Source organism: Mugil cephalus, chromosome 7 (assembly GCF_022458985.1).
Source record: "Mugil cephalus isolate CIBA_MC_2020 chromosome 7, CIBA_Mcephalus_1.1, whole genome shotgun sequence".
NCBI classification, from domain to species: Eukaryota; Metazoa; Chordata; class Actinopteri; order Mugiliformes; family Mugilidae; genus Mugil; species Mugil cephalus.
The window spans coordinates 6,977,513-7,121,691 of NC_061776.1; the positions used below are offsets into that span (position 1 = coordinate 6,977,513).

General features: G+C 40.6%; 1 protein-coding gene and 1 non-coding gene across 3 annotated transcripts; one reads left to right on the plus strand and one right to left on the minus strand.

The window, feature by feature from the left end:
• Positions 1-4,388: 4,388 nt before the first annotated feature.
• On the plus strand, positions 4,389-119,340 carry LOC125011377 (contactin-associated protein-like 4). Of its 2 annotated transcripts, none has more exons than XM_047590569.1 (24): positions 4,389-4,611; positions 36,112-36,222; positions 48,459-48,652; positions 52,741-52,888; positions 56,303-56,512; positions 65,182-65,357; positions 65,485-65,631; positions 68,124-68,394; positions 70,919-71,068; positions 71,283-71,454; positions 80,438-80,544; positions 83,288-83,407; positions 84,411-84,611; positions 87,668-87,830; positions 90,398-90,525; positions 91,313-91,483; positions 97,896-98,114; positions 102,933-103,172; positions 105,173-105,397; positions 107,232-107,365; positions 110,306-110,393; positions 115,299-115,517; positions 116,380-116,451; positions 118,418-119,340. In XM_047590569.1, the coding sequence occupies exons 1-24, from the start codon at positions 4,527-4,529 to the stop codon at positions 118,612-118,614; spliced, it is 3,948 nt and encodes a 1,315-aa protein (XP_047446525.1). In that variant the 5' UTR covers positions 4,389-4,526; the 3' UTR covers positions 118,615-119,340. The 2 variants fall into 2 exon arrangements, with proteins under 2 accessions (XP_047446525.1, XP_047446526.1); XM_047590570.1 differs by having other exon boundaries at positions 36,115-36,222.
• On the minus strand, positions 57,367-57,438 carry trnap-ugg. Its single transcript has one exon. It is a non-coding gene; the product is annotated as a tRNA-Pro (tRNA).
• Positions 119,341-144,179: the final 24,839 nt, after the last annotated feature.

A 144,179-nucleotide genomic window follows, 5' to 3' on the forward strand; every position in this document is an offset into this window, starting at 1 on the left:
CTAGGGATAGGGCGTCATTGGACCAGCGCTCTACCTCCTGAGCTGCTGCCGCCCATTAGACTCCCCTGCTGTCTGTGCCCTCCGTAGATTTTCATTATCAGGTTCTCCAGCTGACTCTCTCTGCACGCCTTCCCCTCTCCTCTCTGTTTTCAGGTCTTTTTCCCTTAAACGTACAAACCATACTCAATGCCACTAAGAGCCGCTCTCCCCTGGGGGATCACAGTCAACCCTCTTGTCCGCTGAATGGGGTCAACACAGAGCAGTTTTATTTTGTGTTTTAATGGCCAAAGGCATGAGCTGCATGTGAAATCTCACAGCTCCACTACTTTTACGCTGAAGCCCAACTCCAGTTGCATTTTTGCAAATAATGGTAAGCACTGATCTCATTTACTTTTAAATAAATGTACAGCTTTGTTAGATGCTGGTTCAACTATGAGTTGTTGTTTTTTTTAGTGTGAATGTGAGAACTCCAATCTGCCACAACATTAAAACCACTGACAGCTGAAGTTTAGAGTCAGTGCGTTTAAATGCATGTGAAAAAGATGAATTATTGCCTCAATCTGACTTTAACTGGAGAACGTAAGTGCATGTAAACACATTTCCCCTCATCCGACTAAGATACGCAGATAATGTGATTGGAAATCGTTTTTCTCCTGCATGTATACGCCTTAATTGCAGGGGAGACTTTAACTAGACAACTCTGTGTGTGCATGCTCCACAAACGCTGCACTGGCGTATGGCCCCGGAACAAAAAAATAAACAAGAAAGCCAGGCGCAGAAGAAGAAGGTAAACAGAGCTAGTAGAAGAATCATCTGAAGGATGGCGCCATCTTATCTGCACCATAAGTAGCGCCTAGATTACGATATTAAAAAGCTGAACTATTATCCATCTGGTTGTTGTTTGAAATGCTGGTCTGCCTCATGAATGACTCCTGTTGTTTATTATATGACGTAATAGGTCAACTGGAAAGGGGGCTGTATTAACCTGCTGAAAAGACACATCACCACCTAGTGTGGAGGATGAGGAGGACATGTTCCCGAGTACACGTCAGATTTTCTCCACATTAAGAAAGTCGAATTTTGAGCATTGCTAGATTAATCTGTGCATCTAAACGCACTGACTGACCATCTCATGACAATTCAGTGACTGGGGATCTTAGGTTCCTATGGGTTGAGGAGCCTCTATAGATCATCCCTAAGATACTTGGTCATTGAATTGTCATGAGATGGTCAGTCAGTGCGTTTAGATGCAAGTTGTATAAGCTGCAGTTTGCCTTCTCATTCTTATGCCATGCAGACTCACTCAAGAAAAGAAAGTTTGTTTGCAGCTATACTGTATTTTCCTGCAACACAAAGTGAAAAAATGATCCAAAATCAATGTTCTGAGTATCCAACACTTGGCTCGTGCCAGCTGGTAAAGGCTGAGGTCACCAACTAGCCAGTGACTACAGACTTTGATTTACTCTTTTTTTGCTGTTGCCCTTTTGAAAGCTCTCAAACTCTATATTCAGCAATAATTTTGCCAAACTGTGAAGGTCTGGAGTCCACTAGTGTAGGAAGTTTCTTTGGGTCCTTTGATATTTTTTCTTTCCAAGGTAATTATCAAATTTGGAATCCACTGGAACCAAATGAACCGCACTGACCCCGATCCAGATGACTCTTTCACTTTTACAGGCCAGTCAGTCTAATAATTGTGCAGACACGAATAATGATGCCATCTTAAATTTATATTGCTATTAGCCAACCAGATTTGCGATGTCTAATTTTATCTCATTTCCTGCTCTGATTCATGTTTTTAATCAGCAAAGGAAAGTCAGAAGTTACTAAACCTAAACAAAAGGTCAAAAGTTAATGAATCAGAAACTGAAAAGCAGAGTTATGTTGCTTGAATTTGCTAGTGTTTCCACCTCTCTATGGAAACACAGTGGACATCCATATGAATGATGTGTTATTGCAAAGCTTTTTTTTTTTTTTTTACCCATCTGCTCTGGTTTATTCAGATTCTCCTGTCATACACAATAACACAACCTAATTCTCTCCTGACCTGGATATGAAAATTCAAGGCTTCTCACGTCTATTCTGGGTTTGCTATTTAGCCGTAAAGGCTGTATGATCCGCCTCCCCCTCGCTGCTATTCCTGTTGTCTTTCATTGTGCCGTACGTGTCACACTCATTTGTGTTCACAGCTAACAATCTGCACTGTACATGATTTCTGAAACGCCTGGGGCAATTGCATTCATGCACTAATGCTTCTGTCTGTTCTGAAACACTATTTTCAGTTATGCTGTATCCATCACTAGTGCCACGCGACTCTCTGCACATGCTTTATTTATACTTACAGCTATATGCAGCTTATATACAGCTTTACCAGTCTTGATCTTGAGTTACAGAGATCCTAGCGTAACATTTTGTATAGAGCTACATCCTTTTTAATGTGAAAACGTTATATAGAATTTGACTGTGTGCAAGTCTTGTTGTCCCTGTGCTTTGGGTATTAAAACACTTAAAAGATCTGATTTTGTCGTTATAAAGGCCGATGGATAAGCTACAGAACAGTATTAGGGCCACAAAACATGAGAGGACGTAGAGTTTTTTTTCTTAATGCAGAAAAATTTGAAATTTCGATAAAGAAAAGTTGAAATTCCAAGAAAAAAGTTGAAATTCCAAGAAAAAAGTTGAAATTTTGAAAAAAAAAGTCGAAATTTCAACAAAAGAAGTCTAAAGTAGAAAGTTTACCTTTAAACCGGCGGTACCGTATGCGTGTGGTACCGCCGATACTCTGCGGAAGATATTGGGATTTAGTTAATAATTAATATTAAGAATTTAAAATTGTATTGTGATTATTTTTTGACTTGTATTGCTGATATATTATATTGGACTGTTACATGTCAACGGTGGCTTGGATATTGTCTCACACTGTTCCCTTGTCCACTGAGAGAGGGACGTAAACTCCAAGGCTCAGGAGCGCGTCTCTATCCGCCCATGGAGTCCTGAAGCCAGGCACAGCTGGGAAGTCGCAACAAGCACACACAGTTTATACAAACTGGTTGTACCATCTGTACTCATGGTGAACGTGAGATTTTTGGCAGGATGGAAAAACTGACTGCATGCAAGTTCCCGTGTCGGCGGTGCCATGTGCGTGCAAGTGCTGCCAGTTTCAAGGTCTACTTTCTACTTTAGACTTTTTAAATCAATATAATAGTTAAACTTTAATCTCGACATTTAAACTTTTTTTCCTCAAAGTGCATGATGAAATAAATTCTACCTCTTCTACTTTTTTTTCCCTCATGGGGGACCGTAATCTTAATAATAAGCATCACTATCGTGCACCTAGTTAATTGCAAGCTACACATATGCTGCCTTTTAATTTTGTCGTGTTTATAATGTTCAAAAGTAACCTCCAACAGTTGCCTTGCAGCCTTGTTTTTGCGGCTTAAGGCAGACATCAGCACTTGAACACCAATCGTTTTGAGTACACGACTTCCAATTTTATAATCCACTTTTAGCGTAGCAACTGTCTTGAACATGTTAGCAAACAGGGACATGTTTAGACCTAAATAGCAGTTTATGAAGTTACCGTTCACTTCCATCATTTCTGAAAACGTCAGCAAACATGCTGCAACTGTTGACCTCCGACCTTACTGAAAATGTCAACTTACAAAGTAATAATTACGTGAAGGGGAGAGAGAGTGAGAGGGTAAAAAAGAATAAACAAAAACCATCAAAAGAAAACAAAAAACACATGATCACGTAAGCATACCCAAAAGCAACACTGTGCCTAAATTCACTCTAATATGTTAATATTTCTATGTTTTCAGTGTAAAATCAATCATGCAGTCCCTTATTCATTACCACTGGTGTTGTTAGACCTATATTCTTTTTTTTTTTTTTTTTTTTTTTGCAAAAAAGTGCTGACAAATTCAATATAAAATGACCAGAATATGAGAATACATAATTATATATGATCCCTTAGATATGATCATAAATCTGTCCATTTCTTTTTCACTTCATAGGGTCAGGTAAAGCTTCAGTGCATCCTCATCTAATCCATTCCACTCATTAATATGAATTTAATTCAAGTTCACCTTCAGAATATATGAGAGTGAAAGTCATGCATCTATTGGTTATTAATAGTTTCTGTTGGAACTTGTGTTTGTTGTTGCAATATATTTAAAACCCGACTGAAATAAAAACAATTAATAAATTCTCAGTCTTTATTAGCAGTTTGGGAAATTTTGTGCTCACATCCTGTGCATCTCTTGGGGGGCTAAGCCTCCCCTGTCCTTACAACTAGTGACGCCCCTGTTCATTACTTTCCATAGCTAAGTTGTGCATGTATGCATATAGAGCACTTCATTTTAACTCTAGCACAGAGAGACCGAATGAAACCAGGCTGCACGGCTCTCTCTCCCCCTCTCTCTCTGTCCCTCCTTCTTCCTCCCGTTCGTGTTTGAGGAGATCTCTCTCGGAGCTGGAGAGGAGAGGTCGTCCGTCTCTCTCCTCTGCAGCCTCCCTCCGCTTCCACCATGGATCTGGGGAATAAAAGAGTCGTCGGGATTATCGCTCAGGTCGCCCTGCTCCTCTGCTGCTCGTACGGGACAACCGGAGAAGGTGAGCCGGCTGCGCGCTTCTTCTTTTTTTGTACTTTTCCCCGGAGGAGACACGTAAAGGGGGGTTGTCTGGGCAGCGCAGATCCGGAGAGAGGAGAGGCTCTATAAACCTTTCTGTCATGACATCCCCTCCGGAAAACTCAAAGCCGTTTCTTTGCTGAGTGCATTTACGTGTAACTGTTTAAACTTGTGGTAAAAATGCTGGGCTGCATTTTCCATGAAGAGGTTTGTTTGGTGCGCGTCTGTTACGCATCAGCGCGGAAGAGGGTTGTTACTCCTTTATTCACCTTTATTCACCACAGCGTATCAGCATTAATAGTGGACTAATTAATGTAAACCGATCTAAAACATTCTCTCTTTCTCTTTTAATAATATTAGCTTAGAAATGTAATCGAACCTGAATGTGGTAGATTCCAGTTCAGCTGCTTTGTGCGTAAAACATTTTTTTTTCTGATTGATTTGGTGCCCATGCAGCTCTGAGACTGAGTCAGGTGTGATGGAGGTTGGAAAGGTAGTTTTATTCTATTAACTCGATCCAGTTATTTCCCGCTCAGCTGTGAATGTGAAGGCACGTGAGCCCCTGCGTTAAAGGGAAATGGAGATGAGGCACTGAAGCAGATAAAAAAAAAGTTCTGCTCTCTCCGGGGTTTTATTCACCTCTTCCACAGCCCGCTGTTCCTTATTTTCTGACACCTCTCCCAGGTTTTATTTTATCATCCCCCGCCTCTTCTTCTTGACTAGAGGTCTCCTATCCATCATCACCGCCGCTAACCCGCTTCACCCTGCCTGCCAGCGTCCCGCTCTCACATTATCATAGAAATGTCATTTGCGGCGGCGTGCGCGGTGATCGCTGATGGTTTTGCTGCACTTTGATGGAAACCCTGTGAGACAGTAAGAGAGTGGACAGAGGAAGGGGGGTGAGAGAGATGGTGATGTTATTTCCTCCTCAAAGAAATAGTTTTCATCTCCTTTCTGCTTTCTAGTTGCCTCCTGCTTCTTCTCGCCTCTCTCCGTCTGCCCCGTTGTTTCCCGTCAGTCTCCTTCTTGTTTCAACAGATTTTCTTTCTCCATCTATCCAAACTCGCCCTCTACCTGGCTCTCTGCCCTCCCTCTGCATCCGAGTCGGAGAGCTGCCGCTGTTTTCGCTTCTTTCTTCCACCCCCTAAATGCTTTCGTAATGTTTCGTGACCACATCATCTCATATTCTCCTGAAGCTCATTTTCTCCTGTCACCTCATATGCTATCTCCTCAACTCTGCTCAAATTATCAGGTGATTCTGAACACTCAAACCTGTCCCATACATCTCACTTCGCTTCTGACAAGTTGTAAAACAGCACATGAGTCATTTGCGTGGACCAGTGTATCAGTTCTCTGTTGGTTAAGCCTGTCCCATCTGCACACCCATCATGCACGCACCGTAAACCTCGGCAGCATAATAAGTTCAGACTGCAGCAGTGGAGGGATTCCAGCAGCAGGTTCACATCTCCATCCCCAGCGGAGACAGTTCGCTGTTCCTATTGGCAGCGCTGCTAAATGAAAACAAAGTAGGGATGTATATTTTAACAGGCGCAGATGGTGCTCGGGTGACTCTGTTAGCCGGAGGAGTGAAGTGCTGCAGCTTATGTGATGAGATCCAGGAAAGTCAGGGTGTGTGGAGCAGCCACCGGCAGGGCCTTAAAATCAAAAAGGTGATTATACGCACAGTGACTTCAACAGTCTCTGTGTGTTTCTTTCATAAAAGTAGTGGAATTACGGCAGGCTGGTGCTGTGAGTGAAAGGTTTAACCCTCGTCCCAACGAGCAGCCTTGTCTTCACTCGTTGTTAAAATGCATCAGATTTAAATTCCCTCAAATAAAATTTCTGAATCTGATTTTATTTAGGGATTTGTAGAGTACTCAGACCCAGAAACATAAGCTGCAAACAAATGAATGAATCATGAATGAATACCAGGTCCAAGAGTTTCCCAGCAGACCAGGGAATTATCACACTATGTCATTCTTCTCCTGGTCATAATGTTGTGGCTGACTGATATGTTATTTGCAGCACCCATTCGATCCTATGAACCGTTGCTATTTTAGTCCAAAGAAGCTAATGTTATTAGCGGGTTATTGTCATAGACTTGCCTTTGTACTATGCGTTTGCAAGGTAAGTAAAGCTTAGTGCAACTATTGTATGAAGACACTCCTTTGTGTGCTACACTGATGAAGGCACTTCTCGTGTTCTTCAGAGACTGTCGGTTGGAGCCGAGTGACTCGTCGGCAGTGGATGGTGTGTAGGAGGTAGACGGAGGGAGGATTCTCTGTGCAGCGCCACGGAGAGACCTGAACAAAGAAATGAGCAATCACAGCTGCTGTGGTCTGAGTTGCTCACATGATACTTAGACTGTAGAATAAGTGGACACCATGACAGCTCCTCAAAAGTCAAGCCCTCTGTGTTCCTGGGATAAAAGCATTAATTGGACTAATGGGAGGAAATACATCTGGCTTCAGACTGTATGAAAATGTAGTATTTAGTGGATTAAGCAGACAGATAATTGACAAAATTAGACTTTGAGAAAAAATGAGAAAAAATTCAGTTTTTCTTACGTTTTCCACAATGTGTGGAGATAAGATCTGTTACAGAATTGGTCCACAACGTGTTAATAAAATTATGGTGCATGTAAAATGACTGTAGGAAGCAAACATGTGCACTTCAATATGGATTAAAAGCAAACATATCTTTGACTTCAGACTGCTCAGAAAGCTTCAGTGACCCCACATGTTGTTATCATTGTTTTACTGTTAGCTCCAGTACAGTACCTGCAGTGCTCTTTAGAAATACATATTCAATGATGTTCAGATCATTTTGCCGCTGTGTTTCAGTGTTTCTGGCCACCTGGCTATTACACGTATAATTTATTCTACACTTAGCTGTGGTTTGGGCAGATAATTGCTTGCTCTGCAGTGTTTCCCCTAGTCACTAACAGTAATTGGAACTGGGAAGGTAATGCTGGTAACTGGCCAGTGTGTCTCTGTGTGTGTGTCTGTGTGTGTGTGTTACTGTGTTGGCTGAAATGGGCCATTTCACACATCCATCAGACATTAGCATTTGTGTTCGTGTTCTGACCGGTCTAGTTTTCATTCCAGCTGTTTCCTGTGGGAAATGTTGGTTTCCTTATCTGCTAAAAGCTTGAGACTTACAATCTGACGAAATCACGTTGAAGACATTAACTGTATTTTTTTCCCAGCGAAAGTAATTGTTAATTCTAGTAAAGGTGCTTTTAGGGTTCAGTCTGTTTAAGTAACAAACACTAGTCAGTGCTTTGTCTTTGTTGCTAGTTGTGTTAATTTTTGTTTCTAGTACTTAAAATAAACTACTTGCCACTTAGGCACCAAAAATGTTGAATACTTTAGTACTTCTACTTAAGTGTGGTGCATAAAGAGCACTTCAGCTTCTACTCGAGTCACTTTTTTGATTGAGAACTTTTACTCAAGTCTTTGTCTCTAGTACTTTAACCTCCTGAGATCTGAAGTTTTGTTTGCTATGCATTTTTAATTTCTCTGTTTCTCTTTATTCTATTTATTTGGGATTAGTAGGACCTAAGAACTATAACAACTAAGTGTTGTCTTTGACCAGGAAGTAGTTTTTGGAAAAAAGTATGTCCTCATGTGTGGACACTGGGATTATTACACTCAATATTATTATGAAGTCCCCAATATGTAACAAAACATAGACTTGTTCATTTTCATGTCTGAACATTGCTGTACAAAGACGTCCCAGCGTCCTCAATCGAGTACTTGCTAATTAGCAAAGTTATAGCTTCAATTGTAAAATTTGATGAGGTTTTGTTACGTGATCGTTTGTAGAATGAATCCGCTGAAATGAACGGCATCATGTTTTTACACCAACTAGTGTCTAGTTAGAGGATAAAAGTTTAAATGACGCAGAATGAGCTGCCACAAACCTGAAACTTAATGTCCCCATATGAGGACGCAGGATCCTCACATATCCTCATATGCCATGTCTGGCAAGAAGTAGTTGCAGTTGACAGTGACGGGCTACTGGTGGACAGATGGATCATGGTGACAGGATGGAGAATGTGCACATAACACTGTAGTAGTTTAAGTTTATAGATCATTTTTAAGAGATTGTCAGAATGCGTTGATAAAACCACGTGTGTGTGTGTGTGTGTCCACCTTTAAGCATAAAAATGCAACGGCTTACGTCAAAAGTAAAAAATTATGTGCTTAAGAAATCTTACATCGAGAAATCCATCGTAAAGAGCAACGGAGCAATTTCTCTCTTTAAAATTGCAACAAACCAAAATCCAGTGCTGCCCGAAGGCGTGCTGCGCTCTGAATACAGAAAGCCACACCACACCTGAAAGCAGCAAATTATCACGGAACGGCTAAATCTAGTAGAGGTAAAATAAAATGAAAATGAAAAGTTTTTTGAACATGACTTAGAGATATATCAGCTTTTCTCCTCGTGGATGTGGTTGATGAGTGTGAATCCAGTGCTTCTGGATTTCACCTGGGGACTGAATAGACTTTCGGCCAATTGCGGGGAATTGGCTTTGTGGTTGGCTCAGCAGCGATAGGGGCGGGGCTTAGACTGACTGGTTCTGTGTTGAGACAGCTCCTGTATCGCTGGATGAGTTAAACGCTGACTACCTCTGTATGTCTCTTTACTAAAATATATTGCTGTAATGTTAATGTAGAAATTTAAATTTGTGGAGAAAATTTTAAAAAATCTTTTTTTTCGTGCCCCTGCAGTACCCCCACGGACACCTTAGGGGTCGTGAACTGCCTGTTGAAGACCCATCCTCTAAAAGCTTCCCAGTGAAGAAGCAGAACATTGAAGTATATGCAGCTAGCCTCTAATTTTGCCCTCAGAGTTTTCTTCTTTGTCTGTTTTGTTCAGTTTCTCATCTTGTTTCTTTAATTATTATTGTAGTATGTCTCAATTTTCTCCATTAATTAGGCAGCGTTTCGTTTTATTGTAGCAGTACAACATAAAAGTATTTTCTGGCTTAAATCTACTAATCAATTCTTTGCAAAGTGTCAAGCCTGATTTTATTAACACGCTCGTTGTTATTGTGAACCATGCGACTGAAAATGTTCAATATCAGCTTAGACGTAAAAATGGAGTGAGAAACATATACAGCTGAGGCAAGCTCTGTTATCGATCAGCCGAGGTTCCCCTTCCCCAGTGGTTGCTGTGTGTTACCAGCAAAACACTTGTACATCTTTATTATTTAGAGCTGGCTTTGGTTTAATGGTGAGTTCAAGGCAACTCCAATTAAAGGAAATAAATTCATCAGTCCACCAGTTCCAGTGCTTATTATATGAATCTGTTTCATATTTTTCTTTCACTTCTGAGCACATCTACTTTGGTTTTGTATGTTTACCTGGAGGTGGTATATTGTGCTGTGTGTCTGTGAGGTGGAAGAGTTCCAGTCTTGGTCTATTTCCCATGTTGGGAGGTAAAGCCAAATAACTATACCAGTCTTTTTTATGGTTCTTACTTTAGTTCAGGTTGGTACACCTGATAACGTTACCCTCACCTCCAAAGCCACTGAAAAACTGATACCACAAGCTCCCCAAGCTCCCACCTCTGGTCCCTTTTAAGCCCAGGTCATACCGTTCATGAGCGCTCTTCGGCGGGTCCATTCACGGCATAAACGCTTTTCTCACCACCGTGGGTTTAAACTAATTAGACTGTCCCCGGGAGTTTTTAAGCAAACACAAGGTTAAAGTTTATGTAAGCACATTAACATGAAGGTCTGTAGCTGCCTGAAGCGAACGAGACACATGTGACCTGCCTCTGCCTCAGCCCCCCCCCCCCCCCCCCCCGACCGACGCTGGAAATTACAAAGCATCGCCGGTGTAAAGGCTCGCTTAAGTGCAGCAGCGGTCAGGAAGCGGAGGATTTAATGTGTGTTAAAGCTCCTCAGTGTGTGTTTATACAACCAGATGAGAGGAAGATTAAAACAGAGCATGGCTGGTTGGAAAGGGAATTAAAAGAAGTTGGCTGAGACGGATCTTTGACGATGAGAAACTTAGAATTCATAAATGAAATGTAGCACTCACAAGGAGATGGGTATATGGGGAAGATAAGCTCGATTTAAAATGCACATGCAAAGTTTTATATCAGTATATTTCAAGATGTATGTGCACATTTCTTGAATACATTTTTTTAATTTGTAGGTTAAACAAACAGGGAATTCAAATATTGAACTAATAGTAGGGCTGCTACAAACAATTAAGGTTATTAGTCAGTTAATCAATTGGTTATTTTTTATTTTATCAGCATTAATTAACCTCCTGAGACCGTGTGTCCTCATATGGGGACGTTAAATTTTAGGTTTTATTGCAGCTTCTTTTGCTTCATTTAAACCCGTTGTCCTCATTAGTAGACGCTTTAATCTGACATTGAGAGGTAGCAAAGGTTAAAACTTACTTATTTATGCTTATTAGCGTTTCTAATTTAATATGAAGTGCAAATTTAACACATTTGCTAATTAGCAAGTGCTTGTTTGAGGATGTTGGGACTTAATTGTTTGTAACTCTGTCTCTGCTCAGCCATGTTCAGGCATAAACACTTTTATATTTTGTCACACATTGGTGACTACTTTATAATATAAATAATGAAATAATCCCTGTGTCCACATATGAGGACTTTTTTTTTTCCCAAAAAAATACTACTGCCTGTTTAATGATGATGATTAGTTTTTATACATCTTAGGTCCTACTAAATCCAAATAGTTTGGAGGAATTAAAAATGTGTAGCAAATAAAAGCTCAGGTCTCAGGAGGTTAATAAACGTAATGACATGTTTGAATATGAAATCTATGAATGAATGAAGGCCTCATTTCTAACTAACTACTCATACTATTCAGCACTTTAGAACCTAATTAATAATCATGTTTTTTTCTCTGTCATTAATTAGCTTAAGTGGTTGGTGCGTTTTGTAATTGGAAATGCATGTTTTAGTGCCGCATTATTTACCTGCTAAAGTTTCCTTGCGCCCACTTAGAGCGCAAGTGGGTGGAAATCAGTGGGGTTTAGTTTTCTAGGCGTATACGCGCACAAAGAAACTACTACAAAAGCCCTGGAAAGCAGCGCTGCCACGCTACACTTCTGCTCCAGAGAGTCTTTGATGAGTTCTTGTCTGAAACACAACGTGAGGAAACGACTCACACACCAGCAACAGCTTCAACAATCACATAAAACTGACTGTGATGGTTGAAAGCTGCTGTCTCTGTGTTAAAAAGTAAAAAAAGGAAATGGATCACTGCATTAGAAGAAACAACTGGAATCCAGACACAGAAACCTGGTGTGGTTCACATTTAGTGTCAGGTAATATTAATTAATGCTGTATTTTTTGATGGAGTCAGACCTTAAGTTACTTCTTAAATCACATTCTGGAGGGCTGTCAGATAAGTTTGTGGATGTTGTTGTTTTATCGTAGTTATGGCCAACAGTAACTATTTCAGTTCCAACAATAAATAACAATAAAACAATAAACAGAATATTTGTGATCACTCCTCGTCATCCTTTTAACATCCGATCAGACTCTACAGTATTGTATGGCTAACATTACTTCTCAGTAAAGCTCTTAGAATTAGCATCTTTTATTTAGCTACATTTATCATAACTGAAATTAACTAAAACTAACTTAAACTAACTGAAACTGAGGCTAACTTCATGCTAAAGTTAGCTTGGTTGCGCTAAATGCGCTCAAATCGGTCTCGTCTGGCGGACATGGTCAAGTTGTGTGCTCCTCATCCGTTGCTCATATTTTGGGCATTCTCATATTTTCATCCAAAAGACTAAAGCTAAAATAGCTGCCAAAAACAACACTGGGTGAAGCGTTGCAGCCTAAAGCAGTAGGAACAAACTGCTGAATGAAAATGTTGATCTTTCAACCTGCCTGGTTAAATAAAAGTTAAATACTGGCAAAATCATGTTCCTTCAGGACCGTGGAGCCACATGAGCTACAGGAGCTACAGGACATAGGAATGAGTACTGTGCAGGATGTGTGTGCAGACTTATGCAGAGAAAAGAATGCAACCAGTACGAAAAGTGCCAACGCTGCAGACAACAGTGCCAACAATGCGAGAGCGAGAGCATCAACACCACACAGAACTGGGAGACAATGCGCCTATAAAAAGACGTTCCACAAAAACACAGAGCAGCTCCAGTACGAGTTAGACTGACTGTAAACATTTGACTGATGCGCAGCATAACTTGTGCAAAAGACTCAAAGATGTGTGTTATGAGCAAAGGTCATGATGTTATTGTGCGCGAGTGTGTCTGTTTGTGTGTGTGTGTTCAGTCAGACATTCATGGCAGATCGATACCTGTGTAAGTATGGATGACAAATACACACGACGCGCCATGAATTCACAAAGCAAGTGGCTACTGATGGATCAGACAGAAAGAGGAGCAAATGAAGGCGAAGAGTAATGGACTGCACACATGATATGCTCCACAGTCTCACCAGGGTAGTGACCGACAACTGCTAAAGATAGAAGTGATGGTTTTACAGGAAAAATCAGAAATCGAAGGACTGAAGACTGAAGGGTTGGCTGCTTTAGATGAAGGATCATCTTGGACAGAGATTTTAAAAAGCCACAATGAAAAAAGGACAAAGAGCTCCTAACTCGTCGTCCTTCAGGCTGGAGAGAGCTCACCTATTGTTCATCGTTCTCTTAATAATCGTCCGCGGATTGCCTCCGCTCTTCATTTGTTTCAGCGCCCGGGGCAAGGTCTGAATGGAGCTGTTTATCAGAGGGAACTGAAGGAGCTAAAAGACCTCTCATCACTAATGTGACGTCTTAAATTTCCGAGCAGCAACGGAAACATTTGTTCCAATGACTAATGAGCAGAACGACAAGCTGGAGGTTTTACTGAGTTATTAGTGATTGAAGCACCTCTAAAGTTTCAGTTCATACTGGATACGTAATAATAATAAGAAGAAAGCATTAGTTTTATATAGTGCTTTTCCACTTTTCGATGCTCACAGCGCTTACAACTGGATGCATTATTCATTGACTCACACAGTCACACCCCGGTGGTGGTAAACTACCTCAGTAGTCACAGCTGCCCTGGGGCAGGCTGACAGAAACGTGGCTGCCAGTACAGTGTCGGTGCTACAGTTCAAGGGCGCTGCTCCCTCTAGCAGTCACTGATGCTCCCCCCACCACAGGTCATGGTGTGGCCAAAAAATATCTCTTTAATTATTATTCAAATACTAAATGTGAAAACAGGCGTCAACCTCCAGGTCTAAGTGATGAAGCCCATGCAGAAGTGCAAAAAAACTGCAGTTCATCGAGTGGCCACTTGAGGCTCCAGAACGGAGCAAATTCCCATAGACCCCCATGTTAAAAAGCCCAACTTTACAGCATTATTAAACATGTTTACAGCCTGGTAGAAAAATGGTTTTGGTGTCAATAGTTTATTTCACTATTCATGACAACAATACTGGCATGGAAAAAAAATATCAGCATGATTCTGCATAATTAAGGGCGTTCCCGCTTTAAGTGACAGGCAGTAGCCTGAGCTAACAGGTAGCAGAGAGTTGGGTGTCCATATTTGGAGTATCCATGTGTAGGCGGAGTAAAACGCATCCAACATGGCGACTGCAGACTCCGCCCACTTCAGGCTTCATTTTCGAGGTTCAGAATCCAATGAGTGACGTCATGATGGGTCTGTCCATATTATAAACATGTGCACAAACTGTAACTAAAACAAATAATATAACTTAAATTGAATGAGGAAAACACATCATTATGGTTGCTCATGCATAGCATGTTAGGCTACTTGGCTTGGTCAATGCACATAGGCTGTTGAGAAAACCAGTTCCATTTGACTTTGCTTTCTAAACGTAACGTTGAGCTGCAGCGCGAAGAATCAATTCAAGTGGTTGGAATCGAAAGAATATGGCAGATTATCTGCAAAAAATGGATTTAAGAATGGCTTACACGTCCTGGCTGCTCCTCAGCCCCTTCCAGCAGCAGACTCTGACCTTTACTTAACGGTGTTTTTGTGCATGTGTGGCCAACTGTGCCATGCAAGGGAAGCATAGCGTACTAAGGCACGGTGCAGCTGCACACTCACACTAGGTATAGAATCCAGACTGTGACTGGATATTCGCTCTAAAGATGTACACTCTTACATCAACCTGAGTCCGTGGTGTTTCTACAAAACAAAATAAAACAAAGGCACACACAGGCATTCGTTTTTGGAAAATATTGTTGTTTAAAAATAATTCTATGTATTCATGTTGAAAAATTCTGAATAACATTTGCAAAACTTTGATAAACAAGCATTAAATGTCTGTATCCTGGGGGATACATTGTAGATAGGGTATAAAGAGAGGTATAGTCACTCTCAGATATACTTATATTTCAAAGCCTTTACTCTGCAGTTAATCACTTATATAAAAGGTGATAAATATTGATTATACTTCATTTAACTCTTAAATGTGTATTATTGGTTAGTTCACCAGTGTGATTTTCCGTATTCCCAAGGATACAGAAACCATTTAAGGGTTCGACTTCAACGCCAAACTTACATTATAAATGAAAAACACGATGCAGTAACTTGAAGTCACAGCAGGGAGCTGTAAACAGAGCCACTCTGCTCTTTCTTCTTACTGACTGCAGGCAAAGTTGAGAGGAAAATGGGGTCAGGTTACGATCAATAGACGGCCCAGCTGTGATAACGCCCGGCCCATCATTTATTCTCTTAATGCTGTCTCCTCCGGCGGGTCCTGCTTTGGCGGGAATGGAATAGTTTTCGTCCAGTAAGCCATTAATCGCTCATCGGACCCCCGCGTGAAGGATTGATGGTCGAGGGCGTCATCTTCAGGAATGCTCTCAGACTCACGCTTTCCTTCAGTTTTTTTACGGATTCATCTGTCTCCCTTAAGGATTTTTATCTCTCCTCTGAGATGATTTAGATCCACTGGAGTGTGTGCTATAATCATAGCCTAATGACAGATAAGCTCCAGCACGCTAACTGACTTTAATCCTAGCTTAATGACAGATAATACCATGACACTGCTGCTGTGTGTGTGGGCCAATTTGCATTTTCGTAGCCTGTTTAAACGATGGTGAGTCAGGTTCCTCTGAGTCAGATGATTGTGGCCTTGAGAAAAAGTTTTAAACCTGAAGCTGTTATTACTCGTCCGTTCACTCTTCTTGCTGCAGAGAGGAGGAATGTGGTCCTGTGTGAAGTTGTAAATGCCACTTAGGAGTCACGCGTTTTGTCGGCTTAAACAAACTGGCAGGAGAATGGAGGTGAAACTCATTCCTGGTTTCTGTTGCCACCTGCTCCTGAGTCAACCACCAGAAACGACGAGCAGCTCATCGTGACCTCTTTATCTCCATCTCGGCTCTGGTGTTCCTGCTAATTACATCGAATTAAAGACTTGCTTATTCTCACAGAGAATTATTCAGAAGCTGGAGGCTGGATGGCAAAATCGGGGAAGTTATTACAAACTCAATTAAGGCTGCTCAAAAAGAGCGCGTTATTTAGGCCACGGGGGCTTCGGGGAGATATTACGGGTTCTTGATTAAATCTCAAAGCTCGGAAATGTATCCTGCATCTCTTACAGGATTAATCTGGAGATGGTGTGAATTCAGAAGCGTGTCCCAGGTGTAGCTCGCTCCTGTCTCGGGGGAATTTACTGCTTTGCAATGAGCCTAGTTGTTTGCACAGATTCTAGAGGTGAATATACAGTATGTGGTGAAATCCTCCCATTCATTTGTGATTCATGAGAAGGCAGCTTCGTAGAGGGGAAATGAGGGGAGAAGCGGGTGAGGGTGCGCTCCCGTCATATTTCTTTTTTAGTGTCATTTATGGAAATGCGCGCAGGCAAAGGGGAGGCATGAATGAGGTCTGATGAAGTCAAGGTTACAAAGCAAATGGGAAACCAGCAGTCATGAATCTGGATTTAATAACTCAGGAACAAGTAAGCGAGGCGCTGACACGGTCCATTCGTTTGATATTTGGACCTGCTGTTTGTTCACGGCCACCCACAGAAGACGACTTCCTGGCTCCCGAAACAATAGAACCATTCATCATGACAGGTTGTCTTCATCTGAGACATAAGTGGAAGTGGCTTCAAATACTGGATCTACTTTAGTTTATGGTTCATGAGGCTCTGTCACTCTGATGCTGAGGAACAGCTGGAGTAAGCAGCGGTTGATACACACACGTCTTTGAAACACCGTTGTGTAGTTCCTAGTGATGCTCAAAGATCCATTCGTTGAATATTGAAGCTCCAAATACATCAGATTTATCTGTTTTCCTATTCATGAACCAATGGAGCATTCATGCTAAAAAAAACTAGGAGAACTGAAATGTAATTCTAACTGGATCAGTCTCCAGTTTCTTCAGCTGCACCATTGGCAAAAAGAGCTAATTGGAGGTGCACTCCTGACACTGGTCTTTAGCTAATAATCACAATAATAGTGTAAAAACAAAAAAAAAGCCAAATGCAATCATAAGGAATATTCAGTCAGGTTCAGATATCAGTCAGAATAGGATGCCTTTTGACCTCCTGTCAATCTGTCCTACGTTCGTCACACGGGTAAGCGTACTGCATCACTTCCTGTTTCTTCAGCGCTGCTGTGTTTGATTGCAGACTGTTTTAGCTTCTTTAAAATCACAAAAACCTTGTCTGTATCAGTGGTGAACTCAGTTTACTCAACCGCTTGTTTTCCATAGCTCCTTGTGAATCTTACATCTCCAACATCAACTTTAGCTTTAGCGGTTAGCTCTAGCTACTCGCTCTTCCTCTCCTTCCTGCTCGTCTTGTCACATGTTTAGTTACTCCTTGGCCTCTTCTAGTGGCAGTGGTACTTGTAATAAGTGTGGTTTATTTGTAGCTTTGGATGTGAGGCTGAGTTGGTTACAAGTCTTGAGGATCATCAAGATTGTTTCTGGCCAATCTGAGACGAGCCTTTATGTTATAATGTATAATTAAAGAATACTTACAGCGGGTAAATAAGTATTGAACACATCACAATTTTTCATAGTAAGTATATTTCTGAATGTGCTATTGATGTGAAATTTTCACCAGGTGTTGGTAACAACCTAAGTAATCCATATATAGAAAGAAACCAACACAAATAAGGTCAGAAATTAAGTTATGTCTAATAACAGAGAGGAAAAAGTATTGAACACACACAGAAAGGGAGGTGGAAGAAGGCATGGAAAGCCAAGGCACCAGCTGAAATCTGAGTGACCAGAAAGCCATCCTCCCCCTGGTTCAATCCAAACTGACGGCCTACAAAAAGGTGTGTCATTATCAAGGTGTCACACAACTCTCTCAAGACCTTCACAACCTTATTGTTGCAAGACATTGTGATGACAGTGGTTGTAGAAGGATTTCTAAACTTGTGAATGTTCCAGTGAGCACTGTTGGGGCCATAAATCCAGAAGTGGAAAGAACATCATTCGACCATAAACCGTCCACGACCAGGTTCTCCTCACAAGATTTCTGACAGAGGAGTGAAAAGAAGCCAAGGACCACTAATGGAGAGCAAAATTGAACTCTTTGGATGCCACAACACACACCATGTTCGGAAGACAAAATGCACTGCACATCATCTTAGAAACACCGACAGTGAAGTCTGGAGGTGGGAACATCATGGTGTGGAGGTGTTTTTCTGCATATGGTGCTGACAAATGGAAAAGTGTACTGAGACATTTTTCTTGAGAAAAATCTGGTGCCATCTACCAAAAAGATGAAACTGTCACGACCAGACAAGGGCAAAGGACGCAGATGCAGGAAATGGTTTCTACAAAACAGTCTTTAATGAGAAGGTTCAGGAACAAAAACTCAAGGCAAAAAAAATAAACCCGGCTCTGAGAAACAGCCTCAGAAAAACCTCTTCCAGGGAAACCAAAACTAAAAATTGCTCCGCAAAGGGAAGAAAAAACTGAAAGAGCCGAAGTTTATAACGAGGAAAAAAATAAATGAAACAAAACTTACAAAAGGAATAACTCTCTTTAGGATTTAACAGGGCACAATCCAAATAGAGATCTTGAACAAGGCTGTGGTGAGGCTAGGGCGAACACACAAAGACAGAGACAAACACTAGCACAAGACAAGGAAGACGCAGACTATTTGAACACATGGAAGTAATGGGGGACAGGTGGAAGTAATCAGGAATCAGGGAAGACACATGAGGAAGGGCAAGTGACCTGAAACGAGAGGAGAGTTACTCTTCAAAATAAAACAGGAAGTGACGAGACAAAACACAGAGACAGGACAAAAACCCAACATGACCTCACGGCGGTGTGACAGAAACGAGGGTGGACATTTCAGTAAGACGATGAAAATCAAGCTGCTAGAACTTGAATCCAACTGGAAATCTATGGAAAGAACTAAAAATCAGAGTTCATAGAAGAGACTGTTTGTGTGGAAGAATGGGTCAAAATCACACCTGAGCAACGCATGAGACTAGTTTCTCCAAACAGGAGGCGTCTTGAAGCTTCATTACCAACAAAGGCAGAGGTATAACATAAATATCAGTAAGCGTGTTCAATACCTTTTCCCTGTGTCATTTCACATTAGTACACATAACTTAATTTCTGAACGTATTTGTTTTGGTTTCGTTTATGTGTGGATTAATCGGGTTGTTACCAACACCTGGTGAAAATTACATGTCAATAGCACCTTTAGAAATAAGTTTACTATGAAAAATTGTGACGTGTTCAATACCTATTTTACCCTCTGTATTTTTACACTTACACATATATATATAAACTAGCATGTCATAGGTTTCTTCGTCAAATATTAACAGATAAATGACACTTATCTTTATAACACATTGCTCCTCTTCACCCAAAACAAAACATGTGGTCCCACAGACTATACTCTGTGCCATTATTATCACTTAGTTATGTCATGTTAGTTGCCTCTGCAACTAGAACAGCAGAATATGGAAATCATCCTCGGTGACAGCTGTGCCGTTGCCTTTACCCTCACTTGAGCCCTCTGAAAATGATGAAACACTGCCTCTACATCAAGCCACAGATCGAGACAGCTGGTGTCAGCGCACTCTGGAGACACACACACACTCTTGCTGTGGGAATTTTAATGTCACATTTTCATATGTCTTCCGCACATTAGAATAATAACTTTAACCTTGAAAACGTGAAGTGTGGCCCCTTAATATGCTCCACGTGACCCGTGCATTGTCCTCAGTTTTTCTCAAGGCTAATAATTAGCCGATATGCGCCTGTTGGCACCGGTGCATCTGCTTCATCCCACGCTGTCCGGGCTCTAATGTGCCCTCGTTTCAAAAAATAGCCGCCGATCGCAGCTTAATGCTGTCACCGCTGTGTATTTTTCACGAAGTCGGTGTCGGGTGTCCGCACCCCGCTGCTCTTGACATTCTGCAGCGAGGGCCGGTCAGTTTATATTAGAGAGGAAGACGGAGTCAGCGGCCATTACACACAACAGGACAGCAGCGTAAATGAGAGAAAGGCATTCTGGGGTGAAACAGAGGAGGAGGAGGACGAGGAGGATGGATGGACGGACAGAGCAGGAGAGGAGGAATGTAAAGTGAGAAGCGATAGAGTTCAGTGGTCAGAGTCTGCAGGCTGTCTGATAGCAGCATTCCCTCTGTTTCTCACAACAGCAGCGACATTTTCCACAGACTTTCCCATTTTATCCCTCACTGACTTTGTTTTGTGTGTGTGTGTGTGAGCCACCATCTGCTTTCTGGATGCAGAGATGAGCTGACTTCACGAGACACGGGAGGACGGGGGCGACGGGGACGACTGCAGGTGTAAAAGGAAAGAGAATGAGGACGGAAATGTTAGACGGAGGGGGGGAGGCGAGGAGGGGTGAAGGGAGAAGCGAGGCGGTGAAGAGGAAGAAGAAGATATCTGTGCGGCGAATTTAGCCGTTTCCTCTTGTCTTTCCACCAGCATTGACATTCTCAGCTGCTTCAATAATTTCACCCCCCGCTGGCTTTCGAGTGTGCGTCTGTTTTCATGTTCCGCTCTCAGGTTTGCAAAGCCCTGCAAGTTGTGGGATTTTTTATTTTTTTTTTAATCTTTTTGCAAGACAGCAGCACCGGTGTAAATATTAAAGGCTGGCACAAGTCGCCACATTTGAAATCTGGAGAGGCAGCCCTTTTTCAAAGTTGCAAAGGAGGAATTTTAAAGTGAGTTTCAGTAAACTCCGTTAACTGCGGAGCACGAGTTACAGAGGACAGTTCCCACTTTGTTTCCAGTCAGCGTGTCTGTAGACGGAAGTTCAAGGTTTTTCTCGTTTCGTCTGTTCTTCAGTCGGCGGTCGGCTTCACAATCCGTGCTCGTCTGCCTTCAAGATTGCATTAAGTCAAGGTTAAAGTAGGTTTCTTCATTCGAGCTGCCTAATGTGCTCATCGCAATCTACTTCCCAGCTGTCAAGTGGTACTTTTTGAAGCTGCCACCTTCAAGTCCCTTAAGGCTGACATCTTACCTCACCTGACCTAAAGCCTCGACAGAAATCACTTTCCATCAAAATAACTCAAATCAAAAGAGTCTCTGCAGAATGATGTCGGTGATGTGAATCCAAATTGAGGATTTAGTTTTCCTATAATTAGCCGTTATTTGTCCCAGAAGGGAGATTTGTTTCCACTTGAATGTACACGTGTTCATCACAACAGAAGATGGACAAGACAAAGAAGTTCTCAAGTCAGCGACAACTTATGACAATGGACATTAAATGTGGTGGATGTAGAGAAGAAGAAATCATGGTCTTGTTCAGGGTGGCTACAGCTGAGCTCGTTGGAAGTTAAAAGTCTGGTATCTACAACCTGATGGTTCTGGGAGGAGGTTGGTTGAGTAAAGTCATGGGTCTGTTGTGGGAAGGCCAACGATTTTGGAGGCAAGGTGTGTAATAGGTGTTAATTATGTCCAGGTAAACTAGGTCGACTAATTCGTGAAGAAAGTCAATTTTGGCGATGATGACATCCGTATTTCCTCTAATAGTGGCCGGTATTCAATTAATAGGTCTCTTACAATGGCAGGTGTCAGTACCAGATGTGCTAGCACTGAATATCCGGTGCTTCCAGATGACGTCACTTCTGGTCAACGTTCGTGAAATTTCGACCATGTTGGTTTTTACTCGGCTTCTTCAGAAAAAGTTTCATTCCGATAATAACAGAACAGAACAAATCAGTAAAGAGGCTGTGATTTGTTAGTTAGACGTGTGTGGTGGTTGTTGCCCTGGTGTTATGGGAGGGTACATGGCAAATATTAAATGTGTTTGTTTTTCAGAGTGTTGTGCTGTATTTCCGTGAAGTCGGTACATGTGCGTCCTATAGACTTTTCTTAAATAATATCAAAAATCCCATTCTTCTTCTTCTGTCTGTTGGTGGAATAATAATAATAATAATCCAGACAAATGCAACAAGTGATGGACAAATAGTATAACATCACCCACACTTTAAAACAGCTCATTCGACACCCTGACTTACGGGCCGCCTCACTGTCAGATGTTTTAAGTTAAACCATATAATTCAGTAACATCTACTAATGTTTCGACCATTATGTCATATTCCAGGAAATCACATAATGGGGCAGCATTATAGTGATCAGAGTCCTTAAAAGCATTCGGCTGTAATGCCAGTAAATCCCCAGTAACTACATTCGGTTTTCAACACGACGAAGAGGAAGAACGGGTTCCTGCAGGGATTCGTTTATATCAGTTATCATCATAAACTCACACTGTCCTGAAAACAGTTCCCACTTTCATATGAGCACATGTTCGGACTTACAGAACTGTCCGTTACAGTTAAGTCGTGCTTAGGGCTGAACAAAATTTAATTCCTGCAAAGTGCATTTTCAGCACAAACATAAAACAGTTCAGAACAGCCTCTGCTCTCTGCCACCATCAACACCAGCTGCAGTGGTTCATGTGTCTTTTTGTATTCAAGGGATCCTTTATGGAGTTTTTCAGCTTGCTATACATGCAAAAGGCAGCTATGATCTTTTTTTTTAAGATCAGTCACATAATCTTTGACAGGAGATGTTCCCCACTGCATCCAACGTGTCTGGCCAGTGGGATAATTGGGAGTCTGTCAGCATTTTCATCCCCAGCTACCCTCAATTACGCTGCCCTGTGAAGACTCCGGCTAAAAGTTCTGCATTAACAAAAGGACAGAAAGTCTACCCAGCGCAAGTCAAGGAAATCAAAGTATCCATTGTATTTTAGGATTTAGGGAACTGTTTGAGAAGCCGGGGTAGAATGAGAACATTTCGACTAACGTCTCCTGAGGGAGGGCGGCTGTAAAATAAAAGTGACTGCAACACTAGTTAAGGTTTAAAGAAGCTGTAAAGAATGGTGTCATTATCAGACGCCACTCATACAAGTTTCAGTTTTGCCTCAGTCATAAAGAATTCTAGAAGTGTATTTGTGTAGTTTAATATCAGACATTGTGTTTTAACTGGATTTCATGCAGGCGGCCGTCAACCGGACCGTGGTGCCTATTTACTTTGTACAATGACAGTCGGCTTTTTGAAGTGAACGTCCGGAGCCGGTTCATGTCGTTGGGAATGTGAACGTGATTGGTCATGATGTGTGGTGGCGTCTGTGTGTCCACACCATTGACTGTTGACTATACTATGGACAAACCCATTGTGATGTCACCCATTGGATTCTGAACCCTCAAAATGAAGCCTGAAGTGGGCGGAGCCTGCAATCGCCATGTTGGATGAGCTTTACTCCGCCCACACTTGGATACTGTCGGATGTTGAGACCCGCCCACTCAACTCTCTGCTACCTGTTAGCTCAGGCTATCAACTGTTACTCTAAGTGGGAACGCCCTTAATTATGCAGAAATTAAAACCTTAATAAAAAAAATAAACAAATGAGTTAGGGAAAAAAAATCACTCTCTGTTCATTTGTCATGATAAGTGAATGTTGTGTGTTTATACTCACACAACACACAGGGATTAGTTGCAGAGACTGAAACTACATGCACTAGAAAGGTGTAAAGTCTGGACACGTGTTAATGTTCGTGATAGTACAAAGTTAGAGCGAAGTTGATGACTGGTTGATGCTCCTAAACCTGACATTGCGTTGTTAGCTTCACTGGCTAATGTACGCCAGTGATGTTGGATACCACCGATATCCTTTCTGGTCCGATATTGAGTAAAATTCAGGCTGGTATCGATGATACCGATTCGGTACACCATAACGTGTCTGGTAAACCTACTTTACTTTCCACCGTGTTCCTGCATTCCTTTGAATGACTGAAGTATCGAAAGTATCGATATTTTGATTTCAGAATCAATTTTAGAGCATCCTGGAATCGGAAGTATCGATATTTCAGTATCGATCTGCACAGATTCTTGAAAAACAAGAACAGACTTCACGATGAAAACTGTTATGTAAATGGGAGGAGGTTGATGTGTAGGGGTGGGGGTATTTTGTCCAACATTTGCTGCACCTGATGCACCTCACTCGTTGCACTTAACGTCATTATTGTCCGTTTCATAACACTCTCTATTACTGGACTATGCTCAAAAACACACAGCACTCAGATTTGCTTTCCCAGCACCATCAACCCACTCAACTGAAGCTGTATTGTTTTTTTTTTTTTATTCCATGAGTCCCACGGGGCCCAATGTATTTAATACACTCCTATTAAAATAAATTAATTGTACCAAGATGTCTGAATGATGTGGATTTTTACCTTTTTTTTTTTCTATGGGGACGCGTGAATGTTTTCAATTAACAGACAAATATATTCAAATCATTTACTCACTGCAGCTGGCGGATTAGTAGATATTTTACACACATCTCCCACTGGAGTCATTAATACGAATGATGTTGCCTGCAGCGCACAGTCTGAATCTGCATAATTCTGCCATTATGATTCTCAGTGAAGGTTTCGGGGGGTTTCAGCTGTGGTTCTGATCTGAACCCCAGTAAAAAGTCATGCTCCTGTGTAACTCGTGAAGACACTTTAAACGTTGCCTTGTCGGCGTTTTGTTTGCTTCCTTCGACTTCGTCTCTTTGGCTCGGTGTGATGAGCTTCAGAAAGGAGGATGATTGTTCTTTTCTTTCAAAGCCAGCGGCAGATTGGCGTAACGCAGAGCACTGTAAACATCAGGATGCGCTTTGTGTGGGCTGCTCTCCCCCTCTCTCTGCATATTTAAGTGCATTTGGGAACTCTCTGGCACTGACACCATCTTTTGACACTCAAAGAGAAGAGCTGTTATTAAACATAGTCTCTACAGATTACTCTGCATTATTCTAAATGAATATTGAGTGATTTTTTCTTTTTTTCGGCGCATAATTAGATGTGCATTGTTGGGTTGATTGTAGATGTGATTAAAGCAGATCGCGGCCAGTTTGTATGCAGAGCTTAAAGAGCAGCTTAACAAATTGAACAGATAAATACATTCAAACAAAGATAAACAACAGGGTACGTGTTTCATTTCAAGTTTGGTTTTAGATTCTAAAATATAAGAATAATAAAAAAATACAGTTCATTGGGCTGTTATTTTGAAAAGGCAAACAATGCTTGTCCTGTACTAAATGAAAAAAGGAAAACAGAAAAAGCACTAAAAGGAGAAAACAGTCTCTACTTCATTCATATAAAACCAGAATTTGCAGGTGAAGAAGAAGAAGATGGCAACAGTTAAGAAAAGAAGTTGTTGTCAGCAGTCAGTCAGTACGTTTACATGCACGTGAAAAAAAACGATTTATTGCTTTAATCCGACTTTAACTGGACAACTTTAGTGCATGTAAACACGTTACTCCGAGTAAAATCTGATTAAAACACCTAGATAATGTAACTTGAAATCACTTGTATATGCCAGCATGTATACGCCTTAATCTGACTCTAACTGGACAACGTATAGGCGCATGCTCCACAACCACTTCGCTGGCACATGACCCTGGAACAAAAACATCCAAGAAAGCCGGTCACAGAAGAGGAAGGTAAAAAGAGTTGGTAGAAGAACCACCTGATGGATGGCGCCATTTTATCTGCACCATAAGTAGCGCGCACATTACGTACGAGATTACTCTTGTTATTCAACTCTTGTTTATTATATGATGTAATGGGCCAAGCAGAAAGGGGGCCGTATTAACCGGCTGACAAGATACATATCGCCATCTAGTGTGGAGGACGAGGACATGTTCCCATCAGATGTTCGATTTTCCCAGTTGCATGAACTGGAGACCCATCAAACTCAAATTTGGCATGCTGCATAGGAATGATTGTACTCTCTAGAAAACCCATTCTGTTTATTCTATTTAGACAGTCCAACATTTTCTTTACTCTTGATTGAGCTTGCATTGTAGTGGACATTTCCCCGGACGGAGTACGAAGTAATAGATTTGCTATGAGTTGCTTTTAACTTGGCCTCTGTTTTTTTTTCCCCTGAACTCCTCTGCTCCACTTCTTTTTGCTAAGCTAATTCTTGACGCTACTGCAATTGAGCTAGTGGGAAATATTCCCCCGCGGACTGGAGTACGAAGTAATAGATTTGCTATGATTGCTTTCAACTTGGCCTCTGTTTTTTTTTCCCCCCCTGCAAACTCCCTCTGCTTCCAGTCTTTTTGCTAAGCTAAACCCCCTTGGCTAGGTGCACCTTCACATACAGTACAGACATGAAGGTGGTATTGATCCGCTCATCTGACTCCGAAAAACATGCATGTTTACCAGAGCTCTCTGCAGAGAAACAAAACGCTCCATCGAGTTTCTTGAGAATTCTCTTGGAATTGCAAAAAAAAAAAAAAAAAAAAAATAGCAAAGCTTCGTGTTGTGAAAGAGATTCTTTAGTATTTCTGTTAATTTGATTTCAGTCGTCTTGAACTCCCTCTGCAGGGTCCTTGTTTCTCTGATTTGCATCAGCATCTCATCCATATTTTGTGCCCTTTCTTTGCGTTTCCTGCTCCAGTTGCTTCATAAATAACACCCTAAAATATGTAAAGAGCATTAAATGAGTGAGGTGTGCAGCTGCAGCGTGGCTGTACTGTAGGTGGTAAGGTGGGTGCCATATGCTGGTCTGAAGCCTGATCAGATTCTCTCATCTTGTGCTATTAATTATGTGTCAAAGTAATGCTAATTAAACCAGGAGAGGAGCGCTCCTGCCAAATTTTGAGCATAGCTGCATTAGTGAATGATTTTGTAACTCTCTAGGAAAACCCCATTCTGTTTCTATTCTATTCTAGATCCTCAGTCCCAACATTTTCTTCTTCTACTGCTTTGATTGGACGCTCTGCAATTGAGCTAGTGGGAACATTTCCCCCGCGGACTGGAGTACGAAGTAATAGATTTGCTATGAGTTGCTTTCAACTTGGCCTCTGTTTTTTTTTCCCCCCCTGCAAACTCCCTCTGCTTCCAGTCTTTTTGCTAAGCTAAACCCCCTTGGCTAGGTGCACCTTCACATACAGTACAGACATGAAGGTGGTATTGATCCGCTCATCTGACTCCGAAAAACATGCATGTTTACCAGAGCTCTCTGCAGAGAAAAAAACGCTCCATCGAGTTTCTTGAGATTCTCTTGGAATTGCAAAAAAAAAAAAAAAAAAAATAGCAAAGCTTCGTGTTGTGAAAGAGATTCTTTAGTATTCTGTTAATTTGATTTCAGTCGTCTTGAACTCCCTCTGCATGTGGTCCTTGTTTCTCTGATTTGCATCAGCATCTCATCCTATTTTGTGCCCTTTCTTTGCGTTCCTGTCAGTTGCTTCATAAATAACCCTAAAATATGTAAAGAGCATTAATGAGTGAGGTGTGCAGCTGCCGTGGGTACTAGAATTCCTGCTGCTACTTAGTGCATTAATATTAGTAATGCAATTAAACAGGAGAGACGCTCCGCAGCCTACCTTCAGGATAGTAGCCATCACCGCTCTGCATTTCAATTAATCAATTAACAAGTCGGGCCACAGGCAGCTTCAGAACAGATACTGGCTTCTGTTGAATAATTCAGCAGCTTTAATCAGCTTGTTCTATCAAGGCCAGAATATAAATCCAACAAAGCAGCCGAAAAAAAAAACTACAACAGATATTTCATTTTCTGCTGTTTCGTCTTTAAGGCTTCATACCCAACAAAAAAAAAAAAAAAAAAAAAAAACTTTCCAGATTCTGTTAATTTAAGTGAAATCCCCACAAATCAGACACTAGTCATGTGAGTGTCAGGTTTGGCTCAATCATAAATAATGGTAGAAGTGTATTTCTGTAGTTTAGGATCAGACTTCATGTTTTAACTGGACATCATGTATGCTGTCAACTGGACCAACAAACTTTGCCAAATTCAACTAGCACAAGTAGCAAGTAGCACATTTGACAGTATTGACTTTTGAGTATAAATGGATAGAATGTGTTGCACCTCTTATATTTATAGACCAGCTTTGTTTTAATATAATATGCTCCAAACGATCAAAACAGTGTCTTGCAGACTGAAGTCAATAAAGCTAATTCCTGCACTGCGTAGCTTCTTAGCAGTTTGCTCTCAAATAACAATCATTCAGAAATGAAACGCCACCAGCCTTTGCACGCTGTGCAGAAATAAAGTTTTTTGTATTTGATTAAATTTTAGGGCTGAAATAACTGCTTAATAATAATTATTACACTTGATGAACCGCAGAAGGGATTTTTCAGTCAGTAAAGACCATGAAATACTCAAGCTGCTTTGTTTGTTTGATATCATAGACTGTATAGTAAAGACAGACAACGGGAGGGAACCTTAAAACTAAAGCCAAAACAAGTAGAGCTCCCCCTGGTGTCTGACTGAAGTATAGGTCATAAGCTCCACCTCCTTCATGTTAGTGGGTGGAGCAGACGGTCAGCTATTTAAAGATGAAGACATTTTAAATGTTCTTTTTGATGGCTTCATTTGGTTGCAGGCGGATGATTAGAGAATCAAAGAAATGGAAGTGGAACAAGTCTGAACATTCAAATACACAAATATTTTCAAAATACAATCAAAATTAATAAAATACAGACCCTTTGCACAGCTTGTAAACTATGTGATGTTTTTTTTTTAGGGCCGGGGCTTAGCTGGAGGCAAAACATCTCAAACAGGCTACCTTGTAAACACTGGTTAGCGTATTTCAGCAGACTGTTTTGACAACAATGGACGACAATGGACAATTTGACCAAATGAAGACATAGAGGGGAGTTATCGGTTAATAAGCTAAAATTTCTAAATTGACCGACCTCATCATTGCTTATTGTGATTTCTTTCACTAGAATCTCTGAAGTTAAACAAGTTTATGAAAACATGCCCCTGGATCTAGAACTTGTCCATGTTAGTAAAATGAACATTGCCGTGTTCTTTGTCTGCTTGAGGATGATTGTTGGTACTGTGGAACAAAAACAGACGTCCAGGAGCCTCATTATCCCGCTCACCGCTACGTGCTCTGAACAGATAAACAAGGCGACTTGGCTCTAACTGGGAAGCGCTGAACTCTGGGTTTTGTGGGGCTTATAGAGCTCTGAAGAGCAGGACCTTGTGTTCACTGCTGTTTGCCGAGGTGATGGATGGAGCTCATCGGTATTCAGGGTCTCCAGCTCTGTCCTGGACTCCGTGGGTATTTTGTTATTCAGTAAAACAGTAAAGAAGTGGACAATGCAGGTGAATGAGCCGCGGTCCGTCTCCCCCGTCTCAGCAGTGCCAAGTATTAGTGTGTCCGTCATGTCAGGGGTGATTAATTGTGCCTAACGGTGCCAAGGCCTTGGCACTCTGCATTTTTTTTTTCTTGAAATCTTTAGAGACTTTTTAACTGCTGTCAGAGTCACAGTTTGTTCACTCCGCATGATAAAACTGGCAGCCTGGATGGATGGATGGGCTGTAGCAGAGAGCTTTGACTCTTTTACTCGCTCTAAATCCTCCTCAGGTACCAGAAACGATTAAACTTTCATTCTGTGGATTGTGTTGAGATGAAAAGTATTGTCCCATCGCTCATATGTCAATGTAATGGTTTCCTGCTCTACTCAGCGAGGAGTTCCGCATTACAGAGGGACTTTCCTTCTTTTATTATTGCCACCTCAGGCAGAAAGATCATGCTTTACTGGCTAGTATTAGATCAGTGAATGGTGTTATTTTGCACCGCCATATTTAAAGTTCCGCTCCTTGTGTGGTATCCTCCCGTACTTGCTCTGAAGTGCTCTTATCTCAAAGAAAAACGTATTTCCTGAATTCTCCAAAGCAGTCAATAATAAAAGGGTGTCCCCCCAGCTGCTGTGTCTGTGTCAAAAGAAATACTTCGATTAAAAACTGAGGCTGGAGGAAGGTGCAGTGGTTTAATATTCAGGAAGGTTTTATGTCCAACACATCCAGGGTCGGTGTTGAGGTTCACCGGCTGCAGAGGCCAGCAGATATTCAGCATTTAGCTTCGTTTCCCTCTGCGCTGTCTCAGTGTTTGTGCTCCACTGGTCACGCTGCCGGGGGACGTCGACTCTTAAATGCCAAAGCTCCGCTGAGGAAAACTGGCCCTGTGTGTTTTTTTTTTTCTTTTAAATCTTCCTCTCCAAGTCAAGTGTTACCTCAGTGAGGCTCTGCTCCATCCTCTCATCATCTCCTCTGGGATTACAGCTCTCTCCTCTCATATTCTCCTCTTCTGACGACTGTAATTCTGCTGCTTTTTACACCGAGAGCTTGCTCACCACCCACGGTGACAAGTGTCTGTCCAGGGATTAAGACCACGAGGGGACCAAAGAGACCTGAGACCTTCTTATGATTGTTGAGCAGCTGGATGGCATTTAAGACTGTGGAATTAAATGTGGAAGAAACACTCTTTTACTGTGCAGTTTAACTCCACGGCAGCACGTTTAAACCGCTCTAAAACTTTCTTAAATGTCAGATTCAGTAAATACCAGATTATTTCCCAATAAAAGAGAAACTTACACTGAGGCCAGGAGGCTTCCTGATGTTATCAAGCAGCTGTACTTGTAAATTGCACACTATGAAACATTGAATTGATTGTTAAGCAGAGAATTGAGGTTTTGAGGTTTTGCTTTCCTTGCCCTGACAGCGTCCCCTATTTTACATGCACCTGAGGATCTTTTCCCGATGCAAGCAGATTCCTGTTATCAGCTTTTTAGTGATAACAGCTGATAAAGCGGGATAGATGTTCTTAACTGACTGAAATCTTTTCTCAGTTTGATACCACTGTATCAGAAAAAGTTTTTCACTTTTGCCTCACTGGTGCATTGCAAAAAGACTACAACTTCACCCAGCATTTTAGCTTCTTTCAGCTTCCTTTTTTCCCCCCTCCAGCTTAACCGTTCAGAATTCGCCCTGATCTCAATCAGACAATCACATCATTGCTTTTAAAAATTTTTTTAAAAAAAGAATCTCCTCTGCTGCTGCTGTCAGCTGTAATTTCAGCTTGAAAATGCCACGACCTCCCTCCCTATTCACCTCCGGGTCGAGCCCATCAGATCCTCTCCTCATGTCGTCTGCATCTCCGGCACTCTCTTCTTCTCATCGACATGTTTCCTTCTCAGAATTGTGGCTCTGCATCGGGGAATGAACACATCCGGTTTTAGACTAAACCTTAGACAGTACTAAGTATTAAGTAGTCTAAGGACAGATGGCGAAAAAGCTCCGCAAAAGTGAAGCCAAAGCAAGTAGAGCTCCCCCTGGTGTTTGGAGGCTGCAGTATAGATCATAAGCTCCGCCTCCTCCATGTTAGCAGATGGCACTTGGGCCAAACTAAAACATACAATACAAACTTTTTTTTCCCCATGTGGTTTCTATCAAATTTCAGGTAGTTAATATAATGTTGATGCATGTTCAAGTGTCACTTTCTTTTGATAAGTTTCATTGTAGTTAGTTATTTGATGCTATAGAAACAGAATGTGACACCAATGGCGACCACCAGTTTCAATGTCAACCGCTATTGAAAATAAGTACATTTCTTTGTAACTGGAGGTAGAGCAGAACGCCGAAAATGCAAGTGAGTCTGGAGGAAGTTTGGTTGAGTCATTGATAACGTATTCATAAAGTCTATAGGCTAGACCATTTAGCTAGAACTAGCTTACTGTCCAGACTAGAAGTGGGAGAAACACTAGTGGTGGGTATTGGCAAGGACTTCATGATACGATATGATACGTATCACGATACTTGAGTCACGATACGATACATTATTGCGATATTCTATGTAGTTCTACATAGAATTTTTAAATTCAGCATAAAAAAGAAGTTTTATGTATGTACATCAGGTGACAGTGATAATTCATTGGACAAATTAAGTAAAAAAAAAATATTAATCCAAATTATTTCCAACTTATTGCACCTGTACAAAAAAAGTGGTGGTGGGGGTGCGGAAGTTGTTCACAGTTGGCCCAAAACATGACTTTCACTTTTAAAATCGAATCCGCCCTTTATTTACAGATTGGACATGGGAAAGATTTGTTTGGTAACAACCACCAGTCTCTACATTCAACGGATTCCTGTACTAAACACGACCCTCTCCGCATCAAATACAATCACGTCACAGTTTGGTCCGATCAACAAACACTTCACATTATTAAATAGAAAATAAGAAACCAACGTGTGTCCAGTGTCCAGTAATCGCATTTGTTCTGTTGGAGCAACTCTCAACTTAACCAAGTTGTTGAAACCAAACTCATTTTCCCTCTGTCTCATACTCGTCTGGTAGAACATATACTCGTGTATTTTAATCAGTGCAGCTGTTTTTGGTTTTCGACAGCTTGTGCATTTTTCACACAACCAAAGCTGCGACCTCAAGCATATATGTATATGCTTCACATCTTCCGTTTTACATGTGCAGCTTCAAGAAATGTGAATTGAACTTGGAACACAGAGTTTCTCATCACATTCTTCGTAGAGGTTGCTGACAGAGGACCAAAGCTGCTGCTGCTGCCGTCTGCAAATGTGCTCCTTTCATTGCTCTTTCAGCAAGAGTAACAATGACATCGCACTGACAAATTAAATCACAGCAGAGATACTATTAAAGCGAGGATGAAAATTGAAAAAAATATTAGATTTTGCTTTTAATTTGGAGGACTTGCAGAACTGAATGATTTTAAATGAAAGGCATGTTAAAAAGTAAGTTTGTAAGTGGTGTGCTTTTATTTTATTTATTCATTTTTTTTAGAAATCTTTTTTAAGTATTGTCTTTGTTCCTGCCTCTACAATATGTGGCAATGTATCAGCAGAATGGAATGTGGTCACTTCATTCATTTATTTATTTATTTTCTGCAACAGTTTGTCCTCTGGAGGGTCATGGGGGGCTGGGGTTACGCCCTGGACAGGTCGTCAATCTATCGCAGGGCATGGAACATGTTGAATATGGATATTGTGTATTTTATGCATTTAAATAAGGTTAAACTTCTGGTGTTGAGTGGAAGTGTGCCAATCTTGACAAAGTAATCGAAGCTAACGGCTCGTTGATCAGAGTCGGTGGGCTCTGATTCAGGCTGCAGCTCGACTCATAGTAATTGGTTCTTGTCACAGCATCAGAGAACAACATCCATTAACAGAGAGAGGCTTCGGACGGAGGAAGCGTTAGTTAGTTTGGCTTCAGCTTCCACTTTGCAGCGCGAGAGGAAAACGATGAATATTTATGAGCTGACATTCATGGATGTGTGTATATGTGGGCGGGATACGATTACACTGCAGAGCACAGACAGCCTCATAAAACAAACATTTATTTTTATGGTTTAGGATTTTATGTCTACATACATATGCAGTTGCAGTGTTTTATTAACAACTATTGCTTGGATTTCTTTTAATTCCAAGAAAAGGATTTTGGGAAAGCTCTTTGTTTCACTCTTCACAGACTTCACAGAACATACAATAGAAAAAAGAATAATTACTAAATATGATGTATAGACCCCTTCATCGTTTGTAAACAATGTGATGTTTTGAGGGGCGGGGCTTAGCTGGAGGCAAAATATCTCACTTGTAAATGGCAATTAGCATATTTTGACAAGAATGGACAAGGAAAATGCATGTTTTAGAGAATATATTAATACACTCGCTCCCTGAGATCGTGAGTGTTATTTTAAAAAGTTGACTGACTTGATGGGACTTTATTTGCCTACTCCTACACTCTCGATCACTGGATGGATGATTTGAGAACAAAGAGGGGACGAAGTCTGGTCCATCTTTATCAACTGAAGCCTCTCCAACAAAGATATTACAAGAATTAAGTGGTCCCACTGTGGAGGGTAACATAGTAAATGCAACTTCTGCTTGGACACCCCTGAAACACACAACTAATGTTGAGTTGGCTAGCGGTTAGCATTAGCATTAAGATGTAACAAGAATAATGATTAACGTAATTTCAGTCACAAGTTATTCTAACACATAACGTTATCAAGGATGAAAATTATGATGTATTACATATTAATCTTATCTGATATCAAGTGTGTTGTCTCACTCCAATCCTTTCTTTTAATCGTGTTCAACCAAAGTTGTCTATATGTGGCTGCTATGCGAGAAAACTTCAAGTTTTGCTTTTTATTTGGTTTTGGCAGAAACAATACAGCAAGACGACATTTTTACGATTGAAAGTGCAGTGTTCACCTCAAGCTTCCCTCTGCTTTGCCTCCAGCTAACATCTTCACATCACGTCATGAAGGGGTCTATAATACATGATGTTTTTATTGCGGCCATCATCCATTAAATCTAAATGTGTGAAACATGTAAAGGTTTCCTCTGACCACACCAATTCATCTCCAGCCTGTAATGAGTCATTCACAACGCGACTTCATTACAACGTTCATTTGTCCATCGAGGCAGAATTACACCATTAATTCATCCGACTGGACTCTGTTCATTCATCTAATTTGGTGCCATTACAGCTGAAAGACCTGCCTCCACCTGGGGAACATTAAAGCTGCTTCTCAGCAATTACTCTGATGTTGTAGTATTCAGAAAGATGAGCTGCTATCGTGTGAAACTCTTATTATGACGCTGATGTTAGTGCATACTCTTCAAGGGCTGCTTGCTTCTCTGCGTGTTATCGCCTCCTCGACGCCTTTTTGGATGAACTCTGAAATCCTAAAAGCTAAAGCGACACAGTGTTTCCTCGATCCTGAGAAGTTGGTAATTTGGAGAAACAGTGCCACTCCTCTCCTGCTGCTCTCAATGATCCGACTGTTTTTCTCCACTCTGGCTTATAGACGGAGAGTAAGCCGCGTCCCGCTGCGGCTGATACTCTGAGATACTCGGCGTGGTTTCCGTTGTCGATCTAAGAACCGCGCAGCTGTGTTTGTGCAGAAGATAGCGGACGCTATAATTCAACCTCTTTTTAAAAGGTGTTTATTTCATCACTGAGAGACAGGAGCATAACATTAAAGGCTACCTAACATACCTAACATTAATCTCTCTTCTTAACATGAATCGACTTCACTGGGTTTCATTCATCCTATCATATACACAGCCATAACATTATGACCACCTTCTTAGTGTTTGTGCCTCCAAAACAGACTCGTCAGAGAATGGACATGGACCTTCTGGGGTGGTGTCTGGAAACTTAATGTTGTTAACCCTTTGGGTGCTATGGGTTGAGGAGAGGGGCCTCCCTCTGTGGATCATCCCACAGATACTTGATCAGTTTGGGATCTGGTGAATTTGGAGGCCAGGTCAACACCTTGTGCTGTTCTTCATGATTTTTTGAGTTGTTCCTAAACCATTTTTGTGGGGGTGCCTGGTCTGGTCTAGGTGGGTGCTTCATGTCTAAGTTACACCCATACGAATGAATGCCAGGTCCAAACGTTTCACAGCAGAACACTGAATTCTCCTGTCAGTGGTCATAATGTTGTGGCTACACAGCAAGAATAATGCAAAGATTATGAAGAGTAACCCTGAAACAATTTTTTCCATTAGCTACCCTGTTGAAAACACATCCATTCTAATATAAGAGTCCTGTAGTAAATCTTAACTTCATGAAGGTTATGGTATTCAGCATTAGTTTAACTGTTGATTTGGCTGTGTTTTCATTGTGGAGGCTATGGTTTGTAGAACTACTGAATCGTACGGTACCGACATATTTTTCTGTTATTCTCACATTCCCGTGAGTCAGCAGGCAAGGTTAAATAATAAAAGATAATTTAGTGTTTTTTTCAAGTCCAGTTTAACAGCACACCACAAATTCCTCCAGTTGAATTACCACTTTTCTCCTGCTGTTTCCACATAAACTGAACATTAGAAAAGTCATGGAGCTGAGATTTAGTGCAGGGCTCTTACATTGATTTCCCCTGGTGCACCCATTAAAGTGGTAAACAAGTGTATTGTCAACACTAAGAGCAAATGACAACGAGGTCAAATCTGTGAGCTGCAGTGACCTTAAAGTTCATGTTATCAAATCTATCTGGTCCTACGACAATTATCCATAATAAGACACGTACTGATCAGTGTACAGACGATTAACATTTGATGGACAAATCAGATCATCTGTTAAGTCTTTCTGCCCCGTTTCTGTTTCGAGGAGCAGGATTTCAAAAAAGACCGGAAACAGTTTATGAACCTCTAACCCTTTCTTTTTTTTCTGCTTTGTTGTTGTTTGACAGAAGCATGTGACACTTCGCTGGTGTCCAACCTGCCGCCATCGTCCTTCAGAAGCTCCTCCCAGCTGTCCGGGAGCCACGCCCCGGGATTCGCCAAACTCAACAGGAGAGACGGTAAAGGCTCTTTTAGGGTGACCTAACCCCCCCCTGTCCACGCTGGCCTGCACTCACATTACTCCAGACCGAGCAGGCTGAGGCACGGTTACCTCAGACATAAAGCGACTGTTGTTTATACGTGGTTACAGCAGCGCGATGGACAGCGAACCCAACAACTTTATCAGCTATCTCCAAAATACTCAGCCTTCTTCCTCTGACCAACGTGAACCTTTTGCCGCTGTCATTGTTGTCGTGATGGAGGCATGTTTGCTTGCTTTATACGCCATGTTTACATTTTGCGCATGCGTGGCCTATCGTTCAGCCTCCTCCAACCGTACTGTGCCAGGGAAGTGTGCCGTACCCAGGTACAGGTTGTGTCTCACACTAGCTTGAGTATGGAGCAATATCCTAGTGTGAGTGCACCCTTAAAGTACTACGGGACATAGATACTGTAACCTACGCATGTAGCCTACAGCGGTGAGAAGTACTTACACTTGTGTGACCACTAGTCAGTGCTGTTCTTTTTTTGCCAGTTGCTTCCACGTTCAACAACGGCGACTGAAACTTTTGCCATAATTTCGCTGAAGACGACACATAACTAACGCGTATCTCTATACCTCCTCTTCGTGTTCCATTGTTCCATATTTATCAATCAAAACAATCAGTTTGAAAATTGCTAAGATGGAGAAGCAGCTGGAAATACTAAAGCAGAAGCACGGAACAACCAAGAGGACCAATTACGGCTCTTCACTCTGCGTTGCCGCAGCACGTTTTTACATTTCTGTGGAGGTGGAGCTGGAGTTAAGGAGGATTAGATGCTGTCTGAGATTCAATTGAGCTGTGACTGGTAGAAGCGTGCATGGCTAATAATGCCTATTCATTTGGGGATATGTGGTTGAGTAGGGATATATATAGGATGATATATAATATAGCATGAACCGGTTCGGTACCATGTCACCTCATCTTCTAAGGCTCTTTTTTAGTTTGAGCTTAAAATGATCAAACCTGTAGACTGAATCAGCAGCTCGCTGGATTTCGATGTGAAGACGCTGACATACCTCCACACACTTGTTCTGTTGTGTCTTAGTGTTTGTGATCAGGCTGACGGGTCAGGAGGGCCCTCAGAAACCACAGCTGGACATTTATAGACATTTATAGAAATTATTTAATTGGAGCAGGTCATTGCAGTTTGAGTTTTCTTTTTTTTTGTCATATCTTGTCCCAGTTGAAGTGACAGGACTTCCATCTAATTTAATATGACCAACGCTTCATCTGCGCTTATTGCATAAAATGAGAGATAAACCCTTCTGCAGAGTTTGGAAAGATTAAACTTGTCTTTTCATTCTCTCACTGTTTTGGAGACAGACAGGAAATCCTGTGGGATGGAGCGAGAGGAAAGTGAGGGGTGTCGTGTATGCACTTATGAAAGATAAATGATCTTCTCCTTTTTGTGAGTAACCGTCTTTAGCCCGCACTGAAAGGCTGGCAGGGAATACTGAGATGAAGCAACTAACTTGAGTGGGTAATTTAACTCCTTTAAAGCTGAGGAGTTGCTCTGCAGCTCAGCGGAGGAAACACTTTTGTTAAACTCATCACACAAAGCACAGAACAGCACAGATGTATTAGATGCAGACAAATACTCTGACGACTACTTCAGAGGCAGCCAGAGGATTATTTCTGGTTTCAAAATAAAAGCGAGAACAAGCAATAGTTGTTTTATTGAGATGGGAGGATTAGAGCGGACGTGAACGGTGTTTGTTGGTCCAGCGTGAGAACCCAGCAGGGACCCCTGTGCTGGATGCTGATATGAGGCTTTGATAAAACAACCGTTGCAGTTTGTTGTGGGGTTTTCTGCGGGGGAGCGGGATTCGCTGCTTTATCCTGACATCAAAGCTCCGACTCAGCTGGGAAGGGGGTTGAGTCGGGTTTAATCTGGATCTGAATGATTTTCACCACCTGGGAAACTAAAAAGAAGCCGAGCGTGGAGAAATTCAGCAGCAGTCGGGTCTGCTCACAACTTTTTTTTAATATTATAGTTATTTTGGCACAGTATGAAAAGCATGGGTGTAAATGATTGAATGAATGTGTTGGGGTTCTTGCACCGTGCCTTCTGGCTCAGTGTCACAGCATACTTGGTTCGTTATGTGTACTGAAAAGGTTGGAGATGACGTTATTGAGTTATTTGGGAGTCTGCTGGGGGGAGTCTGCAGGGCACAGAGTGCAATCAAGGGCACACTTGTATTTTTTATGGCAGGAGGTGGATGAACGGTCTCAGGAAACAGCGTGAGGTGGATTGAAGAGGATTGTTTTTTTATTCTGTCTCTGGGTTTATTCTGGAATGGAGCCAGTTTATCTCAGTGGTTCCTGCCCTTGTTTAAAGCAGTGTTGCTATTTCTGTTATATTTCAAGAAGCTTTGCTTAAAGCTGCAGCTCATACCTGGCATTTCTGCTACTAATACTACCAGTGAATACAAAAAGCTCTATGGATCCTTTTACTGTCTTTCGTCTTGTAGTTGTATTTTTCTGGATTACTGAGTGAGCTTGGTGAGTACAAATACAAGTGGTGAGAGGTCCGGTGTGTAACAAGGACCAGGTGGAGGAGGACTCAAATGCACAAGTCAGGGCACAGGTGGTGGATTTTAAAAAAGCTGGGAAAGACAAAAGTCCAAGAGCTATCAATAAGGGTCATCAACCACAAGGAGGAAGTGAAGACACCTGAAATGATAGAGAGTTTAGTGACTTTCAAAATAAAACAGGAAATGTCCCAAAATAGAGTTATACAGGTTCTGCAAAGTGTGTCAAGGTGGTGCCTGGGCCAAATAATCTGTATGCAGTTACTGTTAATTAATCTGTTCTTATTATTTATTTATTTATCATTATTTGACCAGGCATTTGCACTTTCAACATTTTTCCCAAATCATTGATATAAATTGTAAACAGCAAGGGACCCAGTATAGAGCCTTGTGGCACCCCCTTGCAGACAGTCAGGATATCAGAGGAGTCAGAAAACCAACCAACAGCAGAATCATAAAGTTAGTCAATGCCAATAAATGGCAATAAGAGAAATTAATATCATAAAAATAGCACCAAGAAACACAAAACTTCAAATAGACACAAAAATGATTATAAAAAATAATATATTTGTGTCCTGCGTTTTCCTGTGTGTGCATAGTCTCCCCGATAGTTGCAGTTCATTCTCACTTGTCTCAACTTAATTTACTTAACTACTTAATATGAACCGATCAGCCATAACATTATCACCACTGTCAGAAGAAGTGAATACCATTGACCATCTTGTGACAACATTGTGTTACCAGACTTACACAGGACACCCTCAAAAGACCCATTTCCCTTCTCTGATGAGTCACAACGGTTTTTGAGACACAAGGGAGACCTACAGAATATTAGGTGGTCATAATGTTATGCATGATGAGGGTTGTGGAGCATTTAGCTTCTAAGGAAACAGATATTTTCTTAGAAGATGGTGGAGACCAAGTTCTCTAGAAGCCAATAATAACTTGTCAGCAAAGAATTAAATAAATTTATAAGCTGCTTTCAGTTCTACATCATGAGCCTCATGTCATATATTACCACTATAAAATGACTTTCCCTCTCGTTTCAACTGTAACTATGAATTACGTGAGTAATAAGTGATCAGTAATGATCCTGTCAAGATGAGATAATGAGGACTAGGAGTGTCACAAATCACAAATTATGTTCATCTGTTATTTCACAAGTAACATTTTTCAAAGCCGAGGTTGTTGGTACATCAAGAGAGATGCTAGCATCAAGTTTCCTTCTCAGCTGTGTAAACGATATAAAGCCCACGCGATCCCAGCTGTTTGCTGAGGAACTCGATGAATAAAGAAACGCCTCCGTCTCATTTATAAGTCCCGCTGCTACTGCTGCTGCTGCTAATACTCAGCCTCCTCTAGCTGTTCTCAGTGGAGTAGCTTCAATATCAGTTCATTTACTCGCTAAATGAGAAGAGATTACCAGATCCCTAGAACAAAATACACACATGTATAATTAAATAAACCCATAAACCCTGATTTATTCATGTTTTTTTTATCCAACAACCAATCAGAGCCATTTAAACAAATTCCACTTCACAGGTGACATGTATGACTACGTCGCATGCATGCAGACCAACTTTTGACCACAAAAAACATTTGCGTGGGCCGTTCGTCCGTCTTCCAGGCTAGAGGTCATCATACTGGAAGTCTGAAACAAAGGGATTTGTCTTTGTTCTTCTTAAACGTGTCTCTCATCACCTTTCTATATGCAGTATGTACACCGATCAGCCACAACATTAAGACCACTGACAGGAGGAGAGAATCACATTGACCTGAGTCACACCATTGTGTGTGGATGTTACTTAGACATGTAGCAGCCACCTAGACCAGACCAGACACGCCCACCACCTCATAGCAATGAAACTCCCAACCCTAACCCATCCCAGGATGTAACCTGACACAGACACACACACAAAAACGGTTTAGGAACAACTCAAAAAAAACATGAAGGTGTTGACCTGGCCTCCAAATTCATTAGAAGTGTCTGTGGGGTGATCCATAGTGGCCCCTCCCGTCAACCCAAAGGACCCCCACTAACAACATCCCGTTACCAGATGCTCAGAAGACCCATGTCTATTCCCAGATGAGTCAAAACTGATAAGATAATTCTCAATCATGCTTATAAATGTTAAGACCCATGATGTACGAGTTGTGGCCTTAGTAGAGAAACATTTAAAGACTTTGTTCATTTTAAAAAAAACGTCCAGTTTGTTAAAGTAAGTCCTCTAACACTGCCAGAGCCTCATTTGTGACCTTGCAGGCAGTTTGTGGGACTTTGTTAGGACCTAAATTCTTCTGGCATGTTGAAACAGATAAAAGCTCCAGTTGAAATAACCGCAAACTTTCTTTGAAGCTCTTCTTCTGGCACATTGTTTTATCACTCAGCGGTCCGCCGCGCTGTGATAAATGTGTTTATGTCTGGTGTAAAGCGCAGCGATATGCACACGCTCCTTTTTATACCTGACAGACTCTTTTGAACGGTGGCACACTCATTATTTCGCACAGTCAGATAATTTTTACATCTGGGCCCAGAAATGTCTGAAAGGCTCTGGAAAGTCCGTTTGGAGATGAATGTCTTTCCTTACAGGAACCTGCATGATGAATCACACACTGTTTTCCCCACCTCTCCGTTTAGATCCATCTTTGCTTTAGTTTCCCGCTCTCACAGTTTATCTCCCATTACTATTTTCTAGTTTCAGATCTGTCTGTCTCTCTTTTTTTTTTTTTTTTTAAAAATGCCTCCTTTTCTTCTGTCGCAATCATCAGCTTCCCTCCATTTTCATCTTAAGAAGCTAATTTAGTCGGCCATGTCTTATGTTAATAGCAGTCTTTGTCTTTAAACGTTTTTCATTGTCAGACGACACTCACAATTATCTGCGATGCCGCTGCAATTACGCTGGAACAGACTTTAGAGGGAGTCACTTTGCCTCTGTAACCGCTTTCCAAATGAATTTGATTTAAAAGTGGAGTTTGACTTTAATTGGAACCTGTTGTGGTCATGCATGTGTGGACTGCCAGCTAATTGTGTATTGACTTGTGTCTGCTTTGTTCTGTGTGTGTCCTTTATTGCTTCCACGAGGTTCCAGTATTGAAGCTAGAGGAGAAATGTGTCGTACCTGCCTGCAGGAGACATTCAGTATTTCCCATGCTGTTGCTGCATTATGCTCTCTGTCTGTCTGACATGTTATCATGCTGCTGAAATTACCATCTAGACCTGCTATTCTCCTGGAAATGATCCGCTGTCACTCCGGGCCTGTCTTACCCATCCAGCTATCCGTCTCTCACTGAAACAACTTCCCTCTTCACAGGCCCACCTGGCCCTTTCCTTTCTGCCTGACTCTTCATTTTACTCATGTCTCTTCATTTCTATGCTCCCGTTAGGTGGAATATCAGTGCATTATTAATGACCCAGCAGCCCTTTCTTTACTTATCCTCCCATCCATCTGCTTCTTATAGCAGCGCTAATGTCCACAATGGTCTCGCGTCAGGCTCCGTCTCCCTTCAGCGGTAAAGCAGACGGAGAGCTGTGCAGCCTGAGCGCTTTTCCTCATCACCTTTAACGTACTTGTACTGCTCCAGTAACAAGCGAGAGACAAATTGAGCGGGGTTCAGGTGTCACAGTCCTTACAGGGAAACGGATCACTCAAGTATCAGGGATGAAGTGAGAGTAAACCAACCTCAGACTGGTTTTTGGTGTGTGGAAGAGAATTATCTTTGGGACTTTCAACGAAAAATGAGGATATTTTAACAAAATTTTCAAAAATCAATCCCTTGATCGCAATGACGAAAAATAGAGACGGTGCTAAATTAGTACAACTCCAGTTAATTGCATTAGCCTTGAAAGTCTTTTATGCAGTACGTGGCAAAATAGTGGGTTTAAATTGAATTGCATTTGATTGAAGGCGTCTTCTTTATAGACCCCTTCATGGCCTACGTCACTGTAACGTCATAGCATCAGCTGGAGGCAAAACAGAGTGAAGCTTGTGGTGAACAGCATCACTATCAACCGGGAAAATGTTGTCTTGCTGTATATTTGGGGGCCAAAACCAAAAAGGCAAAAGTGCTATCTTGAAGTTTTCTCACATACCAGTCACTGCCAGTCGTAAGCACCTTTGGTTGATTAAAAGAAAGGGTTGGATTGTTTGCAGCACACACTTGATATCAGGTCACATTAATATGTAATTCATCATCAGTTTCAGCCTGGATAATGTTATGGGTTACACTAAATTGTGACTGAAATAACGTTAAGTTAAAAATATTTGATGCATTCTTGATGCATGTTAATGCTAATACTAATTGCTAGCAACCACAGTGTTAATTGTGTGTTTCAGGGTTGTCCAAGCAGAAGTTGCAATCATTACGTTACCCTCCACAGTGGTTTCACTTATTTCTTGTAATATCTTTGTTGGAGAGAGTTCACTTGATCAAGACAGACCAAACTTCGTGCCCTCTGTGTCCTTCTTTGGTTAAACCGTCCATCCAGTGAGTGAAAGTGTAGGAGTAGTCAGAGTCAACTTTTTGAAATAACACTCATGGTCTTGGGGAGTGACTGTGTATTAGCATTTTCTCAAAAATATGCATTTTCCTCGTCCATTCTTGCCAAAGCAGTCAGTTGAAATATGCTAACCACCGTTTACAAGGTAGCCTGTTTGAGATGTTTTGCCTCCAGCGAAGCCCCGCCCCTCAAAAAACATCACACTGTTTACAAGCTATGAAGGACTCTACAAGTGCGCGCTGAATGCATGTTAATGGGTGACAGTACATTAAGTGCATCTGCTATTTTCTATACCAGCCTGCACTATACACTGTCAGATTTCTCAGCATCAGAGTTTTCCAGAGAACGTTTAAATCAGCTTGTGCGGCTCTCGAAGTCAGTCTGTAATTCTGTATCATAATTACCTTAGGCTTAACAATTAAAAAAGCACCAGAAAGTTGAAACTAACATCTCCATGAACTTATTAGTTATATGTGTAACGATTGTTTTGACCTGGAGCATGCTTCACTTGGAATAATGCATGACTTTTCACAGTTCATGGTAGGGGCAACAGGGAATCATACCCTGACTGTCAGAGCAGATAAAACTCAGTGTGGTTTTACTTGTTGGCCAATATGAGAGGGCAGTCAGACTGAGGAGAGGTAGGTCTGTAACACTTGTAGAAAACAACAGGAGGAATGACATGGTTTGATGAGATAGCAGCATACACCCGCTGGTCATCTTTCCATAGACACTATTTTACCAATTCTCCCTGCAGTGACGAGCGTGTTGCTTCCTTGACGTACGACCGAGACAGAAACCACGGAGATGTCTTGGATTTAAAGTGACGGCCGTAACAGAAGGTGTCTCGACTGTCAGTTCACTTCTGTTTCAATTAAATCTGACAGGATGGACACAGTAAATCTCTGTAATGCCTCCTAGTCTCTGATCTCTTTTTCTTCCCCTCCACAGTCTAATTGTCATGAGTAAAGGTCCAAGTGTCTGCTCTTTTCTGTTCTGCTGTCACTTGACACGTCTGTTAGTCAAGTGCCTATTAGCTTTGCCCTTTAGCTCTTTAAAGATCAGCCATTCTCAAGCCACCCGTCTCACTCTGATTTATTTTCTCTATGAGCTTTTCTTCTTGGCCTCACACCACTCATTGCTCAGTCCTTTTTGATTGTTAATGGGAAAAAAGGGAAAACTGAAACTGAGCACTTTCCTCTTGCAGTGCCCACTCCACTCCAACTAAATACACAAGAAATATTACACCAATACTCTGACCTAAATAAGGTCATGAATACTTTTTGATTTTCGTGCACACAACCCCAAAATTTAATTTAGTAGTATATAAAAAGACACTGTCTCAGACCTTTTTTTTATTGTGGCGCTTCTAAACACACATAGTGCAACAGCATCGCTGTGAGGCGTGGTGAAGATCGAAAGGTCGGAAAAATGAAGCAGCAGAACGTGAGAGGCCGGTCGTGTCGGTGACCAGACGTCCCTGATTTCTGGGGACAGTTCCCATTTCGGATGACCTTTTCTCCCTGGCTAAAGCTGTCCTTGAAAATGTCCCCAAGTTTAGCTTTTTATGAATGAGAAAAAAAAAAATGGTTCCAGACTATAATTATTACGGTGTCCGGTCGTGATGCCATTGACGTTACAGACATAGCAGTTTAACTATGTTTAAGCATGAATAAATATGTAAAAATAAATAAAACAGTAATTATCCTCGTGTCTTCATTTCATCTTGAAACACGGGGCTATGCTAACTAACCTGTTTCACTGCTAGTGTGAGATTATTCTACAATATTTACTCATCATCACAGTAAAATAGTCCATCCTTAGTCAATCTACTGCATTAATTCCTCTCTCAACCAGTAGATAATATTGTGAACATATGATTATGCATGAAAACAAATACTTTGATGTACATTTTTGGTCATATTGCCCATCCCTAACTCCAGCAAACCTCCAGCAAAGTCTTCTGAGCGCCATAGAGTTGAATTTGCTTCCAACATAATGGCTCTTATTGGTTGGAGGACTATCCAGTTGTGTGCAGAGTTGTTTTTCTTCAGTTTCTTCTGTTAAAACATGCCCCACAGCGAAATCCAAAGGACTTGTCATTAGAAGAATTGAGTGCAGCTGCCTTAACTTGCAGTTAAAGCTGCCTTCAAATGGTGGCTTGTTTACCTCACTCTGCATGAAAGCCGTTCTTTTGGAGTGTTCAACGACCTTGTAACAGGAAATATGGGAAATCTCTAAGAACACGGCTGCTAGGGAACTGTTGGTGTCTTGGAGCCGCAGAGACTGACACTTTAACAAGCTACTGACTGGGTAATATAGCATAGGAAAGGGAATGGCATAGTGAAAGGAAGAGGCCACTGGGAATATCAACATTTCCTCAGACATTGGCTAAAATTACTAAGTAAATTAGTAAATTACTTTCCACCTCTGCAATGGCATGAATGCCACAGAGGGTTCTGTTCATGTAGTCTTTTCTCATAAACAAGGTAAACAGGACACTGCTAGAAGTGTCATTCCACAGTGGTAGGGTAAAATGAACAGGTTTGGTTTGGTTTGGGCTTCAGATGAATTACCTTTGTAACATTGTTTCATATATATGCTATTTGTTCTTTTAATGTTTTAGAAGAGCTTGTTGAGTCCAAAGTCTTGTGTGTACAGTCCCTCCTAATCTCCAACCTGCCTCCATTATGGGAACACAAAAGAAAATCGTCAAAATGTTTTAGGTAGAAATCTGCGTTTACAGTTAGTTTAAAGTCTCCAGCAAGTCTCAGTCAGTGTAGTTTTCCCTGAAAGGCTAAATGTTAAATGTGTGTGTGTGTGTTTGTGTATCTCCTCTGTGGGACTCTAGTCAGCAACCTCCTCCTTCTTGATACTCGTCCATCTGGTGTTTGAGCTCTGAGGGATTATTTTGACCTGACAAAGCACTTTCCCACACACATGTCGTGTTTCTGTCTGTGAAAACACTTTCCACTGACATAATGCCTTCTCTGACCATCTCAATGAGGTTCCTAATCGCAACCCAATTTTAACATTTACACTAAAACTAAGGGTGGGAAAAAATATTGATTTGGAAATACATCGCAATATTTTTTCTTCTGAAACAATATCAATTTTGAATGTCTTAAATTGTTTTTTTTTTTACCAATGTGTATTTTAAGCTGCATTTAAAGTTTCTCATTGTGCTACGTAGAATATTGCAATATATCGCAATATCATAATATCGCAATAATGTATCGTATCGTGACTCAAGTATCATGATACGTATCGTACTGTGAAGTCCTTTCCAATACCCACCCTTAGTCTTAACTGGTTTTACCCTCAAAAGTTTGAGCCCATTAAGGTTACACCAAAATTTGGCCCTCACAGTTTCTTCTTTCTCTTGTAGCTGTTGCCTTTGAATACACAAACTAATTTAATGACAATAAGCTTGGTTAGCACTGATCTTTACTGGTTATATCTAATATAGGAGAAGGGAACCCAACTGTGTACTATAAAACTAATCAATGCATGACACCACAACCTTTTACTGATGATATTTTATACAGCAGTGGGGCCAGACTTACAGGCAAATGCTAAAACTAATCAATAGATCGTGGAACAGCCTCTTAGCAGCTTTGCATCTGGGGAAAAAAAGCAAAGACTCTGACATTATGTCCAACTGATCAATACATGGCATAGTAACCTTTTATTGATGATGTTCATGACAGTGTCTGCATTAGTATTTTGACATTTAAGAGCAAAATCCGTGGCAGTAATTGAAACTATACACATCGAAAACATCACATGCTTTAAGCTTCTGTTGCTTCTCTGCTGCCCAAGGGCATTCGGACAAGTATGTAATTAAAAAGAAATTAAAAAAAGAATGGGAAAGAAGCACCAGTTAAGTTGAAGTTGAAATGTAAATATTTGTTTGAGAGAAAAATATCTTATCAACTAGCTTGTGGGATTGTTTGGTATCAGACTTAGTTCAAACATTTCCTGTAAGATGAGTAACATTTCCATCGGTGCAGCTCTACTTTGTGTGTGCTGATAATACGCTAACGCACTAAGCTAACATGGTCGACTACGTAAACAATGCACTTGTGAAACAAACATTCTGCTAAAGAAAACTACTGCAGATTGAATAATTATTTGAAATGAACATGTACTAGGTGGAAAATTACTACTATGAGATGTATAAAGGAAGAGACTAGTGGCTTTGTAATGAAATTGAGCAAGTAGTGATATTATGTAAATTAACATGTGTTGATGTGAAGTGGTTCCAAGTTAGACTAATTGAGACAACAACCAATTGGAGTGATAGTTGATTAATAGTTGATGATGGTTACACATTGATGTCACCTCCAACCGGGGCCAGGCCCCCTGAGTGGCAAAAACATGGTGTAATGTATCAGTAAATACAGCAACCTGGAAAATGTAGCTAAATAAAAGAGCTTCACTGAGAAGTAATGTAGCTTTAAAAGGATGACGAGGAGTGATATTCAGTTTATTGTTTTATTATTATTTATTGTTGGAACTGCAATAGTTACTGTCGGCCGTAACTACACCAAAACAACAACATCCACAAACTTATCTGACAGCCCTCCAGAACGTAACTTAAGAAGTAACTTAAGGTATGACTGCATACCAAATTAATTTCATAATGTAGACACTATTAAATCCTATGATTCAAACTAATGCTGCTAATCTCCATGTTCAACTGTTACTCTTTGCTGCTCAATTGCCGTAACCATGGATACTTCAGCTAGCTGTGACGTCACAGTCACAGCCTCTATAGACCATTTTCTGACAATTCAGTGTTCTGCTGGGAAAGTTTTGGACCTGTCATTCATTCATGTGGATGTTACTTAGACATGTAACTCCCACCTAGACCAGACCAGACCAGACCAGACACCCCCCACCTCATAGCAATGACACTTATTGATGGCAGGAACACACACAAAAATGCTTTAGGAACAACTAAAACAAACAAACAAACAAAAAAAACATGAAAAACAGTGGCTTCCAAATTCACTAGATCCCAAATTGATCAAGCATCTGAAGCTCAACCCATAGGACCAAGGTCAGTCTGGACCCAACAACACAGCTGATTTGAAAAGCTCAAATGCAATGTATCCTTCAAAGGCTGAAATGTAAAAAACAAAACAAAAAAATCAATCTTCAATTCTCTCTCTCTGCAGGAGCCGGAGGTTGGTCTCCTCTCGTCTCAGACAGGTATCAGTGGTTGGAGGTGGACTTGGGAGAACGGACCAAGATCACAGCGGTCGCTACGCAGGGTCGCTATGGCAGCTCTGATTGGCTGACGTCCTACCTGCTGATGTTCAGCGACACGGGACACAACTGGAAGCAGCTCAGACAGGAGGACAGTATAGGGGTGAGTTCACAGTTACATATCGAGTCCCAACCCTGTTTATTATAATAAACGAGCACAGCAGAATTAATGTAAAAAGATTTAATAATTACACCAAGTAGAAGCAGACCTTGTGTTACAATGCCAGCTTAAAAACTGGTGACAAACTTAGCTATAAGTATCATATCTATATATAAATCAGCTTCATTAGAGCTAATTTCCTTGGTCCGGCGCTGTCATATTTACAGTGGTTATGGTGTTTAGCAGCAGAGGTGGTCTGCAGGGAACAGCCCATCCTGCAGAGATAATCACAGTCATCAGACGCCTTTGACTCTTCATTAATAATGGATGAATCGATGAAAGAGCTCTGCTGACTCTGGCGACCTGTTGCCAAACCACTTAAGCTGCTGTTGATGGACGCAGAGAGGGACAAAGGAGCTGAGACCATGCGGCGCAGTCTGGAGCGCCACCGGCTGCTACACTGAGTCAGGGAAAATAACAGCGAGTCTTTCGGATTAAAGATTCAAGGCTTTTACGCTCAATGCCGTTTAAATTAAAATGTAATTTAAGTGTACAGCATCGACATGAGAGTGGCATTAAACATATAGTTTCACTGAGAAATGAAGATACCTGGAAATAAATCTTACAAAATACATTCTTTTTATTATTTGTATGGTTAAGAGAAGTAATAGGTTAATTAGTTTGTTTAATCTGTGCAGTGATGATTCAGTTTAATGTTTAATGACTCTAGCAGTCACAGCAGGAATGCTCTGGGTTCAAAACAACCTTTGTAAACCTACAATTAGGTCAAATATTTAAAAATGTGGAATTTGACCCTCCTAAATAGCTGTCCTAATTGTACGGTTCATAAAATTATGAAAGGAGAGTCTAGGTTCAAACCCACCATCCACAATCCAAGGACAGACAGAGCTTAGGTTATTCTTAATTGGAGTTAGATAGGTGTGGATGTGAGTGTGAATGTGAATGGTTGTTTGTCTCTTTGTGTTAGCCCCGTGATGGACTGGCAACAGTGTGCTGAATGACAGCTGGGATAGGCACCAACAACCCTCTAGAGGATAAGCCGTAATGAATGGATGGATAATTTATTAAAGAGCTCTGGAGGCATGCTTCCTTCAAACTGAACTAATGAGCTCGTGGTTAGGACACTGGCCCCGTGATGCACAAAATCCTTTGGGTTCAAGTGGTAACATCAGCCGTAAGTCATGAGAACACCGCTCCTAGGTAACTGTTGGTGTCTAATAGCCACAGAGGCTAACTTTTAGCAAGCTAACGACTGGGTAACTTCATGAAGAAAATGCAAAATCTCTTGGGAATACAGTTTAGAATTTATCTCCTGCAAATATCCTGTAATAAGCAACAACAAAAAAAAAAATCACACAACTATTTTGCCGATGTTTTGCTCTTGAAACGTCCGCTGAACTCTGACCTTCTGATTTTCGCCTCTCAATGACCTGCTCTAAATAACGATACGCTGCTTGCCCTTCATCTGTCCTCCTCATCATAATTGCCTCCTATTCTGTGTTGTGGTTTAATCTGAGGTGTTTCACAAGGTTTGTTGTGTTGCCACAACAAGTTTAGTTATTTCCACTGTGTTACTACATTACCTCAAATGACTGAAGTATCAAAATCAAAAGTATTGATATTTTGATTTGAGCATCGATTTTAGAGCATAAAGACCTGGTATCGGAAGTATCGATATATTTTAGTATTGATCCGCACATCACCACTAAATAGTCTGGAGTCTTTCTGTGCAGTGAGGAAACACAGATGCTTCTATTGGACTTTAATACCAAATGTGACAAACATGTAAAACAGGGTATTTAATCCCACTGTGACCGTGAACGTTTAGCCCGGGTGGAAACACGTTTGTTGCCGCACTGCAGAGCTTTTGACTAGAAGTCGATCCGAGGCATTTCCCTCATGTGGAGGGAATCCAGCTAATCTCAGCACCGAGGATCGTCTTTGAGCGAGAGCAGGGAACGCCTCGTCACAGCTTAAAAACACGTTGATCTGACGCTCTACATAAACTCTGCAAAGAATCCCGGCCACATTTCAAAGTGCTTCTGAACTTCTCTGTGAGTGAGTCAGCCGGGCTTAGAGAGTGTGTCGGAGAAAGTTGCCGGCAGAGCTGCTGGATCAACCCCGGCATGTTTTCTACCGGGCTTCTCCTCTCAGCTTAGCAGGTTGTCGACTATCTGCTAGACTTTTCCTCTTTTTCATCCCTTGCCTCTCTCATTTTGAGCTTTTAGACGCGAGTACTGAGGAGAGGATAATAGTACAACATCACTCGTCTTTGCAGTGATTTGCATAATTAAAATTACTTTAAACTTAAGAAAGCTGTCAGGCGTCATGTGCAGGATAAAACTGCTCCTTAGCTGCTTCCTAGCTGCTAACCCATGTCGTTGAATTCATGTAAAGTGCAGGTACAGGAGAGGTGATGCATAATGGTGCATCCGTTTGGCATCCGGTCTGTCCTTCACACGGTTTGGGAGACTTTCTGAAAGTAAATGAGGTGCTGATCTGTCCTCAAAGTCAGTTTCTGAGCTGAAAGCTGGTCGGGTTCAAGTGCTGACAGTAAAAGCTGAGCTCAGCTGCTCGGTCCAAATATAAAGCTCACCTATAATCCCTCATAACTCTTAATAATTCATCACTCCCAGCTGGATAGAATATTCACATACTGTATGTAGGTATAGGTTAAACACATAATGTACAGTAATCACACATACTAAATATTTACTAATAAGAGATAATGTACAAAGGGCATAGTAGAAACAAACACATCATATATTATAAGTCACACAACATCACCTCTCTTCATCATGTGACCAGATCAGACTTAATTCTGTTGTGATTTGGGCATAATTAATAAGTTAATTATGTGCTTTTCTTTTTCTTTTTTTTTTTTTTTTGACTGCCGAGCTTGTTAACCTGCATGTCAGCTTCAAAGGAGGACTGTAATTATGATAGATGGCCAGATAGAAAGAGATAAATGGAGCAATCCATCTGGCACTCAGAGTCAGAAACAGACAAACTGTTTCATGTTCATACTGGAGGTTTAGTAAACAGGCTGCTTATTGGTTTTCGGTCGGACTGGTGCTTTGGTCCTTTCAAGAAAAACATCAACCACTATTAAAATTCCTCTATATCCATCTGCTACATGGATCTGCACTGCACAGGTAGCACCATTTCTGTCTCTGCCTTGCTTTACGGTTTAAATGCAATGTGTGGGTGATGCATCAGATGTCTAATAACAAAATCATAATCTTCATTGCACTCTCAGCTGTATGTGTTTTACTTCCTTCATCCTCACAGAGCTGCTAGTGTGACCACAGACTCTTAGTCTTAAAATAAACGAAAGGCGGTCAGCATATTTCATCATTCCTGCATGCCCGAGTTATATATAGGAGTTATATATATTTTAGTGTCCTTTAATGTTGATGCATCTTCATCTAGTTAGACGTTAGGCCATTGCTTTGCCTCCAAAGGAATATGTAAAAAGACTCCAATCAGCTGTCTTTAATTGTTAGGGGTGGGAAAAATATTGATATGGCAATATATCACGATACTTTTTCTTCCGATACAGTATCGATTTCAAATAAATCGATTTTAAAAGAAAAAGCAAAGTCATGTTTTGGGCCGAGCGTGAACAACTTCCACCACATTTTCTGTACAAGTGCAATAAATTGGAAATTTGTCCAATGAGTTATCACTGTCATCTGATCTACATATATACAATTAAAATTTCTCAGTCAACTATGTAGAATCACATCATAATATTGCAATAATGTATCGTATCGAGACTCAAGTATTGTGATACGTATTATATTGTGAAGTCCTTGCCAATACCCACCCCTACTAATTAAAGAGAAGGAATGACCAGGGTGGTCATAGGTCGTATCAGGCTACAGCTACCATATCCTTGAATAAGTTTTAGGATGGACTGATTAATTTTCCTGATCCTGTTTATTATATTCGGGACGATTAGGGTGTTTGTCACGGGAATCTCGGATCAAAATATCATTCATGTCTCGTAGTAATGTGAAAGGGATGTGTTCTGTTCTCAGATTCTCTTTGTGTTTGTGTGTTTTCAGTCTTTTCCAGGTAACACTAATGCAGACAGCGTGGTTCAGTACAAGCTGCATCAGCCGGCCGTCGCCCGCTTCCTCCGCCTCATTCCCCTCGGCTGGAATCCCAACGGGCGGATCGGTCTGCGGCTGGAGACCTACGGGTGTCCTTACAGTAAGTCCATCCTTCTTCACTCCACTGAACCGACTCCGTGGGGCTTTGGTATGAATGGAGCTCGGCATCACCATGGCAACCCCTCTACTGGAGCATCTTACATCCAGTTGATTGGATCGTTTTTTTTTTTTTTCTGTGTTTTTTTTTTTTTTTTTTTTAAGCAATAATAAAGTAATGAAGCATTCCTGAAGGATCACTCAACGCAAAGCATTAATTTACAAAACTAGGCACGATTCAAAATATTGAACTCGCATGAATTCGATGAGTAATTCAAGTGTACAAGAGAGAAATATTGAATGAGTGTAATTAAAAGGATTAGTTGCCAAGCAGGGCCACTTTTAATTTTAGTTGCCAGATTAGGCTGATTAGATTATTGATATAATAAAGGCCCTACGTTCCTGTCTGTAAAAATCATCTTTAGTCTGTAAAACTCAGCTTTAATGAGGTTGTAAGTAGACTGCCAGTTTATCACAACCACAAAAAATGAAAGAGCAGCCAATAGAAATCAAATGCCAAGCCTGTGTTGTTTTATTGTATAACACTGAAGAAAATTGTATTAATTCAAGTCTTTTATTTGCTGTGGGGTTTCATTTATATTCCAGAAATCTTTTTGCAACAACAGATGCTTGTGTTCACTTTAGTTCAGTGTTTGAACAGACACTTTATTTTAGGTCTTGCACTTTTTTTTCAAAATAACACTGCACTCTGCATATGTCAAGACATTTTATTCAGTTCCCTGCTTCAGTATTTGCCTTCCAGCTTGTAAAAAGTCGCCTTTCTGCTCTTGGCTAATGCACTTGCCAAGTCCATATTTACATTTGAGCTTCCATGTTTAGCATTCTCTGCTAATTCAGTTAAGATACCTGCACGGTCCGCTACTTTTGTTTCTCCAAATATGCCAGTAATGTGTTTAAAAAAAAAAAAAAAAAAGGTACTGTCACACCTTTTGTGCGCTCTGTTGTCCCATTTGGCTCTGCATTTCACATGTTTTCTCACACACCAATGAACACAAAACCTGCCAACTATTGTCGCGCTCTTTATTCTCACCTCGACACTGACCAGCATCACATTCATTTTCATTCATTTTCACACGTCTCCCTGATAAGTCAGTAAACATGTTGTGTTAACAGTTTAATAGGTTCCGTTTTCAATTTCCATTTTTCACAACAGATTCACAGTTCACATTAACACTGGCATCAGCAAAGTGAAAATAACCCCACACCAAACTAACTAAAAAAAACGTGTTTTTACATCAAAACGACTTCCAAATAAGGCATAACATGGTTTCTTAATTGCATTCATCCTCCTTCTGATTTTAAAGTTGCCGTTTTTCTTATGTCACACATCAAATTCAATCGCTGTCAGTTTAATGAGGTGACTGTAAAAGCTTTAGACCTAAAAGCTTTGTATGTAGAAATAGAATAGCATTGAATGCCCTTTATTGTCATTATACAGTGGGCAATGAGATCGAAGAGCTTCTTTTCAGTGCAGAACAAGTATGTACAAAATAGTGAAAAGAAGGTACTATTTACAAGATATACAGCTGAAGTTAAAATACTGATATTAGCAAATATTGAAAATATACAAATTATAAAGTAAAATATGTATTGTTTTATTGCAGCAGTGGTCGGGGTTTCACAAATAAAAGATAAATATAAAAAAATAATTACTTGTGAAATTGCCTGACCAGTGAGGGATAAAAGCCCACATTCACATACTATGTACAGTATCTGTCCATCTGAAAGCTCATTAGTTGGACTGAAAGCTCATTAGTTGGACTGAATTGATTTCTGTTCTTATCAAAACTTGAAATCTTTTAAATATTTAACCTCCTACATTGTTTCTATCCAAATTAATCAACATCCTGTGTTTATTTCCTGCGTTTGGCATAATGTATTGCATCAGTACTCGCATGTCACTGATATACTGTAAACTGCTGTTAAGGCCGGGGGCACTCCTCAGGGATCCGTGTTTGGATCACTTTATTTATTAGTATAGATCAAACCATTTCATAATGAAATAGCCATCTTAATAAAAGCTTTTTGTATTTTTTTGTCAGGGAGGGTAAGAGGTGGTAGAGTTGAGGACCCAGGTGCAGGATACTAAGGATGAGGCAGGGAATCCAGGTTAAAGGATTTTTTAACAATTAAGAAAAGGCGCTGCACAAGGCAGGAAAATACAAAATCCAAAAATCAAAAATAATCATGACATGGCTTGGCAACATGGAACATAGCAACTTGGAACAAGACATGGAAACATGGAGCTTACATTAATGATGTGACAAGGAACAAAGTGAAGGCAGTGCTTTAAATACACAAGAGGGCTCAGGGAAGACAAGGCACAGGTGAGACGCATGAGGGTAATCACAGCAGGAGAAACCAATTAACAATCAAGGGACACACAAGGAAGCACAGGACAGGAAATCAAGAACTTAACAAAATAAAACAGAAAACACAAAACATGACACGGACAGACATGACAAAACCACAAGGAAGCACAACAGACAGGAAACTAGGAAACTTGAAAAAATAAAACAGGAAACTTCAAAACATTACACACAAAATAAAAGACAGATACAGACCATGACATTTTTTCAATCTAGTGGACTTTTCTTTTGAGCATAGATCTAATTCCACATGGAAATATTCTCTATCTTTGGGAAACAGAGTACACGTTCATTGCTATGCCAATGACACTCAACTTTACATTTTTACTGGACTGTAAAGATTTTGAAACTTTTTTTTGCGGCAACTACAAAATTCCCACTTTTTTCCCACAAGTAACATTTGTGTTTGATTTAAATTTTTATCACTAACCTGAACTGAACTTATTCGATTGTGCTTTTTTAATGGACCTATCAAAAGTCACCAGCTCAATCTCATCTACAGTAATCATTTGCTGTATGTGCGCATTATTCAATTTACAGATATGTGAATTTCATGCATTTTTTTTCTATTTTCAACCATGTAACAATATAACAGTAACATAGCTGCCCTTTCTTTACATGCACTTAAGTTTTAGTTGCAAAGTGTATGCGCATTTCACAGTCTGAGACTTTAAGGAGTCTTTACACTTTGATTCTGCACACACAAACATACCTGCACACCTACAGCTCATCTCACCTGTATTCACCTCACCACAGCTCGGTCCAAATCCCCAGCGAATGAAGGTACTAAATTTTTATTAAACGCGCTGTACAGAATACAGATCCAGTCCTGCTAAAAAAAGAAACACTATGACACAGCAAGTGGCAAAAAATTTAGATAAAGACTTTGAGACAGTCGTCGGACAGCACACAAATGTCTGATGTCTCCTCAGGTGAAATGTATTATTGTAGTTGTCTTGCGGTGAGTGGTTCACTGCTCTCCTGCAGCAACATTTATGACAATATGTTTCCTGTTGTGTGATTTCCAGACTCTGATGTGGTGAGTTTCGGTGGCGTCAGCGACAGCGGCCTGGTGTACAGGCCGAGTCCTGGGCAGAGGCGGACATCCAAAGATGTTGTCACTCTGAAGTTTAAAACCCTGAGGAATTCTGGGATGCTGCTGCATGCAGAGGGGCAGGAAGGACACAGCCTCAGCCTGGAGTTAGAGAGAGGAAAGCTACTGCTGCTGCTCAGACAAGGTATGAGGAAATATATCTATGACACTGTAGAAATTCTCCGGTAGCATGAAATTCATTCGAAACACCAAGTTCCAATATCTAAGCTAAGACTTCGCAAGATGGGTGAGTGTGGCCCTGGCCTCCTTGGAAGATGCCCTTAATGCTGGCTAGCAAGGCTGAGGGGCTGGGATGGGCAGGGTCACAGTCATGGGGCTTAAGGTGGAGGAAGTTAAAGGCATAAGAAGCTTAAACTGCTTGATTTATACCTCACATCTAGTAATAACCATGTTTTACTTAATTTTATCCCACACTGGGATCCTTTTACTCTGCATTTGCCCCCTTCCATTTGTTCACATAGTATTGTGGACACTAAAAACAGCACCCATGAAGCAGTGTGGGGGTCAGATGCTTGGTCAAGGCACCTCAGCTATGAATGTGGAGTCATTTGAACCTGTTACAGGTTCGACCCCTAGACTGTGTATAGAAGTGAAGCCAAAGAAAGTAGAGCTCCCCCTGGTGTCTGGCTGCAGTATAGGTCATAAGCTCCACCTCCTCCATGCTAGTAGATGGGACTTTGGTCAATCTAAAACACAAAAATAAACATAAAACAGTTTTTTTTACGTAGTTAATATAATGCTGATGTATGTCCAAGTGTCAGTTTTTGTGAGAAGTTTAGTTTTGGACGCTATGAAGAATGGAGGTGACATCATGATGACTAACAGTTGCCATGACGACCACTTTGTGAAATATTGCTCAGGCACTTGCAGCACGGTGCCTTCTGAATCCCTGGAGTACTTGTGTCACCTCGACTGATTATGACCCCCTTCTGAAAGAGACTGGGATTCAGTCCAACATTATTAAGTTACATAATATCTGGGCTCGTCCGGGATTTGAACCCGGGACCTCTCGCACCCAAAGCGAGAATCATACCCCTAGACCAACGAGCCACATTTGTCACAGCAGCAGGCGAGGAAAAAACACTGAATTTAAGACGACTTTAAGTGTTCATTTCACTGCACTTTGTCTGTTTTGTGCCTCTAAATTACTCCTAAATTTGCTAAAAGTCAGTTTTCTATGCCGGCTCATAGCACTGTGAGCCTCGTCTCTACCCCGGCATACGAGGTACCATTGTGAGAAATCTGTCGGGTTCAAATATGGTCATGTACTTTGCATTGGTAACCAGTCGTGAAAGTTGAAAGGCCGATCTGTAGCTAAACTCTCACTCTCATTGGTTGGTGTTGATTTCTGACAACATGACCGGTTCAAAAGCGTGACGTGACCTTATATTCTGCCGGTCGTTGTTTATTTGAAATGCCGTGAAGTCTACTCTAAGAAGAAAACTACAGCCCAAATTACCTAGAAGAGGCAAAGAAAAGACAGATGAAGAGAGGAGAGGGGAAGTCAGACTCATCTTTGGTAAAAGGAGGCGAAGTGGAGACAATAGGCAATGGATCAACATTCATGTTTCACACTTCAATGAACTTATTGAAAATTGTATCTGATATTTTGATATTTTATATGATTACATGACATGTTGTGAATGATTTGAGTAGATTTGGTTTTGGTACATGGTGGTTTCCAATAAAAATATATATGATTTTACAATGTAAAACTTTTAAGGCCGTCTTCTCAAAATGAGTTTTTCTTCATACTCTGAGCCAGAAATCTCCACTTCAGTGGCACTTACACATACTAAACTTTCCAGATTTATACATAACTACATTTTGCAGATATTTACAGAGCGGATTTTTCATAAATCATTCAGAACCAGATTTATGTAACATTTTACTCTACAAAACATGGCAAAATTATTATTATTATTATTATTATTATTATTATTATTGGACTGTTGACTATTAAGTTGTTGTTGTTATTAAGTAGATAACTCCTCATTTGCATATTTAAATATAAAGTCACAGAAAACTTGTCATACAAATAAAATATTATAATCGTGTAAGTAATTAACCGGAGAGGTTTCGTGGTGATTTCTGTTGGTTAGAACTTTTACCCTCTTCACCTGTAATGTCCTGCCTTAAAGCTCCCACTCTGCTGCAGCTTCTCTGTCTAGTTACAGGCGTGATGGATGGTCCCCGTTCACTGTAGCATGTGTTAGGGCCGGACTCTGCGAGGCTTGATGCATGGCAGGTGTGTGTGTAAATGGGGTTAAACCAGGGGTTGTCGGCCTGCCATGCTGAATCATCACCATATGGCACAACTCTCATCATGAGCCCCATCTGGCTGCTGAAATATTGCATCCATCCATCCTCCCTCTCTTTCTCTATTTCACATCTCTCAGGACTCCAGCACTTCAAACCCCACATCTTTCTTTTCATCTCTCCCTCCACCATTATTCACTCTGCCTTCACTCAGTTTTATGTCTCTGCCAACTTTTGAGGAAATGTCTGTTTAGCTGCTAAATCTTCCGCTGTGTTCATCAGCCAGTCTCTAACTGCATCTGTCAACGGAAGTGTTTCAGTTTTGACATTTTTGATTTAGTCTTCAGACGAGCATCTTCATTGTCATTTTTAACTTTCATACTCGACGAAAACTCATCGCATTTTTGTCAACTTTTATATATGACATTTAGTCAAACTGCAACTAACAACATACATTTTTGCAGCTATATCATGTGTTGACTTTAGGCAAAATATAAATCTGAATTTTTCTCATTTCACAACAATTTAATTAAGCTTATGTAGACCCCTACATCACTGTCGAAATGTTAGCTGGAGGCAATAACTTGAGGGAAACACTGTCACTGTCAACCATGAAAATGTCGCCTTGCTGTATTTTTTGGGGACACTAGTTTAAAGTTTTATCACATACCAGCCACTGCCAGTCGTAGACAACTTTGGTTTGGCTTTGAAGAAAAGATTGGAGTGAGACAATTATCAACAATGCGCACACTTGTTATCAGATAAGAATATATAATGCATCATCAGTTTCAGAATTGGATAAAGTTATGGGTTAGAATCAATTGTGACTGAAATTATGTTAATCATGTTACATGTTAATGCTAATGCTAACCGCTAGGTAACGCAATGTTACATGTTTTAGGGGTGTCCAAGCATTTACTACGTTACTCTCCACAGTGGTTCCACTAACTTCTGGTAATATTTTTGTTGGAGAGGCTTCTTCTGATAAAGACAGACCAGACTTCGTCCCCTCTGTGTCCTCTTTTGGTCAAATCGTCCATTCAGTGAGTGAGAGTGTAGGGATCGGTGAATATAGTCCCATCAGTCAGAGTCAACTTTTTAAAATAACACTCACAGCCTCAGAGAGTGAATGTGTTAGTATATTCTCTAAAATATGCGTTTTCCTCGTCAATTCTCTCCAAAACAGTTCATTGAAATATACTAACTGCTGTTTACAGGCTGTTGTGTTTGAGATGTTTTGCCTCCAGTTAAGCCCCGCCCCTCAAAAAAAATTACATTTACAGTTTATAAACTGTAAAGTGGCCGAAATGTAGCAGAAATTTGAATCCAAGTACCAGGTCTTATCTGCACTTACTCTTAGCACATTTTATAAGTTTCATGCTAAATGCTAATCCAATATACACTCTACTGGACACTGTTTAAATATGTGTCAGAAGTCCATACCTTCATGAAGTGTAAAACAGGAAGAGGACTGGTTTAATTTTATAGTTACGCTGCATAAATAGCAGTGATGTGATGCACATTCCACCTGATTTTAGCCACAGGGCTTGTAGCAGCATGCTAGTTTTGGTAGGCTACTGTTGATGCCCCTTGTCCAATCCAATAACAGGGAGCATATATATTTTGAAAAGACACTCCTGTATGGACAGATTGAGTATTTTAATGCCCAATATTCACATAACATATGATCACATCAAATGAAATTCTAGTCCTGTCTCATGTCATTAACAGAAAAAGGCTGAAATCTAGTCAGAATGTTTACAAAACCATTAAATGTGCAGACAATTAAACAATGAGCTGAAACTCACTGAATAGCATCATTAAGCCAAGAAGAGCTGCACATTCAGCTGATAAGTCTCGCTGAATGACATTGCTTTACCGTTTTTTTTGATGCATTGTTATCATTAAAATGTCTGTTATACCTGATTTATACACTCACTTATCTTTCTTTTTTAAAATACCTTCCCTTAACAAATGATTATTTTTTGATTATTTCCATTTATTTATCTTAAATTACAGAATTACATTGACTCCATTGTGATCTGGTTTATGTGTTTTTCCCACCTTCATTCATGAAACCACATCCACACATTTAAACTAGGTCTAAAACTGGCACATGTGGTACGTTCACTTCAGAAATGTGTCACGTTACTGTGGATAAAAGTGTTTTTTACTATTTTGGCAAACTTGAAGAGAAACCTGAATCATCTTATATCGAGTCGCCTTAAGGAAAGTTAAGAAAAGAGCTCTGAAAGTGCAGGAAACAGCAAAAAGGATTTTTTGTCTAGTTTCTTCTTCCTCTAGTTTATTGTTATTAATTGCTCATATCAGGTTTTCTACCCAGAATTTTTCAACAATACGGACACTGACTTATTTGTCTCCATACCCACCATCCCTTTGTTTCACATTTTCTGTTTTTCTCTTCCAACAATGCTGCGTATTTGGCCCCAAGTATTTTTTCTTGGTTGAATTCCTTTTCTTCTTTGGTCTTTCAGTCTCATCATTTCTCTCTCTGCTCTCTTCCTCTTTCTGTTTTTCCTCCCCATTTCCCCTCGCACCAGCTTTTCAGGCTACAGATTGTGTGATTTAGCTTTTATTTTTTTTTTTTTCTGCTGTGTGCACTGACCCTGGACTCACACATGGTCCGCTCTGCGGCGCTGAACTGCGTTTGCTTTATGAGGCAACCGTGAGTAACAGTCCTGCGCAGGAAACAGGAACAAGGTCCGGGAAGACGGCGGAAACAAAGCCCAGAGTTACTGTTACTGTCATGTGAGTTTAAGCTGAATTTGGTCAGACTGGGTGAAACAGCAGCATCAGTGAGGCAACACACTGTAATCTGTGCAATATGGAGTTTCTATTTCACATAAGGTTCTTACTTTATCAGTCTTATATCTCTAAGGTGCTTTTGTTAATGGTTTGGTTAAATTCCTCAGCTCATATGTCTTCAGCAGGGGGTCCGTGACCCCTATGGGGTACATAGTTAATTAACATTAGCTATGTTTAAAGGTAAAGGTATGTGTGTTTATGGAAGTTGCATGGCCACTCGATTAATGCACATGCTGGAAATTTGAAGCTGTATTATTTTAATAGCTTAACATTGAATACAGAATGATAATAATAATGTATATTTATGAATAGTGCTAGGCCGAGCTTAATATAAAACACATATAATAGGTAGGGGTCCCCTGGTCTAGCTTATAAAAAAATAGTCTCAAGATATTGTACAGAGTCTGAAACCTATTACGATGGTGAGGGGAAACTTTCACCAGAACCCAGAATCCAAAACCTGAGACAATAGTGAAGAGAAACTCCCTTTTAGGTCCTGCTTACTCCCTTACTAGGTCCTAGTACATCTTAGGTTCTAGTAATCCCAAATATCATGGAGGAATTAAAAATGCATGCTAAATAAAAGCTCGGGTCTCAGAAGGTTATATTAAATACTTTAACATTTGATGATATTGTTGTGCTAAGAATCATTCTTATAATGTTCAAGGCACAAAACAATTTAACTTCCCTGCTACATTCAGACGATGTTCTCACCCAGAGGAACCGATATGAACTTATGGAAATACTATGTTTGAAATTATAAAGGTTGGGACTAATTTTCGAAGTAGGTGCATCACAGTTAAAGGAGTTAACTTGTGGAACAGCATCAGTGATGAGTTAAAATCAAGTACTTCTGTCTCTAAGTTCTAAAAGTCATGGTGAAGGGACGGGCTGATTTTACATGATTTTGCAGAAAGGTTTAGTAGGTATACTCGTAAAAAGTCTAATCTAAGGAACCTGTTCTGTGCATTTACGTCACCCAAGTGAGAAGACCAATAACAATCTAGCTCAGACCAGACTTATTTTCTGCTCCTTTAGTTTAGTTGGGATGGTTATTGGGTCACACTCAGTGGCATTGCACTTATTCTAAATCTACGTATGGTTACTGCAGAGTGCATGCAGAAGGATAGATTTAAAGACGTAAAAGCAGGCACTCTCTCAAGGATTTTTATTTATCTCATTATAATGATCTATTAAGCTATCTTACTGTGTCCCAAAGGTATTTACTTTTCTGAAGTTTGTTTCCAGTGTACGGCTGTAATGACAATAATAGCAAAGACAGTGTTGCACAGCAGAAAGTGTTGAACGCGAGCAGCAAGAAAGAGGCAGACACATTTAGTCTGACCCACCTTGACATTAATAAAAGATGCTGTAGTCATTAGCAGAGTTTCATCTCTTATTTATCCGAAGGCTTTGCTGCCCGCAGCTCATTTCGTACAATCTCACACATCCACACTGTGATTTTGTGGGTTTCTGTAGCGCTTCAGTAAAACTTACCGTGCACCCTGATGCTTGAAAGATTAAAAAAAAGTTTGGATTTTTCAGACCCTGTGACCCTTCTTCTGCACCGTCGCAGTAATCACGAATAAATGTTTCACATCCGCTGACTCCTTCCTTGTTAGTATTTGCTGTGCACATTCATGCCCCCATCAGAAAGTGACCTATTGATTGATGTTGACCTCCCCAACCCCCCAACCCCGAGTCGTCCAACTCAAACTCAAATAACAATCTAGCTCAATGACTCTTTGGCCTTTTTTGTATTCTGTATCATGATTTTTCACTCCACATGTCATAAACTGACAATCTAAGAGCGAAACATGAGGGGAGAGACGCAAAGAAAAAGAAAGATGGTGACATGCGGATCAATACTGAAATATCGATACTTCCAATACCAGGTCTTTATGCAATAAAATCAATTCTCAAATCAAAATATCGATACTTGCCATACTTCAGTCGTTGAAGGTCATGCAGGAACACATTGGAAAGTAACTAAACTACTGAGTTGTAGCAACACAACAAACCTTGTGAAACACCTCAGGTTAAACCACAACACAGAATACGGGACATTTATGATGAGGAGGACAGAAGAGGAGACAATTATGAGGCTGATTTTCATTTTATAGTAGTTCTTATAATTTATTTATTATTTAAAGCAGCATTTTTCACATATTGTGTAATATTGTGTCTCTGTTTGTTATTTTCTGTTGTTGTATTAGCTCAGCTATATACTAAATGAGGCCACTACCTCAATATACTTCAAAGTTTAAAATAAATTAATTAATTACTTTTATGTCTTTATGAAGCTATGATCTGAAATACACTACTTTTTTTTAGGTTTACCTAAATTAGGGTGTTTTTACACAAAGTGTCAGTATCGCTGATACCAGCCTGAATTTTCCTGCTTTCTTCTCTATCATCATGAGGTCCTCTTCGCCTCTTTTCCACCACCTGCAACACAATAATTGTTCCATTAATCAGTGCCGATAAGGATTCCTTCCTTTCCTCTCATGCTGATTGAACCATCTCTCCCTATTTATCCAAACTGCAATAAAATAAGTCATCACAACGACGCCTTTGACAGGACAGACCTCGATAAACTTAAATAACTTAAATCCTTCTGAATAAGTTTTCATACTTATTCAGACTTGGCGGGTAGCTGAAAAACTCTGTAATATTTCATTCATTCATTCACCTGTATATAATAATAAGAGGCTACTGACTGGGAGTAGGCCCGTCTCTTTTGATCAGTGGGTAAACAGAGGTGGATGGATTGTGCTCTTTTCACGACATTTAGTCGTGTTGGATGGTGAGCCCTGCCCAACCAACTCTCTGCTACCTGTTAACTCAGGCTACCACCTGTCACTCAAAGTGGGAACACCCTTAATTATGCAGAAACTATTGAGACCAAAGCTGTTTTTTGTACCAGGCTGTAAACATGTTTAATATTGCTGTAAAGTTGGGCTTTTTACCATGGGGGTCTATGGGGATTTGCTCCCTTTTGGAGCCTCAAGTGGCCACTCGATGAACTGCAGTTTTTTACACTTTCACGTGGGCGTTGTTGCGCAGAGCCCGAGGTTCCTGCTTGGGTAGAAGCCATACTTGGCAATTACTTTTTGTGATGTTGTTATTGTATTTTTCTCTGCCAAGAAATTGGAACAATAATAAAGAAAAATTTGGTCACAAAAAAAAAACTTAGATCTTTCTGGCTGAAGTTGTGTTTCCCGTCTAAGCTGTGATGCAAAATATCAAAGACAGGTTCACCCACCGTTTTTCCAACCCCGTCTCTCTCTGAAGTTGGGATTGTCTCTCCCTAAAGAATCCCTAATACATTTTTAATGACTGACTGTATTCAGCTCTTTCTACACTCCTTTCTCTCAGCAGAAACACAAAGTTTCCTCTCCTAGTTGTTTGGGAGATGCAGAAATGGATCCACTAATTTAGACCTGCTGGTGCTCATCTATCATTAATGATGTCTCACTGAGTTTCCTCTTGAGTTTTTTCCCTGATTAGGCGGTATCACATATTCGGGTTCAGTTTTCACAGTTTGCAGATAGTGTCAGTAGTCTCCAGTGAGATTTGCGACGGTGACCTCACTGTGATCCTCTATGTGGGATACTGTGAAAAAACAGCAAGGAGACTTTTATTGGGCACATATTCGCCTGTGTGCCAGGGATGACTGTGTAGCTTTTATTTTATTTTTCTTTCCAGGTGGGACTTCATCCTCTGAACCGCGGCGTCTCGCTTCCCTCGGCAGCCTGTTAGACGATCAGCATTGGCACCACGTAGCGGTGGAGCGTCGCAGATCTCACCTCAACCTCACCGTGGACAAGCACACGGAGAGGATTCAAATCCCTGCAGATTTCAGCCACTGGGACATCGAACAGGTTTGCTGAAACTTTCAAGCAAACGTTGCACAGAGCTGCTCCCAAGTCCCAGGCATCCATGATAAAATCGTACATGTCGTGTCTCTATTTTCCCATGTCCTGTGTGTTGTTTCTCGTCTCCATACAGTTGAGTATGGGGACAGTCCAGGGCCTCGGTTCTCAGAGACCGGTCGTCTCCAAGAGGAATTTCCACGGCTGCATAGAAAACCTGATCTACAACAATCACAAACTGATTGAACTGGCTAAACACAACAACCACCAAGTTACTGTCGTGGTGAGTTAATTTAACTGAGGTCAACTGTTATAGAAACTAAACAGCCACCATGATAATTATGATGGTCAGTTTTCTTCCTAGCAACCACTGAACCAAATAGTTAAATTTGATATTTACAGAATTAACCCTTAGACTGATATTGTAGCCACACGGTTGATCTTTTTTTGTAGTAATAGTAATAAAATGCTTAATTTCTCAGTTTTGGTTTCTCATTTTCCAGCGATTGCTTGTAGATGCACAAATTTGCTCCTGCATGAACACATTATATGTACAAATATCTAAGCTGAGGCTTTAATAGTTTTTGAGCTATAGCGCTTTTGAACAGACGACCATAGCTCAAAAATACATGTCATACAGCTTCAGTATTTATATTGTATCAATCTGTACAATTGTGTGAACATTTTAATAGTGATATGTCAAAATACTCAGTTTGCAGTGCACGCTATTAACATAGATTAGAAACGAATGATATTTAATCGTGATTAATCGTATTTCTTGGAATTCAAAGGGTTAATTTAGGTTCCTGGCTCATACTGGCTGTAAAATTCTGTAAGCAACTGACTTGAAAGATGAAGGGGAAATAAACAAAACACTGATTTAAATCGTTTTGTTCGGTTGATAGATTCGTAGCTTTGGATTACTTTAATGTGTTTTTTGGGAAAAATGGACCCACGGTCGGTCTGTTTCAGTCTGTTGCTGATCAGATTTCAGTTCAGTAGCTGTGCAGTTACCAGACTGTGATGTTCAGTTGCTGGAAATAATAAAAGGGAATTCCATATGTTCTGTACACTTTGAAGGTTGATTACAAATCATGAATGAATGAGCTGAATCTCCACCTGAGAGACACATTAAAGCACTGGATTAGTCTTAACATGCTGCAGTTTTTAAATACTGTATCATTCTTATAATGTTATAACCATGTTTATTGTCTGATACAGTTCAAAAAGTAAATTGACCAAAGAACAAGAACAATCGTGATGATATAAGAGTAGGAACCACTAAAAAAACATAGAAAAATCATGGTATCATGCAAAAATAAACGCAGTCTCGTGCCATATCTGAAACGAAATAAATACAAAATTTCGATAAATACAAAAACAAAAACAAGAGCTAATTGTTGCTGAATTTTGTACAAATTGTATTTTTTTCTAATTGCTACAATGGGACGTACAGTAGGTATATTATCATCTGATATGGACGCATACTGAGCGGTATAGAAGTCTCAGGTGTTGTGGACTCTGCCTGTCTGTGCTTCACATAGATCATAGCAGCTGTGTGTATTTTTAAAGTTAAGCTTCGGGCTCTTAGGTTTTCATCTGAGAGAATCAAGGAACCGAGACCTGAACCAGATTGTGGCCCTCAGTTAAATTCCTCTTGGTCATTCAGACGCCTTTAAAAAATTCGGTTGTGTTTTTCGACTTTTTGTGCCTTTAGTTAAGTAATTCCTAACCAATCATAAACCACAGTTAATATAGCAGCACGTACTGTAAATCTTTTAATGTCTGAGCTTCTGAGGCATCTTTTATATTCTCTTTGTCTCTTCATGGTGAAGTATTGGCTTCAACTCTTTGCCTTGACAGCTGCTGGTTTATGAAGCCCAGACAAAGGAGTGCAGAGTGGTTAGAGTCTCACTAATGCCTCCTCGTCTTGACCATTAGGACCCTCTGAGGTTTCAGTTGCGATGAGGGGTCAGAGAAGCTGTGAAGCGTTGGCTATTCTATTGGAGTAATAAACGCTCTCTCATTACTGTAAAAGTCCGGGCAGCAGAAGAAAACATGAATTCTCTGTTAAGAGGTTCAGAGATTCACATGCATGACTGAATGTCTAATAGAGCAGTTTTAAAATGGAATTAACCTCAAGGCTATGGTCCAGTTTAACACGGGGACTGAACAGCTTTGTAACACTAGGAGCGTGGGTGGAAGAAGATTGCTGTGTCTTGAGGCTTTTGAGAGTTTTTAAAGTAACTTTTCACTTTGTGTTGTGCTGCAGCACAGGCCCGACATGAATTATTGTCCATCACTTTAACTCCACCACAAAGGGCTTTTAGATGTCATCTTTGTTTCCACAGCACTGTAATGATAGCAGGCTGAAAGTCCCAGCAGAGTCTGGACGGTCATATATTACGGCTGCAGCCTTTGCAATAGACACAGTGTCATTACCACAACTCAAAACAATGGGCCGTAACAGAGATGGCAAGATATTGCAGTCTTGGCTATGGTGTATGCTCAGCTCATTTCGTTTTCATTCTTTATCGTTATTTTTTTTACGTCCTAGCAAGAGGACTTTTTGGTATGCTTTTGTAATCTTGTCCTAAGCTCTGGTGTTATCATTATGGTAATACCAATGTCCTCTTTAAGGAGACTCGCTGATGAGATCACAGCGACACGAGGTCACGTCGACACGCCCTCTGCAACTGATTAATATTCATGTTTCATGTTGTGTTATCTCTCTAGTAATCATTCTCTCTCTCTCTCTCTCTCTCTCTCTCTCAGGGCAATGTGACCTTTTCTTGTGCTGAGCCCGTCTCCGTTGCCGTGACGTTCCCCGGGCCTCACAGCTTCCTCCAGTTGCCGGGGACGACGGCGGCGTCCTCTTCAGGGGGCGTGTCTGTGGGGTTCCAGTTCAGGACGTGGAACAAGGCGGGGCTTCTGCTCACCTTTGACCTCCCTCTGCAAGGGGGCGTGGTCTGGGTGTACCTGAGTGACGCCAGACTCCGGCTCCAGATTCATAAAGGTGGACGGACGCTGCTGGAGCTCAGTGCAGGTAAAGCAAAACACTTCAGAGTCACTTGAACACCAAAGGTTGTTTAAAGCTCTTACAGCTAAATGGGCTTTTACTCAATCAGTCTTTATGTGAGTGAGAAATTCCCCTAGTTCTTAAAATCAAATTCTAGTATTTTAGAATTAATTGAACTATTATTTGCAAAAGTATGAAATGGCCTTGAGGTGTTTCCAGGTAGCAAGTGTCTCCTAATGCATCTTATTATCAGTTTCATCTAGGGAACAGAAATGCACCTTAAAGCCAGGTGTAAATATATGCAAGGAAAGAAACAACATCATCATCAGTTCCACAACTTCTTCCTTCAGAATAATTCAGGAAAGCTCTGCAAAAGCTGCAGGAAGCGTCAGTAATCTTAGCTCTGCAATGGAACAGGAAATAGACCCCAAACACCAGCTCTGACTGAACCTTTCGTTCGTCACGACTCACCCCAGATCAGAGTCAGGGAAATCACTACAAGTCATTTTCTGTAGCGCGGTTCCTGCTGGTACGAGAGAAGTCTGGTAAAGGAAGGCGACACAGAACAGCGACTGGACGGGACGATAAGTTAATACTGTAGTGATCAATGGTTTGAATGCAGGAACAAGGAAGTCTGGGCTGATGGATATAGATAAGTCTGGTAACACAGCATTTTGATTTCATTTTGAGGCGTTTCAGTCCCACGGCCAATCACACTCCAATTGTTCAACTCCACGACACTCAGATGACATCTGTGATTGTTGTTGTGACTCTTATGTCCATCACTGCCTAAATATTACTGTGACGTCACGTTAGCTAGAGGCAACACAGAGGGAAGCTTGAGGTGAACACTGTCACTTTCAACCACAAAAATGTCGTGTTGGTGTATTTTTGGAGCCAAAACCAAAAACTTCTTATCGGATAAGATTAATATGTAACGCATCATCAGTTTCAGCCTCGATAACATTAAACTACGTTAAGTTAATCTTTATTTGGGGGATTCTTGTTACATATTAATTCTAATGCTAACCGCTACCTAGTTAGTTAGTTACATGTTTCGGGGGTGTCCAAGCAGAAGTTGCATTTACTACGTTGCATTTACTACGTTACCCTCCACAATGGTTCCACTTACTTCTTGTAATATCTTGAGAGGCTTCACTTGATAAAGACAGACCAGACTTCGTCCCCTCTGTGTCCTCCTTTGGTCAAATCGTCCACTCAGTGAGTGAGAGTATGTAGGTAGGTGTATATAGTCAACTTTTTTTTTCTTCTTAGAAACTGAGTGTATTAGTACATTACCTAAATATGCATTTTCCTTGTCCATTTTTGCCAAAACCGTCCGTCGAAATATGTTAACCAGCTTTTACAGGCTACAGTGTTTGAGATGTTTTGCCTCCAGTTAAGCCCCGCCCCTCAAAAAACATCACACTGTTTACAAACTGCGAAGGGGCCTGTGGAACAGTATCAACTTTCCACCACACAATGTTTGCATGTGGGGAAGTTTTAGCTTCCAGGCTATAGGTGCAAGGTTCTCACAGAGGTTTTACAGCATGTGACAAGATAGAGGAGTTACAAGGAAGAGGAAGAGAATGAATTCAAGTGTTGAAGCTATAGCTAATCAAATAGTCACTGTACACAAACAAAACAAATCATGTGTCTCTTCCTTCAACGAATAGTCAGAGAATTTTGATATCCACGAGCCCAGGTGTATGGTAATACAGATTACATATTAATACCAGGGGAAAGTATGAGTGCAGCTTACATTAACTTTTACTTTTACTTGATTTTGATTTGAAAAAGCAAAGAAAACAGATGCTGAACAGTTCTGTTATGGAAAAAGGAGAATATATTTGGTGAGAGGTTTGGCCGGTTGGAGGTTTGAATCCACAAGGACACACAAGCATTTATATCTCTGGTGAATTGTTTTAAACGTGCAAGTGCACTTGAGCTTCCTGAAAACATTTCATCCAAGTAGCTTCTCCAGCTTTAAAAATATTTTTTTGGATACACGCCAACCTGGATGACTTCACGCAGTACAATATTTATATTAACTGCAGCATTATCATGATTTTATGCTTTGGTAACCTTATTGCCGAGCCTTTTATTGTAGATCCTGTACGACCTCTGAGCAGCTGAATCACTGGACTGAGGCTGGTTCTTAAGCATAGTACCGGCAGTAAGAAAACCAGAGGAGATAATGAGATATTGATCTATTCCCTAACAACATACAGATCCATGAGGCTGGCACAGCAGATACAGGTCAATCACACAGACGGCGTGGGATGCCTGCGTCTGTTGCAATCGGTACAATCGCGGTATTTTTCTAAACCCTCAGTGAAACACGTGATTTATAAGCTGCAAAGAGAAATTTGGTGCATGTGCAGCAGGCTGTTCTGCGACAGGATGTCTAATTTGCTCATTACCGTGTGAGTGCCCGTGCTTGGCATCAGCCGCGTAAAAACATCTGCTGCATGTCTTCACGGCTCGATGTTCAACCGCGATCACGTGACTAATTTCCAGCAGTGTTGGTTAATTGGTTTTCGGTCGCCAGGTGCTGCTCTGAATGACGGCCAGTGGCATTCAGTGGAGCTGAACTCCGGACGGGGTCGCCTGACCATCGCTGTGGATAAAGACGAAGGAGGGAGCGCTCGGGCCACCCTGTCATTTCCCGTCACTATAGAGAGTCACCTCTTCTTTGGCGGTGAGAATAGAACAGATCAACTGCACCCTGACAAGCTATTAAACCCTGTGAACCGTCAAACAGCCACGTGGAAATTGCTGAACATCAGACAACGGCGTATTGAATCTAAAAATAACTGCATGAAATTTTCCAAAATAACTCTCTATCAATCTGTTCTATTTGACATTCACAGCTTATATATTAGTATTTCACTTTAAACTATTCTCTTTTCCAGGATGTCCTGCTGAAGACTACACCCAGGGATGCAGAAATCCCTTTAATGTCTTCCAGGGATGCATGCGTTTAATCACTCTAGACAACCAAAACATGGACCTGATCATGGTGCAGCAGAAGCAGCTGGGGAACTACAGCAGCCTGCAGATTGACATGTGTGGCATCATCGACAGGTCAGTTTCCAAAATATATGATGATTTATTAAGACACACTACTGTTTATCTTCTATTGCCTTAGACCAAGAACCCCCAAACTGATGGAGACATTAAGTAGGGAACATGTGTTCTATATTAAGCTCAGCCTATGCACTTTCCTTTTTTTTGCAGTCTTCTGCCTCCATTTATCCCTTGAGTAACAAGTGTTGGATTCATGTTAATGTGTATTTAAAGAAATTTAAATTTGTGGGAGGAAATTAGAAAAAAAATTAGAAAATTTCTAATCAACCAAAGATTTTGTTCACGTTCAGTGTACTTCTCCCATTTTTCTCGACATTGTTCCTCTTGGGTCCTCATCTTATGAGTCACTTGCTCCATAACATATTTCAGTCACAATTTTCAGCCAGTCGTTTTGCATTGGTGGGTCTTGGCTTCTACCACTTCCTCGAGATTGCTTTCTTACAGACTACTAACAAGCTTTCATAAAGTATCTGTCTTCTTTCAGCACATTTCCTGTCATGCTGCCTAAATAAAGTAGCACACATAATCTAGGTACACCATAACCCAGAATTCTGACAATAATTAGGTGAACATCCTCCCAAAAGTTTAGGATCTTAGGGAAGAGCCAGAAAACATGAGAATGACCTACATTTATATCTCCACATTTTCTCTGATTGTTGTGTTCTCTAACTATGCAGTCAGTCAGCTTCAGAAATGTCCACACCTTGTTATTTTCGCTTTACATCGTTTAATACGCAGCATAACATCTCAATTATTGACCATAAAAGGATTTAGTCAGAAGTCTTATGCTATAATGGATAATCAATCCAATTGAATATCTACAGAAAAAAAAGTTAAATAAACTATTCAAATAAAAACAAACAAACAAAATCATTTACTACAACATCCAAGTTAAGTCATCTTTCCTTATAATCCTCAATTATCTTACATTTCAGGGCTTTTTTGAAAATTAATATAGAACAACCTTATCACATAGTCTGTTCCATAATTTCACACTATGGGGATGTGCATCTTGAGTGCAACTCCTTAACCGCTCAGTCATCTTGGTAGGACGTGTAGAGCCCTTCACCGGGTCAAAAAACAGTATTTTATTAGATTCAAGACTCAGTGACTGCAAACTATAATTCTTTCTTTGTCTATATTGCGCAGACAGACACCATAGTGACAGGTCCACAGGTAAAAGTGATTGTACAAAGATCAAGACTCTAGCAGCACTTGCAGTAAATAAACACTTTTGTTATATTTGAAACTTTGTACTGTTAGAAAATAAGTCCATAGGAGTCATTTAAGCACCGTACCAGGAGTGGGGTTTGAACCCATGTGAGCTTAACCACTCGGTCATCCTGGTGACAAAACACACAAGCATAGGTATGTAGGTAGGTATTTGGGATTGGTAGGACCTAAGACGTAGAAAAAAATTTGCATCATCTTGCAAAATGCATAAATGGAAACAATGAAATCCCAACGTCCTCAAACGAGCACTTATGAATTTGTCCAAATTTCATGTCATATCAAACTAGAAAAGTTAATAGGCATAAATAAACAAGTGTGTTCACCTTTCACTACCAGTACAGGGCAAATAAAAGTGTCTCTTTATGAAGATAAAGGGTCTAAATGAAGCAGAATAAGCTGCAACAAACCTAAAACATAATGTCCCCATATGAGGACGTTGGGTCAACAGGATAAGAGAGTTCTTCTCCATCCATATGGGGATATTTTAATAGATTTCATGAGATCCATAAAAATCAAACTGTGCTGACAGGTTGCTTAGTGACTGAGGTTTAAACTAACACAAACACAAGAGCCCTTATTTTGACTCTACCAACCTTCCATAAAAATACACACTTTAAATTTCATACACTTTTCCATTTTTATTATTGTCTTTTTTACAGTATGCCACACATGTACCTTTTCAGGATATACAACTTCTACTCTTGAACCCACAAAGGACTTAATGTCCATTGCATCTTGAGTGCAACACCTTAAACACACCACCCTGTAGAGGATGTGTGATTATCAGACCAGGTCAAAAACCTACTTTACATCAATAAAGTGGTAAATAGGAAAACACAGGGAGTAATTAAACTAAATCAATAAACTGGACCAGTTTAATGGAGTTTAGGCTCAATGACTAAAGTACACTCAGATCGAAACACCAAGTAAATGTAGTTTGTAATGTACTGATTCAAACTTTAATAAGAACTCATCTCAAGTCTCTGATTTAAAGACTATGTTTTATGAGAAATACATAGAAAGATGCATTCCCTAACAATGAGAAACAATGAGATATGGAAACAATTCCAGCATCTCTTTAATCTTCAAAAGACAAGAAGGAGAAAATAAAAATGCATGGGCTGATGATGCAAAAGCCCGTATTTAAACAAAAGCATTGAGTCTACGTTCAGAGATTGTACTGACGGTGTTTGTGTGTCAGTGTTGTGTTTTCAGCCTCTTTCTGCAGCAAACTTGTTGTTGTTGTGACAATCTCTCTAAGGTCTCCACACACCTCCTTTGAATGTACTTCCTGTCTTTGTTTAGTATCAGCCAATCACCCGACTGTGTGTATGTACTCCTTGTTGTTCACTGTTCAGTTGCCAGATCTTCTTTGTGCCTCGGTGTCGAGCATTGCAGTGTTTCCCTCGTATTGATTTCGCCTCGTGTTGAAATCTTGTCTGTTCCTGGCTTTGGTCTTCGGTTAGCTCTGCTGGGCTTTTTTCTTTCGGGCTGTGTTTTTGGATTTTGCCTCTGGCCCGACCCCTGCTCAATACTGGTTTCCCTTTGGACTGCTTACCTGTGAACAGACTCTTTAGCTTGTGTACTTATTCAACCATGAACTTTGGATGCTCCATGTGTTACTGGTCTAATCTCTGCATTTAAGTCATTGCTCTTGACTTGGGCCAGTTAACACGTTATGGAGCAAAGGTCTTATTTTATCTTACGTTTCCATTTGATTGACTGATTTATTTTATTTGATAAATTTAAGAAAATGCGATACACAGTTTACATACAAAACTAAAATCCATGATGCAGTAAAATCACATGACATGAATTTCCATTGTGGTCCATGAAGTGAAGGCTAGTAGGCAGGGAGGAATGGTATATGACATGTGTCATTTTTGGCTAATTATGCTAATTGGCTAATTGTGCTGCTTTGAAATGGAACTTGTGGTTATGACACGGAAAGTCATGTTCACAACACAAAATGTTTGGTTCAAGTGTTAGCACAAACTGTTGTTGTCTAGACATGGAAACTGCCAGGTAGCGTAACGTAAGAAATGCTAAGTCATATTTTAGTGAGGCAGCCTGGAAAAAAGTGAGTTTGGGTCAGTTTTTATTTAGCCTATGTGGCTAATGACAACGAGAATAAATCACACTTTTTAAAATGACGTCACTTTGTTCATTGCCAGCGTTTTGCCAATGTAGCTGTATGCTTGTTTATCAGAGAATGGAGAATAGGCCGAAAAGGTGTGCGTTAGCGAATGTGGTGGATCGGTATTTGTTTTTCAGGGAGTTAGCAACCATAATGCGAGGAGACTTATATTTTGAACACGATAAACCCAATCTAATATTTGTTCTAGTTTTAGCTTTGATTTGGTCTCCACCACCATCTAAGGAAAATGTTTAACTGGAACAAATCTTCCTTAACTAGAAACAATACTCAAGTGAACCACAAAAATGAACCAAAAATGTTAAAGATGCAATAAAATATCCTCCAAAAACTTATTTCTCTTCCTTCAGTGCAGCTGAGATGAACCTAAGGTGTGAATGATCACATGATCCACGGTTCATATGAAGCTCATGATTAGGCTAATGCAGCCTAAATCCTAATCACAAGGTCTAGATTAGTTGCATGTAGATCAGATGTATGGCAATCATGGAAAATAACACAAATGCATACAGACTATATTCAGACTGAGAGCTTGGGAGAAGAGAAACATGTGAGCCAACAAGGGAAGGAGGGAGAGCAGCAGAACCAATCGTTTACCGCTTTGGTGTCACGCCAAATAGCAGTACAATTAATGAGACAATTACACCAATTATAAACCTGCCTCTAGGGCATGGAAGGACACGCACGTTCAGATAAACACACACAAACACACACACACATGCATATACAGCAAACTGAACCCATATACTCACAAATATACTGAACCGAACACAAATAAGGAGAATCTGCTTGAGAGATTTTAATTAAATGTCGGCCCATTTCTGCATTATCATTCGGTTGAATATAGTTTCTCCACAGACCTGACTGCTCGCTGGGGAAAAAAAAAACTATTACAAAAAATCGGTTTTCCAGCCAAGACAGAAAGGAACACGTACCATATGCTGCCTCGCTGTTGTCCCCCTGATTGAATTTTGTGCTCTGGGGATTTATTGTACTGTAAAATCAGGGAGAAAATAGACTCAGCGACACCAGTTCAATGCGGTGGTCATCTTTCAGAGCAGGTTATTACTGTGTGTGCGCCGCCGTCTGTGCGTGTCTGTGTCATCGCCAGCAGCAGCAGTGTGTATTATTAGCCAAAGAAAACACTCCATTAATGGGAGAAATTGACTTGTAACACACGAGGAGCTCAGCTCTGACTCGAGGCCTCGTCTTCAACCACATCTTTTCCTGCTTGTTTCAGCTTTAGTCGTTTCTACTGTTTCATCTGTTATTACAGAGACAGGTTTAGATTTTCATATTAACCACTGGGTAAAGACAACAGCAGCAAACTGATCATCCTCCTCCTCCTCTTTGTTTCTCCTCCTCTTCATCCAACCTGTTTCTCCTCCTCCAGGTTGCTTCCCCTTTTTTTCTCACCACCTGCTCTTCGTCCATTTTTTTCTGCTTCTCCTAACACTTGTTTCTGCTCTTCTTCAAACTTTTTCTCCTCTTCTTCAGGCCTGTTTCTCCTCCTCCTCCTCCCACTTGTCACTCATCAGCTCATTTCTCCTCTTCTTCCAGCCTGTTTCTCGTCAAACTTGTTTTGTCTTCTCCTTCCACTTTCTCCCTCCTCCTTCTTCTTCACCTGCTCTTCCTCCATTTCTTTCTGCTCCTCCTCATCTTTATTTCTCCTCGTCTTCTTCCAGCATGTTTTTCAACTCGTTCCTCTGACTTGTTTCTTCTCCTTCCTCTTAAATTATGTTCCTCCTCCTCCTCCTCCTCCTCGTTCCTCCTTGGGATGACCCTGCAGACTCTGTGCATGAATGTCTCGCAGTCCCAGTTAATATGGTATTTTCTGCAGGCCTGGACACTCTGGGGCCGTTGTATCTTTTTTTTCCTGTTTGGCTTCATTGGCCATGTGGCACTCAAGGCTCGGGGAGGTGGAGCGCTGATGGTCCCCCTGATTTAGAGTTTAAAGGGCTGCGGCGCCTCGGGGCGAAGCATGAAAACTGTGGATGAATTTAAATGAGGCTGTTTGCAGTCTGGAGGGGACTCCGCTGGTCATCTGTCTGTGGTTATCGGCGTTTGAAACTGCCTTTCTCCACAAGAAACAGTTTGCCAGCAGCTATCTGTGTTTCCATGATGAATGTGTGCATACATACGTATATATACGTCAACTCTGAGGGCAGGAGTGGATGGTTTAGGGTCTGAATTGGTTTCCCGTGTTGAGAATCAACGAAGATGAGTTTTTGATGATTAAGAAGAAGTCATCTTTTTCTTTATCTGCCAAAACAAATAAACAGAAAACATCCAGAATAATACGACAGCACTGATTATGTCTGCTAATCTTTCTAAAACCACTAAAAATCCATATGCAGAATAAGCCAGCAGTCGTCGAATAGGTTCATGACTTAATGCCTTAACTAGTTTATTTCACATAAAAGAAGTGTGGAGATAAGTGTTTAGTTAAAAGAAATCCCTCTAAAGCTGACAGTCTGCTGACTCTGAGCTTTTTATCTAAAGCGGTGGCTGCAGATTCTGTGCCGTCATACATTTTTCCTCTTCAGCATTACTTCTTGAGTTTGGGCAAATGCACTCACTTGCATTCTCAACTCAAATCCTGCATTTTTAATATCATAATATGAACATGCAGAGTCTTTATATCTTTTATGTGTTTGACTTAACTCTTCTTGAAAGAATCAGACAGGGAGGCGGTTTGTGTGGATAGAAATGTCGTCCAACTCAGATGCAGTGAGAAAATGGCCTTTGTAAAGAGGCAGACAGGATCAATACAAAAAAAACACCTTGCAGGCAAAATATATTTGTCAAAGCTTTTGAGTCCAGAAAAGTGCTCACAGAGCAAAAGACGAGGCGGCTATAATTCTGGGCACATATCTTCCTCTGTATCTGTTGTTGCTTGATTTTCTTTTTTGCCTGTTTTGTAGAACGAGGTAACTTCCTTATCTTCCCAGTGACAGTGGAGAGTATTTCATTCTGTAGCTGCTTGTTCTCTGGAGGGTCGGAGGGGGACTGGAGCCTGTCCTAGCTCTCATTGGGCTAAAGAACCACGCAGACACAGGGAGAACATGCTAACTCCACACAGAAAGGCCCCCGTCAGATTTGAACCCAGAACCTTCTCAACAGTGGTGATTTAGGTTTGGAAATTCACAAAATGCACTCATGGCGTGAACACCAATACATAGCAATCAATATACAAAGTCAACACATATAATATACCACAGCCAAACAGCCCTGTGAGGTTATGTCACCCACACATTTATCGCCAGTTATGCATTACACAAATTGCATCATAATTCAAACAATATGTAAACTAGATCATCCCTGGTTAATCAAATTTTATGCTCAAACCAGTCCTTGTTGAATGGCCCAGTTCTTTTCTCTCTTTAGAAATAATTAAATTTTCCAGTCAGTGTGTTCCCAAACTGTTTATCTCCAACTTCTGCTCAGGGGGTAAACTCCTAAATCTCACACTAGCCAGGTGGTCAACTTGATTTATCACGCAAAATATGACTGAAATGTGAATTAGCTGCCGTCAGCCGCTAGTATATATAGTCAGTGATGATAGCCAAGCTAGCGAGACCTGTGCAGCCCCGCCCCTTGCTTTACAATGAGTTAAAATGCGGGTGAAATACAAAATACAACAAAAAATAAACATGGAAACAATAATACATCATTAAATTGATGGAGAGGCAGAGTTGGGTGTCGTCAGCATAGCAGTAAAGCTGATATTGTGTTTTCTGAGGATGTGGTCAAGGGGAAGTATGTAGATAATGAAGAGGGGGTGTCCCAGGACAGAGCCTTGGGGAATGCCAGATGTGACAGGGAAGGGTTGGGAGCAATGGGATGATCGTCTGAGATTTAAGATGTAATGAACAAACCAGCTTTTGAATTAAAAGGTTTGTGGTGTTGGATGTTGCAGCACCTTGAAGCAGAGATTGAATATAATTGTCATAATTATGTTTTCATTAGTGTATAACTGCTTGAAAGTTAAGTGGAAGTGTTCAGTTGTGGGGGTTTTTCGTTACCTTATAACGACTTCATCTACTGCAGTGGTTCCCAACCCAGGGCCCACTTTTATGTCTCAAAACTTTTTGCAGTCCACCTCCGACCCCATAAATACAGAAGCCATATAATGCGTTCTCTGATTCATAAATAATGTTGTCCTTCAGCAATGGAGAAATAGATTCTCATATATAACAATTTTACATCTAATATCAGATCCAAAGAAAATCCAAATATCAAAAGAAGACCATTAAGTCAATAGACTTACAAATAAACGCAAACTTGATATAAAGACGATGGAAATTCTGCTCAGGTCTAGCCAGCTGAAATTTCAGTTTAAGCACAAGCAATAATAATGTAGCCTATTTACATCATCACTTTATTCACAACTATTGTCACTTTGCTCTTTTGGCTGCCTGCTCTCTGTCCTATTTAAGTTATTTTTTTGGTCACTGTTTTATTTTTTCTTGACTCGCTGTTATAGCATTATTAGCATAAAGTGTTATCTTATCTTATCTTCAAAGAAAAGAAATCTTCCTTTTAAAAAACTGCAGTGGATCATATTAAGATGTCATGGAGTTGGTGTTTGACATGTTGCAGGACGCAACCAAAACCCAAATATCAAATGAAATGATTTGGCGGCCTGCTTGCAATACCTACCTACCAACCAAGGAGCCGTGGTCCATGGTTTGGGAATTATTACTGCAATTTCTCTAGAGCAGAACAAAAAAAACAAACACCAGCTCTAGAGAGGACTTGTCCGAGTTTAAAACATTACTTTTTATTCCAAAGAGAATAAAACTACCTTCAAAGAAACCACAGGATTTTAATAAATAAAACACAGAGAAGGGATTTTAAATGTTTCAGTTGATGAGGTTTCATCTGTTGCATTTTTCCAGTCAACACTTGTTTTTCTCTTTTGCCTCCCACATCATGTTTTACAAATGGACAAATACGACCTCGTCCAAATGCTAAAAATAAAACATTTTTCTGGACCCTCCTACACACATTTGGCCATGAAGCCAATATCATGCTTGAGTAAACAGTTTTCAAAATGTTTATGTCCATTTAATGAAGTAGATTTATGTAACAGACTCATTTTGAAAATAATTTCAAGCATACTTGATTTTTTTTTAAGTGTGTAGTGAGAGTTTGAAAGCTTTTCTTTTTGCCAGTCATCAGCGTCCTGATGTATTAACCAACACCAAATGGTTGAAAGTTTTATCCTGAGAGGATTTTTTCTTTTAACCTGTCCACAAACACACCACACATGCTCGCTCACCGTAAGATAAGTGACTCAGCCAGAACATAAAAGATGTTCCAAACACAACGGAGCCTCCTTCTCCTGACAGTAACAGATGAAAGGTGTTTTCTGGCATTGATTGTTTTTGCCCTATTTGAAAGGTTCTTGGCAGTAAAAACATGGAGAACTGTTTCCAAGTGTTCCAGCTGCCAACTCGGTATATACATTTCTCTTTTTGTCTTGACAGGAAAAAGTAAACCTTCTAGTTTCCCCCATATACACACACACACACACATACGTCCATGAGGTTTTAAAAAACTGAAACTATCTCTGTGCCTCTCCATTAGGTGTTCTCCCAGTCGATGTGAACACGGTGGACGCTGCAGTCAGTCCTGGACCGTCTTCCACTGCAACTGCTCTGACAGCGGCTACAGCGGAGCGACCTGCCACAGCTGTGAGTCACATTCATCAACAGAAGGAGCTTTTAGGTCCACGCAGATTAATGCAAAGTAATCAAAAATACTCCATTACAGAGGGTATGCACGTGACGTCACAGCAAGCCAAGTCTATGTGGTAACGGCCACTGATGGAAAAAAGTGAGAGTTGAACATGGAGATTAGCAGCATTAGCTTGAAAAATAGCGTCTAAATTGTAAAATTAATTGAAAAAAGGGGGGAAGAGCTGTTCGATTGACTGAACCAACAGATTTTAAAAGCAGTCAGAGTGATATTTTTTACAGATATCTCCCAAAGAAAAGAGAAGTAAATGGATCGCTGCATTAGAAGAAAAAACTGGAATCCAGACACAGAAACCTGGTGTTGTGGTTCACATTTAGTGTCAGGTAATATTACCTGTAATTGTATTTTTTGTCGAAGTCAGACTGTAAGTTACGTTCCGGAGGGATGTCAGATTTACTTCTCAGTAAAGCTCTTAGCATTAGCATCTTTTATTTAGCTACATTTATTGCAACTGAAATGAACTTAAACTACCTGAAACTGCAGCTAATCCACTTTTACTCTACTACAAAGTTATTGGAGCTGTGTTGTATAAAGTACCAAAAGCTCATACTTTAGTATCAGTATAGTATTTCCTGGTGTTGAGATCAGGTATAAATGTCAGGAGAACTGATTTCTGGCCACATGTCAATGTTCATGGACCATTTGTTGTTTGGTAGTTTATATGGATCATTGTCGAGTCCAATTGTTCTTAGTTTGATCTGATAATCCACAATTATCCCGGTCTCGCTGTATTTACTGCTACATTCCACCATGTTTTTGCCACTCAGGGGGCGTGGCCCCAGGCGAAAGTGATGTCAATACAGTACCTTCTATAGGTAAAATAGCTGAGCTCACATGTAAGCAAGTGGAGTTAAACGCAAAATGTTTTATCTTCAGGTGATAATATGCACATTATTATGACAATTTATTCCACTAATTAATAGACAATGATATACACCGATCAGGCATAACATTATGACCACTGACAGAAAGGAGAAGTAAATAACATTTAAACCCTCTTGTGACACTACAGTGTTCTGCATGGAAACTTTTGGACTTGTCATTCATTCATGTGGATGTTACTTAGACATGTAGGACCCACCTAGACCAGACCAGACACCTCCACCCCATAGCAATGACACTCCTTGATGAGAGCAGCCATAATGCATAAGGTGGTCATAATGTTATGCCTAATTGGTGTAAATCCTGCACACTGGACATCTTCATTGAATAAGTTTATCACATGTTTTTGACTGTTTATCCAATGAACTCTTTATACGTCAAACCAATAATTAAGAACACTTATTAGAATACGAGTTCTGTAACTCGTCATCAGGATTTCATTAAGGGGCGTCTGCAATGACCTGGGTAGTCCTCCAACCAATCAGAGCCACAAACATTTTCTCCCAGTACTGTACATATTTGTGGTGAATTCCGCAATCACACAAAATAAATGACCAGTTCTATTCAAATGAATTTATGGACACCGTTCTGTCTGTGCAGCCTTGGAGACTCACATAGTGAAAAGAAGCAGTAAATAAAACTATAATAATACAAGGGCTGTTCATAATATCATGTGCTACTTTCAGGTCCCTCATTCACGTAATGTTTTTAAAGCAGTAATGAAAAACTCGTCAAGCTGGCAGCTTCAACTTTAACGCCCAGATAACCCGTCATTGTGTTGGTGCCAGTCACTTCCCAGCCGCACTGTTCAGCAATTACAGCGCTGTGGGTCTTTTTTAACTCTTAGCACAAGAGCTGCAAACTGGGAGTTATCACAGGAAAAAGGCAGAAAGCTTTTTAAATAAACCGACTCTTTTAGGAGCTTCCTGCCTCTTCTGTGCTCGTCTTGTGAGTGATATGAGAGTTTAATGAGACTAAAGTGACAAATACTGAATGAACGGATAAAGCTATTAGAGGAGTCGGTTCTCTTGAGTTGTTTATGTTTTTCTGACACTGAGGGAACTTGATGAATAAAACAGTGGGAACTTACAGTGGAGGACAGGGAGACTTATGGAGACTGAGCAGAAGAGACACTGTATATAAATATGGACAACGTGTTGCATTAGCCAAATACTAGGGATACAGGTGGCACCATCTTGTCACGGTAGCTGCTATTTTTCTAAGCCTTTAGTCTAGATAACTAGCTAGCATAAGGCTAAAATCTTAAAAACATCAAAGAGAGACATTGACATTTACTTCACATAATAGGGAGAAATCAGTTGACATCCACTTCTTCCTTTTAATCTTCTGCTCTTATAAATTTCTCTGTTTTTGTTCACTGCAGAAACGATGGAGTTTCCTCCGTGTTTTCCTCCTTAGGCTGAGCCCTGTGGTATATTTTAACTTTTAATCCAACTTAATTCTCTGTTATTGCCACGTCTCTATGGGTGAATATTGGTTAGATGTAAATATGTCCAGCATAGAGGGATAGCTCAGACGGTCCATTCCCTCGTTGGCCTGACTCTCTCTTAATATACAGCTCTGTTTGGATCCATCCCGTCGTCCATCTTTGAACAGTCCATGGTTTCATTCCCATCAGTCCTCTACTGTGATCTCCAGTTTGATTAAACTTCAGTTTATGTGACGCCGCTGCAGAAATAAAACCCTCTGATTATTTTTCTCTTCTGATTTATCAAAGCTGATTCAGTACATGAAGCATCACCCGCACTCCTGTTCATCTCATTATTTTCCTCCCAGCTGCATACGAATCGTCCTGCGAGGCGTACAAACACAACGGAAACACGTCGGGACACTTTTATATCGACGTGGACAGCAGCGGGCCGATCAAACCACAGCTGGTCTACTGCAACATGACAGGTGACACACTTTTACTCCCCCTCTTCCTCCCTTATTTGTGGCGTATTTTCATAATTCCAAATGACTATGCTCCTTGTTTTATATTATTTGTACTGTAATTTATTATAGGATCATTCCATGAAAAGTGTTAAGTTACATTCAAAGAGGGAATAGGAGGCATAATAAAACTATTTAAATATAAAAATATTTTCAGTGTCAGAAGCCATTGATTCAAGTTCAATTTTGGTAGTTCTTTTGTTTTTTGTGTGTATTTTTTCCTATGTTTTTGCGATTGTTTCTTTTTCTAAAAAAAAAAAAAAAAAAAAAAAAAATCTGAGTAATTTATTCCTGTTTTTAGGAATATTTGGATCTGGAAAATAGGAAAAAATTACCCAGAAAAATAGGGAAAAAATACTCAGAAAAACAAACCAAAAAAATAAATGAATTACTCAGAAAAACTTAAATAATTAGCTCGAAAAACAATAAAACAAAAAATAAATTACTTAGGGATTTTTTATTTATTTATTTTTTTCAAGCGAATGCAGTATGTGTCCTTATGTTCCTGCACAAGTTTTATTTTATTTTTCTTCCTGCCACCATCACCTCAATGCTTCCTCTACGGGTTTATCATCAATATTGTCACATTTTATCGACCTCCTCTGAACTTCTCCTTCCTCTTCCAATTCAATATGGATGTCTGTGGGTGTTTGATCTAACAGTCATTGTCTGTGGCCCTCTTATTGTATAATTCAGCCATGTATTGTGATAAATATTGGATACCTTTACACCTAAAATATTAAAGTCTGTCCTGGTGAGATGTCTGCGTTGCAGATAAATTAATAAATAATATCAGTAAGAATCAGCACCGTGACAGAGTTTCTTCTCTTGCAAAAATAGCAACGTTGCAACAGAAAAAGTTTGGAGAAGTTACTCTTCAAATTTAAAACAAGACGTGGGTACAAATAACAGATCTTTCCATCCAGGGATGTTTCATTTGCACCCTCGTATTTCTATGTGTCTGCAGAAGAGCACACGTGGATGGTGATGCAGCACAACAACACGGAGCTGACCAGAGTCCGTCCATCTCCGGGGGCAAACCGGCACATGGTCCTCTTTGACTACTCCTCAGAAGATGAGCAGCTACTGGCCGCCATCAGCCAGTCGGAGCACTGCGAACAGGAACTGTCCTACCACTGCAGGAAGTCCCGTCTCCTCAACACTCCAGGTGAAGCTAACTATGCAATTGAACTTGGTTGAAATGTACCTGGTTTATACATTTACCTCCCAGTGTTTTTCCAGTTTAGATTTACTCAAACTGTAATGGTCCCAAATGCACGAATACAAGGAGGAAGGTTGGAGAAACAAAAGGGGTATTTAAAAGTTGGTAGGAATACAAAAATCAGGCAGTGAAACGAACCCAGGGAGCAGGCCAAGGTGGACTCCAAGCCATGAGAGAAAACAAAACATGAGTTAAATAAATAACAGACTGCTGAAAACACTGTGGCACAAAGCTACACAGAAAACCTGACAACTGAGTGGACAGAGAGCTGGAGGAGGAATATAATGTTTACCGTGCACCGAGGGACTGATTAGCTGGACGGAAACAGATTGTAGAACTGCTCCCAGTTCTACAATCTGTTTCCGTCCAGCATGTCCATGACAAAAACACAGAAACTACTGAATCATCTCGTTTTCATTTTGAACTTTTTCTGAATCGAGGTTATGTGACATTTATCATTCTGCACAAAAACAAAACGCACATCTTTCTCGCTTCGGTAGAGGATACAAAGCGATTGTTATATGCAACTTTTCTTCCCCTTTCGCCAGATGAATGGAAGGTAATTTGTTCTTCTCTTAGATGTTAGAATTAAGTCCAATTACTTTTGTTTTTAACGGTCTTAGTCGTCATTAACTGACACAAACGACTCGGCTGCAGTCTGTTAAATTACCGTGAACAATGTTGTTTGACATTGTTCAAATGTCATTTTGACATTTGTCATTAATTTGTTTTTGCCTGCAGGCAGCATAAGAACAACAGCAGCAGCAGCAGCAGGAAGGCACTGGATGAATAACAGCGGCTGATATTTTAATACACGTAAATAATGAGCTTCTGTCTGATAACTGACAGGAAAACAAGACAATGACTGTGTCCAAAATCGTTCACTCGCTCCTTAACTCCTACTCCCTATGTAGGGTTTCACTATATAGTGCGCAATAGTCTGTAAACAATGTGACATCTTTTAAGGGGCGGGGCTTAACTGGAGGCAAAACCTCTCAAACACAATAGCCTCTAAACGCCGGTTTCCATATTTCAACAGCTGGAATAGACGAGGAAAACGCATATTTTAGAGAAGTCTGATATTGCAAGAAGTGAGGGGAACCACTGTGGAGGTTAACATAGTAAATGCAACTTCTGCTCGGAGTTAGCTCACAGTTAGCATTAACATGTATGAGGAATCTTCCATATCATGGTTAACTTACATGTACCTAACAGAGAAACCTAGCATCTACATTATTACTATTTAGGAAATACAAATTGTATAGACGCCTATAAAAATATATTGAATGGACATTTACAAGATTTGCAGTGGAAGAATTTGAACAATGATTTTTATCCATACGAACACAGAGGAGCTGTCTTTATCAAGTGAAGCATCACCTACAACGGTATTACCAGAAGCAAGTGGAACTGCTGTGGAGGGTAACGTTGTGTTAGCTAGTGGTTAGCATTAGCATTAACATGTAACAAGAATTCCCTAAATAAGTTGTTGATAGTCTCACTCCAGTCCGTTCCTTTAATTACCAAAGCCAAACCAAAGTTGTTTACGACTGGCAGTGGCTGGTATGTGATAAAACTTCAAGTTAGTGTTTTTGACTGTGGCCCCCGAATGTACAGCAAGACAACATTTTTGCCGTGTTCGCCTCAAGCTTCCGTCTGTTAGGCCATCAACAGTTTTCGGACACTACACGTATTATTGTTTAACGCGCAGTTAGTGACGTTAGTGATGTTCATGAAATTAAAAAAAAAAAAATGTATGTTTCATATTTTCGCAACGAAACTTCAAAATGTGTCTCACTTACGATTATTAACGGTGGCGACGCTAGAGACGCAATGTGTGATGGAATATCCACCACTACAAGCCACTAAAAAATGGCTTTAAGCTGAAGTCTTGGACTGAAAGTCTTGTTGAAAAATGCCACACAGTGTGCCCATATCTCAAGAGAAGCAACGTCCATGTGTTAGTGTACATAATCATAATCAGATATGGTTTCATTACAGGGGCATGTGTCAACCGAAACACACCAGAAATACTGCACGCATTTAGAAAGTTCTACAACTAATCACGGCCGTGTTGTTGTAAACACCACAGAAACTCCCCTTCCACAAAATTATTGTGGGAGAAAGTTGGTCTGGAGTCAGTCCACTGGGACCTGATTATGTGCTGGCAAAGATCTACCGGGCCAATCAAATCCTTTAGACGAGCTTCATGGTCAAAGTTATCTTCTAAACTCGCTGTGAATGGAAGTTACAATAAAATAAACATTTATTTATTTGTCTGGATTAGGAGCTGATGTTTTCATAAAATTTATTTTATCCAAAAGAACATTTTCAGTTACAACTCACAACATCAGCATTGAATGTGCATTGTTTCCAAATGTCTGTTGACCTGTTAGGAGATAATTAAAAGCTAACACATGTCATAAAGAGGCCAGCGAGATTTAAGAGTCATTTAACCACATTATACTGTAACCTTGGTGTTTTGTATTTGTGTTTCTAGCACTGCAGAAAAAGGTAAATATGCATCTATGCATCTGCTCAACTGGCGTGAGAATTTTTTTTTCCCTGTCAACACACCTTGACAGGCCACAGAGTCTCAGGCTCAGCTCACAACACCATCCACATCAGCTACATCAGCTGATAACTCAGGTTATCTGCATTCAGGGCGTCTTATTTAAGCTGCTTTACGCTGCCTTTCTCGGGGGGGGGGGGGGGGTTTTGCTTGCCGAGCCACTTCACATCCCAGCTCCTCCTCTTATGCTGCGTCTGTCTAAATCAATGTCATTTCTGTGTCATTGATGCCTGTTCTGGGGCCGCTTTGCTGCTGCTCTCCCTGGAGCCATACCACCGAGGATAGGTCACTGCGAATGCAAATCTAATTTTCTTTGACTAAACTTGTCTTGTGTCCAAAGAAAATTAACGTCTGCAAACACAAAGAGTGGGAAGTTAACACGATCGAAACAACAGTTTTGTTAAATCCGTTTTGTGTGCATGTGTTTCAGAGGGCTCTCCGTTCAGCTGGTGGCTCGGGGGTCCTGGTCCGGGTCGCGTCCAGAACTACTGGGGGGGAGCTCAGCCGGGCAGCCAGCAATGCGCCTGTGGCCTCCAGGGAGACTGTGTGGATCTGCAACACTACTGCAACTGTGACGCCGACCGCATGGAGTGGTACGGACCTCCGTCAACACATACACTTCAGTATACTCCTCTGTAATGAAATGGCTCCTGTCATGATGACATTTCGCATGACTATATTTTAAAGGTAAGAGAAGTAAAATGTGTCGTGTTAAAGAGTCTCACCACACACCCATATTACTTTGTCTAAATAGTGATTTTTAGATCAGAAGTATTCAACGCCTTCAACCCCCTACCTATTATATGTGTTCTACATTAAACCCGGCCTCATTATTGTCAATATTAAGCTATTCAAATAATACACAGGTTCAAATATATATATTTTTCTTTCAATCGAAGCCTCATGTTTAAAGTTAAAACTGTTAATCTGTAAATAATTTTCTTTATCTGTCATTTTTATATATATATTTTTTAAAGAGTTTTAACTTTAAACAAACACTAACAGACTAAAATATGTTGGATTTTTGTTAATGTGTATTTAAAGAAATTTTAATTTTCTGGGCAAAATTGTATAAAAATATATATAATATAAAAAATGTCTAATTACCAAAGATTTTGAGATGCCCCTTTTCAGTACCTCCTCAGGACCTTTAATCTAAAACAAAGGTCCGTGCAGGCTCTGCGGGGGGAGGTCGCAAAATCTTTGGTTGATTAGACATTTTCATATATATATATATATATTTTTTTGTTTTGTGTTTAAATTACCCCCACAAATTTAAGTTTCTTTAAATACACATTAACATGTATTCATTATATTTTAGCAAAGGGATGAGATAGAACTTAATGTTAAAAGACTCCTGTCTTAGATCATGTCAGCATTATGTTGACTGCTGAGATATTTACACCCAGCTATGATCCATTTATACAGAAGCACTGATTCACCAGACAACGGGAATGGAGGAGAAAAAAACCCACTAAAACTACTTTACTATCAGCAGAACTTCACCTATTTAACTTTCATTCAAGGAGGAGTTTTTTCCACTGCTCACTACCCTCCATATAGCTGATAAATTAAATATTTACAGATGAATCGACGTTTGTTGCCGCCCTCGCTGCTTTCTAATCGAATGTCTGAAGGTTCTCACTCATCCATATCATATCCAAAAATAATCTGAAACAAAGCCAACTGGACTCGGACAGTTTCTTCAATATGTTTCATCCAAGTAGCTTTTTCAGTTTTAAAGGACTGGTGGAGACCTGCAGGTTTCAGTATCTTCTGTATGTATATAACAACCAATTCAGAAACGCACTGCTCAACAACAGGAGAAGCAGGACAAAAGAAAAAGGAAAAAAATATCAATATGACAATATATCGGGATAAATTAGCTCCCGATAAAATATAGAATTTGAAAATCTTAATACTGATTTTAAAAGAAAAACAAAAGTCATGCTTTGGTGAACGACTGCCACACCTCCACCACCACTTTTTCTGTACAAGTGCAATAAATTGGAAATGGATCATTTGGATTAATATTGGTTTTGTTCTCAAATTGCCCCATGAATTATCACCGTCATCTGATGTACATTTATACAATGTGTATTTTAAGGTGCATTTAAATTTTCTCGTAGAATATTGCAATAATGTATCGTATCGTGACTCAAGTATCGCGATACGTATCGTATCGTGAAGTTGTTGCCAATACGCACATCTACTTTGATGACAACAGTTTTAGCCATTTTTTTTTTCCATTTTAGCCAGAAAACACAGATGGTTTCCTTTACTCTACATTATTTCAAAGTGGTAAAGTATTCACAAATTCTTATAGTTTTCATAGAACACACACACACACACACACACACACATATATATATTCCTGCAATAAGAAGTAATAGGTGTCAGCCAAAAAGTAATTCCCTTTGAGATTAAAACACCAAACGGTGAAGGAAATAGCAGGAAGACTTGAACTGAGTTAACAAGCAGGAAACGTACACAACTCAACAGATTTTACCCCCGGTACACAAACAATGAATGAGTAGCTCGACCTGTAACTTTGTCCCCGTTGATTTGGTGTTCGCTAAACTGCCAAACAGCAGCAGAGGAAGAAGAAGAAATCAAAACAGTTTAACCTTTCCTCCTGCTGTAAACAATCCCACCACGCATCATTTCCTTCCATTATTTCTCAGTCCAAACTGTTTGTGCAACAACAACAACAACAACAACTCTATTTTTACCGGCTGGAGCTGCTCCTCCTCCTCAATATTTCATCAGACTCACAGACCTGCACGTACTTTTGTGCACAACTTTCCGCAGCAGGAAGGGATCGGGAGCAGATTATCCGAAGTGTATGAATGTTGTCGTAAATATCGTGGGTGTGCGTCTTGTCTTGGGCGTCGCTGCTCCAGAAGCTTCCAGGGACGGAGCATTGACTGGTTCGCATTTGGCTGTAAAAGAAGAGATTGCGCCTACGCGCTGCAGCGTTTGCATCATCGAGTCAAAGCATGTAACGTTATTACAAGAGTGACGTAACATCAGAAACGTACACGGCGATAAATCTGTGCGAACAAGTGGAGTTTACGGTCTGTCAGACTGCATTTGTTTACTCTCCTCATCCTTCTTTATCCTTCCTCGTACACTTTGTCTTATTTTTTTAACCGTCCAGGACTGAAGACTCGGGCCTGCTCACCCACAGTGAGAGTCTCCCCGTGAGGGCTTTGGTGCTGGGTGACATCCAGAGGCCGGGGTCAGAGGGCGCCTACAGGGTGGGGCCACTCCGTTGCCATGGAGACAGTAAGTCCCCTTAAATTCCCAAAGTGGTCCCCAAAATTAACTACTCATCAGCAGTGATGGGTAGGTTACTTCAAAAAATGTAATCCATTTCTTATTACTGTAATTTTTATTATTACTGTAATAAAGTAATTAGTGACACTACTACTACATTACGGCCTTTTAATTGTGAGGCATTACTTTTACCAAAATAACTGGAAATATGGATTTTGCATTCTCATTTCCACATCCAGTTGAAGGTGTCGTGGAATAATGACTAAGCTAGGCTAATGCTAACAGCAGTACAATATAATGGCTGCAGTTATGATTCATGGCGCAATACATAGAGATACTGTAAACTGATATGTATTCATATTGAAATCAGTATTGCTAGAAGCTGCTGCTGTATATTGTGACCTAACACCTAAAGAAAGCTGCACCATGCTACATATTTCCTTAAATTGCTACATGCTATCTCACGAGGTGCAGAGATCTTTTGGTTTCACACACAAATAGAACCTTGATGTTTAAACTATAATGTTCTTTGTATGCGTTTCTCTGACAAAACATAATGATCAGTTCAATATTTTGTAAAAATATTGTTGTTGTATCCTTGTTGTGTTTTAGATGTAATTTTACATTTATTGACAGGAAATTGACAACCAGCAACCAGTTTGCTCACAGTAAAGACAACAAAAACAAGGGGAAAGCATTTTATTCAGCAGTTAAAACCATTTCTTTATTGTCTGTTCATTTTACAATCTCTCATTTCATTAGCTTAAAAAGATCTTTTTTTAAATTCTTTTTTCAGAGAACTTCTGGAACGCCGCGTTCTTCGACAAGGAGACGTCCTACCTGCACTTCCCCACCTTCCACGCAGAGCTCAGCGCCGACATCTCCTTCCTGTTTAAAACCACGGCCTCGTCCGGCGTCTTCCTGGAAAACCTGGGCATCAAGGACTTCATCCGCATCGAACTGAGCTGTGAGTAGGAGCTGGATGATAAACGCTGAATCCACATCAGTGACAGGAATGAGTTCATTTACTGGTAGAACATTATTTCATTTCTGTCATTGGGTCTTCCTCATTTTCTCTGCTGCTTGTCACTTGCATTTTTTTTTTTTTTTAATTTTCTTCTGATGCTTGTTTATTTTCAATTCAATTCTGCATCATCTCTTGTTTTCTGATCTGTCTTCAGTTGATTGCATTTAACAGTCACATGACTTCTTTTGTGTCCTGTGGGTTGAGGGGAGGAGCCTCTGTGGATCATCCCATAGATCAGTTTGGGATCTAGTGGATTGTATTGGAGGCCAGGCCAACACCTTGTGCTGTTCTTCATGTTTTTTTGGGGTTTTTTTTTAGTCTTAGAGTGTTTTTGTGAGTGTGTCTGTGTCAAAGAGTGTCATTCCTATGGCGTGTCTGGTCTGGTCTGGTCTGGTCTGGTCTACATGTCTAAGTAACATCCACATGAATGAATGCCAGGTACAGTTTCCCAGCAGAACATTGAATTATCTCAAGATGGTTTAAATCTTTATTTACTTCTCCGGTCATAATGTTACGCTGATCAGTGAAAACTGGCACACAGCACTAAAATGTGAACATGATTAAAGTCATAAAGAGGAGAGCTCGTAGTTACTGCAGGCTTTTTTTTATTATTATTATTTTTTTACAGCCGTGTTATAAACTCTCTCACCATGACCTTCCATTAATTCCTTCCTTGTGTAATGTACACATGTGCAGGCACCACAGGTCTGACATTAATGACCACTAGGGTCTTATTTTAGTTTATGATGCCATGGAGCTGTGGCTGCTTACCAGCTTTTTTTTATTTATTTATTTTTTTTACAGCCAGCCATAGATCGTGCCACTTAAAATAAATACAGCCGTACTACCCAGCAACATGTCCCTGTGCCTATATATAATATAATATATATATTATAGGCCTGGTATGAGGCATGTGAAGTCCATATTGAACCAGAGTCATTTGTGGCTGATCGTTAGAAGTTCTCACTTTATCTTTGTACAACTTAAAGGAAGTTGTTTTAGAAATTATATTTAAAAGTGACACACAGAGAATCAGGGACACTAACCAGCAGTGTCTCAACTCCGGGGAAATTATTGTCAGTGTGATTGTTCCAAGTCTGAACACCGCTGCCTCAGATCGCTCTGTAACCTCGGTTGGAGCCGAGAACACTCTGGAAATGAAGTTACAGCCGGATGCTGGGATATTTCTTCATCTTGTTCTGCTGCACAGTAACACATCCCCACCTTCCACCAGCAGAACATGAAGGATGGTGGATTGTTTCGTCTGCACTCTCCTACTTCTTCTCCTGTCGGTGCAGACAGATCCGGGTCGACAAGCTGGAGGAATTAACAGTACGGTCTGGATCCCCCCAGTGAAACTTTGATGCTTTATTGGCACTTTATCAAGCGTATCTTCATTCATCGAGTTGTATTGAAGTAAAATAATAATAATAAAAACATTTAAGTGATATTTAAACCAAGAAGGGAAAGATAATGCTGAGTAACAATGATCACCGTAAATGTATTTTTGTCATTTATTTACACTGCCCTTATGATTAAAGCATAAATGCCTTTAAAAATATTTAAAAATACACAATTCTGGGAATATTGCACCAAATAAAAATGCTGAATATTCATTAAAAACTGTTGGTTATATGTGGCTGACTATTTTTGCAGATTATCATAGATATATTTTTCAAATTAAAACTCCAAGTCATTAAAATTATTAAAACTGAATAAAATACAGTCAAAACACAGATGCGTATTTGAGCTGTTAGTAGCTGGTATGTGCTATTTTTTAGATGGTTTAATTAAATTGCAGGTGCTTAAGCCAAGTTTTGCGTGGATCCTCCTCCCACTGGGAGATCATCAGTCAAGCCACCTGTTCAGTTCCCTCTCAGCCCATACGTTCAGAAACACACCATGACAAATAAGCAACAACACTGTACATCAATACTGTAAAAACAGTGAATTATTCTCCACTTTTCTGGATAATATCTACATATAATATTTTACTGTTTATATTTTGTTTACATAAACTTTGTGTAAAATACGTACATGTAGACCAACAACCTTAAAGTAACACATTGATCATCAAAAAAAAAAAAAAAAGACATCACTATATATCATAAAGTCTTACAGAATGTACCAATACTCCTCGTTATTTTTTCATCTCTCTGCATTGGAAGAAAACGAGGCTGAAGCACAGTTTGTTGGCAGCTCGTTGGTGGAGGAGCGATCGTTTCAAGGGAACAGTCTCTCTCTCGCAAACAGAACGAGCTCAGGCAGTGACGACCAGCTGAAAGCAATGACAGACCTTGAAAATGAAGAGGAGGATCTGGCACACCAGATGTTTGTGTTTCGATTGCAGTGTAAAACTGATTTTGATGTGTTTTGTGAAAGATTTGTTGACGAGGGCTACAAGGTGGATGCCTGTTTTGAGGACCCTGATGGCTGAGATGATTTTGAGTGTCGTAAAAACATATTGATTTATTTATCATCTGTTGATTTTAGTGGTAAAATCAGATTTGTTTTTCATTACTGGCAATAATTGTAAACATAAAAGTAACTGTATGCATTGTATATATTTGAATATAATTATATGTATATATTATGCATACATATAATTATAGATATGACAAAGTGTAGATATGACATTTAAATATAACAAATAAATAAAATACATTTACGGTAATCATCGTTACTCTGTATTGAATATAAAGTTGCAAACAACCAGAATGGTGTGACCCACTGAACGCCACGGTCTCATCCACTTCTTATCTTTCCCTTCCCATTGCCACTTAAATGTCACTTAAATGTTTTTTTTTTATTATTATTATTTTATTTAAATACAACTCAATAAATAAAGATACGCTTGATGAACTTCCTCAACTGCGGAAAGTCACAGAGGAGTCACAGGACGCCAACGCCTCCTACATTAAATACAGGCGTTTGGTGCTGAGGTGCTGTCCGTGGTGCTGAAGCAGGACTGAGGCGCTGACCTTGGTCCTGCATCATGATGCTGCAGCTTTTTTTGTTGTTGGTGTTGTTTGTTTTGTGCGTCTCTGAAACTAATCTGTGTGGCCCTTCAAGAATAACAAATAATAATAATAATTTAGATCTACCCTCGGTAGGTTGGTTGGTCACATGATCCACATAGAAGTACTGTCACTGGTCACTGCCCTAATGTGTCCTCTAGCTAGTGAGTAACTAATAAGACGTCTGAATGATTTAAGAAAAACTGATGACCTGGTGAGTAGGTGTTGCAGTGGTATTCGTTTGTCAGTCATCTAGCTAGAATATACCATGCACAATGTGAAATGAGCATCCTTCCTGTGTGTGTTGTCTCATACATCTGTTAATAAGGCCACTCTCTCACCTTTTGTCGTGGGCAAAATGCACTGGAGAGATGTATCATTTTAGTGCGAAGTAAGTCAGTGTTTTCCTGTTTCCAGAGCTAATGAGGCTTAGTCCAAAATTTTGTGAATATGCATCCACATTGCATAGATTTGGTGACATAACATGGACTATTACAGTATAAAGATAATAATATAATAAATAATAACTAGGAGAATTTGAATTGTGATTTTCTCAACCTCTCATTAAACATATCAGTACTTATTAATAACACACATACGCACACACTATACACAAGTTAAATATAATATGCATCAACATATAACTTATAATTAACCTTGCTGCCTTGTGCAAAGTGGAGAGTCAAACTGAATAAAGTGCATTATTTATATGCAATTTAATTATTTGTTTTACTTTTGGAATAACAGGGCAGATTATGAATCAGCACAATGGGGCAAATTCATGGCTATACAGTGTAATTCTTCTAGCTCATCAATGATATTTCATTCTGCAGAGATGTGAGGAGGAGGTTGAAAGAAAAACAAAAGGAGCTGCGTGAGGCTCTGAAAGGCAAAGACTACTTTTGCTTTGCACTGCTCTCTAACAAAGATATGGGGTATGATGTTGGTATATATGGTATGTTGTGATGCCATTGAGTTGCTACCTTGTTACCTTTCTACATCTGCCCTTTGCCTTTCCTTTTCATATTTATGTGATGATGTGTGATTTCTTGACATGACAATGTTTGGCTGAGGAATTTGATATAGATATATATATATCATTCCACAGAAACTGAGGCTGATATCCTTCAGCCACAGACTGTTCTCCTGTGTTAAAAAGAAAAAAAAAATGAATCAAACTATTTTAACTTGCCTGAATTTTAGCAATTTATTATTCACTTACTTTTTTAAAAAAGTATAAAACTGGCACTGAACGACACTCGAGTCTCATTACATTGACACTTGTGGACAGATGGAGTCAGATGGAGATGAAATGAATCTTTGATCCCAGAGGTGCACTTCACAGATACGCAACACTGGCTCGACTATCTGAATGTGTGATCGGTTCCTTTTGCAACCCTACAATTTTGCACATTTCTGCATAAAAAATGAAAGAAAACAAACAGATTTTCAAACAAGTCCTGAAAGTAGACAAATGACTCCAAGAGACAAGTGATTTCAAATTCACTGCAAATATGAGGAACCTGTGTGCACACAGTGAGTTATTATCCCCTAAACTGTCACCTTCATTGTGCACATTTTGGACTCCTGCCTTCCCATATAGCTCAAGTTCTGTCAGTCTTTTTCAAGTTCAGAATTCAAATTCATTAATGCTGGATTAAGATCTTGTGTCACAGAGCAGCTGTTTTAAAACCGTTCCTTTGGTTTTATATTGAACTTGAGAACAGTCGCAGGTTTTCTTTTCTTCTCCGTCAGGTTTTCCTCCAGCCTGTATTGTGCTGCAGTTGCTCTATTTTCCACCGACATTGGCGCCACAGTCTGCTGCACAGCAACACCCACCTCTGGTTGTTTATATGTACACAACAAGCAGTGATTCACAATTAATGTTCTGATATGAAAAATGTAATGACACAGGAGGAAAAAAGCAACACAGTTTACAGTGAAGCAGGTTCTTGGATTTATCCAAGCTAGCGTTTTATAAATCAGAATCGTGGTTTCAGATGACTCTGATGTCATGATACTTAGTAGCCAAATAAGTATTTCTTTTAATTTATCATCAGTAAATCCTAAATAAACTCATAACCTCTGCTTGTGCGAGTTTCTGTTTGTCTTTTGTTTGTTTTTTTGGCTCAACAATCCGCAGTGATGATTATTATAACCTAGATACAGACCATTGTCTAGTTCTTCCATCTAATCAGCACGTAGACCCAGTTTGTTTTTCCTTTTGTCATTATCTGAATTAGAACTGCTCCCAGTCTGCGTAGTTGGAGGCTCTCTTGGCCTCAGTGTTTGTTGTTTTGCTGTGAGAGAGTAATTAAACTTCATTCCAGGGAGCCCTGCCTCCCCGCTGCTGGCCCGCCGGTCTTGTTAGAAGCTCCCATTTCTATTCCCATTCATGGCACTGGCAGGTCTCAGTCAAACTGTGGAAGGACTGATTCCACCTGTGCTTGGTGATTTTTAGTTTGTGGAGACTGTTTGCAAGTAAAGTACTTCAGTTGTAAGTTATCAGCCAGATTTACAAAAGTAAAATTACTCATTGTGAAGTAACATTGTACGTATCAGTACTTTGCTGATACCTGCTGGTTTATTACTGCTACATGGATATGTTTTGCATTTTACTTTAACTGGTTAAGGTTGAGCTATTTTTTAACTACTTTAAGTACTGTTGCTAATCTAAACTACAGCAGTTCATCATGTTGCCTTACATTCTGTGAGAACCGCACATCTGTAAAAAGTTCACATCAAGCAAAAATGTTTTCTACCTAATTGCATTAGCTGTTGCATGGGGGATTTATCGCTTGCTGCACTCAAACAAAAAGTTCAACCCATCGGATATAGGAACAGTTGCACCGAAGAAAGTTAATCCTTATTAATTAATTTGGATTACCGTAACTAACATTGTTTTGCGCTGTTGACAGCACAAAGTGCGGCTGAACACTGGGGAGTTGTGCTTTTGTCTGGAAGACATTCATGACATCTTAAGGGTGTAACTAACTTCTTTTTTAGCACCAAATTCCTCCAAACAACTCTCTCTTCATTACCGTAATGCAGCATTTTTTTCCAAAAAAAAAGGGCAACTTCCCAGTGTTCAGCCACTTTGAATTTTGTCAATCGGTGAATTACGGTAATTCAAATACCGCAAGCTTTTTGTTTTTAATGCGCATGTCTTAAAGGGTTAACGGTAGCCACAGTTGGTGTTAGCTCGTTTTAAAATGTCAGACGACCTAAACATAATTTTATTTTGTTTTTATAAATTGAATCAGTCATTAAATACATGTTCCTTTCGCCATTTTTCTTCCATCATCTACATCATTTCCCCCTCTTCCTCCATCAAGCCTCCACTCAGGTGCTCTTCTCCTTTGACGTTGGTAATGGTCCTCTGGAGGTCCACGTGGACTCGAGCGTCCCGCTGAACGACAACCGGTGGCACCGAGTCCGAGCCGAGCGCAACGTCAAGGAGGCGACGCTGAGGCTGGACGAACTCCCTGTGGCCACGCGGGAGGCTCCAGCTGACGGACACTTCCACCTGCAGCTCAACAGCCAGCTGTTCATAGGTGAGTGGAGTACACCTCAGTGAAGTTATTACCAATTTCCAAGTGAGAGTCATAAATATAGCGCTGCTTCTTGTTACTGGAGGCATCAGCATTCAACCCTTTAATCCAGGGAGCATGTCGCTAACACATGTCCCAGGTTGAGTTTATTTACTGAGTTAATAAACTAAGTCTCAAAAGCATCTACGGGGGAAAAAAACTATTAAATTCTGTACTAGCTGAAGGGTAAATGTTGCTTTACATCCACCGTCTTTCATCAAATCCATGACGTGTGCATCCTCGAGGCCTGATAAACATGTTAAATACGTAAAACTTTAGCTGAGCTATTTGTATAAAGCTCCTGAAGCCTATGTTGTTTTCTTTTCCTTGTCTTCTCTGACTTGGCACAGTGCTGACGCCAAGTGTTCAATAAAAACAAAACAAACCACAAAAAAAAAAAAGAACAGACAACTGGGACAGTATAATAGAACACCTGCCATGGATGAGAAACAAACGCAGATGCGTCTCAGAGTCTGGTCCTGTTTTTAAGATCCTCACAGTCAAAGCGTTTCAAAGAGTAATACGACTGGAAAGGGATAAGAACTAAGCTAACATGGTTGCCGTTTTTCAAATTTGCAGCTTTTTTTTCCTCCATGCATGTTCAAAGACAAGATATGTGTCTGAAGTTTGATTTTAATTAACTTGAACCATTGTTTCTTGGGTTGCACCCAGGAAATTTGGGCCCCATGAAAAAAATAAATAAAATTTTCTTAGCATTAAAGTGAGTTGAATAAACTAAAAATAATGAAAAGCGTTCATTTTTTAAAAACTGCAGATACTGAAATGAGAAAACAAAGTGACTAAACGAACAGGCTTTGAGGTTTGAAATGTGGCCATAACAAAGTAACATAACCAGTGACCAGATTAAAAGTCCCCCAGAGCCCAGCGTGGAGTCTTCTTAGTGCAAAGTCATTCATCATGTCTTTGAAGTCCAGCTTTCTAGTCTAATGACTTTCAATGGACAATAAGACGATGCTCTAAACCCTGTCCTGGGACACTGTGGACCTCAAATAGGTTTTTATCAGTTTAGCTCATTGAAATGTCTTTCCCCACCAGCGGCAGTCACAAAATATGAGTAAAGCAATGCAGACTTCTCTGAAATATCCTAACTTTCCCACCTATGCGGTTACATCATTATTGACTCCAGGTCCTAATTTGAGATTTTACAGGATTTGACAGGAAGTTACATACGTCTCCTTCGACAATCAAACCTGGCGAAGTAAAGTTTTCCCTATAAATGCTCAACCAGGAGAACAATGTTCCTTATTTCGCACATGTTAAATCGACGGCTGCGTGAATCCCGGTGTCTGCTCATCTGTATTGGACATGAAATGTGCTGTGCATGTACATGTATTCTGCAGGGGCCTCTGCTGCATCTTCAGCCTCACAAAGTGGCGTTTAAAGACAGTAAAGGAGACCAGGTCAGATTTCCTCCTACATGCTGGAATAATTAAAAAAATGTAAGAATTTTAGCACCGTTAAAGAAAAAAAAAATTCAACTGCTACTGGCTGAATTCCAGCAGCTCTAGTGAGTTTGAAAGTGCTTAGACGGTGGGTTTCCTGCCTGTGAAGCAACATCCACAATCAATGAGTAGACATGCAGCACGGAGCAGCGATTCACACGTGGTGTTAATCTGTAAATAAATCCAGTCTGCAAATCTTCTTCAATACTGTAGCCTTGTTCATCTCCACCTCATCAGCTCTACAAAATAAAATCAGTATTTGACCCATTTGCAGACGTGCGAAGGACGAAATAAGTAAAAAAAAAAAAAAAAATCTATCATTTATTATGAGGTTTTATCATTCTCTAAATATTATGCATGTCGCTTCGTATCAGTAAACACACGCGCTGGAAGGAAAACAAACCTCCAAACATTGATGAGACCGGACGAAGGCCGCGGCGGCAGCAGAGAAATTGAGGGGGAATATTGATTCGCTCAGTGTGTTCAGCCGATAATCCACTCTGAATAGCCGGCAGGTCGCCACCGCCTGCGTAAGCCTCTATACATGTTTACTTCGGAATAATTAATAAGCGCAGCACGCTGGAATAAATATGATGGATTTTTACGTCTGAATGTGCGTTCTTATAGAATGATTTGTCAAATATGACTTACAGTGTGAAGAATTTCCGGGTTTTTTTGTTGTTGTTGTTGTTGTTCAGTCCAAGAACAGTGATCCATTGTGTCTTTGAGAAAGCCGCTCGGTGCATCGGCTGCATGCCTGAACAATAAATGTAGGGTACACAATACACGTAGAAATAAGCATTCACATCAGCCAGGCATGTATGCAACCATAAGCCACAACACAGCGGTAGAGACCGCACGTCGATACGCAGCTTCTTTATGAGCCATAATCCTCCGTTCGACAAATTCATAAGGAGAAATGTTTACTTGTATGCCTTTTGATTAAATAAACTCTTATCACATGCGCTGCACGGAGTTACGAGCACTTAGTTACAGAAATTAATAAGGCACAGATTTGTCATCTCTAAATTCATAAGCCATAATTCCATAACTTGTATATTTATGAGCCTTAATTATTCCTTGTACAGATTTATACGGCGGCAAATTGCATTGTTTCGATTAATAGCCCTCGTTATTGTTGTGCGTAAGCCACAGGCTGCCGTTTCCACCTTTCTTTATTGCCATTTGTCGCCGTGCAAATATCCACGCGCAGCAGTTTCAAGTGAAAGATTTTCGCATTCATCGCCAGTTGCATTTCACATTACTTGTCGTATTGCCTGGCTTGTGTAGATAAGCCGTGGTTTATTGGTGCCGTGTGGGCGTCAGCGTGCCCGGGTATTTGTGCTTCGCGTCCAGTGAGTGGTTCCTTTCACGGAGAGTGCGCGTATTTCCATTTTTTCTCGCAGAATAAATGGTGCTGAAATGAGTTTGACTTTTTTCTTAAATCCTCAGTGTTATCCCAGAGACAAGTCGTATTTAAATCTCTTGATCTAATCATACTTGCTCGTAGATAGATATTGTTACTGTAGCCTAACGTGGTCACGCCCGGTTATTATCAGAGGGCTCAGATGAAATGTACGTCACCGTTACTCTTCTGTTTGTGACCACATTAAGCCCCACCCAAACAGATCTTTGCTGGAGGATAATCATTTTCCAACAGAGAGACTCCAGAAAAACATTATGCTGCAAGAAAATGTGTAGGTTTGGTTTGAGTGGTACTATCCCTGAAGCCAAACAAGCATTGATTATTACCGATGAATCAAACCTGAACATTCTTCTGAGTAATTTGTGCTGCGTTCAGAGTCGCACATCTTATAAACAGTTCCTCTGGGTGTGACTAATGTTCACTGCAGGCCAAAGCAGTGGTTAGAAGTTAAGCTTGACTAAATGTTTTACCGAGTATCACCGGTCCTAGTATCATTTCTTGATCTCCGAACAAATGCAGTTTTCTGCTTCTGACTCTCACCTGAGCCTCTCATGTCGGGGCTCTTTGTATTTTGAGGCACGTCCTCCGTCTCTGATGAATCCTTTGATCTTCATTTCGCAAATGGTTTTTCCATTCACACCGAGGCCTCATACTGTACGCTCTCAGGCTGTGATCTCCTGTACTAGTCTTGTTAGAGTTGTGTATGAGGCTGAAATCCTCTGATGTTCCTCTGGTCAGAGGTGGAGCTTGTCTGCATTTGGCTTTTTTGATCTCGTCTTTGATCTTAACTCCACAAATCCGTCATTACGCTTCTTCTAAATGATCCCACCGTCCCAGAAGGACCTCCTGTGAGCACCATCTGCAGCTCAGACAAGGAAGTCTTTCCACTCCGAGTGACGGTGTGCAGCTGAAAACGTGGTTGAAATAGTGAGATGCGTTCACCAGCCAAAATATTAGGTACACTAGTGAAAGCAAATGCACTCAGATGTATTACACCTGCACTAAATCCTCCTTCACGGCTGTTATAGTGTCCAGTTTGTGTTGAAACAGTGCTATTTCAACCAGAATATCATTTTGGATCAACATCTATTATATTTCAACAAACGCAACAACCTTCATGTCACTGCAGGGTTGTTATTAGTATTAGAATCTATTTTCTGTGTGGCTAACGAACTGGCAAATCGGCGTAGTTTTCCATGACTTGCAACATAACTTGCAACTCTGACTTGCATCAGAGCAGAAAAAGCCTAAGTCTAATAGCTCTGGGGTTTATTGATGTTAAAAAGCTCCTGCTGCTGAACCGTAGGAAGTATTTTCAGCTCTGAAAGACACAGAGAGCAAAGTGCCGTCCGAACGATGAGATTTTAACCCACAGTCATTGCAGAAATGGTAGCTTGTGACAGAAGAGGATGTGAGTGTGTGTGTGTGTGTATGTTTGTGGGGGTGGCGGACATTCATTTCAGATTGTTCGACTGTCCATCAGACGCTCCACCTCAAGGTTTGTGGCCGTCAAATAAAATCCTAAGTGCAAGTGAAGAAATGGAGAAAATGTGTTGGATAGGGGAGAAAAAAATCTGCCCTCCTGCACCTGCAAACACCTACAGTAGTTAGACACCTGTAATGGTGCCACATAAAAACAGCTGATTAAAGTCACACCATCAAATCAGCCTTCCACCTACAGCTACTTGTTGCCGTTTCATCATTGTGTTGTTTTGTGAGAGTGGTGTTGACAGGTTAGAGCTTCTAGAGGAGTGAATCTGCTGTAGATGATGAGAGGAGGAGGAGAAAACATACAGACAGAAGAATGTATGTTCTATATTAGTTCTGGTGCAGCTGCAAGTAGATCGACACAGAAATGGAGAAATGACGGTTTGGCATTACTTTTGTTTCCAGGAGGCACAGCGTCCAGACAGAAGGGCTTCAGAGGCTGCATTCGCTCCCTGCAGCTCAACGGCGTCACCCTGGATCTGGAGGAGAGGGCGAGGATCACGCCCGGGGTTCGACCGGGCTGCCCGGGTCACTGCAGCAGCTACGGGTCGCTCTGCCAGAACCAGGGCCGCTGTGTGGAGAAAGAGAACGGCTTCCAGTGCGACTGCAGCCAGTCGGCGTACACCGGAGTCTTCTGCCAAACAGGTACAGACACACACTTCTACACAGTTTAACAAATAAAAAGCTCGGGTCTCAGGAGGTTATGCATTTTTAATTTCTTACACAGTTTTTGGGATCAGTAGAACCTAAGACATATAAAAACTGAGCATAAATAAATCAGTTTTAACCTTTGCTACCACTAGATGGCAGGCTACATCGTCCACTGATGAGGACAACGGGTTTAAATGTAGCAGAATACGCTGCAATAAAACCTGAAATTTCATGTCCCCATATGAGGACGCAGGGTCTCAGGAGGTTAATGTAGTAAGCCTGAACTGTAAAGACATCAGCTGGAGGGACAAATCTAATTTCTTTTTGTATTTAACACTTTCTTGAAAGTCATATCCATAAAACAGACCTTAGCTGCACATCTGCACAGGACTCCTCCACTTTCACCAAATGTTGCTGTTCAATATTTTCCCCTGTAAGTAGTACTAGTACTGCAATATATTTATCCTCATTATATATTATCTTTGTTAGTACATACATTTAAACACTCTGTATGTTTCTGATGAGCCATTACACCGAAATTTCATTGGTTGGAAATGTAAATGACAAATAAAGTCTCTCCCACTAATGCAACGCATGAAATGGCTCTCATGTGTTCTTTGTCTTCATTGACATTAACAATCCACCAGCTTTCACCCCTCTCCTTGACCCGTCTAACCACTTGCGGCTCAATGCCAGCAGCGCCGCCAGCTTTACATGCACTTTTGTTAGCTCATATACGGTACGTCTCAGACAAGGCTCCAGCTGTTGACTTCCTTTAGAAAGAAGAGTGAAAGGACGCCCTTAGATATGTGTGGAGGCTAAATCCTCCAAGATGTCTAGTCCTTTAATGCATGTAGACAGCATGTTTTACTCTCTTTTCTTCCGAGAGATTTTATATCATCTCACTGAAAAAAAGAATCTACTGTTACGGCACTTAACTCTCTTTAAGAAGTACTTTGTTGGAATGAGTCAAAGCTTTCATGTAACTAGGATCTGTTTGATGTTAAATGAAGTGTGTTTCCATTCACCATCACATTAAACTTTGTGTCTGGGCCAAGAGTTTCACAGAGTTCTGCAGAATCCGTTCAACGTTTGCCCTCAGGTGCTGGGATTTGCTGTGAAGTTAGTAGCATCTACCCCAGAATGTGCTTTTTAATTGAAAAAGAAAAGATTGCAAAGGCAGTAAAATAAAATATATATACATATACATACACACACACACATATATATATACACATATAATGTCCCTTTGTCAGTGTGTTTTTAATTAATTGGGTTCTGGTAACCTACTAGCCGTTATGTCACACACCATGTGGCTCCACCCACTTTGTCCTACTTCCTGTAGCTTTGCCTGTGTGAAGGCAACAACGCGTAGGCCCATGTGCTTCTAACTAGTTTTTGCCCCACTTAAATAAGGTCTTTTTTTTTTTTAATATATACACTTCTTCAACCACAGAGTGCATTCGCAATCTTTTCTCTTTTGATCTCTCACTTCACCCTTCGTAAATAGAGCACCTGAGGAAAGAACTGTGTTGAAGTCTCCTGAGTGCCCTAAGCCCCTTTTTGTCTTCTCAGTGCTTTTTAATTGCTTTGATGCACAAGTGAAGCTACTGCATAGACAGAGCTGGGAAACAAAAGTAACCTTGTGCTTTCATTTTGAGAACAGCCTTTTTCCCTTGCAGTCTAATTGAGGCTTTCTGGGGTTATTATACAAGCTGTAAATATCTTATTTAGCAATTTATTATAACATGAACAGTGCCAAGTTACTGTGAATATAGATTAGTTTTTTTTCTCTGATAATGGTGAACAGCATTTCTACAAAAGGAACAACAAAATAAAGTGTATTTTTAATATTCAGTTGTTTTATTCTTACTGTAAATACTGTGCATATAGATAAAATGTGTTGTTATGTATTATATACGGTATGCTGAGGGCCTGTAGGAAGACAGAATATATCCAAGTCTCATCATCTTTTTTGTTTTGTCTTCTTCCAGAGGTGTCGGCCAGCTTCAAGCCGGGAACGTCCGTCAGCTACACCTTCAAGGAGCCGTACGAGCTGAGCAGGAACAGCAGCGCCCTGCCGTCCTCCATCTACTCCGACATGACGCTGCGAGGAGAGAACGTCTCCCTGAGCTTCAGGACCAACCAGAGTCCGGCTCTGCTGCTCTACGTCAGCTCCTACTACAGAGAGTACCTGGCCCTGCTCATCAACAAGCACGGTGAGCAGGATTTTATTTCAAATTTACCACTTTATCCTCCTGAGACCCTGCGTCCTCATATGGGGACATTAAGTTTTAGGTTTTATTGCAGCTTTTTCTCCTTCATTTAAACCCATTGTCCTCATTAGTGGACAGTTTAGTCTGCCATGTAGTGGTAGCGAAGACTAAAACTTATTTATGCTTATTAACATTTCTAGTTTGATATAATGTGCAAATTTCACAAATTAGCAATTGTTGCTAATTAGCAAGTACTAGTTTGAGGACGTTGGGACTTAATTGTTTTTTTGCAATTCTGTCATTGCACAGCCATGTTCAGGTATTAAAATAAACAATTTTAGATTTTGTCACACATTGAGTAACTTTATTAGAATATAAATAATGAAATAATCCCAGTGTCCACATTTGAGGACATTGGTTTTTGTTTTGTTTTTTTCCCAAAAACTACTACTTACTGTTCTAAAATGCTTAGTTTTTATATGTCTTAGGTCCTACTAATTCCAAACAGGAATTAAAAATGCATACCGAATAAAAGCTCAGGTCTCAGGAGGTTATTTGAAGACCTTTTATTTATTTTTTTACGTCTCATCCCATTGGTTTCTTTCCATCATTTTCTGATGTCTTCCCTCCTTGAGCTTATTTAGACTCCTCTATTATTTATTTATTCCTCTTTTCATTTTGCCTCATATGCTCAGAACATCTTTTTATGCCCAGTTATCCCTTCTGTCTTCTGTCATATTTATTGCTCCCTCCTTTTCTACAATTTTCCTCTTTAGGTTTTACACCTAAAATCTCAAGTTCCTTTTCGACACCTTTCCTCCCTTTTTATTTCCAATTACTCAGCTATCCTCTCGTCTCCTCCTACCCATCATTCTCTCCCCATCTGTGCCATCTCCTCTTGATATCGACCTCCCCTCCTCTGCCTTTTAGCTGTACCAGATCTATCAGAATCTGTCCGACCTTTATTCTCTCCATTCACCTCGTCGGCCTCTGCTGCCTTTTAATCCATCCAGCTGGCTCGTTTTCAAGTTTCAACCCTAAACCCTAATATATATATATATATATATATATATATATATATATATATATATATATATATATATATATATATATATATATATATTATTTTTTCGCTCCTTGTCACTGAGACCTGAGCAGAAAAGAAAGTTTTCTAAATGGTGTCCATCCAGTACATTGCTGAATAAAACTGCTCAATGCACATGAAAATTTTATGTCAGTTAATTATATTTCTTAATTTAAAGGATCTCTTCAACTGTAAAAAGCTTTAATATATTTCCCAACAGGGTATTAATTCAAAACTGAGTTGATCTTTTTTCTTTAGCACCTCAGCTCATAAGCTCAAATATAGAAATGAAGCTAAATGGACCAAGTGGATGTGGATTTTTTAAATTATTTTTCTTGTTTAATGTAACTCTGCAATAATAAACAGTGAATCCTTGGCAGGAAATGTCATGCTGGGATCAATCAAGATAGAAAATCATATATCAATAATGTGACGCGTTTGAAAGACGACAGGTTAATCCTTCTCCTTTGTAATCTTAAAAACCTCCCACAAAAATCAAAGCGTCTTTTAATGCTCTGAATATTAGCAAAAATTAATTAGATGTGGTGTTTTGTTATTGGTAGGGAATTATCTCCTAATCCTCTTAGTGATGAATCAGACTGATGAGTATCTGAGTTGATAAAACTTTTCACGCTGAGGTGATAAATAAATCCTAATGATTAAAGGCTTGGATGTTTTTATCGAGAGACAGAGAGGGAGAAAAAAGCAAAAAACAAAGATTAGATTGGTGAAACTTTTTGTCTGTGTGTGAAGATAAGCTGGAGGTGAGATACAGACTGGACAGCAGCAGAAGCGCTGAAGTGTTGAGGAGCGGCGTGAGGAGTCTGGCCAATGGACATCTGCACACCGTCACCATCAGGAGGCTGGCCAACTCCGTGTCTGTGCAGGTAACAGGAAACACTGTCAGGAGACTGTTTATTATTGTACTCATGGCTTCAAGGCCTGTGTTAAACTCACTCGTACGCAAAATAACTCCGTCTTCACAACCAGTCTTCTCCCATTCATAATTATCAAAGAGCACTTTGTAAAGGAATCTTGTAGGATGCCTTCAACTTAAAGAAAACAAGCTAAACCACCAGATCAAGAGGAAGAATATACACGTATATACTTTATTCATCATATGTTGAAATTTCATTTCCCGTATGATCTTATTTTAACCAGTTCCTACGTGACTGTTTTTTCTCATACTGTTAGGATGGTGGTCATAATGTTATGCCTGATTGTTGTACGTAGAACTATTATTTAGGACTCCTTTGTGCCTCCAAAACAGAACAGTTTGGTGTTAGTGGGGCCTCTGTGGATCATCCTATAGATGAATGGAAGTTTATACGAACACAGAATAAAAAGGAAAAAAGGAAACAAATGACAATTAAAAGACAACGCAAAGTAAAACAGCAAAACACATTTTTATGTTCCGGAGTGGGAAGAAGGCAAAGCTTATTAAATCCCACCCCTTCTCCCCATGTTAATTCAATATATATCGTGATAAGTTATAAAAATACTAATATTTATATATGACATAATAATGTATAACATGCAATACCTGTGCTTTAGTTACTCCCAAACCATTTGTGTGTGTCTGTGTCATGCTGCTGCCATCTTTGCTATGGGGTGGGGGTGTCTGGTCTGGTCTAGGTGGGTACTACATGTGTAAGTAACATCCACGGAAATGCCAGGCCCAAACGTTTCCCAGCTGAACATTGAATTGTCACAAGATGTTCAGTGTTATTTTACTGCTATGAGTGGTCATAATGTTGTAGCTGATCAGTATACAGCATGTCTCGATGCTCCACATTAACCCTATATACACACCACTACCACTTAAAGTGTGTTTTCACATTTTAACTCTGACATAGACAAATTAAAATGGGCTTTTGTACCCGTTAGAACATTTTAACATAGCTGTGGATTCACTACCTTCAGCACCAGTGGAAACATGGTGATTAGCCACTTGTCAACATTTTACACAAATGTGACAGTGGTGGACGTTATAAAGTGATTTGTTTTCCCACTCATGAGATAACGAGTCGCCGATTGCCACCTCGAGATGACACGTGGAAGATCAAGTGTGTCATTTTAATCAGAGTCTTGCTCCTCTCAGCGATATGATGATAATAATAAAGCCTCAGTGCTCACAGCAGAGCGGGAACAAACTACAGATTAAAAAAAAAAGAAGAAGAACAGCTCCAGATGAAATATGAAGCAACCTGATCAGATCTGAATCTTTTTTATCTTGTTAACAACGGCCTCAAATGATGTACGAGGTAAACTTCATCTATCCACAAGCCGGCAGACTGAACGTCTCCATGATTAACACCCCGAGATGAAATGGAAGGTGACCTCGTCTGGAACCACCGTGTCTAGTTTATAGAGAAATATTTTGGTCTCCATCCCATTCAGTCAATATATTGTTGGCAACATTCTCCCGGACGCATCAGGTGAACTTCAACCAGAGTTTCACCCGGCGATATCCTCACAGTCTCTACTGAGGGGGGGGCGATACCGGGAATTTTGGCATAGATACGATACCAACTAAATACAGGGCTAGTATCGCCGATACCGAAAAATTCATTAGTGCAAAAGAAGGAAAAGGAACAATGTAACAAAAATATAAATATAAGGATGTAAACACCAAAACAACAATGAAAGATAACTAAAAGTATTGAGCTCATCACGTTAGTATTGATCCAATACCGATACTACCCATGGTATCGATACTATGGATATTTACATCAATACCCCCAGCCCGAGTCTCTACACTGCTCTCTCAAGTGGATACCATTAAATCCTGTCATCTGAGTAAGTGTCCCATAGAAAAAAAGACTCGTCTTAATCTAAATAACTCTGGGCTACTGTGTCCTCTATGACTGGAGTTATCAGAGACCAGTGTTCTGGTTCTCTTCAGTTCCCTGACAACACTCCAGTAGATATTTCTTTCTTTCCTCGAAATCTGATGTACTATATTTAATAAGTCGAGGAGTTTTTCCTGTGATTTGAACCTTATTGAGAGAGTCTTTTCTGTATAGACTGAGTAAAACCGCTCCGGGTTATTATATGTGGAAGGCAGTGGTAAAATAAACCTCATTACTTTATGACAAACGAAAACTTTGCCTGGAGCTTATTGTTATATTAGAGTGTAATGATGTTGCAAAGCTGCTTGTTCTGCCATTTGTAGAACCTCGTGGGTTTTTTGTTTCTGTTACTGTAGATATACAGAAATACATTGTCTGGTAAAACACCAATATTAATCATTTCACCACCTTTATCTTCATTTTTCACCAATGTGTTGATGATGGGAGAGTCTGACCACTGCACTAAGCCTTGTCCAGCACACCCCAAAGATTCTCTATGGGGTCTTATGCTCGTTAGGTTTATTGTTCATTCTAAATTTGATGTAGGTCTGAGTGTGAATGGTTGTCTCTCTTTGTGGGGATGGATGGAAGTTAGTGTACACATTCATGGCTCAACGGGATGTTTTGGTGCTTCTCCCGCCTACTTAACGTTCCCTTACAAACCCCTTTCATTGGAGGCTTTTGTTCAGTTTCCAAAAAGTGGATCCAACCATCTTCACTGTCCCATGGTGCATTCTGTAGCGCAGACCCTCGTTAAAATAAACTCCAGTGGAGAATTTCACTCTGGACTACTGTCACTTATTTCTCCCACTTATAAAACAAAGGGAAAGCTGACCAGTTTTGAAGAGTCAACTATAAAACAAAAGCAACCACAGTTTTTAACATGGAGATAACAGCGTCTGGTTATTAGTAGTTTTGAGAATGCACTAATGTGTTGGTTTAAATATTTAATCACATTTTCCTGCTTCCTTTCAGATTGATCAAAATGCCCGAGAAGACTTCAACCTGACGTCTGACAGAGAATTTAACGCCATCAAGTCGCTGGTGTTGGGCAGATTGGACGGTAAGTTAGCGTAAAGTAAATGCAGAGAGAAGGCCTTTTTGGTTAGGGAGCTCTCAGATGTGCATTTCAATAACAACTCTTAGACATTTGGCCTCATCCAACACTCGATGGGGGATTTATTAGGGAGTAAATGCTGAAAAACAGATTGACTATGCAAGTGATATGTTCATCTTGGTCCTAACAAACACAATCCTCTCCGGATCTGAGAATTTACCCGTCCTGACATCATGTGGGGAAATAACCACTCCCTCCTGTAATGATACTGCCCTTGACCCACCCCCAGAAAGATGACCCTGCCCACCCTCCCTCTAAAATTACCGATCAGGTGCCATTTTTTATCCTCGCAAACATGTATGGCAAAGGAACGAGCAAACCATAACACTAACCCTTAAAGTTTGTTCGTATGTGTTGTTACAGTTGCTACCATGTAGCTAATGCTAGTTTCTGCTAACATATTCAGACATAATATTTTTTAACTATTCAGACACGTGCAGCTGCAGAGTCTGAACTTCTTTAGGAACCCCTCCTTCTGGGACAGATTCTGGTTCAAACTGGTAACGTTGACCGACAGCGCCTCTATCAGCCATAGTCATAAATCCACCGTAAACGTTAGCGCATGGTAACATCAGCGAAAGCTGCATCCTCTACCCAAGAGAGAGGGCGTGGATTTGGCGTAGACAGACACAGCTCATTAATTTAAAGGTGCAGGCGCAGAAGCAGCCTGTTTACAGTAGAATTCAGTAGAGCAAGTTTTTGGCTGGCTGAAATTTGGGATAATACACTTTGAAAACAATGTTGGACCTCTGACACCTATGTGAAATTGTTGGGGGGGAAAAAAATGAGGCGTGTGTGCCGTGGAGCATCACATCTATCATGAATTCAGTAAAAGATGTTTTTCCAAGTTTCCTTGACAAAAATAATGAATTGAATAGAAGATTTTTCAACAGTTCTCTTTTAAATTGTTCCACCCAAGGGTCCAGTGAGTCCACTCTGTTCTATTTGGGAGCAGGTACCGGCCTCTTTACCCGACAGTTCAGTTGGAGGTCTTTAAATACGAATCCTGGATTGACCCCGTATGCAGTGTCAGTCCCCAAACCCTGGATGGAACAAAAGCTGTTGGGATCCAGCTCGAAGGACCAAGTTGAAATTATTTAATCAAGAACGACAGTCACTGGAGTTTCAAAGTTTTACTTGCAGAAAGGAGTCGATACGTGAGCTACAGCAAGTACAGAATCGACTGATGATAGTGAGGTTGCATTCACTTTTATACAGTAGACCCTGTCCTAGAGTGGAGACAACCTTGTTAAAGAGACAGGCTGTCAGCCTCATTGGAATTCAATTGCTCATAACAAAAGGAGCTGTAGGTTGGATGCCTCTATACCTTATCTGTGGGACCTTCCTCCTAGTATTTGGTGAGAGACCAGCCAGTCAGAACCAACTCCTCCAGGAGCTGATATTTCTCTGTTGAGTGGATTTACAAGGTCTACACCACACCTCTCAGTCTCATCATTTTCATTCTGAGGGAGGTTATTATATTGAGTTTTGTTTGGTCCATCAATTTTTTGCTAGAGTATTTCAATATTTTAAATTGGAGGACCTCTAGGTGGAAATTAAAAAATAATAACCAGAGGTACGTTAGAGTCTATATCTCATGAACAAAGTTGTTCAGCTACTTGTAGCATTTTTTTGTCGTGGGAGATAGTGTCTGTTATTCTAAACCCTATAATACAGGATGTGTAGCAAGCTACACTATAGAGTGCTGTATAAACCTCGTTACATTTAGTTGGGCGCTTGTCTTTGTACATTATATTGAGATAATTTTGGTTTGATAAAATAAAAAGATTTGGATTGAAATATATAAAATGCTAAATTGTTGTATCGTAATCCCTTAATTTAGTGAACCTCCAGCTACCATCACCTTCCTCAGCACCTTTACATGTAATTGATGCTTTATTACAAAGAATGAACCAACGGCACAGATGCTCTGGTGCCGCCCTTTATCCACTTAACTTCCACTTTGTATAATTCCTGGATGGGGAACAGTAAATGAGTTAAAGTGACAAATGTTATTGGCTTTCTCTTTGCTTCATGGTCTGACGGACTCCATCAAAGACTAGGCTGAATGATGTGAATGGCAATTTTATTCATACCAGCTAGTTCTATCAAGTTATATTATGTAAGAAAATTATTCAATTTGCATCAGTATTGTCAGTCTTTGAGCTAAATTACTGGTGACTAGAACCTCTTGCAGCAGTTTGCCGTTAGCATCTTTGTGTTCCCAATGTGCAGTTACTCATTTTTAGCCATGGAAATGAAATCCAGTTTGCTATTCCAAAGTCTGAACTGTCTATATTTATTTTAACTTACTATTAAATCAGCTCCAGCGTTTTAACTCCATCATGTCAGCATGTGAACCTTCTGTCAAACTAGAGAGGGCAGAGAGTCAGATTATGATCAGAAAAGCAGCAAGAAAGTGAATTTTCTGTCGCTCCCCTCCAACCCCATCATCCATCAGCCTAACTAATGGAGCCAGAAGGAGTATAGAGAGGCTGGGGGAGGGCGGGTGACGGATCAGCTGAGAGGAACTCACCAGCTGCAGCCATGTTTCCTGCTGCTCTCATCAGCATGCAGATGTGTCCCAGTAAAACCACAGTCACCTCTCAGTCATCTGAACACCGACACTGATGCAGCCGCTTCCAGCCTTAATGTTGGCTCTCACAGCTGCTGTTTACACCGCTGTGAAGGAGCGGAGGTGAATGATGAAGGGATTGAAATCAATAAAATGGACAGAAATAGGTGGAGAGTGCACATCTGTCTAGTGGATTGATGGATGCAGACTTCAAAGCAGAGTACCAGGCAGTTATGGATGGTGCCAAATGTTGTTCGAGCTTCGCATGCTTCATCTAGAAGACAAAGAAAAGCCTACATGCAGCCAGCGCCCCATATGGGATGTTTGGGAATCTTAGGACCATTTTATGTTTCTTTGTGTTTCTGACAAAAGCCCAGATATTCACACTCCTCAGTGATGCTTCCACTGTGTTTTTATTCCTTCTTTTCCACTGAATGCACCCACAAAGATGGAGTGTAAGGAGTATTTCGATATGTTTCAGAGGGTGGCTCCATATTCTCACGTCACGACGTCAGCTGGAGGCAAAACAGAGGGAAGCTTGAGGCGAACACTTGTCACTTTCAACCATGAAAATGTCGTCTTGCTGTATTTTTAGCTGATAAAACTGAAAAATCAAACACTAACATAAAGTTTTGTCACATACCAGCCACTGTCAGTCGTAGACAACTTTGATGAAAAAGAAACGATTGGAATCCATGTGCACACTTCATATCAGATAACATGTAATGCATCATAATTTTCAGCCTGGTTAACATTATGGTTAGACTAAATTGTGACTGAAATTATGTTATTTGGGTGATACTCGTTTCATGTAATGCTTACCACTAGCTAACTCAACATTAGTTGTTTCATTGGTGTCCAAGCAGAAGTTGCATCTGCTATGTTGCCCTCCACAGTGGTTCCACTTACATCTTGTAATATCTTTTGGAGAACCTTCACTTGTTATAGACAGACCAGACTTCGTCCCCTCTGTGTCCTCCTTCGGTCAAATCGTCCATCCAGTGAGTGACAGTGTAAGGATCGGTCATCCCGTCAGACAGAGTCAACTTTTTAAAATTACACTCACATATTTTAGAGAATATACTAATAGACTCACACCCCGAGACCGTCTTTTCCTCGTCCATTCTTGCAATTGAAATATGCTAACCACTGTTAACAGGCTACAGTGTTTGAGATCTATTGCCTCCGGCTAAGCCCCGCCCCTCAAAAAAATGCCTGCATAACCTCCTGTTAAATAGACCTTCAACTACCACCGATTTCCAAACTGGACACAGATGTGTTCTTGGCTGAGCCAGAGTGTTCTACTGTGGTTCCATTCCATTTTTGTTGCTTCTGGGGCAAAAAGAGTGAGGTGACATAGTGCACAGAGTGAGTGATGTTTGGTGGCGGTCGTAGAATTTGTTGGTGTGGATTGGCAGCCATGTTTCTGTCAGTCTGCCCCAGGCCAGCTGTGACTACTAAGGTAGTTTATCACGACCAGGATGTGAGTGTGTGTGGGGGTGAGTAATGTATTCAATTGTAAGTGCTATATAAAACCAATGTGTTATTATGCAGTGGTTTCATCTAGTTCAATAGATGTTCTTGACAGTTTTGGAGTAGTTTAATAACGTTACATGTGATGAGTGGGGTTCCTTCCTTGTGCATCTTGGAGAGTTTATAAATATTAAAGGTAGTGTCTTCCCAAGGCTGCAACAGTCAATGGCCTTTTCCATTTCCAGCTGTTGTGGGTAGTTTTCTTCTTCTTGTCAGTGTCTCTCATATGTGGCTGTGTCACTGACAGAACAGATTTGTTTGGCATGATCAACCATATTTAAACTACTGCATATCTTTGTCGGCAGTGATGCCTATAGTGACACTGCCTTACTACTGGTCAATGGCAGAAATACCCCTCAACCTTAGTTGTTCTGCCTCCAGATTAGGCTGTGATTAGGTCTACCACAGGTATCTGTTAGGGTGTTGTGGAGAAGTTCAATCCTTTAGACAAGACCTGTCTGGGCTGTTTGTTCGCTCTGTATTGGGACGTGCATTCGTGGATGGGTCGAATAGTTTAGGCTCTAACCCAATGTTGGTACTGGTTCCACAGGAGATGGGTCTGATAGCTGAGGACTCTACCTAGTAAGCCTGCGCTTTAATGTTTTAGAGCAAAATTATCTATTGGGTGATATACTACTATAAGGTCTAGGATAGGATGGAGCTCGACCTTTAAGGGCAAACACCAGATCACATAAAGTTGCTGTAACATTGATAAAAGGTCAGATCTCTTTATTTCCCTGTAGAGTCTGATGACTTGGATCCAGACCTGGTCAGGTTGGCGTCTCTGGGTTTTACCGGCTGCCTCTCAGTGGTTCAGTTCAACACCATCAGCCCTCTGAAAGCAGCTCTGCTCCACCCGGACTCCAGCCCCATCGTCATCACCGGACCTTTAGTCCAGTCCAACTGTGGCTCTGCAGCTTCAGCCAATCCCTACGCAGCCGAAAACACCCACCACCTGTCAGGTAAGAGATGGAGTGAACTTTGCCTGAATGTAATTGAAACGGCATAATTCAAATTCACCTTTTAATTGGATCCATAAAAAGCCTGAAGACCATGCATCAGGTCAGATCTGGAGGACATACACCACCCGTTGTCCAGTTTAACTTCAATTAAGCGTACACATGCTGGAGAAATATCAATTTCCAATTGCATTTTCTGGGTTTTACTCTGATTTTAGTTGGAGTAACATTTTTACTTAAGTGGCCAGTTAAAGTCTGATTAAGGCAATAATTCATTTTCACATGCATGTAAACGTATTGCGTGTTCCTCGTCTTTGGGAGTTTAATGATAGCGTGGTTGAGTCACTCCTGTGGAACACAGGGAGATTTCATTCCTCTGAGTTTGTTCTGATCCGGTTTTGGATGCTTTGGAGAGCTAATGCAATATTTGCTTTCTGATCTTGTTCCCACATATTTTCTCATTTGCTGCTTTTCCATTCCTCCCTAGAAATGTGCAAAACCTAAAGGTATCGTAACAGAAACGCCCTCTTAAATATCTCTAAAACCTTTTCATGCTCTCATGAAATGGTTCTCATGTAGGGGTCAGGTGACCATTTGATTTGAAGTCCATCTTCCTCAAAGTGAAGACTCACGTCACAATTTGTCAGAGTTATGGTTCATTCTCAAAACATCCTTTCAATGGAAACATAGAAAGCGCAATTGTACGTCGAAGTTTCAGAAATATCGGTTTTATTTTGCGAACAACCAATGGAAACGCAGCCAATGTTGTCCTCTTGTGCTCTGTAAATGCCCATTTACAATTTCTGCTTCTCTTTTGCTGCCTGCACCTTTTTCTGCTCCCTTCTCTCTACTTTCTGTGCTGTAGACCAGCCCGGTTCAGTGGGTTCAGGTCAACCTTTAGTCAATGCCATCCGGACCGACTCAGCCCTGATTGGAGGTACTAAACGTTTTCACCATCTCTCACCATTTAGGAAACTCACTCTCAAATCATATAGTCTTTCATCTAGAAAATACTAACACATTTGTGCCTTTTTTTTTCTTTTCTTTTTTTTTTTTTTTTAAAGAAAGTGCCAAAGGACAAGTTTAAAAGGTTTACTCAGGAGAACAAAGCCAAGGACAGATGTTGATCTCAGAGACAGTAAAGTGATGTGCCAGCCATGAGTTCATTTAAAAGCCATTTAAAACTGTGTTGCTCTGCCGGCACAGATTGATTCAAAGTGAAGACTGGAAAAAAAAAAAAAGGTTCAATCTATAATTGAGCAGATAGAAAGGAGGTGAGACCTGGAGAAAAGCCATTTAAAACTGGCCATTACACTGTCCAGTACACTGAGGGCGGTTTAACCAATTACACCTGTGCAGAAATTTGGGAAAACTTTTGCCTTTATCCTATAAAAGTGTGCTCCATTTATTTTTATATAATTTCATCCACAGTCCTAAGAGCTCAATTATCTGCAAAGTCAGTTTCAAAAATAACTTCAGAAAAGGTTTAATTAATAGGAACATTGTGTCTAATTGTGTCTGTAGTACTGTTACCATATTTGTTCTTGACAGTTGTTTCATTTGTAATTTCTGTTACAATTATGTTTTTCTTTTTATTTCGTTGCCTTGTTATCTTTGCTCGACTTTGTTTATAATTAAGTCCGTTATTACTTAATCAAGTTATTCATTTTTTCTCATTTAAGATAATTGTTGGTTTGGTTTTGTTTGAAGATGGTATTCGTCACTTGATATGAATTTGTTAATTTTATCTGTACTTTTTTCCAAGTGCATTTAATATGACCCCAGGAAGAATAGTCGCTGCTGAGGCAGTGACTAATGGGGATCAGAAATATATAAATAAATAAGGCAGGTATCATAAAACATTTAGACAATTACAGAGCCCCTAAGGGGACACGAGGGGGGGAGAATTATTTTGTGCTCAAAAGATACGCATCTCTTGCTCCAGCTGCCTCTACGAGGTGCACAAGATGAAAAATGTATTAGCACACGACTAGTTTCACCTGGGACGTCCTGTGATTCATATCAACCCCCCACGTCTAGTTTCATGTGGCCTGATCTCTGCTGTTTCCCATCTCACTCGTACATGTCAGCGGGCAATTTATAGTTCTGACAGCTTTAGTTACTTTGTAAATTATAATGGATAATACAATATATATTTTTGTTACTATTTATCCCGGGGAAGAAATTACCAAAGACCTGCCTGGTGTTTAAATCAGCTCCATCTTTGCCGATACACAAGTAAATGCTTGATTTCATCCATCTAGGCAGGTGAATGGGTCAGAGATGTCTTATTTATTACCACCCCCCCCCCCCCCCCCATGTCCCTTTAGGGCTCAGTAGACAATACACCATGACATACAAATAATAAAAAAAAAAAAAAAAAAAAAAAAAAAATCCATATAACGATTTAAAGTCCAGACAAAGTTCCTCACGAGAGCAGGTTTGACTTTTCAGCCACTTTTTTTTTTTTTTTTTTAAAGGTGGTGTAATTGTCACAGTGTGTTCCTCTGATGGACGCCACCATTTGGCCAAATTAAATCACGTAGGGTTGTACATCACAGTCTCCTCTAGTCTAGTTTCTTCATGAAGCCCTGTCATAGTTGAGGGGCTAATTCATTTGAGACCTTAAAGATGAGAGACATCCAAAAACAGTTGGTAGCTATCAAAGTCCAAGATTTTGTACTTGTTTTAGTGTAATTTTACAATAACGGTATATATTATTATTATATATTTAATAGATTTCAGATGGATTCAGGAATTTATTGTTTAATGTCCTTGAATGTACAACAGGGATAAGAGTTTGTACAGATACTGGAGTAGCGGTATGATGTCGTTTAATCATTCATATAGAATGACTTTTTTTTTCATCATTTTTTAAGTCTTGAAATCCGTCCATGTTGCAGGTGTCGTTGCCGTCGTCATCTTCGTGGTTTTGTCTGGCCTGGCGATCACAGCCAGATTCCTGTACCAGAGGAAGGACACGTACCGAAACCAGGAAGTGAAGGGAGTCAAGCAGGAGGACAGCCCAGACTTTCCTTTCAACAACCAGGCCGGCTCCCAGAATCTCACCGCTGAAAACCCAAAGGAGTATTTCATTTAACCGCGGACCTGGTGGTTTCTGGAGCCCAGCGGGGGCAGACGGGAGTGTCCTGACACACCTCAGGGCTTTGCAGTGCACTTAAGAGCCACTCGGACACTTCTTCTCTGGCAGAGGAGGCTCTGGAGCACGTGGAAGGCAAACATGAACGATTCAGTGTTTTCTTTCTGTTGCTTTACTGGAAATTGTAAATGGACACTGAAAACTGGCGACTGTGTCGGACTTTAAAAACGTGTTGATATACTTGTTCTGTACATATTTGAAAATGTAAATGTTGAATAATGTCTTTGTAACGATCTCTGGCTAATGTCACTTTGTCATGTTGAAAGTAATGGAGGTGTCAGTATTTTATTGTGTATAGGCAGGAAATAATGTGGAGCGACATCTTCTTGTGGTTGAGTTTCTACCCAGAGAGGGACGGAGAGCAAATCCAAATTGGCACGATGTTAGTTTATTTCCTGTGTGGGAGGTTTTACCCACATTTCACCCACTGAATGTCCAAGGATATCTCATCTTTTTTTGCTAGCATCCCCTCAGTTATTTTCCTTTCAGCTCCTCTTCTTGAAGTGCGTGGGATCTGTGGTCTAAAGATACACTATACACCAGTTATTTCCATTTCAAACCATTTGACAAAATTTTCGGAATCGTGAACTTGGTTGTGGGTCTAAATCAGCCGTAAAGCTGTAATCAGTATTGTTGATAATAAAAATGACCATGTGGGAACCATCACCTGAGTCTGCAGTGACTTTCAGCTCATCAAGCCAACGTGTCGACCACTTTACCGTTCACTTCTGTTCTGGTGGACATAGCGGAGCGTTTAGCAAACACTTCCCTGGGGATAGTGGTAGAGACCAAAAATATAAGTGAGCAGAGGTTTAACCATCATCAGCCTCAGTCCAGATTGAACAGCCATGGTTGAGGGACTGAAATGAATAAAGTTTAGAAAAGGAAAGTTGTTACAGTGAAAGCATAATTAAAAACTTAAGTTTTAGGTTTGTTGCAGCTTATTCTGCTTCATTTAGACCCGTTGTCCTCATAAGTGGACGCCTTTATCTGCCATCTAGTGGTAGCAAACACTAACCAGTGTTAAAAAAAAAAAAAAGTAGCATGATAGTGGGAATTTCAGCAAAATCTTCATATTATTCTTATTTTTATGGTTGAAACTTCTGGTTTGATATGACTCACAAATTTAACAAATTCTATCAGTAGTAACAAGCTACAGCGTCGCTAATTAGCAAGTACCCGTTTGAGGATGTTGGGATTAAATGTCCTATTCAAAGATGAAGCATAGTTTTTAATACGTCTTAGGTCCTTTGAGAAACAATGCACAATAAAAGCTTGGGTCTCAGGAGGTTAATGTTTATCTTAGGGATCAGCCACAACATTATGACCACTGCCAGGATAAGTGAACAACACTGACCATCTTGTGACAATTTAGTGCTCTGCTGGGAAACTTTTGGACCCGACATTCATTCATGTGGATGTTACTTAGACATGTAGCACCCACCTAAACCAGACCAAACACCCCCACCCCAAAGTAATGACACTCCTTGATGGTAGGAGCCTGACACAGACACACAAAAACACTTTATGAACAACTCAAATCAGGTATGTACAATAATTGAGTTTCTGGTACAATAACTTGTCATTTCCCCTCTGGCAACACTTCCAGACACCACAGGACGCCCTCAGAAGGTCCATGTCCATTCTCTGATGTGTAGTTCTCCCTTGTGCCTCCACAACAGTTGTGACACAAGTCTTGGTGTTATGCCCAATCGGTGTAACCTTTAAGCAGCAAAACATTCACGTAGCAACTCAGTGAGGGCCAAAATTATTTTAAAGTTTAGACTGACGTGCAGCCTTTGAGCAAGTAAAGTTTAATTAAAACCCCAACTGCATCTGAAGCTGTAGAAGTTGTACCTGTCATGTTGTGTAACATAGAAATACTGAAAGATGCCATTTTCCCCCATGAACTAGCTACGGCGCCTAAGAGAAAACATCTTCCCCTCAGTGATTCTAATTCAAACCTTTACATCCACTTTAAAAAGTTCTCTCCTCCCCCGCTGCACGCCGCCTGCTGAGAGCCTCCTCTCCCCGCTCTCTTAATGCGCCTTGAACAGCGAAGCTTTTAACGCTGACAGCAGCTCACACTTCATAAAACTGCGCCTGTCACCTCCTTCGCCGCACGCACAGGCAGTTAATGTGTTTTCAAAATCCGCTTCAATCCGACAGGTGGATTACGATTTCGGCTCGGAGAGCAGAGAGGCGATGAGAATGAGATGTGAGGGTAATCTGAGATACTGACAGGGTTATGATGAAAACACGTGGAAATCGCTCCGTGTGTGGATCCAGCTGATGTGAATGAGGAGGAGAGGATTGACAGACAGCGCCGTCCCTCAGCGAGACGGGGATTTCACCAAACAAGTCAACACTGACAGCAGGTTCTCCGTCAGAGTCCTTTAATGTGAACTTGATGGTAGAGTTAAATAGTTCTGAGGCACAAAGTGAAATTGGATAAGTAGCTTTGCCTGCACAGCAAAGGAGCAAAACTGGACCTTACATTTACCTTAAACTTCCCCTGATGAAAGATGTAGGAATGAAGCACACATTTAATTAAAAAAATGCATGAGCCATTTTTGCAGCTTGGGTCTTTTTTGCATGATCAGAATAAAAATGCCTCATGTAAACATGGCTGCATCTTGGTCATAGTTACTTGAAATAGTGTTGGCAATTAAAAAATAAAAACAAAAAGCTGTGGCTTTAGCTGGAAACTTCACACAGGCACTGAAGTGATTTTTAAACATCCAGCACATATAATAATCCTGATGGATAACGCGGCTCATTTCACATTTTCTCTTAAAAGTAATTTAAAGATTAAGATCAGATTCACCAAGTGTCTGTGAAAACAATGAACTGCACATAAAGGATGATTGAACGCTGGCACAGTTTCAGTGGTGTTATGCTGATTGTATTGAGGCAGAATGAGCTTTATTGGCCCAGTATGTATGAACACACACAAGGAATCTGACTCACATTGTTCAGTGGTGCAAGAAAAAGCACTTAAATAAGCATGAAAATAGAAAAACTGTACAACATAAATTAGACTTTCAGAATAAAATAGTAATAGAAGATATGTGCAATGTGTTTTAACAGTAGCACCTACATGTAATGAGTTATCGTGGGTTCTTCAGAGTCGGGGAAAGAGTTTTTGTGCCGGGAGGTTTTGGCGTACAGTAACACTGGCCTGAGGGATCTGAACAGATGGTGTCCGGGGTGTGGGGGGGTCAGTGGAGGTTTTACTGGTCCAGGTCCTGGATGGAGGGAAGGTCAGCGCCAGTAATCCTCTCTGTTGTCTCCAGTCTGTCTCTGTCCTGTCTGGTGTCTGATCCAAACCAGACTGTGACAGATGTGATCAGGACAGACAGATTATGGGTTTGTCACAGCTCAACCGCAGTATATTATACTTATACAAGTCAAACTTGAGATATGAATCAATATATAACTGAGATAGTTTTGGAGTCCATGGGATATACCCTGCACACATTTTTATTAAAGACTAATGTTTATGTTCATTATGATCATGTCTTAAATCCATAATTATGTAAACAATCACTTAAACAAAAGTCTAGGTATCATGACAGATATTTCTTTTTTGACAATGTACTGTAGTAAACACAGTTTGATTTTTACAGTAGAATGCAGTAAACTTTACAGTAAAACCTTGTCCACAGTAATTTGAATATTACTGTAAAAATCACAGTACACACAGGGTTAATGTAAAGTAAATTACAGTAACCAGAATAGTACTGTAAATAAGTAATCTACTGTATTTGATTCTCATAATTGACTTTTAATTTTATTTTTTATGAGTAGATGAGTCTGAAGACAGGAGAAGACTCCTCCTTTAGTGACTTTGACAAACTGACTTTGCTCCCATTCCCTAATTGACTTAAATAATTACATCAATTTTTTTTTTGTAGTTATCTTAAATATTTTAGAATATGGGTCATTCTCTTATTGACGGGTAATATTAACACATTGAAACAGCACTTAAATTGTATAGTGAGAATGTGAATTTACAGTGATCAGCTGTTACCTAGTTTTTAATTGGTGTTTTACAGTTGTAAAACTGTTTTATAGTAGATCTAGGGTAAAATTACAGTTACTATTTTACACTGTGTCAAATTTTATTATTGAACAACAACACATTGTATCTGTGCCTCTGAATTCACTTTCCACTAAATTACAAACCCATGGAAGGACGTGTGTTAAATCCAAATCACATGAACCTGCTCCAAGGTTTGTTCTTCTCCTTGTTATTTAGTCTGGAAGTCAAGGATTTATCGCATCTCAGTGTTCCTACCATATATTTATAAATTTCAATTTACTCAATTGTACATATAATATATAGTGGTATCTTTCCATAAAAATGCCATGTGGTGATTGGTTGTAGGCGGCCATGTTGATTTGTTATCAACTACGTAAAACTCAGATAGTTCCACAATTATTTATCCATATGTACCATCTTTATTTCATTTTGAGGAAGTCTGATGTTCCACAGATATTTCCTGTGGCAGTTTTTGATTAAATAAGTCTGACTGAAATCCTTTCCGAGTCCGTCCAGGTCTCCGTAGAGTGGGTGGGAGATGTGGTCAGAGACGACCTGTAGCTTAGACAACATCCTCTGTTGTGGCTCTGCAGTTCAAGTCTAGTTTCACTCCTCATCACCCGCCTAAGGGATGAGTTTGTTCGGTTTATTGGCTACTTTCAGCTTGTTGCCCCTGCACACCAAGCTGTTCAAACGCCCAAGAAACGGCAACTCCCGGGGTTATTATAGTTCTTGGTGGAGCTCCCCGTACCCTCTCCATTACAAACACCTCCGTCCTCCACTCTCGACTCAGCGGGCTTCCTCTCGCTCTCCCTTTTCATTTGCGGTTCACAGTACAGACGCCCCACCAGACTTGTTTCCTGCCCCATTTGCTGCTTTTTCGCTCCTCACATTTTTGCTGATAGAGATCAGGTTTGTTGTGCAGATGACATTTTAAACTCTTGCCTGTCAGGAGAAAATTACGAGTTTCTCCACTAACTGACACCTGACGTTTTCTCCAATTTGGCAACCCCTAGAGAAATATATAGACACACATACTGCTACAGTAATGGCCATTTTGGTGCAGGAGGAATCATTAGTGCCCTTCAGGACTTGCAGTCTGAATGTACATTACCATCTCAGAAATATCATCCAACATACCTCATTTTATTCACCCCGCCTGTAGGCAGGGGAGGAAAAAAAAGATACCTGAGTAATGAGTTAAACATGGTAGCAGGTAGAAATATATTAGCACTCACTGGATGAACATGAATAATGTATTTGCAAATGGATCCATTTAAATTGCTTGTTTTTTGTTCACGCAGGGAGCTGACAGCTACAGTTTAATTCCCCCCCATCGGAGACTGATGGAGTTTTATAGAAAACGTTCCTATATCTGCAGCACACACACACACACAGCCCATGTAAAGTATAATCTGAGTGAATGCCATTTAAGAGCAGGTGCCTCAAACTAAACAGTGTGACAGCGTTTGCCACTTTTCCCCGTGTCTGATTTCTAGCATCGATGTTTCGGTAAAAAGGTATTTGTTAATGTACAGATGTGCCGAGCGAATATTAGCAGCAGCAAGGAGCAGACTGAAAGGGTTGTGAGCGATGGCTGCACATTTCATTTCATCGTGCAGATTCAGTTCTCTCAACACGAGGCTTTTGGAAATATTTCCAACCTTGTAGGTTAAACATAAATAGAGGTTCCCAACCACTGTGCTGTGGATACAGTGATACTCCTGCTCCCCAGTAGTGACTGTTCCAAGGCAGACAATGTGATTTGTCAACTTCAGCAGCGTGTTATCATCACCACAGGCCCAGATAATAGTGCACTGTTGATATTAAAAGGTCATCTGTACGCATGGTAACCAGTCATTTATGCAGCATTTGAAAGTGAGTGTGTACTTGAATACTGCAGAGGGATTTAATTGCATAAGTAGATCATTTTTTTTAATGTCTGATTGCAGCCATAGTATCATCACTGGATGTCTGAGTGAGATTTAATTTATCAAATATAAGTAGATATTAATTTTGCATAGGGTTGTACCATTTAGATAATGTACTCGTGTCAAGACAACTTTAATCTTTAAAGCTCGTCAGCAACCTGCAGCTGGAAGACACTAAACTGTTTTAGTGTGACTTCAGATACCTCATGGCCAGAGCCGTGTCGAGATATTCTGGGATTGGAGAGCTTCTCCTTTTCAGTGCAAAAATCAGGGCTAATCAATTACTTAGTTTGCTTGTCCCTGCTTGTGGCCCCACGATAAAGTTGCCCAAAAACAAAGTAATTTTCCCACAAATTGTAGATTAGTCCCCACACATCTTCATCTCCAGAGCTGGTTTCTCTTGTAAGGCATCAAAATATGGCTTGAATTTGCTGTGAATGTGTTTTTGCAACATGACAAATTGGGTCTAAAAACAAGATAAAAACACTAAAAACAAGTGGAATTGTCTTGCTGCATGGACAGATAATTTCATTTGACAATATTTCTTAAATTAAGATTAAATCTATACATAAGCAAGTTAAACACTTGAAATAAGAAATGAACTCTTAAAAGACAAATTATCTTGTACTTGAAGTATTTTTGTCTGGGGAGGAACCAAATCCATTGCAGTGTAGTCCTCACTGTTTTTAGCTTCACTCAAAGACTAAAGGCCAGTTACTATAAACTAGCTTCAAGATATATTCAACTTTGTTACCCAACAGTTGATTTGCAGCCACATTTGTATTTTTTATTAGAAAAAGGGTTTTAAAAGTGTACATCATAGAAGATTTCCCTCTAAAATCTAATTTTTCCAGACCCTCCTTACTGAGCCAATAGGACAAACATACATGTTGGCTCAGAAAAACAAAGAAGAGAGCACACCAGTGTCAAAAGTAGCTCTAGTCAACACAGCCTCTCCTGCCTTTAAACACAACACAATCACAGCATCAAACATTTATGAGGAGCCAAACCGAACTGGCCTGAGAAACCACCATTTATACACACCTGACAAACCCAAACGAAGAATCCTATTGGATAATCTGCTGTGTCACCTGCTGCTCCAGCTGCCTTCTCTTTAGTAATCAGGGCCTCCTTTGTGACATGACCTCAATTATCACCAACTTTTATATAAGTTTATATGCAAAATTCAAGAGGTTTACATAATACACAATGTAAACTGTCAAAATAATAATTTAAATATAATGGTCAGTACGTAATTCATGTGGTGGTAAATGAATTAGATTTAACACATGATGGAAATGAGTTTGTTGCGCTGAAAAATACGACATTTTGAGAGTGGGAAAAAAATATTTTATAATCTTTTGCAATTTCTAATCTTGTAAATAAATGACTCCTTCCATTAAACTGCAGATACTCATCAGAAAGCATATAGTCTCTAAAAGATAACTTCTTTTTTAATGACGTGGGTCGATCTTATTTTAAAGGTTATCGTTTTATATTTAAGAAATTAAATTATTATTTAATTTCTCTTAAACCAATTATTTGTGTTTGGAAGTATAGAGTTTTTGTAATGAATTAAAACGGAACTTAATCTTGAGGTTTATACTAACAGGTTGAGGTTTATAGTAACAGGTTGTGTTTATAGTGTACAGAGAACAGTTTTGCTCTGAGTAGTGGTTTAGTTCCTTCCTCAAAAATGCATTGCAGTAGTTTTTTCTGAAAAGATCGTCACAATCACAATTTTAGCTCTCAGTTCTTCTTTGTGTTTATTTACTTGTGCTTTAAATATTACTACTACAGGTCTATAATGACCTGATGTGGAAACAGCGACAGCTGGCTAACCTGCTGATTGCTAATTGAGAATCACACCTGAGGGAGATGATGAGATGCATAAAGTCAGGTGAGTCAGTTGCAGTCAGTTAGTTGTGAGGAAAGGAGCTGAAATAGTGTTGTCAGATGTGTTTGTTTTAATCATTGCTATTATTTCCTGTGATGTATTTTCAAGAAATGACAGAAACAAAAAGCTTAAACTATATAAAAATTCTCTTGACATACCAAAAGTGACCTACATTTATTTTTGGATATTTTGTGTTGTGTCTAAATAGTTAAAATATACTATTAAAGAGATTTTAACATGTCTAAAAGAAAGAATTGCTGGTTTCCTTCTCATTCAGGCTGGCTCTGTATATATGTCAACAGTAAACCTCATTTCAATATAAGCATCACTTACTGGATATCAAAAGAACAGAAACCAACTTTCCTGACTGAATTTGTGCATTAAGTTTGCACAAACTGTTGGACTAGTTTCCTCTGGACCTTTGACCAATGTGACCGGTGATCACACACACTTGGTTTCATGTCTTGATTCAGTCGCTGGTCATTTACGTGGCATCCAACAAACGATGTGGCCTTGATAGTTGGAACACTGGGAAAATCCTGGTCTAACTGGGAGAAAGTGGATTAAATTCCACTTTGGTGAGAGCAGCTCTCATCTCTAACGCTCCATGACAACTCGGAGGAGTTTGTAGGAAAAAAGGGAAAGACTGGATTCTGTTGGTACAAATGAGTCTGAGCAGTGAACCTAATCAGTTTCCTACAGTTTGAAATGTATCAAGTTGACACAAATGGTTTAGGACTGGCCTTTGGGTGGTAATTTTATCCCAGTTTTGGGGCTTTAACAATGCCCATGAGCCAGGAGCAGCGACGACAACACAACATATGGATGATATTGAAGGGTGTGATTTTATTTATTTTTTGTGATCTTTCAAACATCCTCGTGATACAAATACTCTGTAGCAAAATATATCCTGGCCGATTTGTGTAGAGTGTAGGCATCCTGCTTCGATTTAAAAAGAAAAAATCCTTTACTCGATCAATTTTTACTTTGGCCCCACCTTCGTCCTGTACAGCTCTCTGAAGCCGTTCTACTCCTCCAAAACTTCCCGGGTGTGACGGTGAATAATATAGCTTTTTCATCAGGCGTTCGTCCTTTTTCTCCATCCTTTACCCTCGTACCTTAAAGAATGACAAGACCCCTTTACTGTTTTTGACTTTATAGTTTATTGACAACGGCAGAAAAATTATTTCAACATTATCCAGGTTTGGATAAGAACAGAATAAGGGGCAGAGTTGCAGTCTCACACGCCTCTCTGCCGCTTCACTAGCACTGTCTCACACCCATAACTCCACAAACTCCATAGATGTGCTGTCTGCTCCCAGATTTTTTTAAATGGAAAAATAGAGTTATTCATAGGAACCTTATACAAATCAACACAAATTCACTAGTACAACAGAGCAATAAGAATTAAATGTGGTCTTTTGAATGTCAGGTCTCTCTCATCTAAATCACTTTTAGTGACCGATTTGATAACTGATCAGATTGATCTGTTTAGTTTGACTGGAACGTGGCTGCAGGATGATGAGTATGTCGGTTTAAATGAGTCCACGCCACCCAGTCACAGTAACTATCACATTCCTCGAGGCACAGGCCAAGGAGGAGTGGCAGCAATCTTCCACTCTGATTCATGTATTAATCCTAGACCTAAGCAAAGCTTTAATTAGTTTGAAAGCCTTACTCTTAGTCTTGTTCATCCAGACTGGAAAACACAAAAACCCATTCTCTTTGTTGTGGGGTATCGCCCACCTGCTCCTTACTGGGAATTTTTAGCTGAATTCTGAGTTTCTATGTGATTTAGTGCTTAGAACAGATAAAGTCATTATAAGAGGTGACTTTAACATCCATGTTGATGTTGGCAGTGACAGTCTTAGCTATTTTGTCATTAGACTCAATTGGCTTTTCTCAGAATGTAAATGGCTCAACTCACTGTTTCAATCACACCTTAGATCTTGTACTAACTTATGGCATAGAAACTGAATGTCACACCGTGGTGAGGGTGTCTTGTCTTGGGTTTGTTTTGTCCTGTCATTTCCTGTTTTATTTTGAAAAGTAATTCTCCTCTCGTTTCAGGTCACTTGCCCTTCCTTTGTGTCTCTGTCTGATTGCCCTAAGTGTTTCCACCTGTCCCCTATTTCCCTCCATGTGTTTAAGTAGTCTGTGTTCCCCTTGTCTTGTGTCAGAGTGTTATCGTCCTCAACCTGCACCCGTGCCTTGTTTCAAGTCTTCAACCATAGAAGTTTTCAAGTAAGCCTGTTATTCCTCTCGAGAGAGTTTTTGTTAATGCTTTCCTTAATTTAGATCCTTAGTCCTGAGGTTTTCCTCCATTTGGAGTGTTGTGTTTTTTTTTATTTGTTTCTTTGATTTGAGTTTTCCTCCTTCTGGAGAGTTTTTCGTTCTCAGTTGTAGGATTAGCATCTAGGTTTTTTTGTAGCCATTTGTTTGTCCCTCTGTGAGGGATCTCTGGAGAACCCAATAAAAGCATTTTGTCATTTCTGAGTCCTGCTTTGAGTCTCGGCCTGACACTGAAGGTCTAACCATATATTCTCACAACCCTCTATTGTCCGTTCATTCTCTTGTAACATTTGAATTTACTATAAGTAATTACACAGAAATCGGAAAGACATTTCGTTATGGTAGACACGTATCTGATGATGCTATAACTAGATATAATTAATTCCTTCAGTATTTACCTCAGTGTCTTATGTCAGTGATGTGTTTGCTGTCATCCACTAACTCAAATAGATTTTGTTGACAGCATCGCTTAGTACAACTCTGAATCTAGTTGCTCCTCTTAAAAAGAAGGTGATAAATCTGAGGAGGGTAGCTCCATGGTCATAGTTGCGCAGTTCAAATCAGCAGCCACTCAAGGTGATCGAGGCGACTTGTACCAGCGAAAACATTGTCTACCCGTTACTCATCATACCCGACATGCCGGAGAAACGGGAGACTCCCGGCTAACAGAACTTCTAGAAACTTTATTTTATGAATTAAGTGATAAGTAAGCCACATCACTTGATATTTTAACATGATTTTGGTAGCTGAAGAAACGATTGAATCTGACCATCTGGATTCAGAATTAACAAGCCAGAATAACAAATTATACAAACTTAAAATAAACGGCTAAATAAAATAGTTTAGACTCCGGACTGAGACGTTCCATTAGAAGAAATGGCAGGAGGAGGACGAGGAGATCTGCTTCTGGACGTCGGGGGGGGGGGGGGGGGCGAGTGGGAAGGTTTTGAAGACGTTCTGGAAGATACTGACTTCTGTTTGGGAACTGGCTGCAGCTTCACATTGGTATAGTTTGTTTTAATGATGAATGACCAAGGGGAAAATTCGGTTTCGCAGTCAGCTCTACTATCTTTACAGTCAAGCGACTGAAGGATTAAGACATAACCTCACCCGCAAACTTTAACTCCACTGATCGAATTACAACATTTAGAGATTTTAAACGAGCCTGATTTACAGAATCTTGAAAGTACCGATATGGCCCTTCAGCATTTAAGAGAAGCTTCGTTCAGTCCTCCATTCCTGGAGCTTTTACCTCCTCCCAACCCTGTGTCGTTTGTTCATCTGAAGATCCGTCACCCGGTCCATCCTCGTACTTCCCACCTGCGACACCAGTTGCTCAGAGGTACGGGTCAAAATGCTGAATCTCTCAGGAGGGTCTCCAGAGACAGGTTTAAGCCATTGCTTGGTCACATAAAGAATGTGTGCAAGACAATTTACCATCCTGGGCAGAATATTGCAGTCGATGAGAGGATGGTGGCAACAAAAGCGAGGCTGGGAATGCGCCAGTATATGAAAAACAAACCAACAAAGTTTGGCATAAAGCTTTTTGTGTTATCTGATTCAAGTAATGGCTACACTATTGATTTTACAGTCTATACAGGCAGATCCAACTTCACCACCGGACAAGGACTTTCTTTTGATTCAGTAATGACATTGATAGACACCAAATTTTTAGGAACTGGATATCACCTCTGTGATAATTTCTATACAAGCCCGAAGCTTTTCAGGGAGCTTCTGTCTTTGAAGGTGCTTGCATGTGGAACTTACAGAGATAGGAGAGATACAAAAGTGAATGCCATTACGTGGCAAAAGTCGAGCAGAGGGACCATTAGATGGATCAGAGATGGACCCCTCCTATTCACTAAATGGATGGACACACGGGAAGTCTCAGTCTGCTCCACCATTCACACGGCCTACACAGGTGGAACAGTTCAGAGGCGTGCCAAAGGGCGAGGTGGTCAGTGGCAGACACAAATATTCCCCAGACCAGACCCAGTGACGGATTACAATAAACACATGGGTGGTGTGGACCTTTCTGACCAGCTCCTTCAATATTATTCTGTCCACCACAAAACAACATGGTGGTACAAAATTTTATTTCAGCATTTCCTGGACATTGCGGCTACAAATGCCTACATCATTCACAAAGAGCTCTGTCAGACAAAGCAGCAACAGCCACTGACTCACCTAAAGTTCATTGAGTCTCTTGCCACTGAACTTTGTGGCTGTTCTTCAAACACTGCAGACACACCATCAAGACCACCCACTCGATCCCCACCATCCACTCCATCCGGGCTAGCCACTCCTTCTACATCTGCCCCTTTTCCAACACCAGTCCTTCCAGTCACTGTGGGTCAGTCCTGTCTTCCTATACCAATAAACAAGAATCCTGAGGAAAGCTCTAAGGCCACACAGGGAAGGCTCCATTGCACCAAATGTAAAAAAAAGATGGCATGGATGTGCAGAAATTGTGGTGTGCCACTCTGTCTCATTGTGGATAGGAACTGCTTTGCAGATTGGCATGATGCCTCTGCAAAATAAAATGTAAATTGTGTTATACAAACTAAATGGTCGCATAGCTTGTTATAATGTAAATAGTACAGCAGAACAACAAAACAATTTGAAATATGCTTTAGTTCGCATTTTTCCATTGCTTTGAAAATAAATATTTAGGAAATGTCAATGTTTTTTGTTTATTGAATGGTTCATTGCATTTTGATCATGTTATATTGCTCAGGAGACATTGTAGAATTAGATCAGCCTGTAGCCATGTTTGCCCAGAATCCATAGAGGTGCAGGACTGCATATTGAAGTGAAAAATGAGACCACAGTAAAAATGAGACAGAAGAAAAACAGCCTCGAATTACAAACATCAAAAGAAGTCTCAAAATTTTTACATTCTCTGAATGTTGTGCAACCACCAATATTTTTCCTATGTTCCTGAGGCTTGAGGGTACCTGAAAGTGTTGTAAACACTAATTTTTCAATTTTTTTAAACAAAAACAAATGAGAAATTAAATGTCCGTTTTCCTTTCTCTAACAATTACTAGGTTTTAGATTATGTTATACTGCTCAGGAGACATTGTTGAGTTACATCAGCCTGTAGCCCTGTGTGTTCTGAATCTATAGAGGTGTAGGACTTCATATTAGTTAAAAATGAGACCACAGTAAGTATAAATGTGACAGAAGCAAAATCGGACTGAAATTACAAACATCTAAAGAGGTCTCAGAATTTTTACATTCTCTGAATGTTGTGCAGCCACCAATTTGTTCCTGAGGCTTGAGGGTACCTGTAACAGTGTGAAATATACTAACACATCAACTCTTGAATTTTTTTACAAGAAAAAAACTGAGAAATTCAATTTCCGTTTTTTCTAATGATTTCAAGCTTGTAAATTTTGTTATATTGCATGGAGACAAATGAGTTACATCAGCCTATAGCCCTATGTGTCCTGAGTCTATAGAAGTGTAGGACTTCACTGTGCACAGAAAAATGAGATCAGTGAGTCAAAATTTGGCAGATACCAAAAACGGCTTGGGATCCAGAGGGTTAATAACACTAAAATAAGACAAATGCTGAATTCCAACTCTCCTAAACTGGTAAAACTCTAATAACGCAAAGTTTTACCTTAATGTGATGGAGACTCTCCAAGCACAGTAGAAAGGGCTGTATCCTATGCCAGACAGGAGGATGTTGTACAACTAGAATTAAGGGGGGAAAGATCAAACAGCGCCTCTGTCATAGTCACACACGATGGTGGTCTACCTCTAAACCAAATTAAAGAGGCTGTCGACCAACTAGTGCAAACAAACATGACCATTATGCCGGAAGATGCAATGGAGTTACTTGTGCAGGTGGCATGTAGTCAAGACAGGGTGTTAAAAGAAAGCTGCAACCATCTTTGACAATATCTACAGGAAAAAAGCCCATTGCCTGAACATAGTGTGGTAAATCTTGTTTTTATCTTTTTCCTGTGTGTGGGGTTTGCAAAGTGTGTACAAAGTTTAAAGGTCAAGAGGTTATTTACCAGATGTTGGCGCGTAAAACTAACTAGAGGTAAGGAGACAAGTTTTCTTTGTGAATGGGGTTTCTTGGGGATGAGAACCATATATAAGGTGACTGCAGACTTTTGTTCGTCACGTGAGTAAGCGTACTGCGTCACTTCCCGATTCTGCACCGCTGCTGTGTGTGCTTATACTGTTTCAGCTCCGTTAAACATTTTCTGTATAAGTGGTGAAACTCGTGTTTAGAGTTTACCCAACCACCTGTCCTCTGTAGCACCTTGTTAATCTCACGTTTCTTCTCAGTTTAATCAACTTTGGTGTATTTAGCGGTTAACTTTGGCTACCTTCTCTCTCCTGCTCGTCGTGCCACATGTTTAGCTACTCCTCTGCCTCCTTAAGTGGTAATGGTACCTGTAATAAATGTAGTTTATTTGTAGCTTTGGAAGCGAGGCTCTGAATTGGAAGCATTGCTCCGCACCATGCAAAACCCTATAGCTAGCCAGTGCCCTGTAGCCGGTGCGAGCCGACCGAGCGCAGCTCCCGTTGGCATAGCTCCTGCTAGCTGTCCCCCTGCAGCTCCCGAGCAGCCGGGAAACCAGGGTGGCTGGGTGACGGTACGAAGGAAGCATAGTCTTACCCGGCCCACGGAGCACCACCAACCGCTTCACATTTCAAACAGATTTTCCCCACTCGGCGACACACCCGCTGAGAAGCCAACTCTGGTAATTGGCGACTCATTTTTGCAGAACGTGAAGTTAGAAAAACCAGCAACCATAGTTAGATGCATTCCAGGGGCCAGAGCGGGCGACACCAAATCTTATCTGAAACTGCTGGCTAAGGCTAAGTATGGTACGATTGTTATTCACGTCGGCAGTAATGACCAACTGTTACACCAATCGGAGGTCACTAAACTTAATGTTGAATCTGTGTAAGTTTGCTAAAACTATGTCGGACTCCGTAGTTTTCTCTGGTCCCCTGCCCAATCTGACAAGTGACGATATTTATGGTCGCATGACGTCATTCCAACGCTGGTTATCTAGGTGGTGTCCAGCCAACGACGTGGCCTATGTTGATAATTGGAACTCTTTCTGGGGAAAGCCTGGGCTGATTAGGCGAGATGGAGTTCATCCCACCTTGGCAGGTGCTTCTCTTATCTCTGGGTTGTCATGGTTTTGGGGTGTTAATAAAATCGGCCAAATTCCTAGAGTTCAGCCCAGGAGGCAGAGCTGCAGTCTTACACGCCTCTCTGCCGCTCCACCTATCTGATGAGGCTGTAACTAGATATAAGGAATTAAAACCTTCAGTATTTACCTCAGTGCCTGATGTCAGCAACCACAATCTAACTCCATCACAAATGGATTATTTTGTTGACGGCACAACAGCATCACTTAGCGCAACTCCAAATCTCGTTGCTCCTCTGAAAAAGAAGGTGGTAAATCAAAGGAGGGAAGCTCCATGGTATAATTCAGTTGCATAGTTCAAAGCAGACAGTTGAAAGCTGGAAAGAATCTGGCATTCCACTAGTTCTGAAGAAGCCCACATAGCCTGGAAAGATAGTTTAACTTATAAAAAAAACCTTCCGTAAGATTAGGACAGCATATTATTCTTCATTAATAGAAGAAAACAAGAACAACCCCAGATTTCTTTTCAGCACTGTTGAGCCATCTATTCCCTCAGACCTCAGCAGTAATGACTTCATGTGCTTCTTCACTGATAAAATTGTTGGCATTAGAGATAAAATTCTTAGCACCCTTCCAGCTGTCAAAGACGTAAGTACAGTGGCATTAGAAACCTCTGTAGGACCTAGTCAATATTTGGCTTCTTTCTCTCCAATTGATCTTCCTGAGCTCACTTCAGTTATTACAGCATTTAAACCATCAACTTGTATTCTAGATCCCATCCCGACTACATTGCTCAAGGATGTTTTTCCATTAATTAATACTTCCATATTAAATCAGATAAACTCATCTTTATTAACAGGATATGTGCCCCAGTCTTTTAAAACTGCTGTAATTAAACCATTACTTAAAAAACCCACTCTTGACCCAGATGTTTTAACCAACAGTAAACAGGCCAATCAGTGTCAATCAGTTAAACAGGAATGGTTTGTTTGAAGAGTTTCAGTCAGGTTTTAGAGCTCATCATAGTACAGAAACAGCTCTGGTTAAAGTTACCAATGATCTCCTCATGGCTTCAGACAATGTATTTGCCAATTGTCTGGAAGCTCTCTCAGATTTGGCAAGAGTTTTGACACTGTTCTTTCTTGTAATAAACCTTTTCTAAATACGAGAAGAGTCAGCGGTGATCACTTCTTTCTTCAGCACATCAATATACAACAACAGTCATCAATCCCAACAACCAACTCTGCTTTGCCATTAACCTCACACTGCTTGTATACTGTGAATTAACCACACCACAGACCACTGAGCAAGCAAGAGTGCTACAGAATCAGGTGGGGTTAGCGCACGACACGCCTGTGACATTTAATGATATTTGAACGGGTTTTATATGGTACGATCGTCTTCTTCAGTGAGGAGCGTGCCCTCTCTAAATTCCAAACATGTGAAGTATCGCATCCTAAAACCCTCTCTTCCTCCATTACTCTGGTATCACCAACCTGAAAACATTTCTAGGTGCGTGGAACGTCTGCCATTACTGTCACACAGGTTTGACTAACTTATGGCAGCACCAGTGCCCGGGCCATTGTTATGTACTGCACAAAAACAGACCAACCTGATTAAATGTCCCAATTGTAATGCGATGTGTCGAACACATTTCATTTAGAACATAAAACACCTCGTCACTATCCTGTCACTGGTAAAGCCGCCAACAACTACGAAACAATTGAAGTGCCTGAAATACCTGTAGAGTGGTGTATTACTCGGCCATCAGCGGCAGCACCCAGGACAAATGTCGAGCTATAACATGTCTGGTCTGTAAAGGACCCGGGCGAGGATCATCTTTGTTACATGACTCCCTACATTTGTAGATGAAACAGGCACACATATCCCATTTTACATTAGTACACAGTCGATGCTAATAAGTGGGGTTCCTGGGGCATTAGTTGCACAGCTAGCTTCTTTAAACACTTCAGAAAACAGGAAAACAGATGCTACATCTTCATAGCTCACAACGCTGAGGGTGTCGACAGTTACCTACTTCTCAATCATTTAATTCAGCAAGGTATGACACCCCGTATAATCAAGCAGGGCAGCAAGGTGTTGCAGATGGTGAATGAGTTCTTCCGTCAAACATACATTGACTCGCGCTCCTTCTTAACCATGTGTTTAGCAGAGGTGCCTGTAGCCATGGGCCTCGATGCTGTGACTGCTCCACACGACCAGGAATTAAGCAAAGGTTTCCTCCTCCACCTCTGCAGTTCAGAGGCTCACTTAAATTACTCGATTTCAGAAAAGAGGCAATGTTTATTGCAATCTCGACACTGAGATCCTAGCAGCATCATGCTTAAAGTTTTGCGAGGAATTCATCCGAGAGACACGCATCGACCCTTTTACATGCATTACAAGTGAAAGTCTTTAAAACAAATTTCCTCCTTCCAAACATGGTGGCTCTGCCATCCGCCGATAACTACAACCGGCAATTCAAAAACTATGCCGGGATTCAGTGGCTGAGTGGGTCTCAGAGCGAAAACATCGCTATTCGACACGCTCTAAACGGAGAGAAAAAACTGGGGAAATACTTTGTGGACGGCTATGCAGAGATTGACGGTGTTAAAAAAAAGCATGGAGTTTCTCAGCTGTCCAAAGTGTTACTCAACCAGCAAAATTAATCGAGACAGATTCCACTCAGCCTGGCAAGCGAAAGCTGCTAAACCTGCGATTGAAGCTACACGTCACGGTACAGTTCATATGGGAGTATGAGTGGATCCAAATGACAAAATATCACGAGTGAAACAGTTGATTCAGTATTGCGCACCGCAGCCCCTAAAAACTTGTGGCGCGGCAAGTGAGACTGAGCAGGTTCGTTACGTCGATGTTACATCCTTGTATCCGTACGTTATCTATAACTTTGACTACCCCCTCAGTCATGCAGATCTTTAAAACACTGATGCATAATTTCAGGATGATTAAAGCTGTCAGGTATCCTAGGCAAGGTAAACTGGTGTTGTGTGCTGAAATCAACAATCAAGCCAGTTCGTGCGTGAAGACAGAGCTTTATCTGGTACCTGAACGACGCCTGAATTCACAAAAGCCCTAGACAGTGGATATCACGTAGCCGGGATAACAAGTCTGGCATTTCAATCAAAAGAGCAACTCTATTTTTAGGGGCTTCATCAACACCTTTCTGAAGAGGAAACCGGAGGCTTCAGGTTTCCCCCCTGAAGCCTAGGATGAGGCTAGCAAAGATAAATGCATCAGAGACTACGCAGCCAACCAAGGTATTGACTAAGACCGCACTAAAATCACACCTAATCCTGCAAAAAGACAGAGCCAAACTGTGTCTCAGCTTCTGGGGAAAATTTGCACAGAACCAACATAGGTCAGACCAGCCTCATCAGAAAACCTGAAGAATTTTAAGTTTGTGTTTTCAGAGCAATACAATACAACAGTACGGGGAAAGGTACCTCTTCCCTCCCGGGAAAAGCAACAACATCTTCATTGCAGAGCTTACCACATCCTACGCTCGTCTGACTCTGTACAGAATCCCAGGAGGATCCTGTACTATGACACAGACAGCTTAATTTACATCGTCAGAGAGGGAGAGGCGCCTCTTCCCACAGGTATAACACCGGTAATCATGAAGTGCTTTGAGAGGATGTCTTAAGTCACATCAAGGACGTTATGCCTGCTACTCTGGACAGACATCAGTTCGCCTACAGGGAGAACCGATCGACAGAGGACGCAGTCTCATTAGCACTGCACACGGCCCTGACTCACCTGGAGCATCCTAACACCTACGTCAGGATGTTATTTGTGGATTTCAGCTCAGCTTTCAACACTGATCCCAGACAAGCTGACGCTGAAACTCCACAACCTTGGACTGTCTGCCTCTCTGTGCTCATGGATTAGAGACTTTCTCACCCACAGGCCACAAGTGGTGAGAATTGGGGACCGTACATCATCTACACTGGTCCTGAGCACAGGGACACCGCAGGGATGTGTGCTCAGCCCAGTCCTCTTCACCCTCTTCACACATGACTGCACTGCCGTTCACCCCACAAACATGGTTGTGAAGTTTGCAGATGACACCACCGTAGTGGGTCTCATATCGGACAACGACGAGACTCACTACAGAGAGGAGATCCAGCACCTGACAGGATGGTGTTCAGACAACAACCTTGTCCTGAACACCAGCAAGACCAAGGAGGTCATCGTGGACTTCAGGAGATCCAGGAGGAAGGAACACACCCCTCTCCTCATTCATGGGGAGGAGGTGGAGCGGGTGGACAACATCAAGTTCCTTGGCATCCACATCACATCTGACCTCACTTGGTCCACGCATACATCTCACCTGGTGAAGAAGGCCCAACAAAGGCTCTTCTTCCTCAGGAAGCTGAAAAGGACTGGACTCTCCTCTCAGCTTCTGACAAACTTCTACAGAGCCACAATAGAGAGCATCCTCTGTCTGAGTGCAACAGTGGGATATGGGAGCTGCACTGTACAGGACAGGAAGGACTTGGCCCGGGTGGTGAAAACCGCACAGGGGATTGTTGGGAGTCCTCTCCCACACCTGGACTCAATATATGACAGCTGGGTCCAAAGGAGGGCTGGCCGTATAGCTGCAGACCCCACCCACCCAGGCCACGAACTGTTTGTGCCTCTTCCCTCCAGGAAGAGGTTCAGGAATATAAAGACCAACACAAACAGACTGAGACACAGCTTCTTCCCCAGAGCTGTGAAATCCATCACCTCATCTCCTCACATACCCCCCCATCCAGAGACTGAGCATTAAACCCCTGCAGATGCCAGATAGACTCTGATACTGCACCGCACCTTGTCTAAACATGCTGCTATACAAGCAATATTCATACTGGTCACTTTAAATATCCTTGATTGCACTACTACCTCTCATCTTATTTTAAATTCTATTTTATTTTAACTTGTTATTCTATATTTATATTTCCTATTCTATATTTATATTATTTATATATCTCAGATCTGTACATTTATACCAAGAGCTGCTGAACAGAATTTTGTTGTGCCTTGCATAATGACAATAAAGATTCTTGATTCTTGAGGTAAACTACCTGGGGCAGCTGACGGACGAGCTGGGCGGGGACAACATTCAAGAGTTTGCAGCAGCAGGGCCTAAAAGTTATACATATCAGACCAGAGGGGGTTAAGTGTCACTGAACGTGAAGGGTATCACACTGTCAGAGTGGTGAGGAAATTAACTTCAACAGCATAAAAAAGTTGGTAGAGGGCTGAATTCAAAATCCTCATAGCGACGGCATCATTACAGTGCCTCAGGAGAACCTCGTGGGAGAATAATAAAAAAAAAAAAATGGCTTTTTGGCAATTCCAAAAGAGCTTCATGATGTGTACGACAAAAGGCATCTTTTAGCAGACAGGCAAACCGAACCCTTTGGTTATTGATCTGAAAATGTCACTCTCTAGGAGAATGACTGTGACCCCAGATTGCAGCTTCCTTTTTCGTGTCTGGTTGTTGGTTCCAGAAGATGTGGGGAAAACTGATGTACCCGTTAATATTGTGTGGATCTATACTTCTTTTCAACCTTTGTATATGGAGCTGCAGAAGAAATAAAGATTAAAGGATTAGATTCTTTTGAGGTTGACTCTTTTCCAGCCGACCGAACACACTTGGTTATTTTAGGCATCGTCTTTCAAGCTTCTAATCATCTGGAGGTGACCGAAAATAGATGTGTCATAATGCTTACTCAAAATGTGTTTCATCAAGGTAAATTCAGTCGAACCATCTGTCTAAACACAAATTTAGTGCTATTCAAAAATCCCAGAGAAACTGCAGATGAATATACTAGCTCAACAGATGTTTCCCCTCCAGGAAAAAAATACGTTTTAGAAATTCTCAAAGATGCAACTAGTCAACCGCACTCCTATTTATTACTGGATTTAACTCAGTTGTTCAGACTGAGAGCAGGGTTACTACCCTATGAGTGGCCCGTTGTGTACATTCAGAATCATGACGAACTTTCGTCTGAAAAGAGACATACCCTTGTGGGTAGCTCAATGCTGATGTTTTCAATACGTCTTTTCGCGACGGGTACATAGTAGGAGTGTGAAATGACATCTCCAAATTTACCCTCAATTTGAACCGTTAAGAGTGAGACGCAAGCGTCGCCCACCGCCTGATGCTGAACCACGTCCCTATAACAGAACATGATAAAAACACTTGTTATGACTGTAGTGGTCATAATTTGCATTTGGTTTTGTTCCTTCTGTTGTATTGTCCTTGTGTTTTCCCAGGATGGGCGCGTGCAGCAGGAGGCCGCTGATTGGAGGAAGTCCGGAGACCGTGATTTCAAAAGTGGAGCCGACAACAGACACAGTCTCTCTCGCTGGTTCGCCTTGGCAGCATTGCATCCCCCGCATCGCAACCTTTGCCGACGGCAATCCCATCTGAACTTCTTGTGATTCGGTTATGTTGCGGATGAGATGTTATCTCTCATGTAAATATTGTAAATAGTAATTATAGTTCGCAGTCCCATAAAAGTAGGGGTGAGTAGCCTTTTATTTTTGTCCATCTTTTCTCTTGTTTTGTTGTTAGGGAGTGAGGGTAGAAAACCTGTTTGTTGACTCCTTTTTTCTTTTGGTTAGGCAAGTCAGTTTTCAAATCCAGCTCGTTTTGTTTTTCGGTAATGCTCACCCCGAAGACTGTATGTTCGTTGGGTAAATAAATCCCTTCGTCTTGGACTGCATCTCTCCGTGTTCTGTGTTCCTTTTCATAATAGGGAGAGTTGGTGTTTATGTTATGTTTAGGTATCTCTAGGCCGGGGCAAAACACACTTTTATTTCAGCGGGGCGAGAAGACTTCGAGTAGCCCGCTCGTGAACCACTCCCCGGATTTTAATCGGAACATGGGCCATGGGAGTCTTGTAATAGAATTCTAGTGTAGTATATCATCAAAGGGGGTTTGCAAAGTGTATACAAAGTTTGAAGGTCAAGAGTTTACTTACCAGATGTTGGCTCGTGAAACTAACTAGACGTAAGGAGATAAGTTCTTCGTTTGTGAATGGGGGTTCTTGGGGATGAGAACCATATATAAAGGTGACTGTGGGAGCTGAACGAGAGTGGATTTGCCAATTGGCTGGAAGCTCTCAGATTTGGCAAGAGTTTTGACACTGTTCTTTCTTGTAATAAACCTTTTCTAAATATGAGAAGAGTCAGCGGTGATCACTTTCTTCAGCACATCAATATACAACAACAGTCATCAATCCTAACAACCAACTCTGCTTTGCCATTAACCTCGCACTGCTTTTAAACCGTGAATTAACCACACCACAGGCCACTGAGCATGCAAGAGTGCTACAGAATCAGGCGGGGTTAGCGCATGACACTTCTGTGAAATTTAATGATATTATATTTGAACAGGTTTTACATTGTAAAATCGTCTTTTTCAGAGCGGACGGTGAACGTGCCCTCTCTAAATTACAAACATGTGAAGGATTGCATTCTAAAACCCTCTCTCTTCCTTCATCCGAACCTTTACTATAGGATCACCAACCTGAAAACATTTCTCAGTGCGTGGAACGTCTGCCATTACTGTCACACAGGTTTTACTAATGATGGCAGCATAAGCACAAAAACAGAGACCAAACTGATTAAATGTCCCGATTGTAATACGACGTGCCCACCACAAATGTCGAGCTACAACATGTCTGGTCTGTAAAGGACCCGGGCGAGGATCATCTTTTTTACATGACTCCCTACATTTGTAGATGAAACAGGCACACACATCCCATTTTACATTAGTACACAGTCGATGCTAATAAGTGGGGTTCCTGGGGCATTAGTTGCACAGCTAGCTTCTTTAAACACTTCAGAAAACAGGAAAACAGATGCTACATCTTCATAGCTCACAACGCTGAGGGTGTCGACAGTTACCTACTTCTCAATCATTTCATTCAGCAAGGTATGACACCCCATATAATCATGCAGGGCAGCAAGGTGTTGCAGATGGTGGATGAGGCCTTCCGTCAAACATAAATCGACTCGCTCTCCTTCTTAACCATGTGCTTAGCAGATATGCCCGCAGCCATGGCCCTCGATGCTGTGACTGCTCCACGCCACCAGCAATTAAGCAAAGGTTTCTTCCCCCACCTTTTCAGTTCAGAGGCTCACTTAAATCATGTAGGCCCTTACCCGCCCCCAGACACCTACAGTGTCGACAGAATGCCGTCAGACACGCTGAAAAAGTTCAGAGCCTGGTGCGCCACCAAACTGGCTGTACATTCGATTTCATAAGAGGCAATGCTTTATTGCAATCTCGACACTGAAATCCCAGCAGCATCATGCTTAGTTTTGCGAGGAATTCATCCGAGAGACATGCATCGACCCTTTTACATGCATTACAACCGCTTCCGCTTGCATGAAAGTCTTTAAAACAAATTTCCTCCTTCCAAACACGGTAGCTCTGCCATCTGCCAATAACTACAACCGGCAATTCAAAAACTATTCCAACTCGAGGATTCAGCGGTTGAGTGGGTCTCAGAGCGAAAATGTCGCTATTTGACATGCTCTAAATGGAGAGAAAACTGGGGAAATACTTTGTGGACGGCTAGAGATTGACAGCGTTTAAAAAAAAAAAAAAAAATTTTAAAAAGCATGGGAGTTTCTCGGCTGTCCAAAGTGTTACTCAACCAGCGAAATTAATCGTGACAGACTCCCTTTGAGCAGCTCCACTCAGCCTGGCAAGCAAAGCTGCTAAACCTGCGATCGAAGCTACACGTCTCGGTAAAGTTTATATGGGAGCATGAGTGTATCCAAATGACAAAATCTCATGGAGTGAAACGGTGCATTCAGTATCGTGCACCGCAGCCCCTAAAAGCCCATGACGCGCCATTTTGAGAGAACTTGTCCCGTCCATCTAAGGTACACCGCAAGTGAGACTGAACAGATTTGTTACGTCGATGTTACATCCTTGTATCCGTACGTTAATGCACATTTTAACTACCCCTCAGCCATCCCGAAAAATTATCCATCAGGGTTTAAAGATCTGCGTGAGTACTTCAGCCAGATTAAAGATGTCGTGTATCCTCCTTGGAAGCCGTTTCTACCTGTTTAAAACTGAGCAAGGTAAACTGGTGTTTAGTCTCTGCTGCATGTGTGCTGAAATCATCAAGCCGGTTCATGTGTGCATAGTGATGAATATGTGAGCTTTATCTGGTACCTGGACGATGCCTGAATTCACAAAAGCCCTAGACAGTGGATATCACATAGCCCAGATAACAGAAGTTTGGCATTTCAATCAGAAGAGCGACTATTTTTAGGGGCTTCATCAACACCTTTCTGAAGAGGAAACCGGAGGCTTCAGGTTTCCCCCCGAAGCCTAGGATGAGGCTAGCAAAGATAAATGCATCAGAGACTACGCAGCCAACCAAGGTATTGACTAAGACCGCACTAAAATCACACCTAATCCTGCAAAAAGACAGAGCCAAACTGTGTCTCAGCTTCTGGGGAAAATTTGCACAGAACCAACATAGGTCAGACCAGCCTCATCAGAAAACCTGAAGAATTTTAAGTTTGTGTTTTCAGAGCAATACAATACAACAGTACGGGGAAAGGTACCTCTTCCCTCCCGGGAAAAGCAACAACATCTTCATTGCAGAGTTTACCACATCCTACGCTCGTCTGACTCTGTACAGAATCCCAGGAGGATCCTGTACTATGACACAGACAGCTTAATTTATATCGTCAGAGAGGGAGAGGCGCCTCTTCCCACAGGTAAACTACCTGGGGCAGCTGACAGACGAGCTGGGCGGGGACTACATTCAAGAGTTTGCAGCAGCAGGGCCTAAAAGTTATACATATCAGACCAGAGGGGGTTAAGTGTCACTGCGCGTGAAGGGTATCACACTGAACCGTCAGAGTGGTGAGGAAATCAACTTCAACAGTATTAAACAGTTGGTAGAGGGCTGATTCAAAATCCTCATAGTGACGGTGTCATTATAGTGCCTCAGCAGAACCTCGTGGGAGATTAAAGCTTCACCCTGAAAAATTCCTCATTCCAAAAGAGGTTCAGGGTGGTGTATGACAAAAGGCGTCTTTTAGCAGACGGGCAAACTGAACCCTTTGGTTACTAATCTGAAAATATCACTCTCTAGGAGAATGAGTTTGATCCCAGATTGCAGCTTCCTTTTTCGTGTCTGGTTGTTGGTTCCAGAAGATGTGGGAAA

Coding starts and splice junctions, on each gene's coding strand:
- LOC125011377 (XM_047590569.1), top strand. CDS start 4,527: ATGGATCTGGGGAATAAAAGAGTCGTCGGGATTATCGCTCAGGTCGCC. Junction 65,632..68,123: donor ACCACCAAGTTACTGTCGTG/GTGAGTTAATTT, acceptor TCTCTCTCTCAG/GGCAATGTGACCTTTTCTTG. Junction 103,173..105,172: donor CGGAGTCTTCTGCCAAACAG/GTACAGACACAC, acceptor GTCTTCTTCCAG/AGGTGTCGGCCAGCTTCAAG.